This window comes from Palaemon carinicauda, chromosome 9, assembly GCF_036898095.1.
Source record: "Palaemon carinicauda isolate YSFRI2023 chromosome 9, ASM3689809v2, whole genome shotgun sequence".
NCBI classification, from domain to species: Eukaryota; Metazoa; Arthropoda; class Malacostraca; order Decapoda; family Palaemonidae; genus Palaemon; species Palaemon carinicauda.
The window spans coordinates 70,567,672-70,700,171 of NC_090733.1; the positions used below are offsets into that span (position 1 = coordinate 70,567,672).

The 132,500-nt window shown below is 40.7% G+C and overlaps 1 protein-coding gene across 1 annotated transcript; it reads right to left on the reverse strand.

Annotated features, from left to right (window-relative positions):
* Positions 1–3,587: 3,587 nt before the first annotated feature.
* LOC137646789 (alpha-(1,3)-fucosyltransferase C-like) lies at positions 3,588–87,714 on the reverse strand. The gene is made up of 4 exons (XM_068379876.1): positions 87,595–87,714; positions 87,216–87,351; positions 47,651–48,364; positions 3,588–6,266 (listed from the first exon to the last, which is right to left on the reverse strand). The coding sequence occupies exons 1-4, from the start codon at positions 87,645–87,647 to the stop codon at positions 6,084–6,086; spliced, it is 1,086 nt and encodes a 361-aa protein (XP_068235977.1). The 5' UTR covers positions 87,648–87,714; the 3' UTR covers positions 3,588–6,083.
* Positions 87,715–132,500: the final 44,786 nt, after the last annotated feature.

Here is a 132,500-nt window from a genome sequence, read left to right on the forward strand (position 1 = left end):
ATGTTTGGTCAGACCCTGTTAGGGCATAAAAAAGCAATATCGCATTGTACCTTTCAGGTCCCAGACTGCTACTTACTTCGTGGATAGGAATATCTTTATAATGCTTCCCAGCTCCAAGCCCCCCCCCCCCCCCCACAACTCATCAAGTTCCATTTTTGAAAAAAAGTGGGTAGCAATCACAACAACATCCGTATCTACAGTTCTCAAAAAGGCTATCTTGTGACCCTGATCGGCTGCATGATTAAGATGCAGAATTATTATAGTGTCAGCCTCATCCTGTGTACAGGGTTCAAGTGATGATAATATATATTCTTGATTAGACAGAACAAGGTCTCCTTTGGTTGATAAAAAATGATATGTTTCATTGATATGTTTCATCCTTAGCAGTCTCCATCAGCTCCTCACTTAGGTATTCAAAAAGCTGTTTTTTATTACTAGTATCCTTAAGGCAATCCTGCCAAGCCTTGTCCTTTGGAATTTAAATAGTGGAACCTACACGTGTCCTCTTTTTGAAAGTTCCTCCTCTCTTAACTCTTGTACCACTCTTCAGGCCTTGGTTTCCAAGACCATATGACTCCCATATAATATCCAGCCTCTTTCTCATAGTGGATAGTTGGCTCTTGAGGAATGGAATCAAGTTGAGATGAGCATAGTCTTTGAAATTGTTTGTCTTTATTCCTGGCTTGACCATTTGTATCACCCCTGTCATATCCAAAGCAACCATGGTGGCACTGTTTCTCAAATTGTTTTATCTGGATTGGGGATACTTGGGAGACAACCTATCATAGCAGCTTTAGTTCCAGTATATAGTTGCCCATTTTTCGAAAGAGTTGGAGGTTCTGGAACGCACTCATGTTGGTAGAAGTCATCTTGGTCTGATTCTGATCTGTCTTTAATTGGCATAAAATATCTTGTAACAATAGCTGTAGGATCGTTACAACTCTGCCTCCTGTTCTTGCCTAATATTGCAGGTAGACGATTCTGTAGAGTATAAAAGCTATTTCTGGGGATAATATTGGGAACTGGAATTTCTGTTTTCTCTATTACTTTTTCTATATAGTCTTTGGCCTGAGTGTCTCCACGGGGTTTAATTTCTTTTATGCTTTTGTATATTTCTGGGTCATAGATCTCACCTGTGGTAATAGAAATAAATTCACTTTCAGTTTTAAGATAAGGGTTAGCCACAAGACCCTCATCAACAACCTTGACCATGGCAGTCAAATCTTAATGAGGATTTGTTGTGCAAATACTGATGATTCTGGGTGTTCTTTTACCTCCTCATCAGTGTGTTCTCCGTTAGCATATTCAAACTCATTTATCACCCTGATGATTTTTGGTCTGAATATTTCTAACATCTTCTCTTCCTGATCATTATACACACCCCTATTTCCACCATCTGACTTTACAAGTTGCTCCTGGCTTTGGTTAAGTCCCATTAGAGAAAATTTGGTGGAGCTCTGCTGAACAACAAATAAACCTTCCATGAATGCTTCGTGAACTTCAGGTAACAATGCCATGTCTCTGTGAAACCATGGTGTCATCCGTGTGTATGTGTTTCTATCAAAACCAAAATATCACCTTAGAAAATCATAGATAGCACTGAGTGTAAGTAACTAATCTCCCGGTCGTTGTCCATGCACAAACTGGAAGTTGGTCATCAGAAACCCATGGACTATGTTCTAGTAGCTTACTGTAGGACATTCATTCAATTGTTGTTCCCATTGTTCTCTTGGTAAATGGGTACCAGGACTTTAAATATACCTCTGCCAAGCTCTGCCTTTCATAATAGAAAGCCAGAGCAAAGTAAGCTCATATGCATACCGGGTTCTTTTAATATGTTTTCCTCCAAGAAGGGAATTACAGACACCTGGAGGAAATATCTCAGCAATAGAGAAGATCTCACCAGCCATTAACTTACCACCGCACTCTTGGTTACACATCTCCATATGGAAGAACCCCATGAAACAAACTATTTTGTCAAATCCTACTTCATCAGGATACAGCCATTGAAGTTCCTTCATGATCTTGTAGAGTGGGCCATCACCAGCTATGACTGTTGTCTGCCCTGGATTTGCCTTCTCAGTGGCTTCACTCATCATCAAAATTCCATGTTTTTGCATGGACATTGTAGCAGCTTTATCATAAAACTTAGGAAATATTCCTATTGATGCTCGTGGTCAGATATCATCTGCCTTCTGGTTGTAGGAATGGTAGCCAGACCGTGTTATTGGGATCTTATTTAGCTTACCACTCCTCTCACCTTCATAGTTGTATGAGGTGAACACATTCTTAGCATGAATGATCCACACATTTTCTGGTATTTCACGTCTACAATCAAAATTAAGCTTTGCTCTGATTGTTCCTGAGGGTATTGGTGTAAGTTTGATTTCCTCTGAGGATTCATCAACTAAGGGCACAATAGAAAATCTCTCAGGAATCTTGAATTCAGCATCTATAAGTGCATCAGTCAGACTTATGGGATTGGGGTCAACACCAGGTTTATCTTTTGTCACATGATCCGTGATTGTATATATTATACCATGGTATTCAAATCTACCGGAGATATCACAGTTGTCAATTGAGCATGTCACAAATATCTGGCATTTCCCTGTGGGTGGAATTACCACCCCTTCAACTCTCTGCATGTTTGACACAACTTTGGCAAACTGTCTCCTTGATTCCAGGACCCTATTAACTGAAATTGAAAGACCAAGACAATGGTCCTTTCTGATTGCTTCTGCTTGACGTCGTGCATCTGATTTATAGCCTTTATATATTGTTAGTGAGTTTCTCTTTCTTTCATTTGTTTCAGCTTCTTTGCTTTACTGGCATGTTTGATTGCATTGCTGATTATCAGTTGACTGATTGAATAGGTTACTTGTTTCTGTGCTGGGAGTTCAGAGGAATTCTCTTCAACATGAGCATCATCTAGAAATGATAGAATATAACTTCAATTATGATAAATTTCTAGATAACAATATTGCATATTTTAGGTGAATTGGGGCTTATTATCAACGCATTTAACCCTGCTCTGTTAAGTTTCATTTACGATACTTTATATCTAAATGACAAATATTCATACCCGATGTGCAAATTGAATTGGATCCTTCTAACATCACATATATAGCTGTTAATAGAGCAGGATGGACAGGCTCACTAAGGCAATTTGGTTTGAAGCTGCCATCAAATGGGGGTTGTGGCAAGAGGATATAGTTCCACAAGATCATGGAGCACTCTACAATCTTATGAGCATCATCTGATACTTGAGCACGAGCTGTGTCAGCTAATACCTCACCAATTGCAGCCTTGTTTGCAATATATACATGCCTTCCTGATTTATAGGCATGTCAATCTCCTAACTTGTCTAAGATGTGCTCTTTGAACCTGGAAAATGATCAGTAATACTAAGTCTAGTGTGCTATACAATGTTTTCTTATACATATATGATTTTTTATATATCAAATCTATATACAAATTAGTTTGAGTACTAACCTTGTTGGGCTCACATTTGTATCTTTCCATTTAGAGTATCTATGGTTTAACTTTTCTGGTATCTATTCTGTAAATCAATTAATTTGAGTGGTGAAGGTCCATGCTAAATATAAATTAGGAGCTGGGAGAGAACTAGAGGGTCATAAGATGAGCCATTTTTAATATTAGAACTTTCTTCTTTAGCAGCAGCTGTCTTAGCCGAACGGGCAGCATTCTTTAATTCAGTGTAGCAAGACGCATGGTAATAGATATCAGCAGCACAAGTATCTGTGACACATGTTTGCATGCGACCATGTACAGCCTAGTTTTCAGATTCAATGGCATATTTTTCTAAGTTAGCTGCAACATTTTTACTTTCTCCCTGTATTAACGTTTCTGGAGACTCATCAGCTTTTTTGAGACATTTCACACATTGCGACTCATCTCTGTTGTAGCTTGTGTCCAAGCTAGCTCTAGTTTTTTAGGATTGGGCTGTGCTTCTGATTCAAGAAGTTCTGGTAAATTTCTTTTCCTTAGTTCTCTTTGAACTTTCTCTGGGAGTAAAAGGGCTCTACATCTATTATGATGCTTAGCTTTATTCTTGGCTAAAGTATTTGAAATACCTGAGCCATCGTTGATATATTGTTGCTTCAAACCTTTAGGAAGTGGAAGGTCATTATTAATGAAATTCATTACATTTATCTCAGCAGTCAAATAAGCCGACTTGGCATGTATAGGATTTCTACTGTTATTTGGGTCTATCAAATCTTTGGTATCTCCGTCTTAGCATACCCAACATAATGCATAGTTAGTGCCTGTCCGGATTTCAAATGGTTCAAACTCCATGATGTATTCAGCTCTTGTGGTAGTAAATGGTTATAGAAACACAGTAGTCTCCTGAAGTACACACTCAGAAGTTGTAGTTAATGAAATTTTTCTATTTGTACTGAAAAAAGAAGTGGAATAATATACGGACAATCAATCATGTATAGAAACTTGTGTGAATGAGTATTCGAAAGATAGCAATATTATTTTATTGATTTAGGACTCACCTCCTATAATTATTGATGTCCTATTTCTTCAGAGTTGACATGGACTAAATGCTATTTCATAGACACTGCACAGAACAAAAATCACTACTTTACTGACTAAGGTTTAATGTCCTTATGGTGAGCATCATGTGCTAATGTTTCACTACCAGGAACAGCGTTGCCATTTGAAATGAGATTTAGTAGGGATTGGTTTTATAAATGCAGCCTAAAGGTCACATGAACATCTTAGATGGCCCTTAAGGGCTGCTGAAAGTTATTGTGGAGCCTTCAGGTTGCACAAGAAAGGCTTTATTCCCTTTGGAAAGAACTTTAACCTACCAAATCTTATATCAAATGGCAACACTGGTTGCGCTGAATCGCTGTTTAAGCGATGAGGCAATTTGAAAACATATGCATGCATATAATGAAGGTGTGGTCTTAGATGATATAACATTGGCCATATGCAAGTACCAATACAGCTAGATCACTAAGCATAATGAGGGGGGTTTCTGAAAATGGCACTGCTGTGGTCGGTGCTAGGGTCAAAAATCACCTTAACCCTTTACCATGGCTAGCACTGCAAACACATTTACATATAGAAAGGTTCAATGCAGGACATTGTTTATTAGGATTGGCAATGTCCCATGTTGATGGTGTTCACTATCAGGGTATGGGATTTAGTCTGTTCAAATTGAATTAATGCTGAAGGGAATGACTGGCTGAGATGTTATGGGTATGCATAAATTTTTTTTGATAATTTTTATAAGGTCACTCACTTCATTCGCGACAAATATTATTTGAAGAACAACTTAATATTATAGTACTCAGTGAAAGCTTTCTAAAATGGCGCAACATGCCTGGTGAATTTTTTGGTCTATTTTGAAGTTTAATTTGGGCTAAAAGGGATTCCTAGGGGGTATTGGAAGCCACAGAGGTCTTGGTAATTGATTGAATGATTGTTTTTTGTTTTTAGTATCAAATTATTACTCAAGAGTATGCAATTTTATTGCTTGCCCCCCTGTAACAATTTTATTTTTTTCTGATGTCAACCACGGCAACCATCTTGAAATGATCCCAGACCAACCCGAAGATAGTCCCTAAAAATTTGGTCTTGCTTCAAAAGTGATAAAGTATGGTCTTGGGTATAATCATACCAAGTTTCAGAAACTTGTCACTAACTGAACATTTGTAGTGACTTTCAGCATATTCGTGTACCGCTATTAGGAGATCTTGCCAACCAAGATAGTTTATTTTTGCACTACCAAGAAGAAAAAACCTTTATCTTTAATCTCTCCATTTATTGGAAGGTGTTTTTTTTTATCTATAATTGTTATATTAAGATTATCACATGGGGTTTTATCTATTCTAGAAATTTGATCATATATTTATCAGTAATAATTTTGCTTCTTTTCTTAGTTTCTATTTATGTAGTATGACCCTCTTATATGCAATGCATGAAAGAACCAAACGTAACTCATTGTTAAATATTTAACAATTCTATAATTGTTCATCAATATTTGAGGCCATTCATATTCGATGTTAATCCTCCCGACATGTTTAATTAATGATAATCTCTGATACTCAAAAATCTAGTCCTGCCAAACAGTGTGACTTCTCGACGAACCAATCATCGAAATCCTCGTAAAGTTTGTATTCGTAGAAATCCGGGTCGTACAGTCGAGTGCAAAGATGGCACAGCACCATGGCCCCGCCAACTGTCGAGGGTTGGAAATACTTCTTCCATCCCAGGTATTTCCTGTACTCCTGCAGGATAAATGAAAAAAGCAGTAAGTTCAATGTGATGGTATTGAAGGGGAATGAGAATATTTATTCCCTCCTGTGCTCCTGTGAAGAGTCGCGAAATATTTGTTATATCTACTATATGCTCTTTATAGATAAATAAAATATCAGAAGACTTATTTAGTTATTTTCTATGGTTTATTTCTTATGAAATAATAATTCCTATCTGTTGATTCCCATTCATATCTCAAATAATGTTCGTTCATGACTCGCATAATATTCTAAGAGATAATTTGCATTTAGTGACTAGTCCAGGGCCATCCAAATTGTTTAGTTTGAGGGCAACTCTTGAAAAAACAAAAAAGTCCTGTAGGCTACCTGTGTGTATGTATATATGAGTGTACATGTTTATGTATATAAGTGTATATATATACAGTATATATATACATATATATATATATATATATATATATATATATATATATATATACATATATATATATATATATATATATATATATATATATATATATATATATATACATACATACATATATATATATATATATATATATATATATATATATATATATATATATATATATATATATATGTATATATGTATATAACGGATTTTGATCAAAGTGAAAAATCTATTTTTGGGTTAGAGTGCCATGTCGTCCTGATGGAAGGGTTCCTTTAGGTAGCCTACTAAGGGATATTTGCTACAGTGATACTCCCAGAGAAATAAACAGAAGGTCTCCAGGATTCTAACTCCTGGCGCGAGTATCCAATAAAGGATATTGCATAATATCAGGGGATGTATTCTAGATACGACACATGGCAATCTTCACCCCGAATAGATTTAACTCTTTGATATAAGGGGGAAGAGTGGCAAAAGAAGGGGGTGCCGTTCTAGGTACTCGGTGGACCTCTTTCCCTACTACTACCGCGAAGCCATTCCTTTTCTAGTCGTTAAGCAGAAATGCCCGCAGATAAAGTAATTTTGGGAAGGGTCAGCAAAAGGGTGGGTCCATCAGGACGACATGGCACTCTCACCCAAAAATAGATTTTTCACTTTGATCAAAATCCATTTTTTGGGCTCAGGCCATGCTGTCCTGATGGAAGCATACAAGAGAATTGTCTTGAAATTACTATTAGCTGTTGGTTTGTGTATGTGCCTTCCACCTTGAATAAATTTCCTTATCTGGTCTACTAGACCTGTATATGAAATTCCAGAGATCTGTCATATTCACTAAACCTGCAGCTGGTTTAGTGCTTCCTACCCCCAGCAGAGAAAATGTCGATATTGACAATAAGGATTCAAGGTTTGTATTTCTGTTGGAACAAAATGGAAAACTTTGGAGCTTATCTTTTTTACTTACCATGAGAATGTAAGTCTCGTTCCTTCAGATATCATTATTGTGATTTCAAGATATAAGCCGTATACAGGGATTAAGTAAAACTCTTATGTATTTTATCTGTCCATAACTGAGGGAGCAGTAATAAGACGCAAATACGTTTTAAGTATTTTATTATGCAACTAATTTATTAAAAGTAGTTACAACCAAGTATGAATCTGATCCAGCATTACGACACATTAAAGTCCATATTTTCTCGTGTAGAAAAAATATATATAAGTACATTTCGGAATAATGCCACTCAATGGAGATGTGAAACCAAATCTATCTGACATGTTCAGATGTTCGGAAATGCATAAACACTGTGACGCAAACGTTCACCGTCACTGGTGTATTGATCAGATATGCACCTACACAGAACAGTATGTCAACCATAGTTGTGATCTGCACTAGTGGGTAGGTATACCCATGCACCCCCCAATGCACTGTAAAGTCCCAAAACAGTCCACTGTTCATCGCAGCACTAGACGACAGGTTTAATCACACTACCCGCCGCCACCACAAAGTGTTTTATCTCATGTACTTGCTTCGCGTAATGTTTGTAGAAGACCCTGGATGATTTCCACCCAGTGTATGAGCGGAGTTTGTCAAGGTCTATATGTTGAAAGAAGTTCAAGGAAGAAGCAACTTTCCTTGGATCGTGACCCGCGGGTGTACTGTCAGGATCCGCTCTGCGAATAAAATAGGTGAGCTTTGCTCTCAGTTGTCTTAAGGATAGGTTTGATCGTGAGGTTTCACCTCTGAAGAGCTGTCCTTCCTTGAAGTTTAAAGTTCTTCGAAGATAGACCTTAAGACACTCTACTGGGCACAAAAAAAATCATAAGATGTAGGTTGCTGGTTCTCGAGGATGAAGCGTAGACAGTCGACTTCTGGACCAGTTGAGATAGTATTGGATTCGGCAGAGAAAACAGCTTCAGTTTCAGCTCTAGGACTAGAAGGAACCAATGGCTTTTGGGCCACTTGGGGGCTACTACTGCTGCTGTAAAGTCCCAAAAACAGTCCACTGTTCATCGGAGCACTAGACGACGGATTTTATGACACTACCCACCGCCACCACAAAGTGTTTTATTTCATGTACTTGCTTCGCATAATGTTTGTAAAAGACCCTGAATGATCTCCACCCAGTGTATGAGCGGAGTCTTTCAAAGTCCATATGTTGAAAGAAGTTCAACGAAGAAACGAAGAGGCAACTTTCCTCAGATCGTGACCTGCGGGTGTGCTGTCAGGATTCGCTCTGCGAATAAAGTAGGTGAGCTTTGCTCTCAGTTGTCTGAAGGATAGGTATGATCGTGAGGTTTCACCTCTGAAGAACTGTCCTTCATTGAGGTTTAAGGTTCTTCGAAGATGGACCTTAAGACACTCTACTGGGCACAGAGAGGCATCTTTCTTCAATGGGCAGATTCTCCAAGGACCCAACCTCTTGGTAGGTAGCTTGTTCTTGGCAAGAAAGGCAGGATCAGGAAAAAGGTTTAGTTCTCCTGGTCTAGGAACTAAATATGGCCTTTGTTTCTGGATAAGGCCACTATATCACTAACTCTAGCCCCTGAGGCTATTGCAAACAGAAAAATGACTTTCTGTGTTAAATCCTTTTGAGTACAATCCTCATTGTCTAGGTTCAAAGCATTGTGCAAGACTTTGTCCAAAGACCACGTGATGGGCTTTGGTGAGGTTGTTGGCTTGAGTCTAGCCCATGTTTTCAGGATCTTATTAAAAATTTCACCAGAGAGGTCCACCTCAAAAGCATACAGAAGTGGTCTAGCCAGGGCCGATTTACAAGAGGTAATTGTAGTAGCGGCCAGGCCTTGTTCATATTGGTGTATGAAGAATGTAAGACAGAAATTGATCGATATCTCTGTCGGTTTCCTTGTTTTCACAAAGGACACCCATTTCTTTCATGATGATTTGTACTGTCTCCTAGTCGAACTTGACTTGTACTCCTCGATGAAGTCAACTTTATCCTTCGAGATTCCAAACTTTTTGTTCGCTGCTTGGGCGAGAAAATCATGAGATGTAGGTTGCTGGTTCTCGAGGATGAAGCGTAGACAGTCGACTTCTGGACCAGTTGAGATAGTACTGGATTCAGCAGAGGAAACAGCTTCAGTTTCAGCTCTAGGACTAGAGGGAACCAATTGCTTTTGGGCCACTTGGGGGCCACTACTTCTGCTGTCCTTCTGAAGGATCTTAGCTTGTCGAGGACTCTTAGCAGGAGATTGGTTGATGGAAACTGTAAATGCGATTCCACCTGTTCCAGTTGAGGGACATGGCATCCATCGCTTCTGCTTGAGGGTCCATGTAAGGGGCTACGTAACGAGGTAGTTTCTTGTTGTCGCTTGTTGTGAAGAGGTCGATCTGCAGTTCCGAGGACTTTTTCCGAAATGAAGGAGAATGAGTCTGCGTCTAGAGACCATTCTCTCTCTGGGCTTTTGCCTGGATAGAGCGTCCGCCATCACATTGCGGAACCCTTATAGGTGAACTGCTGATAGGTGCCATCCCTTCCTCCTTGCCAGGTAAAAGATGGCTAACATCACATGGTTGATGTGGGGGGATCTGGAGCCTTGTCGATTTAGACACTTTACTATCACTTTGTTGTCCAGGACCAATCTGATGTGGATTGATCTGCGAGGGAATAGTTTCTTCAACGTCAGGAAAACTGCCATAGCTTCCAAAATGTTGATATGAAAGGTTTTGAACTGGTGCGACCATTTCCCTTGCACTTTTTTGTCATGAGAGTGGTTTTCCCATCCGTGTGTATCACCACTGAAGGTTGTGGTAGTTGCAGGGGAATTATCCAAGCTAGGCTTTTGGCTGTTGACCACGGCCTTAACTGCATGCGCAACAAGGTTGGGGTCAACCTTAGTTGATCTCTTCAAGCGTTTGATGCGTGTTTCCTCCAGACTCCTAATGCATCTTTCAGACGTGTTTTTAGCACAGGGCCTGTCACTGCTGCAAACTGGAGAGAGCCCAGTACTCTTTCCTGTTGGCGTTTTGAAATCCTCTTGTGACGGATTAGTCCCCTGACAGATCCCGCTATTTCTCTCCTCTTCTTGGATGGAATGGAGAGGTGGTGTGACTTTAAGTTCCTAGCCACTGGAACTGTTGAGCTGGAGAGAGACGAGACTTCTTGCGATTGATCTTGAAGCCCAGGTGCTCCAGGAACTGGATCACCTTGTTGGCTGCTTGCAGATAAGTAGTCTTTGATGCTGCCCATACCAACCAATCGTCTAGATATGCTACCACTTGAACTCCTTCGGTGCATAGCTGTTGGATGATTGTGTCTGCTAGCTTCGTGAATATCCTTGGGGCTGTGTTCAGTCCGAAAGGTATTGCTCTGAAGACAAACTTCTTCTATAGTTTGAATCCTAGGTAGGAGGAGAAGGGGCGACTCATCGGAAGATGCCATTAAGCACATGCTAGGTCTATTGAGACCGTGTACGCTCCTTTTGGCAGAAGGGTCCTTATGTGTTGCAGAGTAAGCATCCGGAACTTGTTGAGTGGAGACAAGTCTAGAATGACTCTGAGTTTTTCTGAGTCTTTTCTGGGAGCACAAAACAGCCTTCCCTGGAACTTGATGGATCTCGCTTTCCTTATTACCTTCTTGCTCAAGAGTTCTGAGGTATATTCTTCCAAAAAGGGGGTGGAGTGTTGGAAGAATTCTGGAAAATGGGGTGGAGTTCTGCTCCATTTCCACCAGAGTCCATTCATGATTAGGCTGTGGGACCAGGGATCGAAGGTCCAGCGATCCCGAAAGTGATGCAATCTGCCCCCTACCTGGAACCACTTATTGCTTGGGGGGTCCTGCGGATTTGTTTCCGTGACCACGTCCTCCTCGGCCCCAAGAGAAGTTACCTCCTGGGGAACTTCTCTTTGGGCCTTTTCCTTTCTGACTGGGGCAAAAGGAAGTTGTCTGCCTCTCAAAGGTAGGGTTAAAGGCTAGTGACTGGGCTACCAGTTGTTGAGGGACCATCGTGGTCATGGTCATGGCTGGGAGTTGTGCAGGTCTACGTGGTCTCCTTGCCTGAGGATGCTGACGGCATAGGTTGGTATGCCGTCACGGCGAACTGAGGGTCTTCTGTTGCATTTGATACGGATCCTTCTTCCTCTGCTCATGGATGGTCCACGTCTTCTTTAGGGCTACCTTGCAGTAGGTCCTGTTCAGTGTCAGTGGACATTTCTGACATCTCCTCTTGGTGGATGTCCATGCCTTCCAGTGCCTTATTAATGTCCAAGTCGATCTTCAGTTGTACGAAGGGGGGACTGGACCTGTTCCTGGGGCACCACCGCACTCGCCAGGGCCTTGGGGAACAATAGGCACCTTAGGGCGTCATTGGGTAAGTACGGTCCTGGAGAGTTCTTCTGGAACCCTCTTACCCATTTGCGAAGGGTGTCCCTCGCTGTATCCCTAGTCTCTATGGTAACTAGGGGGGTTTCGTCGAAGCCGTTGGCCAGCAGGATTGAGCAGGTGGGGCAACCCTTTGGGTTCCAATACCTTAGGACTCCTGACACGATGCAGCAGGGGGCATGAATCCTGCACTTTGTGTGACTACAAAAGTCTTTCCCTTTTTGATTGCAGAACAAAGCTGCGCACTTCTCCATCGGCTCCTCCTGTAAAGGAAAAGGCCAAATGAGTATTCATATTTTTTATCTCAATGATATAAAATTGCACAGTTTATTAATAACAGTAGTATTCACTATTGTTTATTGTAGCTTAGGATAGTAAGCTTGAAAGGAAGTAGAAAAGACACATATCTGCATTTCCTCTCCCAGGCCATTGCTGAGACCTCCATCAGTATTAATATTCAGTTTCCCTGATAGGGAGGATACAAGGTAGAAAAAACTCCAGGAACTAGAGTTAGAGTTAGTAACTTTCTTATACTAACATTATTCACTTGTCGTATATATTAATACCGATCGGGTATTTTAATTCCCTGATGATCGAGGAAAACCATCTGGGTGTTGAGGGAGTATTCAGCCTGTCTGTGATAGGAAACACAGAGTATGTTAGAAAACATGTGTACTACTGTATAGTTGTATACAGTAGTTTTGCCGGCGGCATTGCCGGTGTTAGGTTAGTACCTGGCGGTACTAACTGATAGAGAGAGAAAAAGGTTAAAGGAAGTAGAGTTTCCTATTATTATGAATAAACATGACAGTTGGAAGCGTAGGAGGACTATCAGATTGCCTTCTGTCTCCTTGTCAGAATGAAAGTTCCAATGGAAGGGGAAAGAATCTATCAGATTCTGGCTTCCACCCATCCACAAAAGGCCTGTCGCCGGCAATGAAGTCGGCGGAAATGAATGTGGATGGCAGCTGAGGACTTTCCAAAGTATGTTAGGTTTCCCACTGGCTGCCATGAGGAGCCGTCTCAATCTTCCCCCCCCCCCAATATTACTCACTTCCTGTAAAGGAAGGGAGTAATGGGGGAAGGTGGCAGAAACAGCTGAACTAACTGCTACCGGCAAGGTACCAGCCGGTAACGCAGTCACCCTAGGAAGCCGGGTTGACTGTCAGGATACCAGTGGAAGAATCTTGTGATGGCATGACGTCACTAAAGGACAGAGGGTGAAGGGTTGAGTTCATTGATATCAGAGGTGGCGGTAGGTATGCTGCCTTCCCCAAACAATGAACTGAGGAAGCATAGCTTCCTGTGCTGACGACATTGTCGACAGCAAAATAAGGGCACCCTGAGTTAGTCCCTATCTAAATCAAAGCTGGAGGCAGTAAGAACTTTGTTCTACTCGACGGTGATGAAGAGAGACAGTGGCTGCCGCCTATAATGGCGGCGACACTCGGGGAGGGAGGAAGGGTTTAGCTTCTCTCTGAGAGAGAATAAATACCGTAACTTATCTATAGATTCTAGAGAAAGTAAACTCTCATACGAATCAAGAAGGAACAATAGGGTGAGGCTAAACATGGGGAATTACTTTACTAACATATACATGAGCAATAGTAGCCAAGCTCTGGTAGTTGGTACCACCGGGGTTCCCGCCGTATACGATAAGTAAAGCCACATAATAGGAAGAGGAATAATTTTCATGTATGCAATAACACAGCTTGCATAATTTGCCTAACTAGCTAATATTATAGCTTAATACCGGGAAGCGTTGCCCTACTGATTAAATAAAATGCGTATGTAATGGACGACTGCAGTCGTAAAATGGTTGCCTCCGGTCTCGGCAACGCTAACTCAAATACACTTAAATTATTGAAATTTAACTGTGAAAAGGGAGACTAAAATTATACTCAGGAAAGAATTAATACCCAACTTTCCAGAAAATGAAAATGCTGGAGATTGCATGATAATATTCCAAAAACTAGTAACAAAACACCGGGCTAATGTGGAGCACAACACGCTTAGCAGGCTACTAGAAAAGGAGTGGAGTTGCGGTAGTAGTAGGGAAGGAGGTCCACCGGGTACCTAGAACGGCACCCCCTTCTTTTGCCACTCTTCCCCCTTACATCAAAGAGTTAAATCTATTCGTGGTGAAGATTGCTATGTGTCGTATCTAGAATACGTCTCCTGATATTATGCGATATCTTTTATTGGATACTCGCGCCAGGAGTTAGAATCCTGGAGACCTTCGGTTTAATTCTTTGGGAGTATCACTGTAGCAAATATCCCTTAGAAGGCTACCTAAAGGAACCTTCCATCAGGACAACATGGCACTCTCACCCAAAATAGATTTTTCACTTTGCTCAAAATCCGTTATTTAGACAGAGTTCATAAGACTTCCTAATAAAATACGTGAAAAAAAGATTAACTCTTGAAAATAATGTAAATTCACATAAACTAACTTGAATGAAAAGTACAATTACACCTACGACGAAAATCTTACGTAATTTACATACAAATACTTAAACCTACAAGAGAGGAGCTCACCTTATGAGTTGGCTATATACCTCTTAGATACACAGATGAAATACATGAATAAAATATTTACTCTACACTAGACCAGCTTCAGCTTCATATATATGTATATATATATATATATATATATATATATATATATATATATATATATATATATATATATATATATACATATATGTATATATATGCATATATATATATATATGTATATATATACATATATATATATGTATACATATATATATATATATATATATATATATATATATATATATATATATATATATATATATATATATATGTATATATATATATATATATATATATATATATATATATACATATATATATATATATATATATATATATATATATATATATATATATATATATATATATGTGTGTGTGTGTGTGTGTGTGTGTGTGTTTGTGTATATATATATATATATATATATATATATATATATATATATATATATATATATATATATATATATATATATATATATATATATATGTATATATATATATAAATATATATATATATATATATATATATATATATATATATATATATATATATATATATATATATATATATATATATATATATACTTGGGCTCAGCCATGTCGTCCTGATGGAAGATTCCTTTAGGTAGCTTTCTAAGGGATATTTGACTACAGTGATACTCCCAGAGAATTAACCACAGGTTTCCAGAATTCTAATTCCTGGCACGAGTATCCTTAATATAACTTTTAAGGATATCGCATAATACCAGGGGATGTATTTCTTGATACGACACATGGCAATCTTCACCCCGAATAGAGTTTTCGCTTTGAGGGGGAAGAGTGGTGAATTTAAAGGGGAGCCGTTATCAAGATTACCCGGTGGATCCCCTCCTCGTACTACTACGGCATAACTATTCCTTTAATAGTAGCCAATTAAGCATGGTGTTCTCCCACGTTGCTCTCGGTTTGGTTACTGTTTTCAAGGAATATTACTATGCAATCTCCAGCATCTTCATCCTCTGGAAAGTTGAGTATTTAATATTTCTTGTGTATAAAATTCTGGCTCCCTTCTCACAGTTAAATTAGCATAATTTAGGTGTGTTAAGCGTAGCAGAGCCAGCACCGGAGGAGGCCATTTTGGGACAGCTGTCGTACGCCATAAATGCTTTATTTAGTTAGTAGTACGACGTTCCCGGTATTTAGCGATAAAGAAATTCTAGCTATTTAACCAAAATTATACTAGTGAAGATAAGATTTACACATGTAATATTTCTTCTTCTGATAAAACGTTTTGATCGTATACGATAGGGCCTCGGTGGTACTAGCGTAGCCGAGATCCCGACTCGAGTTAGGCTAGCTTAACGCGTTTTAGTATACTTTAGTTACATTATCCCTGTTTAACCTCGTTTTATTAATTCGGTCGGAGATATAAATATCTCCTAGAATTACTATCATAATTCGATACTCTTCCCTTTTAGAGAAATGAGGATAAACCCTTCTTCTCCCCTGAGTGCCCCAGCCCCGGCGACAACCCTATCTTTCGTCATTGCCATTGAGTAGTGTACTCCGGCTTGGCTGAGATAGTGTTTTCTGTCGATCCTCTTTGCCGACGAGTATCCCGGCTTTGAAATATGACAGTAACTCAGGGTATTCTGTCTTGTTGCCGGCAATGCTACCGATAGGGGATTAGTCATTCCCCTGCCGGTTACACCGTTGCTGACATAGGAAGCCTGGCTTCCCTAGTCCTCAACCAAAAGTGGATAGCACAACTGCCACCACCTTTCTCCCTTGTGGACTAGAAGACATGTCTTATATCCGGCAATGTCTCAGGGTAGGGAATCGTTATTCCTCTGCCACCCAAGACGGTGACGGCATAGGAAACCATGTTTCCTAGATTTGCAGCCGAAAGTAGGAGGCATACTTGCCGCCTTCTTTCTTTGTAAAATATAAGACCCTTTCCTCTCCCCTTCTGTCCTTCAGTGACGATCTAGCCGTCACGATCCCTTTGGCCGGGGGCCAGTATCGTACAATTCCCCCGCTTGCCGGGCTGAATGCGTTACTGGCCGGGCTCCTACAAAGGCGGTTAGGTTGCCGCTTCGACCATCTCCCTAACAGAAGCAATGCTCCGGGAAAGGTTGAGCCGGCCCTGACGGCTGCCGGTGGGAGACCCATTACAACTTTGAGTATTCTTCAGTCCTTCCTTGGACTGCCATCCACAAATCCTGTAACCGGCAGTGCAGCCGGCAACAGAAATTGTGGCTGGATGGAAGCTAGAATCAATATATTCTCTCTCCTTCTATTTGAATCCTCATTCTGTAAAGAAGGCAATAGAGACAGTATTCCCTACAACCCTATTATTGTACTAAACTATAATAATACGATAGTCCTTCTCTCCATTCTTTCTCTCTCTCTCGGCTAGTGCCACCAGGTACTAGCCTAGCCCGGTAGCATACCGTCAGAACTACAGTATAAGATAATACAGTAGCCAGTATTCCTGCAGTATAACAATACAGCAGTTAGAAAACTACAGTATATAATAATACAGTAGTATGAATCTCCAACGTACTCTGTGTATCCTTTCACAGTCCATTGTTGAGACCGCTTAACAAATGTTGAGGTGAAGCATTCCTTCAACATTCTTATGTATCCTAGATCATCGGAACACCAATAATTACCCTGCAGTACTAATATTTTACTTGTGGTGGAGTTAGTGTTAGTATACACTGACTTCAGCTCTACGTACTAGAGCTATTCCACATGTATTTTCCCTGATAAGGAAATTAAAAATATTCATATTGGGGGAGGTCACAGCAATTGCCTGGACAGGAAACACAGATATGTGTCTTTCCTATTTCATTTCTAGCTTACTATCCTAAGCTATATTAATAATAGTAATGATTACTATTTAATGCATGTGAATATATTTATGAGTGTGATAAATTATCCCATACTCATTTTACTCTTTCTTTCCTTACAGGAGGAGCCTAAGGTGAAGTGGTGCAGTCATGTACTGCAACCACAAAAGCTGGGACTTTTGTGGCCACGAGATGTGCAGGTCTCATGCCCCCTGCTCCATCACATCTGAAACTCTGAGGTATTGGGATCCGAAGGGTTGCACTGTCTGCTCGGCCTTGATGACCGTTGGTTTATGGTGATCCCCAGACGATGGAGTCAAGGGATACTGCGAGGGAAACGCTTCAAAGGTGTGTAAGAGGGTTCCAGAAGAACCCTCTGGGACCTTACCTGCCAAACTATGCTATGAGAAGCCTTTGTGCCTCAGGCTCATGTCAAGCCTCCCTTCATACAATTGATGATAGAGGCTGACATCAACAAGGCTCTCGAAGGCATGGACATCCATCAAGAACAGATGTCAGAAGTGTCCTCAAACACCGAAAAGGATCTTCTACAAGAAAATCCTGATGAAGAGGTGGCTTAGCCACCCGAGGAGGAAGAAGGATCTGTATCGACAATGACGGAAGGCCCTCAGTTTTCGGTGACAGCATATCAACCTGTGCCATCAACCTCTTCGGCCCCAACTCCTCAATCGGACCCACTGGTAACCAAGGGCGAGACACTCATGGCACAGCTGCAGCTAATGATGGAAACGATGCGCAAGGAACAGCAAGAGATGAGGAGGGAAGTCAGAGAAGCGCAATGCTCGGCCGCTTTCAGTGGCGCTCACAAGCGTGTCAGAGTCTCTGACTTACCTCAATACTCCGAAACCAACCCCTGGAGGTATGCGGAGTTTATGCCCATGATGAATGGGAACTTTACATCTCTGAGAAGATGGGGGCCAAACCCCTCGAAGATCTCTAATTCTGGCTGAACATTTCGGCTTACCCAGAATGCTTCGTGAGATTGTGGGATGAACCAGCATATCGAGAGGAGACGGAACCCAAGGATGTCTTGATCTTTGATCATGACAAGGCACAGGCTCTCTTGACGAATAACCTGAAGAAAGCCGGCTATACAAATACGAAGGTTTCTGCTTTGAGCAAGAGGCACCCTACCTTTCTTGCTCCTTCCTCCAGAGCTTTTCCCTTTTCGGCCAAAGCTCTCAACTGCGTGCTAAAAGCAGTTGACGCGGGCAAACCATGCCCTATGCTAGAGGAATGCAAACTATGTCTCTAGCTCTGCCTACCTGCGAGAAGGATTGGAACAAGGTTTATCTAACCTTCTCAATCTCAAAACTGGATCCAGAGGTAGCAGAACCTTCCAAAGTTGTTGGAACATCTTATAAGAAGGGAGCAGGAGACAAAAGAGAGACTTGCCACCTCTTTGTCTCTCCAGAACTGTATGGAGATGTGTGCAGGCCTCTCGAGCACACCAGATATATACATGGACCTAGCCAAGATGCACATGGCTACCCTGGTGAAAGACGTGTACGCTTTTGTAAAGGCCAACAAGGAGGGCGTGTAGAGAGTACGCGTTTGCCAATGCAACGGTCAAACACGAGCCCAGGAAGTTGATTACTTCATGTATCTGGGGCAAGGACCTCTTTCCAAAAGAAGCAGTCCAAGAGGTAGTTGCTAAAGCTGCCACGGAGAATAGGAACCTTCTCCAAAAGTGGGGCATGTCTTTCAAGAGGAAATCATCCTCTGACGCTGGTCCCCAACCCAAGAACAGGAAGACGAAGAAGACACGCGTACCTCATAGGCCTGCACAGCATCCTACGGTTACCATGACCACAGTGCCCCAAATGGTTGTCCAGCCGCAAACCACCTTCCAAATGGTGCCCCAGCAGTTGGTAGCTCAGTCACCAGCCTTTAACCCAGGCTTTGAGAGGCACATCATTACCTTTCGCCCTAAAGGTAGAGGATTGAGAAGAGGCTCCTCAAGAAACCCCTCAAGGGGTAGAGGAGGACGTGGTCATGGTAACAAACCATCTGGATCATTTCAACAATGAGATGCTCCAGGTAGGAGGAAGACTTTTCTACTTCCGGGATCATTGGACCTTCGATCCCTGGGCTCACAGCCTAATCAAGAATGGACTCTGGTGGAAATGGAACAAAAATCCACCCCTTTTCCTCAATTCTTCCAACCCCCCACCCCCTTATTTGAAGAATATACCTTAGAACTATTAAACAAACAGGTAATAAGGAAAACAAAGTCCAATAAATTGAGGGAAGGCTATTTTGTTTTCCCAAGAAAGACTCGGACAAACTTAGAGCCCTTCTAGACTTGTCTCCACTCAACAAGTTCATCGAGAACAACTAGTTCCGGATGTTAACCCTACAAGACATAAGGACCCTGTTACCAAAAGGGGCATACACGGTCTCAATAAACCTAGCAGATGCTTATTGGCACCTACCAGTCAGCCGCCCCCTCTCCTCCTACCTAGGATTCAAACTACAGAAGACAAATTATGTCTTCACATCCATGCCATTTGGACTAAACATAGCCCCAAGGATATTCACAAAACTTGCGGACACGGTCGTCCAACAGCTACGCTTAGAAGGCATTCAGGTAGCAGCATACCTTGACGACTGGCTGGTATGGGCAGCATCCAAGACAGCTTGTTTGCAGGCAGCCACGAAGGTGATCCAGTTCCTGGATCATCTGGGCTTCAAGATCAACTACAAGAAGTCTCGCCTCTCTCCATCTCAAGAGTTTCAGTGGTTAGGAATCCATTGGAACTTGCAGTCACACCACCTCTCCATTCTACCGAAGAAGAGGAGAGAGATTGCGGGTTCTGTCAAGAGACTACTGAAATCCAACAAGATTTCAAGACGCCAACAGGAAAGAGTACTGGGCTCTCTCCAGTTCGCAGCAGTAACAGACCCTGTGCTGAAAGCACAACTGAAGGCTACGTCAGGAGTCTGGAGAAGATACGCATCAAACGCTCGAAGAGATTAACAGAGATCTACACTGATCTTACTGCGATCGCTTCTAAGGACGTGGTCAAAGGTCAAGAGCCTAACAAGAACAATTCCCTTACAACCACCTCAACCTTCAGTGGTCATCCACACAGATGCCTCACCGGAATGATGGGGAGGCCATTCCCATCAAAGGAAAGTACAAGGGAACTCGTCGCACCAGTTCAAGACATTTCACATCAACATTCTGGAAGCCAATGCAGTCTTCCTAACGTTGAAGAAACTATCCCCTCACAGATCAGCCCACATTAGGCTGGTCTTGGATAGCAAAGTAATAGTGAAATGTCTGAACCGACAAGGCTCGAGATCGCCCTACATCAATCACGTGATGCTGGCCATCTTTCGATTAGCAAGGAAGAAAAGATGGCACTTATCAGCAGTTCACCTGCAAGGTTTCCACAATGTGACGGTGGAGGCTCTATCCAGGCAAAAACCGATAGAGACAGAATGGTCCTTTGATGCAGACTCATTCTCCTTCATCTTGGAAATAGTCCTGGAACTGCAGATCGACCTCTTCGCAACGAGCGACAACAAGAAACTACCTCGATATGTGGCCCTATACGAGGACCCTCGGGCAGAAGCGACGGACGCCATGTCCCTCGATTGGAACAGATGGAACCATATCTATCTGCTCCCACCAACAAATCTCCTGCTGAAGATCCTCAACAAGCTGAGATCCTTCAGGGGAACGGCAGCAGTAGTGGCCCCCAAATGGCCCAAGAGCAATTGGTTACCTCTAGTGATAGAACTGAAATTAAAGCTGTTTCCTCTACTGAATCCAGTTCTATCCCAACTGGTTCAGAAGTCAAGTGTCTACGCTTCATCATTGAGAACCTAAAACCTACATCTCATGATTTTCTCGCCTTAGCAGCCAAGAATAGGTTCGGGATCTCAAAAGACAACATCGACTTTATAGAAGAGTATAAGTCAAAGTCAACCAGAAGACAATATGGATCGTCTTGGAAGAAGTGGGTCTCCTTTGTCAAGGCAAACAGACCAGCAGAAATCTCGATACTTTTACCTTTCCTTCTTCATCCACCTTCATGAACAAGGCCTGGCTTCCACCACAATAACTACGTGTAAGTCAGCTTTGACTAGACCTCTTCTTTACGCCTTCCAGGTGGAGCTGTCAAACGAAATGAAAGCATGCACTAGACTCAAACCACCAACCCCTCCAAAGCTCATATCATGGTCCCTGGACAAAGTCTTGCTTTGCTTCGAACTTGAACAACGAAGTTTGTACCCTAAAGGATCTAACATAGAAAGTGATATTCTTGTTCGTTATAGCCTCAGAGACTAGAGTTAGTGAAATAGTGGCCCTATCTAGAAATGAGGGCCATATTCAGTTCACAGAAGAGTTAGAACTGAATCTCTTTCCCGATCCTACCTTTCTCGCCAAAAATGACCTGCCCACCAAAAGGTGGGGTCCTTGGAGAATCTGCCCTCTGAAGGGAGATGTTTCTCTATGTTTAGTATAGTGTCTTAATGTCTATCTTCGAAGAACTTCAGACTTCAAGGAGGGACAGCTCATCCTAGGCGAGACCTCAGGATCAAACTTATCCCTTAAACAACTGAGGGCGAAACTCATCTACTTTATTCGCAGAGCGGATCCTGACAGCACACCCGCAGGTCACGATCCTAGAAAAGTTGCTTCCTCGTTGAATTTCTTTCAACATATGGACTTTGATAGACTCCGCTCATATACTGGATGGATATCTTTTAGAGTCTTCTATAAACATTACGCAAAGCAAGTGCATGAAATAAAACACTTTGTGGTGGCGGCAGGTAGTGTTATAAAACCTGTCATCTAGTGCTGCGATGAACAGTGAACTGTTTGGGACTTAACAGTAGACTAGGTGAACAGGTATTAGCATCTTTGGGTGTAATACCCGTTAATGAAAATCATTATAGTGATTCTTGAACTGTTCTATACAGGTGTAGAATCTAACCAATAACACCAGTGCCGTGTGAACCTTCATACACAGTGTTGAAACATCTCCAACATCTAAGTGAAATCAATCAAATAATTTCAGAATATTGAGTGGCACCTATAATTAATCCATATCATATGCATTTCTTCCCCTACAGGTTAAAAATATATATACCCGAAGATGTTGAATTATCCAAGGATTTTATTTATGATACATTCGTTGTTGTATTTTTTATATTTGTCTATACAAATAAAGTACATGTAAATGTATCTGCGTCTTATTCGCCTTGCATGAAATCGAATAAATGATTGAGAGCCTTTTATTTTTCATGAAAATAAAATACTTGACAGTATAACTTCTGTAAGAACAACCTGGTAATGTCAAAAGAGTCCACTTTGATCCTACGAAATACAAACCTTGACGCCTTTTAGTCGGTATAGACAATTTCCTTGCAGGGGGCAGGAAGCCCCAAGTTAGTTCCAAACTTAGTGGATATGACAAATAACGGTAATGTCATATATATTAGGTCTGGGAGACCATATAAGGAACTGAGTCAAAGTAATGACACTTATACAAACCCACAGATATAGTACTTTCAAGTAATTCTCTGATAAACTTCCATCAGGACGACATGGCTGAGCCCAAAATATGGATTTTTAGCAAAGTGAAAAATCTATTTTTGGGTGATATGGCCATGTCGTCCGGATGGACCCTCTCTCCTTTTTAAAAGGAGTATACAACTATGTAACAAGTCCCCACCCGAAACTACTCTATCCATGCTTAATTGCAACAAGTAATAGTTACGCCGTAGTAGCACGGGGAGGGGATCCAGCGGGTAACCTTGATAACGGCTCCCTTTCAAATTCACCACTCTTCCCCGTCAAAGTGAAAACTCTATTGGAGGTGATGATTGCCATGTGTCATATCAAGAAATACATCCCCTGATATTATGCGATTTCCTTAAAAGTTATATTAAGGATACTCGCGTCAGGAATTAGAATTCTGGAAACCTGTAGTTAATTCTCTGGGAGTATCACTGTAGCCAAATATCCCATAGAAAGCTACCTAAAGGAACCTTTCATCAGGACGACATGGCCATATCACCCAAAAATAGATTTTTCGCTTTGCTCAAAATCTGTTATATAAATATATATATATATATATATATATATATATATATATATATATATATATATATATATATATATATATATATATATATATATATATACATACATATATATATATATATATATATATACATTATGACTAGCGAATTATGTAAATTCCCGAGCTCTCTTACTCGCCTGTTATATATTACATAATCTGATATACAAGAGAAATACCTCCAAGCTCTGAGAATAATAAATATGAACACGAAGTATCTAAAAGGTCTCTTTACTTTATGTTATTTATTTTGTACTGTAATACTACTGTATATGAGCTTCGGGTAGTAAGAGTAATGTTGCACTGTATTGCATTGAAAGAACATGTTTGGACATACAGAATAAGTGTAGCAGCGTATGTTATGAAGGATTTAATCATTAATTAATTGTCCTAGAGTTAGGATGAGATTCTTCTCACTTCTGTAATGCAGTAGGATCTAATTATTTGTCAAGAAAGATGCAAACATCTTTTTTGGGCTCAGGCTATGTCGTCCTGATGGAAGCTCCTTCATTAGTAGCTTCCTAAGTATATTTGAGTACAGTGATATATCCCAGAGAATTTACCAAAAGAATCCAGAATTCTAACTCCTGGAGCGAATATCCTTTGAAATTTAAAAAGGGATATCGCGTAATATCAGAGGACGTATTCTTGACACGTCTCATAGCTATCTACACCCCCAATAGCGTTTCCGCTTCGAAGGGGAAAAAGTGGCAAGAATATAGGAGAGTCGTTAAAGAGGCGATGCTCTTGACACTCCTACTGGACTGTAAATAGTGCGCCGAATCGCCACCGCGAGGCGCCACCAAGCCATTCTTTCACTTGTAGCTTTGCTGACCGGTGTTTATCCTGTGTTATCTCTCGCTATTTTGGAAGTATTTCGTCGCTATGATGTCTTCACCAGCCTCACCAGCTTCTGGAAAGTTAAGTAATATCTTTGAATTGTGTAAATGTAAGCTCTTGCCAGTTTTGCTCTTCGATTGAGATCGTAATTAACGTAACAAGAGCTGTTGCCAGCCGGATGGCGTCATGGAAACACTCGTTCTTTTTGTTCATTTAGTTAGCAAGAACGATTTCCCGGCATTATTCGCTTTAATAACTTCAGCTATTTAGTTATTTAGCTAGGGATTTTTATATTATATCATTGTTTTCATGAATTTGGCTATTTATGATCGAGCCTCACGAGTGCTAGGCTTCCTAGCCTAGGCACCTACACACTTCTTGCATGATATAACCTTCCTGGTAAAGTTTTATTGAAGCTCAGGCAATATTTTATACAATTGAGATATTACTGCATAACATTTTCCTCTTCCAAAATAGTATACAAGAGAGTTTCGGTGAACGATTCTCTATGCTCCTAGACTTGATAGCCTAGGGGCTTTAGTATACTTTCTTACATGTCCCTTATTGCTTTTGTATTGTCTTTTAAGAGGAGAATGACACCTCCTGTACCTTTTAAGTCGATACTATCTCTAATGAGATCTAAGAGCAATTCCCCTTCCCTCTGATCAGCTTAGGCTATCCTCAGTTAGTTTTGCTGTGATCTGTGTTCTGGCAAAATTCACTGGGGTGTTTCGTTTCTTTCTCTTAACCACTGACACGATTTTTGAGTTGAGAACGGGACATCAGAGTAAAGTCTGTGTTAGGCATCTTACTGTCTTAGTGAAATGATTTCCCAAGTCAGGTTAAGTTGTTGTTCAAGAGGCTAGACCTCCCTAGGCCATACTGGAGGTTCCTGTATATCAATTCCTCCTTCCTCGGTCTAGCAGACAGTCCTGTACTAGTAGATCTTAGACTGAAGAAATTATTTCTTCCTTGTTTAAGATCTCTAGTACGAGATTCTGTTCTCTTACGAGTTTGTGTCCTATGGCCGCTTTCTCACTTGACTAACCCAACCTGGGGAAATGATTTCTCCTACTTGAGGTTACTTTATGAGATCAGAATCCTTCAAGTTAGGTAATGCCCTAGGGTATTACCTTACTTATAGGACTTTTACCCCTTCCCCACTGTCTCTTTTGTGTTGGATGAACCATCACCCTTCCTGGCCGTTGTTCTACATTTGACCCTATGGGTAATCTCTAGAATTGGCCTGAGGTTCCCCGTCTGCTGCCGGCTGTGCCGGCTGCCGGCAGGTACCCTCATATCCTTGAGTGTGCTCTCCAGTCCTCCCTTGGACTGCCTTCCATAGCCCATATGGATGGGATATGGTTGAGTGGAAGCCCGAATATAATTCCCCCTTCCACTTTCACCCTCTTTCGGGATGTAGGCTGGCAAGGCTGAGCCTTTGCTGTCCTCCATCCTCTCTTTCTATCTGCCTTTCCATATACTGGGCCGGCCGCCAGCAGCTAGTAGCTGTCGTCGGCCATGTTGGGTGTCTGTCGGCCGGCAGTAATCTGCCGCTACTTGCCGTGGGTGTCGCTGATCGATAACCCAACGACAATGAACATACTATGACCGGCTGCCGGCAACTGAGTTGTCGGCCGGCAGTCGGCCACCCAAAGTTTATATAATTGCCGCCGGTTGCCGCCGGCAGCTAGTAGCTGTCGTCGGCCATGTTGGGTGTCTGTCGGCCGGCAGTAATCTGCCGCTACTTGCCGTGGGTGTCGCTGATCGATAACCCAACGACAATGAACATACTATGACCGGCTGCCGGCAACTGAGTTGTCGGCTGGCAGTTGGCCACCCAAAGTTTATATAATTGCCGCCGGTTGCCGCCGGTTGCCGCCGGCAGCTAGTAGCTGTCGTCGGCCATGTTGGGTGTCTGTCGGTCGGCAGTAATCTGCCGCTACTTGCCGTGGGTGTCGCTGATCGATAACCCAACGACAATGAACATACTATGACCGGCTGCCGGCAACTGAGTTGTCGGCCGGCAGTCGGCCACCCAAAGTTTATATAATTGCCTCCGGTTGCCGCCGGTTGCCGCCAGGTCCTACTTAATAGAGGGATCCTTCGGCTGCCGGCGGGCAGAGCGGCAACTGCCGATCTGCCGCCCACTTACTTTGAATATAGTATCTGCTTTCAAATAGCCCAGAATAGGCCCGGCATATGTCGGCTAGCCTGGCATATGCCGGCAGGCCAGGCATATGCCGGCAAGTCCGGCGTGTGTTGGCAGGCCCGCCAATTGTGAGACCATCACATTTAGGGAGTGATTGTCCCTACCATTTAATGGTTATTACCCATTGATTTAATCCCCTATATTGAACATGGAAGATTGTGTTAAGAAGACACTTTATATCAAAGGATATTATCTTCCCATTCGAATTCTTTATGAATCTATGGTTCAATATTGGAGGAGGTCATAGCAATGGGCTGGACAGGAAACACATGTAGGTGTCTTTCCTACTTTCTAGCTTACTCTATCCAAGCTAATAATAATTAAAATATGTATGTTGAAATCTGATAATTTCACCAAATACTTATATGCTTTTCTTTTTTTACAGGAGGAGCATCCCGAGTGCGGGAACAACTTTTGCAGGGTCCGTAGTAAGAGCTTCTACGGACATGGCATGTGCATGGCCCATGCTCGCTGCGCAGTCACCAAAGGGGCTCTCAAGTACTGGGACCCACAGGTATGTACCGTTTGTGACAAACTGGTTAAAGAGGCTTTTGATGATCAAAAGTCTACTGAGTCTAGGGATGCAGCATGGGACACGCTGCGAAAATGGGTCAGGGGTTATCAGAAGAACACCTCTGGCCCATACCTTCCTAATGAAAGGATGAGGGATTGTCTCTTCCCTAGGGCATCTGCAGATGCAATTATTCCCCAGGCTCAACCTGAGATCCCCTTAGTTCAGATTCCGGTAGAACCTGACGTTTTGGACACCTTACAGAGCATCCAGTTAGAGGACAACATCTCTGTTGTCTTGGAGGAGACTGAGAACAATCTCCTAGTGGAAGAACTGGATCAGGAGGATGAAGTACCTCCTGAGACTGAAGTCGAGAAAACTGAAACAATTTCGGTATCATCTGCAGCGGTGACTGAGCCGACACATTGGACTTCCTCCACCGCACCCCAGTTGGATTCCATTACAAGTACGCTACACTCGCTACTGTCCATGGTGCAGGACATTCAGAAGAAATCGTCCGAGAAAGAAGCTTCTTTCCGGACGGAGATTCATCAGCTAGTTGCGTCACGTTTAGCCCCGAAAAAGCTAAACGTCAAGGACCTCCCCGCCTTCTTTGACGTTAACCCATGGAGGTACGCAGAGCATATGCCTATGTCGGGAGGTGGGGGGGGGGAGATCTTCCTCTCAGAGAAACTGGGCACTGTTCCAGTAGAGGAAATCGAGTTTTGGGGTAGTAAAGGGGCCTACCCAGATTGCTATGTCCGTCTGAGGACGGAGCCAGCATCCAAGGAGGAGACAGAGCCAAAGTAGACGATTGTCCTTGAACTATCTAAGGCACAGGCCTTATATACAACCACCTTGAAAGAGAGGGCCTTTACTAGTTCCAAGGTGCCGGCTCTCAGCAAAAAGCACCCATCCTTTATTGCTGACCCCAAACGTGCCTTCCCCTTTATGGACAAAGGGTTTAAGGCAGCCTTAAAGGCAGTTAAGGCAGGGAAACCTTGCCCTACACTTGAAGAGTGTAGACATTTTTCCCTCGCCTTCCCTTCAGATGATAAGGATTGGAAGGATGTCCATAACACCTTCACAGTTGGGAAGCTGGAGGCAGATATCGCTGGACGGCAGTTCAACGAAGACCTCCCGAAGCTGTCAGAGTTTCTCCTGCGCAGGGAACAGGAGACTAAGGAACGTCTCGCTGCTTCCATGTCTCTGCAGACTGACCTACCTGGACGATTGGCTGGTGTGGGCAGCATCCGAGGAAGAATGCATGCAAGCCTCCAAGGAAGTGATCCAGTTCCTGGAACACTTAGGATTCAAGATCAACTTCAAGAAGTCTCAGTTTTCTCCAGCTCAAAAGTTCCAGTGGCAGGGTGTCCACTGGGACCTTCAGTCACACTGCCTTTCCATTCCATCAAAGAAGAGGAAAGAGATAGCAGGATCTGTCAAAAGACTCCTTCAATCTGACAGGATATCAAGAAGGCAACAGGAGAGAGTGTTGGGGTCCCTCCAGTTTGCCTCAGAGACAGATCCAGTATTGAGAGCACAATTAAAAGATGCATCAGGAGTTTGGAGAAAATACGCATCAAATGCTCGAAGAGATTTACAAAGACCGATACCAAATCGTCTGCGATCACTACTCAAGTCATGGTCGGAGGCCAAGAACCTAAGAAACAAGATGCCCTTGAATCCACCTCCACCAGCAGTCACCGTTCATACGGATGCCTCGAAGGAGGGATGGGGAGGTCATTCTCATCATCGGAAAGTCCAGGGAACCTGGTCTCCCCTCTTCAAGTCCTTCCACATCAATTTTCTGGAAGCCATGGCAGTTTTTCTATCTCTGAAAAAGCTGAAACTTCCTTGCTCAATCCACATTCATTTGGTTCTAGACAGCGAAGTAGTAATGAGGTGCCTAAATCGACAAGGCTCGAGATTGCCTCACATAAATCAAGTGATATTGGCCATCCTTCGTCTAGCCAAGAAGAAGAGATGGCACTTGTCAGCAGTCCACCTTCAAGGGTTCCGCAATGTGACGGCGGACGCCCTATCCAGGATCAACCCGATAGAGTCCGAATGGTCTCTAGATGCAAGATCATTCTCTTTCATATTACGCAAAGTCCCAGGACTGCAGATAGACCTCTTCGCAACGAGCGACAACAAGAAGCTACCCCGGTACGTAGCCCTGTAAGAGGATCCTCTAGCGGAAGCGACAGATGCAATGTCCATAGATTGGAACAGATGGTCCAAGATCTACCTGTTCCCTCCAACCAACCTTTTGTTGAAAATCCTCGACATACTGAGATCCTTACAAGGGACGGCAGCAATAGTGGCCCACAAGTGGCCCAACATCATTTGGTTCCCTTTGATAACGGAACTATGCCTGAAGCTGATCCCGTTGCCGGAACCAGTTCTGACTCAGCAAGTGCAGAAATTGACTGTCTCCTCTTCATCAAAGAAAATCCAGAACCTTCATCTCATGATTTTCTCACCCTAGCGGTCAAGAAACGGTTCGGGATTTCTAGAGACAATATTAACTTCTTAGAAGAATACAAGTCAAAGTCAACAAGAAGACAATATGAGTCTTCCTGGAAGAAATGGGTGGCTTTTGTCAAGGAGAAGAAACCTGAGGAGATTTCTACGGATTTCTGTTTGTCCTTCATCCATCTTCATGAACAAGGTTTAGCATCTAATACGATTACCACATGTAAATCCGCCCTAGCCAGACCAATACTATACGCCTTCCAGGTAGACTTCTCTAATAAAATCTTCAACAAGATTCCTAAAGCCTGCGCTAAACTTCGGCCTGCAGCCCCTCCAAAGCCCATTTCATGGTCTTTGGATAAGGTTCTTCACTTAGCATGAGCCAGAGTTAGCGAAATAGTGGCCCTCTCGAGGGATAATGGCCACATTCAGTTCACAGACAGCGGAGAACTGAATCTCTTTCCGGACCCGACGTTTCTCGCCAAGAACGAGCTGCCCACTAAGAGATGGGGTCCCTGGAGAATCTGCCCTCTGAAGGAAGAAGCATCCCTCTGCCCAGTGGAATGCCTAAAGGTCTATCTTCGTAGAACTTCAGACTTTAAGGGAGGTCAGCTTTTCAGGGGAGAGACTTCTGGTTCAACGTTATCCTTGAAACAGATAAGGGCGAAAATCACCTATTTTATACGCAGAGCGGATCCAGACAGTACACCTGCAGGTCATGATCCGAGAAAAGTTGCCTCGTCTCTGAATTTCTTTCAGATAATGTCGTTTGAAAGCCTGCGTGCTTACACTGGTTGGATGTCTTCCAGAGTTTTCTTCAAACACTACGCGAAGTAATTACAGGAAATAAAATTTCATGTGGTAGCGGCAGGCAGTGTTATAAAACCTGCCGCTTGATTACTGCGAAGAACAGTGCACTAATTGGGACTTTTAGTGAAGGGTGTACATGATAGACTTTTAAGCTATATCATGTTGAGTATTGTGTTTAGGAGGACACTATAGACTGTTCTATCTATACAGGTGACATCAAGCATAATAATCTGACACAAGTGCCAGGCATTCTTTTATGCACAGTGTTCCTAGTAATAACAGTATACATAGTGAAATATTATATTTCCCTTTGAGTGGCTAATGTTTCCTTTTCAGGTGAAACTTATTTATTTTCTGTTATTGCTGTTTATGCTTTTATGCAGAATTGTTCAGTGTAAGATGTAATTGATTACAACCATGATTTCTATTTTTGTAATAAACAATAGAAGGAATCTTTGCGTCTCTTTTGCCTCAAATATTCAAAATTAAGTATAAATCAGAGCATCCTCGATTCTCTTAATATTTAAGGAAATATTGGGGGACTATGGGTTCTACTATTCCAAGCAAACAGATAAGAACTGATTGTACTAACTGTTTATCTTACTGATTTCAGGTTTCCTACATGTATATAAACCTGTCTGTCTCTTTATATCCAGACTTGGGAGGTATCAGTAACTTATACAGAACTATACCATCTTCGTATAAACTATGCTTTACGTATATAATGACACTATATACATACTGTTTGCTAGATTGTTCCTTGAACTCACAATGCTCGGGATTTTTTCCTAGAGTCTACCTGGACTTTTCCCTGTAGGGGGCAGGAAGAACCGACATATTTTATGATCAGTTAATTGATGTATAACGGTAACATCAAGTGTCTCTGGTCCAGAAGACCAAATAGGAAATATTTATCTTTAGATAACGGCACTATTGAAAATCCACAGATACATTAATGCTCTGGTAAACTTCCAATAGGACGACATGGCCTGAGCCCAAAAAACGGATTTTGAGCGAAGCGAAAAATCTATTTTTGGGTGAGGTAGCCATGTCCTCCTGATGGACCCACCCTCTTTTTGACAAAAGGATAATGAATCCCTCCCTATGGTACTGTATCTGCAACATCTACAAAGCTACAAAGAATGGCTTGGTGGCGCCTTGCGGTGGCGATTCGGCGCACTATTTACAGTACAGTAGGAGTGTCGAGAGCATCGCCTCTTTAACGACTCCTATATTCTTGCCACTTTTTCCCCTTCGAAGTGGAAACACTATTGGGGGTGTAGATAGCTATGAGACGTGTCAAGAATACGTCCTCTGATATTACGCGATATCCATTTTTAAGTTTTAAGGGATATTCGCTCCAGTAGTTAGAATTCTGGATACCTTTGGTAAATTCTCTGGGATATATCACTGTAGTCAAATATACCTAGGAAGTTACTAATGAAGGAACTTCCATCAGGACGACATGACTACCTCACCCAAAAATAGATTTTTCGCTTCGCTCAAAATCCGTAATATAATTTTACTTGTTAGGACCAAGTAAGGTAGTATTGAAATTTGTTACCAGTGGGCATTATGTGGTAAAATTTTACCATAAGCCAATGGTAGTTTACATAGAACAAAAGGTGTTATATTACTCATACTTGTTGCACAAACACACAAAAGGTGCAATTACCACAGAAATTAGGTTAGAATAAACTTTTTGTTAATTTTGTAGATTTAATTTGCCTAGCCTAATTCAGGTAATAAGTCAAAATCCCCCTGGACATCAAACATCCAGAGAAGTTCAGCATTATTGCTGAACCTAATTCTGTTGCAACACGATGGCAACAGTGGTGTGAGGAATTTAAGATTTACATTGAAGCTTTAGGTAGTATGAAAGAGGCACAGAAGGTGTTATTACTGCACACAGCCTGTAGAGAGGTTTGGGAAGTGTTTAAGACACTACTACCAACCGATGACACTAGTGAAGCTACAATTAAGGCTCTTACTACATATTTTGCCCCTCAGATAAATAAATTTTAAGAATGGTATAAATTTACAGCACAGGCATATCAGAAACATCATGAGAGTTTAGATGCACTTGTGACTAGACTTAAGAATTTAGCTGTTTCAGGTGAATTTCTAGAGTTAGAAAATGTTATAGTTCAAGTTATTGCCCATTGCACATTACAAGAGCTAAGACAAAAAAAAATATTGCAAGATAAAGATTTAACACTAGAGAAGGTGTTGATTATAGTTAGAGGTCTAGAAACATCAAATAGGCAAAGTAATATAATAGGTAATTCTACAAGCAATAGAATGGAAAATTCTAAAATTAGTAAGATAGGCTCAAAGTTGAAAGACAATTAGAATCAGAGGAAGAATACTTCAAAACCTAGTCATAGGAAATTGCCGAATTCTAATGCTCACAAATATCAGAATCAGACTTATGTGTAAAAACAACAGGAAAAACCCAAGTGTTATAGGTGTGGCAAAACTGATCATCTTGCATACGAAGCAAGGAAATGCCCTGCTACTGGACAAACATGCTAGAATTGTAGAAAGACGAGACATTTCTCAAATGGTTGTAGATCCCCTAAAGTCCCAAACAATGCACAAAGAAAATAAATACAGCAGTTCATGCTATAGGCCAAGAGAATGTGGAAAATGTTCATGATAATCAGGATAGGTCAGAAACTGATTTTCGTTTAATTCTGTCAACAAAGGTGCAAAGAAACATATATTGGAAAACTAATTGTAATGCAAGTTGACACAGCAGCGCAGGTATCAATTATGTCTGAGTAAACAGCTAAGATCATTCCTAATTTGCTATTAGAAGGTATAAATAGAGTTTTAAAAGGTTATAATGGTTTGGATATTCAGGTAATAGATGCTTCGATCGTAGAAGTGCAGTATAAAGATCAGAAGTTAGACAGAATGCCATTAACGGTAGTTAAAGGTATTGTACAAACTTTACTAGGTTTGGATTGGTTACATTATTTAAAATTAGATTGGCCTAGTATTTTGAAAGTTACTGGTACACAAAATGAACAAAAGAATGAAGTGTCTGTGGATAATATTCTATCAGAGTTTCAAGACGTATTTGAAGATAAAGTTGGTACAGTAAAGAACGCAAAGGCAATTTTAGTTTTAAAATCAGATAGTACTCCTAGGTTTGTATAGGCTAAAGAGATTGCCTTATGGAGTCGTAAGCAGTCCAGCAAGGAGTATTCATCTTCATAGATATTTTAGTCTCTGGTAAAGATTAAAGAGAACAAAGAGAAAGATTACAGGCATATCTGAAGAAATTGAAGGGACATATTATGAGAGTTAATAGGAATAAATGTATTCTAGAAGTTGATTCAGTGGAATACTTAGGTTTTGTAATATATGGCAAATGTATTCACAAGACTAAGGAGAACATTAAAGCAGTGATATCAATGAAGGTTCCAGAAAATTTTAGAAATTACAATAATTTTTAGGTTTAGTAACATTTTATGGAGATTTCATTCAGAATTTATTTACAATCGCACATCCATTGTATAATTTACTGAATAAGGGTGTAGAGTGGAATTGGACAAAAGATTGTCAGGAATTTTTTGAAAGTATCAAGCAAGAAATAACATCACCTACATTTCTAGTACATTATCAAATGGATTTACCAGTTAAATTAGTTTGTGATGCATCGAACATAGGTTTAGGCGCAGTATTATCTCATGTAATGCCGGATGGAACAGAAACTCCAATTTATTTTTCTTTTAGAGTATTGAATGAGGCAGAAAGGAATTACTCTCAAATAGAAAAAGAAGGCTTAGCATTAGTGTTTGGAGTTTAGAAATTTCATATGTATCTTTATGGAAGGAAAAGGTTCACACTGTTGCAGATCATAAACCTCTATTAGCTATATTGGGTCCAAAAGCAAGTTTACGTACGTTGGTAGCACAAGATTACAACGTTGGGTAATTACATTAACCGCATATAACTATGATATAGAATATTGTCCTACATCAAAGATGGATAATGCAGATGCTTTATCCAGATTTCCAGTAGGCAAACCACCAGAAGATATGATGACAGTATATTACTAGTTTCAGTATATGATGTACCCATTACAGCAAAGGATATTGCACACAATACCAAGAAAGACCCAATACTTAGTAAGGTTTTAGAGAATTTAATGACAGGTAGGGACTTATGTGGAAATAATGTAAATTGTAAACCCTATAAAGATATAGGGAGTGAATTGGGCATGGCACAAGGTTGTATAATGAAAGGGTGAAGAGTAATCATTCCTAGTTCACTGGAGAATAAGGTTTTGTCTGAAATACATGCTGATCACCAAGGTATTGTCTATTGCAAGGTCTTTTATCTGGTGGCCAGGTGTAGATAGAGATATTGAATTTTTTTGTAAGAAATTGTATGAATTTTTTTATGCAACAGAACAATCCTCTATTTGCTAAAATGCACCCATGGGAATTACCAAGGTATCCATGGCAAAGAGTTCACATAGATTTTGCAGGTTCTTTCTTAGGTTATTTGTTTTCGATAATTGTAGATGCTTACAGTAAGTTGTCAGAAGTAATTCCAATAAAGGCAATAACATCTTACGCAGCAGTTAAAGATCTAATGGAATTTTTTTCTACACATGGAATTCCAGAAAGAATTATAACTGATAATGGTCCACAGTTTACCTCACAGGATATTCCAGAGTTTTGTTAAGTGAATGGTATTAAATATACATTTTCAGCAACGAATCATCCTTCCACGAATGGAGAGGGTGAAAGATTTGTTCAAGCATTTAAGCATAGCAAAGTGTAGAAAAGCAAATATAAATAACATATTTTTGATGTGTCAAAGTTTTTATTGTCTTATAGAACAACACTGCACAGCACAACAGGTGTGACATCATTTAATTTGTTGATGGGGAGGAGGATTAGATGTAAGTTAGATTTGTTGTATCCAAGTATAAGCAATTTGAAAGTCTCCCAAAAGTAGGACATTTTTTCCCCTTATTCTAATGTCATGGCAAGAAAAGTGGATACCAGGAGAAATTGTAAAAGAGATAGGAAATTTACTTTATGATGTTCAAGTTGGTGGAAATATTGTAAAACGTTATGTTGATCAATTACAGCTGTTAAATAAAAATGCTGTAGATCATGTGAATGTTATAGATGGAACATTTTCAGAAGTAGTTAAATCAAATATTAACCAAGATGCTCAAACATCAGGTGTAGATTCAGAATCTATTCTTGTACCAGTACAGGATGAAGTTAGAGTAATTCCCTGTAGGATGAATAGAGGGAAGCCCCCTGAGAGATTAGATTTGTAAAGTTTTGTACAATGTAAAGTTAAGGGGGAGGAGACTGTTATGTATTTTGTATTGTAATACTATATGCACTATGGGTATTAAGAGTAATGTTGCACAGTATTGCATTGATAGAATATGTTTATACATACAGAATAGGTGTACTAGCGTATGTTATGAAGGATTTAATCATTAATCAGTTGTCCTAGAGTTAGGATGTGTTTCTTCTTACTTTTGTATTGCAGTAGGATCCAATCTTTACGGAGAGATGCTTATTTGTTATTTTTTTATGTATGTGTACGAGTTTAGTTTACATATTCTCACTCGAAACTCACAAGTTGTTAGAGAAGATCAGAGATGTAAGCTTGAGAGAAATTAAACGTATTTTAATAAGAAGTCTCTGATTATATCCCATCCAACCAGAAGAGAAGTTGGCGATGATGCTGGACTAGGAATATTCTTAACTAACAATATACATTATCATTCCATTTTAGCAAGCTGATATGTAAGTGTGATGTAGGCCAAACATCACACTTTACACTTAAAACAAAAACTGGGTAATTACTTTACTTTTATTAGGAATTATTCTTAAATCAAGCTCTTACTTTGATTCTTAGTCAGGGGATACGATCAAAGCTCTGAAATAATTATAATAGTGGCTGGAGAGAGGGCTGGTGGACGTTGACTCTTTCATATGGATAGGCTGGATCTCTTCTATCTGCTGCCTATGCATTGCTAGGCCCTTAAATATTGACTGAATTCAATCTAGAAATTTCTAGTAAATCATTCTCGAAGCGTGGGGGCATAGCTCTAGCAGCGTAAGGTTGCCAACTTAGTAATTTGAGGAAGAGCTACTAACAGTGCTTACGAGGCAGCTCTCTCTCAGCTAACTCCAGCCCCCTCCTCTCGTAACATTGAAAAAATGAATAATTTTTAGTCGAGAACCTTCCTGCAACTTCCAACATGATGCAAGCCCTAGCGTGTGTTTCATACAGCATACCTTTTAACAAGTTACATAAGATTTCATAACAAACTACGTGAAATGAAAATTTAATTCTTTAAAATAACGTAAATTTACATATACACAACTGAATGAAAATGCAATTAATGGAATGATGATAGGCTTATGTAATTTACATACATTACTTAATCCTACAGGAGTGGAACTCACCTTACGAGCTGGCTATACATCTCTTCAATACATAAATAAAATATGTGAATAAAATATTCTACTTTCATGAAGACCAGCTTATTAAGATAGCTCCCCCGAAAAAGATTATTTATTCCGGGGCAGAATTCACCAATTCAGCCCGAAATACATAATCTGCAACCATGTTATCTTTACCTGATATATGCTTTACATTAATACAATATGGTTGCAAACATAATGACCATCTAGTTAACCTTTGATTATTATTCTTCATTTTATTAACAAAAGTTAAAGGATTGTGATCTGAATAAGCCATAATTTCTTCATTCTGTAGTCTATTTACATACACCTCAAAGTTCCCTATCTCTATGATTAGCGCTAGCAGTTTCTGTCAAGTAGGCTCGTTGATGTTTCTTCAGCTTCGATGACAAAAAATAGACGGGGTGAAGAATTCTTTCCTTGTCTTCTTGCAATAGGACAGCTCAAATCCCATTATCCAACACATCAACTTGGATAAGGAATTTCTTGTTGAAATCCAGTGCTTGCAGCATTGGTTTTGAAGTTATTATGGTCTACATCCTGTCGAAGGATTCCTGGCACTCGCTGGTCCATACAAACTTTTTATTGGGGCTAGTCAAATCTGTCAAGGGAGCGACTACAGCTGAAAAATTCAGACAAAACCGTCTGTAGATTCCTGGCATTCCTAAAAATCGTTGTAATTACTTCCCCATTGTGGTGGGTGAAGTTTTCCTTATTCCTTCGATGTTAGCGGCTACCATATCGATTTTCCCTCTTCCGATTTCAAATCCAAAGTACTGAACTGTTGCCTTTCCAAATTCGCTCTTCTCCAGGTTAATCGTCAGATGTGCTCCTCGCAGCGTTTGAAACACCTTCTCTATAATTCGAAGATGTTCTTCTCAGGTCGATGAATATATTACAATATCGTCGAGATATATGCCTAGAAGGTTATCCATGACTCATTGAAATGTAGCGGGTGCATTCATGAGACCAAATGGCATGACTGTGTATTGATACGACCCAAACGGGGTTATAAAAGCTGATAATAATTTTGCGTTGTTGTCCAAAGGAATTTGATAATAGCCTTTTAACGAATCGATCTTAGAGTCGAACCTCACTTGTCCAATGTTGTCGAGTAGTTGGTCTATAAGTGGCTGTGGATAATTGTTGGCCACACTGATTGAATTCAACTTTTGATTGTCCTTACACATCCTGAAAGATCCGTCGAGTTTTTTCACGAGAAAGGACAGAGAACTGTTAGGGCTAGAGCTTTGTTTGGCTAATCCGTTTTGTAACAAATAGTCCACTTCTTTTCTAATGACTTCTCGGTGATACGGCAACAGTCGATAAGCGCGTTGTTCGAATGATCTTTCCGTGGTCTTAAGGTGTATCTCACACCTCGTCAAGTTGGTTTGTTTTGGGACGTCTGAGACAATTTCAGGGAAACTTTTAATCAATAGGCTTAAATCCTCTTGCTGCTCCTTGTTCAAATGAGTTAATTTCTCTTCTAAGTTCCTAATGAAGGATGAATTATTCACCTTGCTTACTGCCCCTACCTTATATCCATCGTCGTTTTCCGTGGATGGAATGGTTTGCGTGATACATACCTGTGAAGCTTTGGTATTGTATGGCTTTTCCTTCTTCCTGGGGGTTTGATGACGTAGGTCCGGTCACTGATGTTCTAAAAAATCCGGAATAGCTCTTAGAACTTGTTGGTGAGAGGGAATCTCCTTACCGGTAAGAAAACCAATACTTGTTGTCCTACCGTAAACTGTCAGTCCTTACTTTTCATATCAAACCTTTTAATTTTTCCTTGGCTCATTTTTAGGTTTTCTAGGGAAAGTTTTCTTATCTCGCAGATCCTTTCCCTTAAATTCTTGACATATTCTCCATCCATTTCCTCTCTTTCTGGGGGTTCGATGACGTAGGTCCGGTCACTGATGTTCTAAAAAATCGTGAATAGTTCTTGGAACTTGTTGGTGAGAGGGAATCTCCTTATCGGTAAAATAACCAACACCTGTTGTCCTACCGTAAACTGTCAGTCCTTACATTTCATATCAGACCTTTTCTTCATTTTTCCTTGGCTCGTTTTCAGGTTTTCTAGGGAAAGTTTTCTTATCTCGCAGATCCTTTTCCTCAAATTCTTGACATATTCTCCATCTATTTCCTCTCTTTCTTTCCATTTTTCTGCCAACATTTTAATCGGTCCTCTTACTTCTCGTCTGAATACCATTTTATTTGGGCTACATCCCATGCTTTCTTGATAAGTATTGCATACCTCAAATAACATTGAATGTAGTCCGATGTCCCATTCATTTCCTGTTTCGTTGCAGTACTTGGTTAACATACTCTTTAGGGTTTGATGAAATTCCTTATAATGAACCTTGGGTCTACAGGTGATAAGCAGTAGACAGTTGTTGTTTCATATCCAACTGTTTCACTTCCTGAAACATTTTTGACGGGAAAATTGTTCCTTGGTCACTCTGAACGATTTCCGGAATACCAAACTTGGTAAAAAAGTCTAATAACTTCTCAGTGATTACTTTGACACTTATATTCCTGACGGGTATGGCTTCTGGGCATCTGGTCACTGGACACATTAAAGTTAACATATATTTGTGGCTTTTCTTCGATCTCGGTAATGGTCGTACAATGTCGATTATTATCTTACTGAAGGGTTCTCCTCGTACTTCAATCGGTTGTAATGGAGCTTTCTTGATGTATTCGTTAGGCTTTCCAGTCATTTGACAAACGTGACATGCATGGCTAAACTGGCTCACATCCTTATGCATGCCAGTCCAGAAAAAGTGTCTCATAATCTTCTCCGTCATCTTTCTTATTCCCATGTATACCGTCTCATGGGCTATGGTGATCACTTGTCTTCTCAGCGGTACAGGAATCAATATCTGACGGCATATGCCCCATTCGTCATTCACAGGGATGTCAGGGAGTCTATGCTTCCTCATAAGCAGTCCATCCTTGAGGTAAAAACTGGTAGGAGACTGCTATACCTCCATCTCAACCACCCCACAGTACATTAATTCTGTTAACGTCGCATCCTTCCGTTGCAATCCTATCAGCCGTTTCCAACTCACTTGTCCTACTTCTAACACTGAGTTTTCTATTTCTTTCAAATCCAATGCTTCCTTGTCTTCCTGTTCATTCGTGTGTCGTTCCTCTTCTTTTAGTATCTCTCTGGAGCTCTCCTCTTGCGTACTATCATGGGAAACCTCTTTTTCTGTGAATAAATCCTCCAAGTTCATCCTTCCTTCAATTTCTTTCTCTTCTTCTACAGCTACTTTCTTTGTCATACTCCTAGCCGTCTCACAACTAGGAAACAGATACGGGTAGTCTTTCTCGAGTTCAGTCGTAGGACTATACTTCAGTGATTTCTCCGTTACAACGGGACAAGGCACAAATGGCGCTCCACCAACCTTATTTCCCAGTAGGACTTCCATTTCTTCAACAGCCAATGAATCCTTTACCACAAAATCAAACTGACATGTCACCAACTTGCATGACAGTTTCAAACGGGAAATGGGAGTAACGGGTAGTCCTTCTCGAGTTCAGTCGTAGTTCATATCTTGGCCGGGATCTGCTTGCTCCCATCCGGAGTGGCTAATATACCTTCATAAATATATGGTTTAAAGGCATCCACTCTGTTAGGGGTGTTCCTGTTTGTCATGTAAATGTTTTTTGGTTTATCTTCTCGTCGACCTTTCCTGTTTGATTCTTCTCCTTCGTATTCTGTAGATTTGAATTACCCTTAACCACTTGGGCGACTGCTGTCGGTTGGTTTGACCAACATTCCTTACTGATATGGACTTTTTTAGCACATTTATAACAGACAATACTAATGTTCTGCACATCTTTCACAACGCCCGAAGGAGGATGATTCGACAATCGTTTTTGTGGTACCATCATATTTTGCACATTCTGCTTTGGAATAATACCTGTGGTATTTCTGCTGTAGCTATTGAACTTGTTCCCACAGTTATTACTGAACTGGTTTCCATGGTTCGGCAAATACTTAACACTTGGTCGGAACGACGGTTGAAGCTTCATACCCGAGGAGGGTTTACGACTAATATTATAATCTTCACTCAGCAAACCGGCTCTATCAAGTTTCTTCACCTCTCTCTCTCTCATAAGGATGTTCGAATATATATAGGAATTCTTGTAAATATTGTTCCAGCACTATCAGTTCTTCTTAATCATCTATCTCTCTCACTTTGGCTGCCAGTAACCATCTCTTAAAACATCGCCGTACCTGATAAGCGTAATCCAGGAAAGCCATTTTCTCGTCCTTCCGCAAACTTCAGAAACTTTCATTATAGTATTCAGTGGTCATCTGATACATTTGCAACACACTCCTCATAATTTCTTGATACTCCTTCCTCTGCTCCTGCGACAAGGCAAGATATGCACTGTGTCCTTTTCCAATAAGGACACTGCAATACACAGACCATTTATCTTCTGGGCATTCTATCGTCTACGCGACCATTTCAAAATGATCGAAGAACTCGTCGGGAGCTTCTGTGAATTTTGGGATCAATCTATGTGCATTCGCCACATTAAACATGAGATCATGCATAGCAGGGGTCACATCTGTCTTAGTTGACGACCTTGCAAGAGCATTCAACAGTTCCAATTCCCTGGCATGTCTTGCTAGTTCTCTTGCTTCTTTTCTCTCTCTTTCTTCCCATCTTGCAATTTCTCTTGCTTCTTCTCTCACCCTTTCTTCCCGTCTTGCCTCTTCTCTCTTTCTTTCTTCCAGTCTTGCAATTTCTCTTGCTTCCATTTCCCTGGCATGTCTTGCTAGTTCTCTTACTTCTTTTCTCTCTCTCTTTCTTCCCATCTTGCAATTTCTCTTGCTTCTTCTCTCACCCTTTCTTCCCGTCTTGCCTCTTCTCTCTCTCTTTCTTCCAGTCTTGCAATTTCTCTTGCTTCCATTTACCTTGCTTCTCTCTCTTGTCTTGCAATTTCTCTTGCCTCTTCCATCTTTCTTTCTTCCCATTCTGCCATCATCTTCAATTTAATCAAATTCTCTTCCGCTGCAATTCATCTAATCTCAGCCTCTACATATGTTTCTGTTTTCGTTTCTTCAGTTTTTTGGTCCTCTGATCCTTGCTTTTCTACGAATTCTGCTTCAGCTTTCTCCAAAAGATCGCGAGCTGCTGCAATATCTTCTTCTGGCAACTTTCCTGAGTTTATCAACGCTTCTAAGGCTAGTCACTTGATTTGGGATTTAATCATTCCACCAGTTACATGGCCACCATATGTCATTAAAATAGCGAGTCACTGAGCTTTAGTTACATTAGCTTCCGACAATTCCTGAACAATTGAGTTTTCCAAAAACTCCTGTATATTTAATTGCTACATCTTGTAATTTACAAAAAGTTATACCACTCCAAAAAATATATCTTATCAATACTCAGAACCCTATCAACACTAAATTGATTAAACTTTTGATAAAAAACATGACCCTCTTATCACCAATATCTAAAACAGACCCGCTCAATCCCAGGGTCTGGGCACTAATAAATATATATTACGAATAGCGAATTATGTAAATTCCCGACCTCCCAAACTCACCTGCTATATATTGCATAATCTGACATGCAAGAGAAATACTTCTGAGCTCTGAGAATGATGCGCAACTCCCAGACAATAATATAATGAACACTGAATATCTAAAAGGTCTCTTTACGTTACATTTAAAACAAAAACTTTTACCAGGAACTATTCTTAAATCATGCTCTTACTTCAGTTCTTAATCAGGGGATTCTAATGGTGCTTGCAAGGCAACTCTCTCTCAGCTAACTCTAGCCCCCTCCTCTCGTAACATTAAAAAAAAAGAATAATTTTGAGTCAAGAACCTTCCTGGAACTTCCAACCACTTGGAAACATGAAGCAATCCCAAGTGTGTGTGTCATACAGCATACTTTTTAACAAGACTACATAAGACTTTGTTACAAAACTACATGAAATGAAAATTTAATTCTTTAAAATAATGTCAATTTACATATACGGAACTGAATGAAAATATAATTAAAGGAATGATGACAGTCTTATGTAATTTACATACATTACTTAACCTTACGTGAGTGGAACTCGTCTTACGAGCTGGCTATACATCTTTTCAATATACAAATAATATACATGAATATGATATTCTACTTTCATGAAGACCAGCTTTGTAAGAATATATATATATATATATATATAAATATATATATATATATATTAATATATAAATATATATATATATATATATATATATATATATATATATATATATATATATATATATATATTTATATACACACTATATATATTATATTATATATATATATATATATATATATATATATATATATATATATATATATATATATATATATATATATATATATATATATATATATATATATATATATATATATATATATATATATATATATATATATATATATATATATATATATATATATATATATATATATATATATATATAGATAGATCGATAGATAGATAGATAGATAGATAAATAGATACAAATTATTGATTTGAAAATGACTCATTTTAGAGGAATTCAAAGAAATATATCTTAAAGAGGGCAAACAAGAGTGTATCAAATTCAAACAAAGGTAAATTTATTGAGCATGCTGATAATAGCTTGACTTTATTATTTAAAAAAAATCAGGGTGAAAATCAGTGATAGCACATATTAATTCGGGCTCAAGATTTACGTCAGTAATTGCGGATAGTAATATTGACTTTAATACTTTTATGAATGAAAATGTGTTATCACAGAGCTAAGCTGAACTAAAAATTGACAATGGTTTTGACACATAATCAGAAATGTATGGGTAATCCTATGAGCAGGGTATTTGGGTCCAAAAATCGAATTTCACATCTTGATGGGCATAATTATTTTTTATTTTAATTAATTCTTCATAAAACAAAGGTACATTGATTTTGGATTCAGCTGACAACTTACACACATCTCGACTGTAGCCACGTGGTGAATGTAAAAACTGAAAGCAAAATTCATACTGATCAAAGTCAGCAAACCTATTGTTATACTGAATTCTAAATTCTCGCAATTCAGAAAAACCAATTACTTCATGAGGCTCAGGGTGTTTTAATGTTGGAAAGGGATTTAAATCCCTCTCTTCTATTTGCTCAATGCACATATCCAGTTTTGACTTATATATTTGTATATATGTCTGCACAAATCTGCTATAATTTTTGCCTTACTTGAAATTTGAGATTCAATGAGTTTATTTGGCTTGTACGGGTCAAGCAGTACACTTAAATCTACACTACAAATCTATAGTGCGGCCCTCCTCCTCCTCGCTTGTATAAATTGTGACATTGTGGTTTTCGTTTTTTATTTTATCTGAAATCCTCTTTACATTCGCATAAGCGTTCACATTTCCAGACACTTCAGTGACACACTGGTATGAAGACCTGCATATCCTTTGTACATAAGATCATTCTAATTCCGATGGGAATAAAAGAAGGGAAGGAAACTGTGTTGAAACGAGTTTAAAACGGAGCCCAGTTACTAGTACAGCATTCTATGTGATGAGCTTTGTTATTTTAAATAAATCATCGTTTGAAAATATAATGTAACACACAACAGACTCCAGTGAATCTTTTCTTTTTAGTTGTTTATTTTGCAAAGAATATTTCTTTTATTCAGGATAAGCAGTAAATAGGATTTTCATGATATAAAAAAGAGAAATATACTTTTACTTATTTTTCTCGCCCGGGCCACTTTTAACCCTGGAACGGTACGGTGGGTCGTCCGCGACCCTGAGCGTCAAAACAAAAGATGTTTTTCTCACGTGACTCACCCCCGTGACTGAATTTGTGGGTGATCAACCTGCAGTCGGTGTCTCGCCTACACGCTCTAGTAGTGTCCAGATGTGCATCGCTGTAGCTGTACTCCTTCCCAGATTTCTGAGACGCGTCGGGGTTGAGCGCGACCGAGTTTACCCTTCTAAGGTAAGTTGCATAATTATCAAAGTTATTACGTATTATGAAATTGTCGTAGAATGGTGCAACTTGTATAGGTTATCAGTTGTGGAAAATCTTGGTGGATGGTTTGGCTACCATGTGCATGATTTTTTCTTTAGTTGAAATGTCGTTCATCACCACGAGAACCATTTTACCGCGAGTGCCCCTTTCTCAGTTTTTTTCATTTTTTGGCCAAGTCATTTTTCCGTAAGAAATTGCCAAATAGTGTCGCAAAACTTTTGCTTTTTTAGTGTTGGAAAGTGTGTCTAGATGATCTGGCTACCCATGCGTGACTTTGTTTTTGTCAGATACGCCGTAGATATTGGTATGTGGGGTATTTTCCTGCGGTTGCCAATTTCTGTTTTTTTCAATATTTGTAAAAATTTACTAGGTAGTAAGGAATTGCCATATATTATTGATTTTTTTTTCATGTTTATTTGTTAGAAAGTGTGCCTTGAAGGTTGGGCTAACACGTGCATATCTTTTTTTTATCTGAGATGCCGTATATTAGAATGTTGGCCATTTTTCCGCGAGTGCCCCTTTTTATTTGTTTTGCATTTTTTTGCTTAGTCATGTTACCGTAAGGAATTGGCAAGTGGTGTCGCAAAACTTATATTTTTATAGTGTTGGAAAGTGTTTCTAGATGATCTGGCTACCCATGCGTGACTTTGTTTTTGTCAGATACGCCGTAGATATTGGTATGTGGGGTATTTTCCTGCGGTTGCCAATTTCTGTTTTTTTTCAATATTTGTAAAAATTTACTACGTAGTAAGGAATTGCCGTATGTTATTGATTTTTTTTCATGTTTATTTGTTAGAAAGTGTGCCTTGATGGTTGGGCTAACACGTGCATGTCTTTTTTTTTATCTGAGATGCCGTATATTAGAATGTTGGCCATTTTTCCTCGAGTGCCCCTTTTTATTTGTTTTGCATTTTTTGCTTAGTCATGTTACCGTAAGGAATTGGCAAGTAGTGTCGCAAAACTTATATTTTTATAGTGTTGGAAAGTGTTTCTAGATGATCTGGCTACCCATGCCTATCTTTTTTTTAGCCAGATATGGAATATATATAGGTATGTGTTCGATTTTCCTGTGATTGCCATTTTTTCGTTTTTTCCCATTTCTTTCAAAATTACTACGTACTAAGGAACTATCACAGAGTAATGATTCATTTAGATGTTTATTTGTCGGAAAATGTGCCTTGATGGTTTGCCTAGCACGTGGCTGAATTTTCTTTTTTCTGAAAGGCCGTATATAAGAATGTTGGCCATTTTTCGCGAGTGCCCCTTTTTATTTGTTTTGCATTGTTTTGCTTAGTCATGTTACCGTAAGGAATTGGCAAGTAGTGTCGCAAAACTTATATTTTTATAGTGTTGGAAAGTGTTTCTAGATGATCTGGCTACCCATGCCTATCTTTATTTTTAGCCAGATATGGCGTATATATAGGTATGTGTTCGATTTTCCTGCGATTGCCACTTTTTCGTTTTTTCCCATTTCTTTCAAAATTACTACGTACTAAGGAACTATCAGAGTAATGATTCATTTAGATGTTTATTTGTCGGAAAATTTTGTTTACTTCTTTTTTGATTGAATATCATCAAATTTTTTTAGCTAAAATATTATATTGTTTTACATTTTTTTTTTCGATTTTATTTTCCTTCAAAAATTTTTTTTTTTGGGTCAGAATTCTAATTTTATAGTCGTAAAATAATCGACAATCATCCAGCAATCCACCATACAATTTTCATGCATATCCAAGAATAATTAGATTAGTAAATAACACCTTGAAATTGACATACACTTCCTACATTTCAGGTGGCAGATTAGGGAGTCTGAGTCAGTGTGGTTGGCGGCCATTTTGTGGACATATCCGAAGCGTAAGTTGCCCTATCTATATTTATTCTTGTTCCCTATAGAATTTGTGATATTTTGGTATATTTTTACCTGCATAAATATCATATTATATATTAAATATATGTATTTTTTTTTACGAAATTTTGAAGTACTGAAAAAATTACCTTTAGATATGGCCCCTGATATAAATGTAATTTACAAAATAATGAAGATTTTTTTACATATTTCTATTTTAGGATAACATATGTTTATTCCCTAAAAAAATTAGCCACTTCCTATTTCATTTGGGTACCCAAAAAAATTCATGAAATTTGGATAAATTTTTTTGGCCAAAAAGAGTTACCCTTTTTTTCTCATTTCAGATCTTCACCTCCATGGGTCCGACTTCATCCAAAATACATCAAGATGTGTCCTAAACATTCAAGAATCAATTCCTAAAAGGATTTGTGTATATATGTATACATTTTTTTTTATGAATTTTTATGTAAGGTCTTTTTTTATACTTAATTTTTTAAAATATTTATAATAAATAGTTTTTCTGCAGATGAGTAGTATTTATCTTTACAGTAGTTCTAAGCATTCATTGAATATTTTATTGGCAAAAAAAAAAAGGAGGTTACTGCAAAAACAGATTTTTCAAGAATTTTTTTTTGCGTCGGGGTCGCGCGCGACCGAGAATACCCTTAAAGGGGTGTCCGAGGAGCGTACCTATCCAGGGTTAAAATCAAACAGGCTACTTTCAAAATCAAACGGGCCACTTTTAGCCCACGGGTTGGGGTTGGACGGCCCTGGATCACTGTCACTAAATATATAACCAGTGGGTTTATAATATTAAAAAATACAAGAGATTTTGCTGGTGTCATGACCACAGCTTGCAAAACTGCAATTTTCAATCGCTGATTACACATACAGATAGACAGGCAGACAAAGAATCAAGAGAGGACTTTTACCTGGGGATGAGCTTGCAGGTAGAGCAATCTGTCGGCCAGTTCCTTCGGCGAATAGTTGTTGGCATCGATGTAAGAATTTGGTGGAAGAACAGAAGAATAATTTGCTGATCCCCGAACCACGGGGACGATGGAGTAATGTAGGAGGTTGTAGGCCTTCTCCGAAATGTAATCTTTGCAAAAGTTGTTCTCGAAAGCAAAGTAGAAGAGATATCCTTCGCCAGCGATCTGCAGACATTGATCTTCCGTTGCGTTGTATCGATGAATTACGTACATTGACCCTCCACATTTCAGGTTCCCACATCTTCCATAAATATCTAGTGGAGCATATTTTTGGAACTTTTGCGAGTACAGCAATCGCTTCGACATGGCATTGCAGTTGGATATGAATGCAACTGCCAATTTTCTCGAGTCGTTTTTTATCTTCATTTTGGGAGGGATGACCCAGGTTCGTGGGAGCAGCTTAGCGTCTTCTTTGGAGGCGATAAATCCGTGCAGGAAAACAATGTCGGCATCTCTGCGGTACGTCATCGTGCGGTTAAAAAGTTGATTGTAGTGCCTGAATTTTGTTTTGAATATGGCGTTGGCCATATTTGGAGGATTGAAGGCTAAGCCTATCCAGGGCTGGTTGGGGTCACGAGGAGAAAGGCTCTTTGTAACGGTTTCTCTGTCTTTTGTTTCTCTCACGGCGATGAGGATTGCATCCGTCGTGTTTATCTGAAATGGAGCAAAAGCCTTTGCTTGATAAAAGCTTTAAAGTAGAAATGACCTATTTTTGGTTCTACTTTTGGGTTGCCTTATATGATGGTGATTAAGATTAACAAATCGACTGGAATGATATAGAAACTTTTTTTATGTATTATATGAAAAACGATAAAGGGTTAAGTTGATTTAGCATTAAAATAGAAAAAAAAGAGCCAAATAATCTCACTAGGAGTACACAAAATCAAAATATATACTGAATATTTTACTTATGTGCAAGTAATCTACAACAACAGCTTAGTACCATCTATTTTTCTGAACCCAAACTATTTGAACGCTTCCATTGATTGGTGATTATATCCAAGATATACTATGAGAATCTGAATAAATTAAATTTGCTTTTATAACATTAGGCATGTAGTAATAATCGAAGTGAAACCTGCTTTAATTGAGTCAAGTAACTTATATGAAACTATACTAATTCTTGCGAGGCCCATCTTTGAGACACACCAGGTTTCAGGTTGCTTTTGAGAATATCTACACGTAATCACAAAAAAATAGTTACTCGTATAATTATGCAGGCTGGATTAAGCCTTTTAGAGGCCCCATTTAGACTTTGGTGCCCCATACATATGTATGTAATTAAAAAGGTAAAAATAATGAATCAGACAAGATTTTATCCATCAAAATCAAACAAACTAACAGCAAGAAAGTGAATAATATCTATTATTGTATACTTTCACTTCCATTTGAAAAGTTTCCTCCATTTTTTCAATATAAACAACATAAAATCTTATCCATCGAAATCAAACAATTCTGAGGGTAAGAAAGGAAGTAATTCTTATTTATGCATAATTTTACTTTTCCTACAGTGTTTTCTAATTACAAAGTCTTTAATGAGATCCTCAAAGCTGACCTGAAGGCACCAGCCACCGTTGAGATACTACCGTTAGAGAGTTATTGGGTCCTTTGGCTGGCCAGCCAGTACTCCATTGGATCCCTATCTGGTTACGGCTCATTTCTTCTTTGCCTACACATACACCGAATAGTCTGACATATTCTTTCCACATTCTTCTCTGTCCTCATTGTGGAGAATTTATTTTTATATAAATGTTTGAGTGGGACTTAGTTAGTCCAGGAAAGTCTCCCTACGGCAGTTACTCAAAGATCGACAGGGGAGGATAATGAGCACTTACACTCGGGGCACAAACAACCTGCTAATAACTTTACTGCCAAAGTTTACTAACCGTCACTCTTAAATACTAAATGGGGAAATTTTACTATCCAGAGGCCGGAGAACTCCACACGTGAAAAAAAAAGTAATTTATTGACCTACTCTAGCTTTGTCAGGTCTATAGTCATCTCACTCTTAGGCTCTGTTCCGACTCCGTCCCAGTAACCCCACTGAGATGCTGGACAGGAATCTTACGTTAATGTAATTAAAGACAATAATAAAATGGGAGCAGTGGAGTATAAAAGTATAAAGTAAAGTTAAATGGGGATCTTCACCTTCAAAGCACTAAGTTAAAGAGCATACACTTGCTGATACCAACTTACCTATATCTACAGTGGGTTACTCACAACATCTCGGGTACTTCTGACCCGTCCCATAGTATAAATTGGTAAAATTCATATAATGGGGTTAAAGATACCAAAGTTTGTAATCTATTCCAAATAATTTATTACAGCAAGAAAGAGAATCGGAGTAACTCAATTATGATTTATTCACATGGCAAAATTGATAAATGAAAAGAGAATCAGAGTTTACAACACAAAATATTGAAAATATTAAACGGAATTAACTCGTGGGATTAACCCTCAAACCGAATAAATAAAATCAAAATGTTCTGATAAACAATTTGTGCGGTAGGCTGGTGTGAGGTCCCAACATGTGGTCAGCGACCTCAAGCAATTACCAAGACCAGAAATTAAAAGTACATTAATTTCCCTGCACGCAGCCCAAAAGATGTAATGCCTGAATGGTAACTAAACTTAACTTATGAGACAAATAGAAGCTTATCTGAAGGGGGAATGGCCATTAATTGAACTATCAAGATTTTATATGTTTTGGGCACCTGTGTCCTGAGCGTGGCGGTCTTCAGTTTTGCTTCACTAGGCCTACAGCACTTGTTTTGTGAAGTCAATGGCCCATTCCAACTCGCCTCCAGACTGGAACAGACGTTTCTTTGGAACTAGCTGCTTTCTCACTTATCTGCTTGACCTCGTCCTTGGTGGAATCTTGATTCATTATTGTGCAAAGGGACAGGCTAGTAGGGGAGAGTAGGAGCACGAGGTTGACCCTGGGACCTATTGAACCTGCCTTGGCAGTTCTGCTAAGGACCATGGCCTTTAACTTTGTCAGGTCGAGTTCATGTCAGCCGCATCCGCCTTCCTCCCCCTAAAAAAGCGCATCTCAATGCGTAGGCCAGTGGTCTTGAGGTGCCAACTCTCATTTAGGACAGGCTTGAAACACCTGTGACTCATGAGTTTTAAGCAATATACTTATTTAGAATACAAGGAGAAATCTTGCAATTCCAGGGGACACAGATAATCCTAATTCTAAACATCTGACATACAAAACAAAAAATTAAACTAAAATGTAATTTAGCAAGTCGGGCTTACGTGTGTGGACAACCATACCTCCTAGACTAGCAGACTTGAGTTGTATTTAAGAGATTTAAAGTACCTAAATACTTAAGGTAAAATAATGAATACAAAATGAATACAAAAGTATTAATCTTGAGACACTCGCTTATGGAAGAATCATCACTCACATTTTTCCCTACCGTGATGTCACGAACAATAACAAAGTCTACGTATAAACTATGAAGAAGAAGAGTAGTGAAGAAACTTCTTCACACTCATACACCTGGCAACACTTTGATTACCAAACAATTCTTCTTCGCTGAAGAGGTTGACTACTGTACTATTTTTGTTCAGTGGCTACTTTCCTCTTGGTATCGGTAAAAGAGACTCTTTAGCTATGGTAAGCATCTGTTCTAGGATAAGTACATTCCAAAATCAAACCATTGTTCTCCAGCCTTGGGTAGCAACATAACCTCTGCACCATGGTAATCCACTTTCTTGGGTTAGAGTTCTCTTGCTTGAGGGTACACTTGAGTGCACTATTCTATCTTGTTTCACTTCCTCTTGTTGTTTTAAAGTTTTTATAGTTTATATATGAAAGATACATGTTAATGTTATTACTGTTCTTAGACTATTTTATTATAATTGTCCATTACTTCCCCTGTAGTTTATTTCTTTCCTTATTTCTTTTCCTCACTCGGCTATTTCTCCCTGTTAGAGCCCTTAGGCGTAAATGTGTAATAGTTAGTTATTACATGTTTAAAACACATGACGTAATATGTCATTGTGGATGAAGATGCTAGCGTGAGATTTACTGTAGTCAGATAAAATCATAACAGGATGTATTTTGCATCCCTCAGCAATGTAACATTTTTCTGAAGCATCAACACAAAAGATTGTGTCGTCACCGGATGCAGGTGTCTTCCGAGATGAATGTAAAGTTTACATATTGTGTTTAAATGCTGAGACAACTAAACATACGATATCTGTGATATCGATAATTTAGGCAGTTCATATCTATACTTCACCTGAATTGGTCATCCGACCAAACCAGCTACACTCCTGTGATGGAGATGTTTAACACTGTTGTTTTTAGAGAATAAACCATTTTAAAGTTACGATGATGGACTTTATTTCAAGACTCAACATCTCAAACAACACATACTCAATTTGTTAATAACAGTAGCACACTAATAAATGGTGGCAGCGCTAAAACTCTAAGAATCAGAGAAAGATCTTCAAGAAATTAATAATAATACTCTAAGAATTAGAGGAAGATCTTCAAGAAATCAAAAATAAAGCTGTAAAAACGAGAGAAAGATCTTCAAGAAATCAACGTTAATGAATCTACATACAAACTGATGAACTGGATCTTCAATCAACATCCTAGGAAACCCAAGGACTGACGTTCAACGCTTACAAAACATATCCAGAAAGCACTACATTCAACGGAAACTCGGACGAAACATTCACCCAAACATCAAGAGAGAGAGAGGATGTGACGACATCACACAGAACCATATAAAAGCTAAGTACAATTTTCAAATTCATTTCAGTTTGGGCAGTGAAGTGTAGTTATCACGAGTCGTTAGTCGATTATTACTGGGGTGAGTGGTTTGCTAATCTTTTATTTTCCTTTCATTAAAGGAAACTGTGTTCAACTCCGAATTCTCATCCAGAATTTTTTCTCTCTTTGTGCTAATTCCTTTTTCTTTCAGAAATTCTCGGGAAATATCTTTGTGTTCCGTTTTCTTTCAGAAATTCTCGGGAAATGTCTTGGGATTAGTAGCATTGTTTTGGGGAATTTTGTTATAATCTTTGTCATTCAGAGCTTATGCGTTTACGCAGTGGACGTCTGTATTCATATAGATATTTTGATAGAATTGCAAGGGTCGAAGAGATAGGAAAAGAAATACAGCAGTCATGATGCCCCCTGTGAGCCCCACCCCTAGACCTAGTGGCGTAGGACAGAGTAATCCTCTCCCGATTGTGACGCTTGTAAATGCCAGGTCTGCAATCCTTCCTTTTCAGGGTCGGGTTAATGGGTTCTTGCCTCAAAATGTGGAGTCATGGATTTCATCCCTCGATGCCCATTTAAATGCCAAACAAATCGTAGACCCTTTTGTACAATTACAAGAAGCTAAAAGTTTTATAGATTTTTCTAAGGGTGATGCGAGTGTGTATTTAAGAGGTGTTTCATTTCAAGAAGCAGTTACCTGGGATGATTTCAAAGTTAGGTTACGCGCGGGCTAATGGGGGTGATGAAGCCTTGGATGTAGTATTAACGTTAAGAAATCCACTTAATCAAGCCACTATGAATCAGCTTAATGTTATTGAGAGAGCAGCTCTCATAGCTGATAGGCTTAATGAATATCAGGATATTTTAGGTAATTCCACTTGGGTTACTAGAGATAACATCTCCGTGAAAGATTTTTTACGATTAATGTATTTAACTTGCATGACACTTATGTTGCCTGAAGCTTTAGTGCAGTGTTTTGATGAAAAGTTAACGCCTGCAAGTACGGAATTGGATGTATATAAACAGATAAAAAAACACATGGCTAAGTGTCCAGACCTCGATCCCGTGTTAACTCAAGTTTTTGCAAAGAATGAAACAAAGCCACAACAAGTGAACGTAGTTAATAATAGTCAAGTAGCGGGAATGACGTGTTATAATTGCAAACGTCAAGGTCACTTAATCGCGGACTGCAGAACGAAATTCTGTTCGATACATAATAGTTCGACTCATTCGTACAGTCAATGTTACTTGCGTAAGACACAACAGAATCCCAGAAATACACAGTCAATTCCACAGTCAGTTCCATATGGAAATAAAAAGAAAAATCATCATTTTAACAATAAGAAGAAACAACGAAATGTCAATGTAGTTCAGAGTCCGAAACAAACAAACACTTCTTCGAATATCGCTGAGCCTGGGTCGTCAAACCAGACCTCGCAAGGTCAGACTAATTTTCAGAATGTGCAGAGCAAAGCAAATACCACATAATTAACTCCAGTGGGGAAGAGAGTGATGTTGGGTCAAGGTCATTCATGTCAACATCAATAGTATTGAATAATCAATTTAATGCTTTATCAGATCATTGTGAGGCAATAGATTTTCCTATGAAACACACGGCCGAATTAAGTAAAACAGTGCATGCTCCCGTAGATTTGCAACGAATTCATACAATAATAAGCCAAAATGAGTTACGACCAACCTTATATGCTGTAAATTTAGAACACAAATCCTTTATGTTATTTTTTGACTCTGGTAGTCCACGTAATATCATGGATTTGGGGACACATCATTTGTTGTTTTCGAACTTTCCGATAGAAAAATCCGGAGTAAGACTCTCGGGTATAGGAAATAATGAATTAAATGTCATAGGCATAACTCATGTTCAATTCAAAGTCGGTAAATGCATGTTTGCCGATACATTTGTTGTTGTACAAAACATTGATATGTATCCAGCTGTAATTATAGGATACCCATCTATGGGAAATCAAAACATTATCTTAGCCCCTGCCAAGCACAGCGTGTATATCTAAGGAAAATTCTATAAGTCTTCTAATACCTTAAAATCAGTTTTGGATAAAAAGGCGACGACAAATGTAACCGTAACGTACGTTGAAGAACCAATAACTTGTCTCACTAATAAAGAAATATTATACTCGACCCAGCAGAATTCTCGTTCACCCGTAATATCATCTTACACGCAATCTATCGAGTCAAACGTACCTTCCAATTTAATAGTGCAAATAAAGAAAACATTACCGGGATCTGAAATATTAATCCTTTCCGACACTTTGAAAACTAACGGATTGTCTGTCACATAAGCTATTTACACAGTAGGCTCACATCAACAATGTAATATTGAAGTCTGTAATCATTTAAATAACACTTTAGTAATTCACAAAATCAACATATCTTGGATGTAGAAGTTTATAAACATCGTATTCTTACCATTGCTGAAATCAATCACTCTCAATCAGTTGCGGATGAATCCCTTTTGCAATCTATTAAAAATAAAATCATTAAAGACATTCAAGACGAAGAAATTCAGCAGAAAATTTTTGGACTTTTAACTAAATATCATGATGTTTTTTCCACTACGGATGGATCCTTAGGAAAAACAGATGTGATCGAGCATCAAATAAGGTTAAAGGACAAGCAGAAAATTATCTATGTACCCTTGTACAGACTCCCTATGAAATTCCAGAATGAAATAAATGATGAAGTAGGTAAAATGCTAGAAGAAGGAGTCATTAGGAAATCAAACAGCCCTTATAATTTTCCGTTAATAGTTGTACCGAAAAAAGATCGAACATGGCGTATCTGCGTCGACTTCCGTCGTCTAAACGAGGAGACGATCCCTGATCGATTCCCAGTGCCATGTACTGACGATATTTTGTCTTTGTTAGGTCAGAATAAATATTTTACCAGTTTGGACTTACTTAAAGGCTTTCACCGGATATCATTAGAAGAAGGTAATATCCCATACACAGCCTTCAGCACAGCCAGGGGACATTATGAATTTTTACGGATGCCTTTTGGTTTACGTTGTGCTCCCATAACATTTACAAGAATGATTAACATAGTGTTTGGAGACTTGTTAGGGAATATATTGCATGCCTATATGGATGGTCTTGTAATCTTTTCCAACACCTTAGAAGAACATCTACGTAAGTTAGAACTAGTACTACAGAGATTAAGACAACATAACTTAAGGGTAAAGATTAGTAAGTGTGAATTTTTCAAAACAGAATGAATATATTTGGGTTTCATGGTGTCAAGCCAAGGTCTTAAAGTAGTCCATGATAAGGTGTCGGCTATACGTAATTTTCCCATACCTACTAATGTCAAGGGAATACAGCAATTTCTGGGTTGTAGCGGATATTACAGGCGTTTTATACGCAACTATTCAATAATAGCCGCTCATTTAACTGATCTTACGAAGAAGGGCGTAGATTTCATATGGTCTGAGCATTATCAACAGGTGTTTAATACCTTGAAAGATGAACTGTGTAGTTCTCCTATCTTAAAATTTCCTGACTTCGGTAAGGAATTCTTCATTGCAACAGACGCCTCAGACTTAGGAGTAGGAGGGGTATTGCTTCAGCAATATGATAAACAATTTTTCCCGATAGCTTTTTATTCTCGAAAACTGAGAACTTCTGAAAGTAAGTATGCAGTAATAGACAAGGAAGGGCTAGCTATTGTTAATTCACTAGTGCATTTTAAGTTCATAATTTACGGTTATCCCGTTAAGGTTCTTACTGACCATAAACCACTAACCGAGTTTTTTAAAGGCTTCAACCACAGCCCTAAACGAACTTGATGGCATTTGATCATTCAAGATTTTGGCGCAAGAATCGGGTATTTACTTGGGAAAGCAAATATCATTCCGGATGCATTATCACGCAGCCCCGTGTCATCTTGTACGGAGCCTTTAGCTGAATTAATAGATATATCAACATCCATGCCTATTGTTAAAACGATATCTGAACAAGAAGATTTAGGCTGGAGCGCTGAATTATTACAGACTGAGCAAAGAAAAGATCAGAAAATAGAAACAATTATAAATGCTTTGAAAGGCAATCATAAGGAAAAGGGATATATAAAGTATAAGCAGCAGAATTATATAATCAAAGATAATATTCTGTGTAAGACTGTGACAAGGAAAACCTGCAATACACCACATGTAACTAACGACCAGGTAGTAGTACCAATCTCACTTATTTCCACTGTCCTGAATTGGTTGCATGCAAATCCATTACATGGACACCTGGGGTTCTCATTAATGTCACTGAAAGCCAAATCATTGTTTTATTAGCATACGATGCTTACAGATATAAAAAGACACATAGCTAATTGTCGCACATGTCAGGAAAACAAAGGGCATACGAAAACACCTGTCAGCCTAGGGGCTTATCCCGTGCCCAATCAACCCTTTGAAAGAATACATTTAGATTTGTTAACAGGATTTTACGAGTCAGACAGAGGAAATAAGCACCTCTTAGTAATTATAGATGCTTTAGCTCGATATTCAGAACTAATAGCGCTTAAAACTAAAACTGCGATTGAATGCGCTAGGAAGTTTTACGAGTGTTACATTTGTAAACATGGAATTCCACACATGATAATTTCAGACTCGGGTGGTGAATTTAATAATCCCTTTCTTACCTCATAGTGTGAATTCCTTAGCATAAAGAAAATAAATACCATGATATATCACCCAGAGTCAAATGGGCTAGTGGAAAGAGCAAATAGGAAGATTTTAAATATATTAAGAGTAACACTAGGGGGATCAGACCCCAACTGGGATATTGCAATATCTGCGGCACTGAGTACTCTGAATCATTCATATCATATATCAATTAAAATGTCACCGCATGAAGCATTGTATGGTACCCCAGTTAGAACGCCTTTCCATATATTAACGCCTACAACTAATCTATCAAATCCTTTAAAAGAATGTATAAATGCAAGCAAAAGTCGATATGATATCCTTCGAAAGAATTTAGAAGAATCACAAATCATAATGAAAAGGAATCATGATAAAATAGTGAAGCCAACTAAAACATATACCGTGGGTGATAATGTATATATACAGATAAATGTGCATAAAGGACTCAATTATAAACTAACACCTAAGTTTGAAGGCCCATTTAACATTTTGGAAACATTAACGGCCAATAGGTTTAGAGTTCAAAACGTATCCCAACCCACGGATGAGAGAATAGTACCATTGGCTCACATAAGAAATTAAAAAAAAAAAAAAAAAAAAAAAAAAAAGAGAGGGAAAGAAGTGAGGGAAAACTTTTTATTTGTGTGATTAAAAGTTTTCTTCTTAATACAGGAGTAATTACATATATTTTTCTCGTTATAGGTTTCCAAGATTAATTTTTTGTTGTTGGGAGTGATATTGTTCGCTCAGACATTTTTCTCGTGTGGGATGAGCTCTAAAACTAAAAGTATAGATTTTAAATATGGCACTATAGTTGAAAGACAAGAAGACGTTTTTGTTACATCGAGCAACGTAGTTGTAGAAGTGAATATGCAAGCAATTTTTCTTCCAGAGAATGATGTCACTAGCTTAAAAACCGCCATTTCAAGGTTTTCTGTCGCATTAGATGAGTTGCATAGAAGACATTTTCATTTGACTACAGAGAGTTCGCTTGGATCGACACTAAAAGTTGCAGAGATGCTATCTGATGACTTGCAAAATAAGACTTACGATACAGAATCTTTGGCTCGTGACCTTTTGATGTGGACTGTAGGACACGAACATAAAGAAAGACGAAATCCGTTTATTTTTGCTGCATTAAACATCTTTGGGTCTATTGCAAGTTTAGGTTTAGGAATTTCCAATCGTCTTAAGATTAGTAATCAAAATAAGAAAATTGAGTTCTTGACTCATGAAGATGAATTGATTATGTCAGAACTAAGGAATCAGTTAGCTTCAATCAATCAAATTATGGATTTAGTAAATGAACATTCCAGTAATATCAGTCAGATTATGGAAGTACAGGATTTGTTGGCAACGTTAACATATTATGATTCAAAGATAGATCACATACATAACAGAATTGCACATTTCATTGATAAATCCAAAGATTATGTAGAAGCTATCACGTTAGCAACTAAAGGTGTACTGTCGTCCCATTTGTTGCCTATAAATTACTTAAAGTTAGTTCTGGAGAACGGAAGGGATAAACTAGGCTATGTTCCTTTGTTAGGCGAACGTAGGTTAGAATTTTATTACAGCCTAATTACAGTAAGCGTTGAAAATAACAAGATTAGGATTACAATTCCCTTTGATTCTTCTGATGCCTGGCAATCTTACAGGATATCACCATTTCCGACTTTCATGACGAATCACTCAAATCCAGTAATATCCAGTTTGACAGGACACGTATTGATTTCCCCAGACAAGGAAACATATACAGTCATTAAAGACTTAAATCAATTAACTCACTGTTCAGACGCAATGGATAGAAAAATATGTACAGCTGACTCATTTGAATTCCATAAAAACTTAATGGATTCATGCGAGTTAGGTATAGTGCTAGACGGTGCTCTCTCCCATACAAGTGAAAATTGTCTGGATAAGCTTTATCCCTTTGACAATAATGAGTTCAATTGCAGACTGAACAATGGCTCGTGGATACGATACGACAAGGACGGCTTCAATGTATCATGCCCGGACGGATCCACGTCCTTTGCAAACATCTTTGTTGCAGCAGATGGTTGTATCGGGACTTCCCCTAATTCCATGGTGACCGGGGTAAGGACTATCATCAGAGAACGAGCCTACTTCGCGAACTTCACGTGGACGTCTACAATGCCAGCACTACCTCTCCCATACAACAAACAGGTAGCCAAGCGGTTGATGAAATTGACCGAGATGGACCACCTGTCACCGACTTATAAGGAATTTCTTCACCCCATACTACTAGCAGGATTAAGTGTGACGGTGATGATATTTATCGCCGTGAACATCCTTGTTTGGCATAGGTTACGGAACAGTTGGCAGCTAAAACAGAACGTTTTGCCAATGTCCAGACAAAACTCCTTATTTAATTCAGTTTAAAGCCGTTTGAAGTGGCCACCTCATTCGCTAAAGGAGTAAAATGCTCTGGAAATAGTGTGTGTACGAAAAGCAGTTAGTACGCTAGTAATATGTAATTGAAGAAATTATTGAACATTTGCATTGTTAAAAATACATTTAAAAAACATTTAAAAAAATATATAATTAATTTTTTTCTCTCGGCATCTAATAAAATATATAAGCCGGAATGTTAAAAGAAAAGAGAAAAAAAAAAAAAAAAAAAAACAGAATCTATGGGCATCTAATAAAATATATCAGCCCTATATATAAATATATATATATATATATATATATATATATATATATATATATATATATATATATATATATATATATATATATATATATATATATATATATATATATATATATATATATATATATATATATATATATATATATATATATATATGTACGAAACAGTGGTACGTGTACGTACCAGGAATTCGTGTTTGTGCACTAAAATTGAATCTTTACTAAGGTAACAAATATTTCTATTAATTACCGTATTGTGTTAATCTATGTTTCTGACAAAGGTAACAATTATTCTTTAACAAGTTACCGAATCATATGTATATCAGTATTTTTTTTTGGTACCATATAATCATTTGCTAGCAATGTACCATATATGTGATCTGTATTTATCATGCATTTTTTTCTTTGCTTTGGTAATATCTTTTCATATGCGTTATTATTATTATTTTTTTTGATGTGCCTATTTGGACATTCGTCCTCATTTGCTTATGGCTGAAGTTAAACAAAGAATAATACATATATCCAGTCACACCTAGTAAACATATTTTGGCGTGTTGTTAAATTAAAAAAAAAAAAAAAAAAAAAAAATTGAGATAGCTGGCCGAGCTAATGTAATAGTTAGTTATTACATGTTTAAAACACATGACGTAATATGTCATTGTGGATGAAGATGCTAGCGTGAGATTTGCTGTAGTCAGATAAAATCATAACAGGATGTATTTTGCATCCCTCAGCAATGTAACATTTTTCTGAAGCATCAACACAAATGCATACCGTGTGAAAGATTTTGTCGTCACCGGATATCGATAATTTAGGCAGTTCATATCTATACTTCACCTGAATTGGTCATCCGACCAAACCAGCTACACTCCTGTGATGGAGATGTTTAACACTGTTGTTTTTAGAGAATAAACCATTCTAAAGTTACGATGATGGACTTTATTTCAAGACTCAACATCTCAAACAACACATACTCAATGTGTGTTAATAACAGTAGCACACTAATAAATGAATAGAATCCTACTTTTCCAGCTAGTGTTGTAGTTTAGCTAGTAATAATAATAATAATAATAATAATAATAATAACAACAATAATAATAATAATAATAATAATAATAATAATAATAATAATAATAATAATAGTAATGATGATAATAATAATAACAACTTATCTACTTCTATGCTAAATAAAGGTAAGGTATTCAGTTATTTTGATGGGATTTTTAATATGCTTTTAATATACGAAAGCCAATGTCTACATTTGGAAAGGCACACTCAATGTTATTATCTATAAGTATTTTAGGAAGTTCAACATGACTGAATGGCGTTTCTATTTTTTTTTTGTTTCACTAATTTATTGTGCACATATGAATGAAATTGGTGAAGTTCAACTGGGAAATTACTGTTGAAATTCCCTTGATAAGCATCAATAAGCTTTTCACAGCACTGAGAATATCTTTCAGTGTTAACAGGTGAAGTGACATTATGTGCTAGAGGTACATAACTTACAAAAGAAATCTGTGATTTCTTTACATATCCTCATCTTTTTTTATTTGCGTTTCAAGTATGTCAACAATTGTATAAAATCTGATGATAAGAAATACCTTCTTCTTTATATGTTTGTGAGTTGTAGCTATCTTGCAATCAACACATGATAGCATTTCCTTTGCAGCTGTTTCATAATGTTCAAATTCATCTCGTGAAATGCACAACTGGCTAATTAAGGATACATGCATATTTTACACATGTTTTCAAGTCCACATCCTTATTTTGTAGACTTACTCTGTGAGAATTGTGCAAAATCACTTTCCAAAAACTTAACATGAAAACGAATTCTAGATTTTGCATTTTATTTGTTATATTATTTGCTTCTCTTCTAGTGCCTCCCATTTTTGACTGGTCTTCCACAATATACTCCGGTACTTCTAAATTTTACAGAAAGCATTCAAAATTGCTACTGTTTCCACAGCATGTGCCTCCCATCTAGTATCAAAAAGGGATTTTAGGACACTTTTTTCCAATAAAACTTTCAAGAATTTTCCTCCGATTAGTTGAGGCTGAAAAAAGGGCATAGAGTAATTGTAGTGTAGAAAATAAATTAACTGTCACTTAACAGCAGAACTTCTGCCTTCCAGATTTAGCGAATAAGCTGCACAGGGCACATATATAGCAAACTTCTTTATTTCATAAATTTTTTGCTGCATTATATAATGCTCACAGCGGCGTCATCAGACTGGCATCTACATTTGGAAAAGTCCAGATTACAAATTCCACTCAGTTACTGCAACACCTGATTTGCCATTTCCTCACCGGTATGGCTTTCCAGTTCGAGCAAAGTTAAGAAGCGTTCAAAAAGCTCTACATCTTTTAAGCCCCTATTTATAACCGGTAACCGATTGATATATGATAGGTCTGGTGTTGAATCTATTGAATTGAATTGAATATAAAATTTAGGCATTAAACCAAGCATTGGTGCATCAAAGGCCATTCAGTGCTATATAATGCAAATTATAATCAATTATGCCCACACTCTCATAAGATTTGGTATCATTTTAACTTATAAAACCAATCACACAACTTTCATACAAATAACATCCAATGTAAAATAACAAGGCATTAAAAGGATTAAAAATAAATTACTAAAATTAATTAAAGCTCGTGATATAAACCAATATTCTGTATAAATAATTTCAAGTTCAAGGTATTACAATTTTCTCCCAGTATACCTCTTGAAGGTTTATCCTGGAGTAAATGTAGCCTCTTTTGAAAAGTAAAAACAGAAAACTCGACTAAAATATATCTAATATCTATTATAAATTGATAGGTATGACACAGAGGGGCCTGTCTCCCTTTCCCACTCTTCATTAAATAATTGTGGGTTACCTGTGTATAGTCAATACGCAGTCTAGTTAAAATTATGTTGTCCCTCCTACTTGTATAATTACAGGATGACCATTTATCCACCAATGGGTGGATTTGTTTCAATTTTGTATTGGTGGTCACTTCAGGCCATCGAGCCTGCCACTTTTTCTTTTAGTGAAAATACATCTTACTTTTAAGGTCTTTGTGAGGAATACTTTTGTGGGATTGGTTAAGTAGCTCTGAAGCTTCCTTAGCTACCTTATCTAATAGTTCATTTCCATCGACACCAACATGGGCAGGGACTCAACAGAAGTGAACACTGATATTCTTCCTAGACTGCAGAAGTACTAACCAGTCCTCTTGTAGTAGTTTATGGCCTGGCATAATTTGTTTAATGGAGATTAAAACGCTATTGGAATCCGTAGAAATTGTTATATGTGCTGTTAGCAAACTTACTTCCCTGGCATCATATTTCAGTTGTACTTCCAAAGGCTTGGACACTCTTGATCTGTTAGAAGATAGACTTAAGGGAGCCCTATCATTTCTACTGTTAGAGTTGTTTCTTATGGCAAGGGACCTAGCTAAAATCCTCAAACTCAACTCCTTTCAGCGGATGGAAAGGGTAGGCATGCCAGAATCCACATATAGACTATCAATGGGAGATATTCTGTATGCACTAATGCAGTTGCAGAGCTCCATACTGTGACCAACATCAAGTTTTTCAAATAAAGTCATAATAGCTGACCTATAAATTTGACATGCATAGCCTAACTTGCTCAGACACAAAGATGTATAAATTCTAAGCAAAGTTGTTTTACCAGCACCCCATTTCAAAAGCTATACAACTTTCAAGATGTTTAGTGACTTTTTAACCCTGATAGATAGGTCATTTATATGGGGACCAAAGGACATTTTCTTGTCAAAAACTTGACATTATCCTCATACGGCAAAATACTATCATTAAAGAAAAGGGTGTGGATCTCTTCTCTTTTACAAGTACAAGTAAAAGGAATGGCTTCAGTCCTTGGAGGAAAGAGCATGAATCCCCAAGAATTTTCCCATTAAGGAGCAGCATTTATAACTTTTGATATACTTGTAGTGCAGAGGACCCAGTAAAATAAATTGCAAAATCAACAAATAGTGACCCTTGTATGCCAGGAGGTTGGTGACTTAGGAGACTATAGATAGCAACAGCATATAAGGTCGCGCTCAATACGCTGCCTTGATGGAAAGCTACCTTCATGTAGGAGGACAATAGTTCTGAGCCTACTCTTACTTTAATTGTTCGGTTTGTTACAAATTCTTCAATAAATAAAATCATGTCCTCCTATACCCCACTAGGCCAACTGCTTTAAGATACCGCCCTTCCAGGTGGTGTCATACGCCTTCTTGTTAGAAGAGCCATTTGAAATTTCCCTTGATACATCAACAAAGGTTCTTCCTAAAGCTAAACTGCCTGTTTGATAAAAGTCTTTTTCTTATTCTAGATACCACACAAGTCTGTTGTTGATCACTCTCTCAAATAGTTTGCATATGTAACTAGACAAAGCTATAGACCTATAATTAGATGGTAGTTCTGAGTCTTTACCAGACTTGTGGCCAGGAATTATGATTGAAGAATGCCAGGAATCAGGAGATGTATGAGAAGTCCATAGACCATTAAGGGTTTCTAATAAATAATCCTTAGTATTCATTGGGAGATGTGAAATCATTTCATAGAAGATACCATCCTCACCTGGGGCAGTCAAAGACAAGCTAGAGATAGTATTTTGCATCTCCTCCATACCAAAATGTAAGTTAAAAGGTTTTGTATTGGAAGAAACAGGAGGAACAACAGATGTTGTTGCTCTAATTTATTGAAATGCTGGGAATATTTGTCAGCATGTAATACATGAGCGAAGTGCATAGTAAGTACCTCCGCTACATCTTTGGGGTCAGATGTATATCTATTATTTTCCCTTAATATTAGTAAAGGTCTGGTGATAAATTTGCCTTGAAGTTTTCTAATCATGTTCCATATTTCCTTTGAAGGAGTTTGGTATTAACATTGGATATATATTTCCTTCAAAATGCTCTCTACGCTTTTTTAAATGTTCTCTTTTGTCTGGCACAGGCTATGAGGTATGCTATTCTATCTGCATCATAGCTCATTCTTAAGTATCTTCTTACTGATTGATTGATTTGAGGTTTTCTGGCATCCTGACATCTAAGGCCATTGATGCCGATATTGTTTATTGTAAATAGAAAATAAAAGAATATTCAATTCATACCCTAAAAGTAAAGATGTAATTTCAAAAGTTAGATATCTTTCAGAAGACCTGCTTCTGAAATAAAGCTAAAAAAACCACTAGCATGGTAGGATACATTATGTCCAAGAATCTTGACAAGGATGAACCTGCCATCCTCACCTCAAGCCTTAAAAAGATATCTATTTCTCTCACTACTATATGTGGGGCATTCGGCTAGCAAATGCCTCACTGTCAGTGGTACAAAACAGTCGTTGCAATATGGTTGATGTTGGCCAGCCAGCAAAAACTCATGTGTCATCCGAGTGTGGCCAATGCGAAGACGACAAAAAGTAGTCTCCCACTTTCGGGGCATTCCGTTATACCTCCAAGGGGATATAACATTACTAATTTCTCTCATTTTATTTTCAAGTAAACTATCCCAATGCTGTTGCCAATTATTATAAATAGAATTCTTCATTGTAGGTAAGAAATCATTACTACTATATACTCCAATTCCAATGCCAGCATCAGATTTAGAGCCATCAGTATATATAAAAGTTGATTCCCTGTGTTCTTCAACATGTTCAATAAAGAGAAACCTGGCTTCTAAGTCATTCATGTTCTTTTTTTATATCAATAAAGTATTTACGAAAAGATATATCTTGTAATTTCCATGGAGGACTTGATGATATCCTATATGGGAGCACTTTATTTCTACCTATATCTAGACTCTCTGATAAAGTTTTTACCCGGAAACCATAAGGTTGATGAGATTTTGTGTGCAACTGAAAATATCTATAATCCCTTATAAGGTTTGCAGTCTGACAAGCTAAAGATTTAGGGAGTCTTTGCAACCTAAACCAATACCGAACAATAGAAGACATCCGGTAAAGGTCTAAACGTAACTCTCCAGCGTCAACAAGGAGGCTTAGGATAGGCGAAGTTTTAAAGGCTCCAGTGGACAATCTGATACCAGCATGGTATATAGAATCTAAAACTTTCAGTCGGCTTGAGGTAGCTGAAGAATATATTTCACACCCCTAATTATCTTTTGAAAAAATCAAGGCCTTGTATAATTTTAAGTTTTGTGGTCTGCCCCCTACAATGTATGGGACAAAATTTTTTAAAGATTCAGAGCCTCAAGGCATTCTACTTTCAAGGCTTTCAAGTGAGGAACTCGTGTAAGCCTACAGTCAAATATCAACCCTAGAAATCTAGCTTCACTTATACATGGGATCCGTTGAACTTTGATATATATATATATATATATATATATATATATATATATATATATATATATATATATATATATATATATATATATATATATATATATATATATATATATATATATATATATATATATATATATATCCGGGCCTGGATGTATTCCCCGAATACGACAGAAATGGACAAAAACAGTTTTACTTGTCAAAAACTTGAATCCATTCATATCGTCCCACTGGATAATTTTGTCAATTGAGAGTTGTAGTTCTCTCTCAACCATTGCTATTCTAACTCCAGAAAATGATATGGAGAGATCATCCACGAATAGTGTTGAGAGAATATCTTGGGGAATGAATGAGGATATCCCATTAATTGCTAGTGCAAATAGGTTTACATTTAGCACACTACCCAGGGGGAACTCCTTCTTCCTGACATTTCATCTGATAGAGTTTCCCCCACTCTCACTTGAAAAACTCTATGTGAAAGAAATGATTGAATAAACAGTGGTAGCTCTCCTCTTAATCCCAATTCCTGAATAGTTTTAAGTATACCATATCTACAGGTAGTATCATATGCTTTTTCAAGGTTAAAAAAAGACTGTTACATGGTGGTGTTTGGAAGCAAAGGCTTCACAAATAGAGGACTCAAGTCGAATCAACACATCAGTTGTTGAGTGCATTTTTCTAAATCCACACTGGATAGGTGATAAAATACCTTTTTTTGTTCCAGGTGCCCCAGCAGTCTTGCATTGACCATCGTCTTCATGATCTTACATAAGCAAGACGTTAGTGCAATTGGTTGATAGTTCGCTGCTAAAAACTTAGCCGATATTAAAAAGGCTAAAATAATGGCTATTTCCCAAACACTTATATAACTATGATCATGCCATAATCTATTGATAATGCTTAAAATAAATAACTTGGAATTAACAGGTACATGTTTAATCATTACATATGGTGTGAGGACAACAAGACAAGCAGAGAGAGACTGAAAATTTACTAAATAAGCAACGGTCACTATATTACAGAGTGCGGACGGATAAGTAGCCCGGGAGGGAAACATTTCCAACCGCCAAAATCATTTGTGTTTTCATTCAAATATAAAATATAAATACCAAGGCGGTAGCCTAATGAAATATACATTATTATACATGAAATTAAAGCTCTCAAAGAGCGCAACATCGTTATACAAAAAATCCACTGTGTGGAATAAATGATAAAGTTACAATATACAGAAAAGAGTCCAGGGGGAGGAAACACGACGGGTAAGACGATGTCCTTACAAGTACTCCCCCCTCACATAGCGGGCATCGGAGATGATTGATGCGATTAATCCCAGTATCGTGGAGGGCGACGTAATTCCCCTTTGGTGTTTGAGTGGAGGGGAAGGTTACTCTGCTTCGGAAGAATCATTTTCCCCTGTCATTGCGAGGTTTTCTCCCGTCTAGAGGATGATTTGTTTTGAGGTGGAATCCTGGGTCTACAAGGGCCCGCGGTGATCTTGTTGCTTTCAAGGTATGCTGGTTTTAATTGGTCGATCGTCACCCAATTTCTTGTCCGTGGACGTTCAAGAGGAAAGATTTGGCTGTTTTTCTGACAACCTCGTAAGGGCCGCGATATGGTCTAGTCAGGGGTTGGCAGTGAGCATCGACCCGGATGAAGACATAGTCGGAGTCGTCTAGGTTCTTGGGCGTGAAGTGTCTGGTCCTGTCCTTGTATGTTTTCAGGCATGGTCTGAATTTCCCTGAGATTTCTCTCAGGTGATCCAGCTTGGTGTTGTCGGTAGTTGCAGGGAAGAACTCGCCAGGGACTGTAAGTGCCTTGCCGTATACCTCGGAGAAGGTTCGCCGTCTGCCCTGGGAGTGGTGCAAAGGCCAAGGAGGATCCACGGGAGTTGCGCTTTCCGATGTTTGTTCATACATCTCGCCATCAGGGCTGCCTTGAGTGTGCGATGAGCTCTCTCGACCATACTGTTTGCTGCAGAGCTGTATGCCGTGGTGCTGTAGAGTGTCGTTCCCACCAGGTTTGCCAAAGAGAGCCAGATCTCTGACAAGAAAGTGGAACCTCCGTCCATCGTGATATCGTTGGGGACACCGAAGCGGCTGATCCAACTCGACAAGAGAGCTTCGGCGCAGGCATGGGTGGTTGCTTCGGACATCGGAGTTGCTTCTAACCATCTAGTGGAGCGGTCGTCGATCATCAGGAGGTATCTTGCAGAGCCTGAAGGCGGCAGAGGTTCCACGACGTCCACGTGGATGTGTCCGGATCGTCTTTTGGGTTGGCAAAAATTGCCGACTCCCGACTCAGTATGGCGGTTGACCTTACTCGTCTGGCAGTTAATGCAGGTTCTCGCCCACTCGCGGGCGTCTTTCTTGATTCATGGCCAGATGAATTTCTCGGATAAAAGACGGGATGTAGTGCGACCCGAGGGGTATGATAATCCGTGGATGACGTCGAAGATCTTCCTTCTAATGGAGGCGGGAATCCATGGGCGTGGTGCTGGTGTCGCAGAGGAGGATTTCTCCATCCGGTCCGTGGGGAATGTCCTTCATCTGAAGTGTTGATGCTGTCGTACAATAGTCTTGGGCCTCTAGGTCGTTCTACTGTTCTACGACGAGGTTTGCGTAGTCGATCCCCAGGTGGACAGCGTTGATCTTGATCCTGCAGAGGGCGTCGGCGACCGGGTTCTTCTTACCCGGTACGTAGCTGATAGTGCAGCCGAATTCTGCAATGGCTGCCAGGTGTCGTTGTTGGCGAGAGGACCATGAGTCTGAAGACTTCGTGAAGGTGTGGATCAGGGGCTGGTGGTCTGTTGCGATGGTGAAGTGGGTCCCTTCAAGTATGTATCTGAAGTAGCGGATGGCGAGGTAGACGGCAAGGAGCTCCCTGTCGAACGTGCTATACCTGGTTTCCGCGGGTTTGAATTTCTTGCTGAAGAAGGCCAAGGGCTGCGGGTAACCGTTGACGATCTGTTTGAGGACAGCACCGCAGGCGACGTTGCTGGCGTCGGTGGTCAACTTATAGGGGACACTGTCGTTATGGTACACCAGGGTGGTGGCTTTGACGAGGGCTGCCTTCGTCCTGTCGAAGGCACGTTGCTGCAGGGGACCCCAGACGAGCTTTTTGGCTTTTCCCTTCAGGATGCCGTTCAGGGGAGTCAGGATGGAGGCGATGTTAGGGAGGAAGCAACGGTAGTAGTTTACCATCCCCAAAAACTCCTGAAGGTGCCGGATTTTTGTTGGGGTTGAGAAGGTTTTCACGGTGTTCACCTTGGTCGATGCTGGCTTCACCCCCGCTGCGGATATTTGATGTCCGAGGAAGTCCACCCTCTCGGCGCCGAATGTGCACTTGTCGAAGCGCACGATCAAACCGTTCTGCTGAAGGCGTTCCAGCACAGCGCGGACGTGTCTCCAGTGTTCCTCTTTCGTCCTGGAGAAGATTAAGGCAAACATCACACGAAGCGACGCATCAGCGGCAAGGCAGAGACGCGTCAGACGATGATGCGACGCTGACGTACTACACGAAACTGCACCACAAGATGAGGAAAAGGTGCCACTAGTATCAGGCAAGATGTCAAGCGAGGAGGAAGATGTATTTCTGTGCTACGTTAACAAGTACCGGAAAAGAAAACGAGCCAAATGAAGATTCTGGGTACATCCATATTTGAAAAATGATAATGATAAGAGATTGTTCATTGCTGCAAAACAAATGACGGAAAGTGATGACAATGCCTTTCCACAAAAACGCAACATCATGAGACCATATCCAGAGAGGAACATCAATAATACGAAAAGAATTTATAACTACAGACTGAGTCGCGGCCGCAAAAGTATTGAATGCGTTTTTGGAATGACAACACAGAAATTCCAAGTTCTGATGACACCAATTCGCTGTAAAAATACGACACTGTTACTTCAATAGTTAAATGCATTTGTATTCTTCATAATTTCATCAGAAAAAGAGATGGGATTCCCTACGCGTGTAATTCTACAACAGACAATGATAAATTAATGAACATAGGAAATGCGCCCGCTGCAGAACATCTTGACATCCGTCCTACAGCTTCGCCTCATCAACTGCGTGATTACCTAGCCAATTATTTTCTAAAGCCACAAGCTGCTCTACCATGGCAATACAATTATTGTATTGATGGTGTATAAGAGAGAGAGAGAGAGAGAGAGAGAGAGAGAGAGAGAGAGAGAGAGAGAGAGAGAGAGAGAGAGAGAGAGAGAGACATAAATAAAGAGAACAGAAGAATAGAGAATAATAAGAATAGAGAGAAATGTAATCAGAGGTAAAGAAAACTAGAGAATTATTACCATCACTAAAGAAAATTAATGAAAAAATAAAGAAATAGATAAATAAAAATGTTTACTAGTATTATTATTATTATCATTCTTCTTCTTCTTCTTCTTCTTCTTCTTATTATTATTATTATTATTATTATCATTATTATTATTATGAAGTACGTGTGTGTGATTTTCAACTTCATATAAATGATATAAAGGATAAAACTTTATCGACTTTTTACTAACCTTTCCAATTCATCTCCTTTGCCACTTCCCTCCATGCTTTCTCAGTTATGTCCTTTCTGGAATATTCCGCACAAGAAAAGTCGTAAAGACATGAATACTTTTCAATTTTTTCTACAAAAGCAGCTGCTTCACCTCTCCTCCTGTCAAGTTGCTGCAGGCTTGACGGCTGCTTGACGACTGGAGGCCGCCAGGGGTTACGCTATGCGTCATGCGCAGTCGATGCTGCGCCGCAGACGCGCTGCAGACGCTTCGTGGGTACAGCTCTATTAAAAAGCATTGCTGTCGTCAACAATGCGTCACGTATGCAACAATTGTCTCTGCCTTGCCGCTGACGCGTCGCTTCGTGTGATGTTTGCCTAAGATGTCGTCCACGTAGCAGACGCAGAACGGCAGGTCCTCCAGGATGCTATCCATTAGTCGTGGAAACGTGACCCCTGCGTTGCGTAGGCTGAAGGTTGAATAGGAGCAAGTGTAGGAGCCGAACGGCGTTATGATGGCAGTCTTGGGCACGTCCTATGGTTACACAGGATCCTGAAAGTATGATTTAAGAAGGCCCATTTTAGTAAAAATTTTTGCCCCATGAAGGGCACTGGTGAGGTCTTGCATATTTGTCAGGGGTTAGTGGTCTGGCATTGTGATGAGGTTAAGGGGCCGGTAGTCACCGCAGGGCCTCCATGTCCCGTCCGGTTTCTTTACCATATGGAGCGGAGGCGCCCAAGGGCTGGACGCCTTCTTGCATATGCCCATCCATTCCATGTCTTCGAAGGCACGCTTGGCATCTCTCAGCTTCTGCGGCGGGAGGCGGCGGAACTTGGCGTGCATGTGAGGTCCCGTTGTGTTTATGTGGTGGTAGACCCCGTACTTGGAGGGGAATCCCGGTGATTGTCAAAGTTCCGGCTTGAAAACGTCGGGGAACTTCTGAAGAAGGGCAGCGTAGGGCTGCGCTACGACGGCGGAGATGGGTGTGATACCTGGACCAGCTCGTAGTGGGCGGTTTCGGCATGTCCCGGTGTCAATGAGACGTTTCCTGGCGATGTCGACGGGTATGCCATGGTGAGCCAGGAAGTCAGCGCCGAGGAGCGGGTGTGTGACGTCAGCAATGGCAAAGGGCCAAGAGTAAAATCGGCCCATGATTGAGATTTTAAGCACGCTAGTCCCATAACACTGTATGGGAGATCCTTCGGTGGCGATGAGCGAGGAGGTATCACTGCTAGGCACCCGGTTTAGGTCGGCCTGTGAGGAAGGGAATGTTGATTGCATACAGCCGGCATCAACCATAAACCTACGGTTGGATACGGCGTCGAGAATGTAGAATCCGATCTTGCCGTGACCTGCTACTGCGGCTACGGTTGATGTCGGCGGTGTCTGGCGTCAGAATTTCTTCGGGAACTTGCAGAGGGGCCTGCACTTCATTACGTTGCTCCCAAACTGCTGGTGGTAGAAACAACAAGTCGGGTTCAGTCTATGGTTCTACTGCGTCGGCTGCGGAGGTTTCTTCTTCATCAGGGCGAGGATTTCGCTGTCATCAGCAGAGGGCGCTGCCGAGGAGTCGAGGGATGAGCAACTGAAGGATGATGATTGGCCAAGGTGGGAGGCCTTGGAGGCTTCCTATAATTTCTGTGCCCTTGACAGGAGGTCGTTCATTGGCTGGGTGTCGTTGAGCTGGGTTCTCACGTCCTGCGGAAGGCGTCGGAAGAATATTTCGCGAGGAGGGCTTATATCTCGTCGTTGTCCATTGGCGTCGGTTTCTGGCTGCATGAGAAGTCCAACCAGTTCATCCCATGCTTCTATGGGAGAGGTGTCGCCCATAGGTCTATTGCTGAGATCAAGGACCTTCTGTACCCTTGCTGAGACGAAAGCGAGTATATATTGATTAGTTTGGTTCGCAGGTCGTCGTAGGATACCTGACCGGAGTGGGCGTCTAGCCAAGGGTAGATCTTGTCAAATACCTCCTCAGGGATGGAGGTCAGGATGATGTCAGCTTTGGCGTAGGGGTCGTTTAGCTTGGCCACCCTGAAGAGTACGTCCGCCCGCAGGAACCAGGAGACGGTGTTGTGTTGTGAGAACGGTGTCAGCTTGACTTTGGGCGCAGCTGAGTAGTTGCTTTGCACGATGGGCTGGGTGGTTTCGTCTTGGTCAGTTGATGCATCGGGCCAAGGGCGTGAGCTGGTTATGTCAGATGTACTCATCGTTGCTGCCTCACAAAACTAAGAGGGACATAGCCAAAAGACGACGTTAAACGTTAATGGCAAAAAGGAGGTATACGAAGGAAACGCAGCCGTAATTAGTCCGTTAATGGCAAGCCAAAACTGCTATGTGTTTCCAACATCTCCTGAGTCACCAGTTGTGAGGACAACAAGATGAGCAGAGAGAGACTGACAATTCACTGAACATGCAATGGTCACTATATTACAGAGTGCGGACGGATAAGTAGCCTGGGAGGGAAACATTTCCAACCGCCAAAATCATTTGTGTATTCTTTCAAATATAAATTATAAATACCAAGGCGGTAGCTTAGTAATGAAATGTACATTATTATACATGAAATTAAGGCTCTCAAAGAGCGCAACATCGTTATACAAAAATCCACTGTGTGGAATTAATAATAAAGTTACAATATACAGAAAAGAGTCCAGGGGGAGGAAACATGGCGGGTAAGACGATGTCCTTGCAATGGAATTTCATTAGGTCCAGGGGCTGTGTCATTACAAGTAGAAAGTGCAGAATCAGATTCTCTTTCAGTAAAAGGAGAATTGTATAACTACTCCCTTCCTATTGTGAAATTTAAAACTTTCCTTTTTTTAATGTTCCTATACTGGCGACCAGGAGCTGCTACACACTTGCATGATACATTTGAGAAATGATCAGCTATATAATTGCTAACCTTAGTTGTTCGAGTCACATAATGACCATTGACCTTCAACACTGGTGTTGGTTAGGGGGTTTATTGGCCAGCTATTTTTTTACTATTATCCACACAGAAGATGGTGATGTTCTACTGTTAATGAAGGAAACAAAAGATACCCATGACTGGCGCCTAGCTTCTTTCATAGCACGATGGAACTGTGCTCTACAATGCTTGCATATAATTAAAATTCTCCTCAGTACGGCGTCAGCACAATCGTGTTAGAGATCTTCTTGTTGTTCTGTGCAGGGCAGTTAGTTCTAAAGACCACCAGAGGACTGGTCATCGTTTGAATAGCCCTGTTGTTTTGGGAATTGGATTGACTTTTGCTGTATGGAGAGTTCCATTCAGTAAGATCATGGCATCAACAATATTTTCAAACTGTTCTGCATCCCCTTCAATCTTGCTTAGCTCACGAAATTTATCCCAGTCCTCCTTGTCAAGATTCCATCTGTAATGGTGGATCATTGTTGGTGTCTATAATGATTGGTGCATGATCACTAGTATGCCAATCATCTAATGTTCTTCAATCAAAATCGAGAAGGCCACCTGAGCTCCCGATTGATAGATCAATACATGAGAAGATGCCTGTCTGGACATGAAAGTGTGTGGGCTCTCCCGAATTGAGGAATCCCACATCTTTATTTTCCACAATTGATATGATATTTCCCTTCGTGTTTGCTAAAACATCACCCAACAAAGGGTGTCTACCATTCAAATATTCAAGTAAAAGAAAAGGTTGAGGTAGTTGTTGAATCACCTCTTCTAAGTTATCATACAAAATATTATCATTTGGAGGCAAGTACAGAGAACAAATTGCATATTTCTCCCTTTATCAATTTGTACAACCACTGCCTGCAGAGGTGTACGAGTAGACAAAGATATTTTGGAACATCCCAACGAACGTATATGAGACTTTCGCCCTGGCCACCTACTTGGTGATCATATGGTGTCCTATAACTAATATATTCACGAGGACAAGGAGTATTATGATCAATTTTGCTCTCCTGTAGTTATATAATTATTGGGGAATGCTCATGAATAAGGAGCCCAAGTTCTTCATATTTGGCCCTTAAACCCTGACAATTCCATTGCAAAATGAAGGAAAAAACTATGGTTTATATTTTGGTAGACCCTTGGATGAAGTCTTCCCATTAGCAGATTTTGATCTAACACTATTTCCAGGTTGTTTTATTAAAGAGGGTCTTGATAGATTGGGTTTTGCATTTATGATTTTCTTTTTGTTTTTTGATCTAAATGTTGAGGAGGATGGTGAACCTCAACTTGAATTTCCGATTTATTCATTTCCAGTTTATCAGAAATATCAACAGAAAAAACATAATTTTTATTTGACGTCATAAATTTGATATTTCTTATGGAAGGGGGCGAGAGAGATGGAGGTCTCTCTTTTCCGATTTATAGGTGGTGAGCTACCAGGTTTTTCCGCCTTCCACACTACAGATGCATCTGGTAACTTTGTTTCAGGTGGAATCTCCATCAAATTAGGCAAGGACATGGCCTGAGAGAGGTTCGTGCTATTGTTGGTAATGGGGGACGAAGGCTGTACAGGAATGGTCAATGTCCCAGTTTTAATATACCGTGGCAAAGCCTCAGAGGGCAATATGTTTACCTCGTCATGCAGTACTCTATTATTAGTTGTTATATTTCTTTTCTTGGAATTACTGGCAGTGCTAGATGGGTTTAATGTCAGCTGTGGTAAAAAATTTTTTGATTTTAAAGCCTTTGGATAGCTAGTTGATTTATTAACTAGTCTTTTTGCATGTCCCACACTTATATGTTTTAAACTTGATTTGTTTAGGGCAGCTTCCTCCAGCTTATACAGTTTGTAACTCATAATTTATGATTCAAGTTGCATTCTAAACACCTGGCCTCAAGTGTACAGTCTCCATGATTAGATTTGGAGCAAATGCCGCACATTTTTTCCTTTTTGTAAACTTTAGATGGGTATCCAAATTTAAAACAATTAAAGATTTGCATGGGCTTTTAAATGAAAGGATGAACTTTAATCCTTTAATTTTCAATAACAATATGGAAAGGTACATCAGCATCCTGGAAAGTAAGTATAATCATCAGTGTTCCAGGAATCTTATGCATTTTCCATACATTTAGCGGACACATGGAAAGTATCTCCTCCTCTGTAAATTCGCACAGGTTTTTATTAAATACCACTCCCCTTCCATAACTAAGATTCAGATGAGGTTTTATTTCTAATGTACTTTCATCACTACTTGTCTATAAGTTATATTGTATTGCAGACTGCTTCGAGGATTTGGCATGGATGAGATAACTATTTTTCCCAAAATGATATATATCACCAGGTGAAATGGTTCCTACTCTTTTCTGAATCAACTTACATATTCTAAAATAATTCCCTATTATCCCTTTAGGTTCAGCTACAAGACACGTTGGTGGTTTTGGCTTTCTCTGTGAAGGCCTGAGTACTTTCATGTCTTTTTCAAACCAATCAGCAGGTTTTTATACATCCAATTCCGTTGTGACCTTATCACAAAGAGCTCCATGATGTTCAAATTGTTAATTCTAACATTACTAATATTACAAACAGCATTAAACGCTTCGTCATGACTATCAAAAGATATCCTTGAGTCCCATTTTTCCTCTCCGAGTCTCATCCTTATTTCCTTTATCAGTTCATAAGTGGAACCTCTATATACGATTGTCCCAACATACGAATTTTCCAACATACGAAGTAAAATTCGACCAAATTTCTGTCTCAACATACGAAGTGTTGCTCCAACATACGACGTAAACAATACGCTTACCCGTGGAATTTTCTTGAAAGCGTGCAGCGTAGTTTGTTGTTGACGCCGCTAGACGGCAGCACATCGGAGGGACGCCAATCGAGCGTCACCTTGATCAGTCCTCTCATTGCGTGCGCATTGTGTGGTTGTCCTCTATTCGGTCAGTTTTAACAGTTTTTTATCTTGCCTTTTCACGGGTTGTTTTCTGTGTTCCGTAATCTTGGGTCCTAAAAAGCTTAGTTTCGGTTCAGGAAGTAGTAGCAGTGGTGAGAAAAAGAGGAAGTCTATGCTTTCATTAGAATTAAAGCAGGAAATCAAAGAAAAGCATGAGCGAGGTGTACGTGTTAGCGATCTCGCTAAACAATATGGCTGGAATATGTCGACGATCTCGACGATCATAAAACAGAAGTCAGCCATTAAATCAGTGAAACCTTCGAAGGGGATCACGATTATTTCTAAATGTCGTAGCCCTACCCTTGAAGAGATGGAACGACTTTTGTTAATATGGATCAAAGACAAGGAGATTGTTGGCGATACGATCACGGAAACGATCATTTGTGAGAAGGCCAGCGCTATCTACAGTGACTTGAAGGCGGCGCGCTCTCGGGGTGACGTGGGGGAGAGTTCAGCCAATCCTACGACGGAGGAATTCAAGGCGTCTCGAGGTTGGTTCGAGAAATTTAGTAAACGGACCGGGATTCATTCAGTTGTTCGTCATGGAGAAACTTCGGGTTCGGACACTAAGGCTGCTAAAGACTTTGTTAAAAAGTTCGAAAGCATCGTGGCGAAGGAAGGTTACGTAGAGCAGCAGGTTTTCAACTGTGATGAAACCGGTCTGTTTTGGAAAAAGATGCCTGGTCGAATGTACATTACCGCTGAAGAGAAGAAAATGCCTGGACATAAGCCAATGAAGGATCGGTTGACTCTTGCGCTTTGTGCCAACGCCAGCGGGGACTGCAAAATTAAGCCTCTGTTAGTTTACCATTCCGAAAACCCTAGGGCATTTAAAGCACATAGAATTAATAGACCTGCTACATGTTCTATGGCGTTCTAATTCTAAGGCTTGGGTTACTAGGCATCTCTTTGTGGAATGGGTAAACGTAGTTTTTGGCCCTGCTGTCAAGAAGTATCTTCAAGAAAGGAATTTGCCTTTGAAGTGCTTGCTTTGTTTGGACAATGCACCCGCTCACCCCCCCCGGACTCGAAGATGACATCATCGACGAATACAAATTCATCAAGGTGTTGTATCTTCCCCCGAATACCACCCCTATCCTCCAGCCCATGGACCAGCAAGTCATCTCTAATTTTAAGAAGCTGTACACCAAGCACTTATTTAAGCAGTGCTTTAATGTCACGCAAAGCACCAACTTAACTTTGCGTGAATTTTGGAGGAACCATTTTAATATCATGCACTGCTTAAAGATCATAGATCAGGCTTGGGAGGGAGTAACTCGTCGGACCCTGAATTCCGCTTGGAAGAAGCTTTGGCCTGATGCTGTTGCTCCCAGAGATTTCGAAGGTTTTGGCCCAGAGAATGAACCTGTGCTTGCCGCCGAGGAAGACGTCGAAGAGATTGTATCCCTTGGCAAGTCCATGGGTCTGGAGGTGGATGAAGATGACATCACCGAACTCGTCGATGAGCATCACGAAGAGCTCACCACTGAGGAACTCAAGGAGCTGCAAGCCATGCAGCATGATGAGTTCCAAGCGCAGTTAAGTGAGTCGGAGAAATTCGAGGAGGTAGGCGAAATCTTAGGTACGGCGGAAATAAAACAGATGTTGGCATATCATCAACACGTTGTTGATTTCATCGACAAGCATCACCCACAGAAACTTCAGGTTTACCGTGTTGTTGCGCAGTTCGATGATGTTTGCTTAACGCATTTTAGAAAAATCCTCAAAAGCCATACAAAGCAACTTTCACTCGATAGTTTCTTTAAAAAAATCTTTAAAACAGTCTAGTGATCACGATGAAAAGAAAGAAAGTGAAGCAAAGAAAAGGAAGACCGAATCGAGTGAAAGTGATGAAAATTAAAAATAAGAAAAGAAAAAATGTAAAAAAAAAATATAAAATTATAAAATTGAAAAAAAAATAAGCTAAGTTAAGTTAAAGTTCACGTAGTAGTGTAAGTTAGTTTAAGTTATCGTACACGTTATCGTACAAAGTCACCGTCCCTACCTCCTCGCTGATCTTCTGTCTCCTCCAGCGTAGAAGTCCCTACACCTGCGCTGGCCTGTCGCTAAGGTAAAGTGTTACATTACAACCCGTTTTTTATTTATTATTTCATTATTATGTATTCTTTTTTTTGGTTTTTAATATGTATTTATCATACAGGCATTGTATTAATGTCACGTGTAATTATGTGTAGCCATTTATTAAGGATTTATCATGGGTTTTTAGGCTGAGGAACGAATTAAATCAATTACCATGTATTCTAATGGGAATATTTGCTCTAACATACGATCGTTTTAACATACAAAGTAGTTTCTGGAACGAATTAAGATCGTATGTAGAGGTATCACTGTACTCAAATTCCCTATATATATCATCATAGTTTGTCTCTTATGGAATTTGGACAGCATGATGGATTCGCAGTTTGCTTGTGCTACCCAAATTACTAGATTTTTCAACCTCAGTAGAGTGGTGTTTTTTAGTTCCAAGGTCGTCAACAGAATTTTCCTTAATCAAATTAGCAGTGCCAGGGAAAAGTCAGCGTATCCAGGGGATGGGGGTTCGTTATTTGAAAAATCCATAAAGTAGGGGTCGAGATAGTGGCTGATTGGTTACGTTTACCTGCTCAAAAATATTGAGGCATCATACGTCAGATAGGAAATTTATATTCTCCACTATCAGCGCAATGACAGTATGGTTCCCAGATGGTCCACTCCATACCCTATCCAAATGATAGCACCAAACAGATATAGAGGCACAGGTGTGAGCTGAACCCGCCTGTTAGGACTGTAATGATGGGCTATCGGCCAAAAGGCGAGAGTCCTACCGCAAGCATTGGATCCCCGGGGATTCCAAAAACCCAACACTTGAGAATAGTTCCGCCAAAAAGCTCCGAACCATCTTCGGGATAGCTGAGATCATCTAATACTCTCACATATAGCTTTGAATGCAAATACCTCCCAACTGTAACACCTTCTTCCATTCATCGAAGCAGGCAGCAATAACTGTACGTGTTGGAACCTTCCTTAACCTTCATAGGGGGTGGGAAATATACAACTTTATAAGTAGGTTCTTAATGTCTGTTACGAGAAAAATACAATGTCACTGGGAACAACTGAAAGATAACTTAACAGTAAGAGATGAGGACAAACAAGACAGTGCATCATGGGAACAATAAGTAAGTGTTGCCAATTCTAATACAATGTTGCCATATATTATTAAGATAAGAATTTGTTATGTGCTAAGAGTAGGTTGTGAGTCAAGGGCGAGATGAATGTAACTGAGTGACTTTATTACGATGCATTGGGTATATATAAACACTAGGTCCCGGTAAGAAGGTCACAAAATACAAACATGCTATTTCTTGTCAAACCAGCAACCGGTTCTGTTAACTGTTAACAATGAAGTAGGCAGACAGGTTAATACAAGTTGCCGTCAGTGTGAGGGGAGAGCGAAGATACAAAGGACAATATATACAAAAAAGAGAAATGTCGTTACTATGTACGCTCGTGCGACAAAGGGTGGTACATGGTTCCCCCCCTAAAAATTAAATACTGTACATGTTAGATAGGGCGCCCTGATCTAGAGAGGCAAACTGTAGGCAGGTTATCTGACAGGAGATAAGCAGGTTTTAGACGATCAATGGAGATCCAGTCTTCTTTACCACGAATGTTTGGTAGGAATGCTTTCGGATTGCGTTGGATCACAAGGAAAGGGCCCGTGTAAGGGGGCGTTAGTGGTGGCTTGCTAGTGTCGTTGCCTAGGAAGACGTGGGTTGCAGAGGGCAAGTCTGTCGGTATGTGATGCTTCGCTGGGGGCTTTTAAGTCTGGCGGCATGGAATAAATTTTCCCACGACGGGACGTATGTGCTGGAAATCGTCGGAGGAGGATGCAGAAAGAAAAAATTCGACAGGGATGACCTACGGGACACCATACACCATTTCAGCTGCCGAGACGTCCAGGGCATCTTTAGGAGTGATCCTTAGTCCCAGGAGGACCCAGGGAAGCTGAGTAAACCAGTTGGAGTCCATGCAGCGGGACATCAAAGCTGCTTTGAGGGTGCGATGAAAACATTTAACCATTCCATTGGCAGCGGGGTTGTAGGCAGTTGTCTGATGTAGGTGGATGCCCATGAGATTCGCTAATGATGTCTACAATTGAGAGGTGAAAGTGGTACCCCTGTCAGAAGTAATATGCTCAGGGATACCAAATCTTGCTACCCACCCTGAGAGTGAGGCAGGTGTACACGAGGCGGACGTTGCAGTTTCCATGGGGATGGCTTCAGGCCAACGAGTGTAGCGGTCGATGACGGTAAACAAGTAACGATGTCCTTGTGATGTGGGTAGGGGGCCTACAACGTCAACTTGAATGTGGGCGAAACGACGCTGAGGTTGAGGAAAGGTGCCCACTCCTGAATCCGTGTGTCGATGTACTTTGGAAGTTTGGCAAGATGTACAGGCGTGGACCTAATCCTTAGCATCCTTTGTAATGCAGTGCCAAATGAACTTCGTCTTCAGCAGCTGTGCAGTAGAATGGCGCAAGGGATGTGAAAGGCCATGAATGAAATCAAACACCTGAAAGTGCATGGGAGCAGGAATGAACGGTCACGGTCTACCAGTACTGACGTCACAGAGGAGGGTGGTGTTGGAGTCGTCGAGGGGGACGTCTTCCAAACGGAGGGATGTGCAGGATGTCTTACATGCTTGATACTCGTGATTTTGCCATTGGGCTTCAGCCAAGGCATTGTAATCCAATCCCAGTTGATCGGCAGCCAATGCGTTTCTTGATATGGCATCGCCAACGGGATTCATTTTCCCAGGGACGTGTTGAAGGGTGCAATTGTATTCAGCCACGGCGGAGAGAGGTCGGCGTTGATGGGTGGATCAGGGATTAAACTGTTGAGGGAAGGCGTGCACCACAGGCATGTGGTCTGTGCGAGTGATGAAGGGCGTACCTTCTAAGAAATGGCGAAAGTGATGGACAGCCAAGTGCACCGCCAGCAATTCGCGATTGGAGGTAGAATTACCCGATTCTGCCTTGGACAGTTTTCTGCTGAAGAAGGCCAATGGGCAGGGCGAGCCATTGACCACCTGTTCGAGTACTGCACCAATAGCAACGTTGCTGGCATCGGTGGAGAGAAGGAGAGGGGCATGTGGGACGGGAAAAGGGAGAGAAGCAACGGTTGATAGGGCATTCATTGCGTTGCTGAAGGCCGCTTCTTGAAGGGGACCCCACTTCAGAACTTTTGGCTTGCCCTTGAGGGAGGCGTAGAGGGGAGCAAGAGTGGCGGTAATTGCTGGCAGAAAACGGTGATAATAGTTGATCATGCCCAAGAATTCCTGCAGTGCTTTGACGGTCGAGGGCGTGGGGAAGTCCTGAACGGCTGCTACCTTCTCATGGAAGGGATGGACTCCTTCAGGAGTGATGCAGTGCCCTAAGAATGACACTTTGTTGGCGGCAAAGGTACACTTGTCGTACTGGACTACAAGGCCGTTTTGTTGCAGGAGGTCGAGCACGATGCGCAGGTGACGGAGGTGTTCCTCTTTTGAGCAAGAGAACACAAGTATGTCGTCCATGTAACATACACAGAAGGGGAGGTCCCCTAAGATGCCATCCATGAGATGTTGAAAAGTGGCCCCAGCATTACGAAGGCCAAAACAGGAGTAATTGAAGGTGTATTTAGCGAAGGGAGTGGTGATGGCGGTCTTGGAGATGTCTTCTGGGCTCATAGGCACCTGATGATACCCCTTCAGGAGGTCGAGCGTGGAGAAAACCTTCGGTTTGTGCAGGTAGGAGGTCACGTCGGCGATGTTCGGGAGGGAGGGAGCCGTCTTTCTTCAGGAAGATGCGTAAGGGTGATGACCATGGGCTGGAGGTCTTTTGGCAAAGGCCCATATCTTCCATTTCGCCGAACGTCTGTTTGGCGGCTGCCAATCGATCCGGTGCCAGACGTCTGAATTTGGCGAAGCCTGGGGGTCCCATCGTCTTGATATGGTGATAAATACCGTGTTTTGCAGGAGCCAATGTGACGGGCTGCAAGTCAAAGGCAAGATGAATGCAACTGAGTAACTTTATTACGACACATCGAGTATATATACACACTAGGTCCCGGTAAGAAGGTCACAAAATACAAACATGCTATTTCTTATCAAACCAGCAACCGGTTCTGTTAGCAGTTAACAATGAAGTAGGCAGACAGGTTAATACAAGTTGCTGTCAGTGCGAGGGGAGAGCGAAGATACAAAGGATAATATACTGTATACAAAAAAGAGAAATGTCGTTACTATGTACGCTCATGTGACATACGGGTGGTACAAATTAATCTGCTGATATGCAACATGGAAATAATGCTTGAAAGCATAAAATAAAAAAAATGGTACATATAGAATAATGTCAATAATAATGAATGCTTGTACATGTTAAATGTGTCTTTTTATGTACCTACACCTCCCTCCCCCTCACGCTCGTAGTGCAATCTTGAGTGGTCTCCTTTTCTATGAGTCTTTGGGAACGACGGAGGTTCACTGGAGGAATAGTGACTAAGGACTCTCTTTCTAGGTCCTGGCAAGGGGCCACAGTATCAGAGAGAAAGGGGGTCACTGATAGCGGGTGGCACTCGGCGAAGAAAACGGAGATTAGGCCACCACAAACGACCACTAGGAAGACGAGTTTGATAGTCTCTTGACTTTCCATGGCCAATGACAATGCCAACTTTGTCCCAACGATGAGAGGTTGGGTTTTATTCCGAACTTGTTGTCTGACACTCAACTTGGGCAGAGGCAGGAATGCTGGTCATGCTGGGTCTTTACATGCTCATAGCGGGCAGTCACACTTTTCTCTCTTGACTTAACACTCTTTGGAGAACGCTTTTGGATGGACAGGGATATATAACCTGAAAGGTCAACCATACAGGGGAGCATCCTGTAAAATTAGGAGTATTCCTGAACTCCAACAAGACACGGTCAAAATCTTCACAATCGATGTTGCCAGGAGGGGCTGTTTTCAGGATAAGGTGCTTAACTGACTTCGCAGCGGCTTCGGCGTGACAATTAAATTGCGGATAATGTGGTAATGTTACCATGTGTCGAACTCCCCATCTCTTCCTAAAATCCCGGAACTCTGTCCTGGTGAACTGTGGCCCTCCATCTGTCCTAGGGCGAAGAGGAACATCAACTTCACGTAAATATCTGCAGAAGATCCTGATTGTGTTAGAAGTGGTAGTATCGCCTTTGCAAGGTGCAACAACAGGCCATCCTGATAGGCAATCGACGACAACAAGGAAAGCTTTCCCTGCGATAACAATAAAGTCAGCTGAGACAGATTCATAGGGTGTTGTTGGGTTGTTGTAGTTCATTAAAGGTTCCTGCTGCTAAGGTGGCTGCAATGTCTGACATGACTCACAAAATCTGACCGTATTGACAATGTCAGTCAATGCCAGGCCAAAAATGTGACTGCCTTGCTTTTTATTTGGTTGCTTCTACACCTCTGTGGCTGTCATACAAGTGGGACAAGGTGCAGTGACGAAGGGCAGCAGGAACTAAAACTCTTGCTCCATACAAGACAAGCTCACCATCAGCATAAAGATCTACGAAAAGGGCTAGGAAGAGTATAATCAAGGATAGGAGTATGAGTGTGGAATTTGATTCCTTATATTCTAGCGAGGAAGTAGGAAACAAGAAGGAAGGTAGCAGTGATGATAGCCGTGAGAATGAACGTGATGTGTGTAAGACTGTGTTTATGAGAGAGGTACCTCAGTGTGAAAGGTTCAGTGAGCATAGTAGTAGGGATGTATACGAGTTTTTCAAGGAGTATGAGAGGTATTGTCAGGATAAGTATGGTGATAGTAAGAGAGTTTGTGCTAGGGAGTTAGGAGAATATTTGACTGTGATAATGAGTGTAGGTGACGTTGATTATAAAAGTGTGAAAAAATGAATAATTGAGCAGGTAAAACGTATGAAAGGGAGTGTTAGGTATAAGCGTAAGAATGATTTTGATGAGGCACGGATGAATGCAGGAGAAGCTATATCGATGTATGTATGTAGGTGTGAAATGTTAGCTAGGAAGAAGTATGGGGATGAAGGCATAAATGTGAATAAGGAGTTAATGAGGAAGTTTTTGGCGACCATACCTGAGAATGTGAGTGAATTTATTGATTTGAAACGGAAGGAGAAAATGAGGTGGACGCAAGAGAGATTGACATGGGATGACATACCAGAGATAGTTGAGGATTACGAGTTAGATAGATGTATGAAAGAAAGTAAATCTGTGAGTGTAAGAACTGGAATGGAGGAAAGTGTGCCAGAATTTGTTAGTTTTAGAGATGCTGTTATGAGAGGACCGATGAGGGTAGCTGATAGTGTAGTAGATAGGAGTGTTAGGGTGAGTAATGTGGGAATACCTATAAGGACAAATGATGGGTTTAGGCAAGGGAATCAGGTTTGGAGGGATAGGAGTGCTAGTGCTTAGCGAGGTAGGTCAGGTAGTTGTATCCGTGAAGAAAAGTGTGATAGGTGTGGAAAGGAAGGTCATAAGAAGAATGAATGTAGATGGGCTCTAGGTGCTTGTTTTGGATGTGGTGAGGTAGGGCATAGAATTAGCGAGTGCAAGTAAGAGATAGGGGTAAAATGTTATCGGTGTAGTATGACTGGGCACATAGCGAGTGGATGTCGTAGTAATCATATGAATGTGATTTGTGGCAATTGTGGTAAGGATGGTCATTATGCTAGAATGTGCAAGGAGCCGCGGAGTAAGTGTACTGAATGTGGTGCAGATGGGCATGTAGCTAGAGTATGTAGGAAGAAGGGATTAAGTCAGCCAGGATGTTCGGGAAACTAGAGTGTAAGAGGGGTCAACTGGGTGAGTCCTCCTGTGTGTGTGGAAGGAATAGGATCAATGTTTGTGAGAATGGGATGAATAATTGGTTGGAAATGAGCAAGTATGAACCTAGTATGCATGAGAAATTAGGGCTGGAAAATAAACAATTAGTGTTAGTTGAATATAGGAAAAAGAGGCGTTTGAAAGTTTTAAGTGAGGAGAAAGTGCAAGGAAAATTTATAGGTATAGGTAAGAATACGAATAAGTATGACAAGGGTGTAAATGTGCGAGTGAGTGTGGAAGATAAATGTATTGATACAGATGAAACGTGGCTGAGTATGAATGATACCTATAGTGTGTGTGGCTTTTCATTAGATGATGTAAAAGAAATGAATGAATCTTTTATTTAAGTAGAAAATGCTTTTGATGAAATGGATGAATTGCTGACAGAAATAAGTGAGACTTTAGGGCTAGATGAGAACGAGGTAGATGGGATTGTACATGATATATTAGATGATAAGCATTCAGATAGGAATAGTATTAATGTAGCGAATGATTGTGATAAGGAAGAAGTGAATGAGAGAGTGTATGAAGGCCCAGTTACTCGGAGTAGAGGTCCTGTTCCCGACTGTGACTGGGTTATGAAAAAAATTAGGTAAGTGTTGTGTGAGAAGGATTTGGCAAAGTAAGGGGGGAGGAATGTGGAGGATTAATATTTGTTTTATTTTTATCTTTTGTTGGCCAAATCCAGAGAGAGAGAGAGAGAGAGAGAGAGAGAGAGAGAGAGAGAGAGAGAGAGAGAGAGATTGTGTCATCGAGCGAAAGGTAGTTAGTGTATTGATTGTTTGTTGTGAGAAAGACTGTTGGTATAAATGAGATTGTTTGTTTATGTTTTTAGCTAGGTTACGACAGTGGTGAATGTCTTGGGTGAATGGCTTATTTTGATTTGACTGCAGCTAGAGGCAGTTGTGTTTGTGAGTGCTGGATTACTATTTTATATCATTTTTCGACCAGCGTGGAAGTGTTTTGTTTATTTTTGAGCCGTAATTCCTCCTTTGGAGAGAAAATTTTTTTGAAAGTGGATTTATTGTTGGTGACCTGGCCTGTAATTGATTTTGTTTGGACTGCTCATTTGGACTGCACAACTGTTGATGACCTGGCCTGTTTACTTCCGATTGCTGTTGATGATGATGATAGAGATGATAATGAGGATGATAATATCCAGGACCCCAATCAGCGAGGCTGTTGTGGCAAATTGCCCCCCAGTGGACTGTTGACCACAAAGCTGTGGTTGTGCCGTGAAAGAAAGTTTGGCAGTTTGTGAACGACTGTGTTGGTGTCAACATATATAGACATACAAATTTTGGTGTTGGTGTGCGGTGTAAATTTAAGGTTGTTACGTTTTTTTTTTTGGTTTATATGAATGGTGTTACGTTTTTTTTTTTTTTATCAGTTTTGTGTTAAGTTTTAGTTTGTAAGAAATATAGTATTAAGGTTATGTTTTGTTCTTGTTTCCCTTCAGTCTAAGAGTCCAGTTTATGATAACGTAAGGGGAAAGTTTGTGTTGAGGAGACAATTGTCAGTAAGTAAGATTCAAGGGTGTGGGGGTTGTTCTTGTGACCTCCCACCACATTTTAACCACCATGAATCCTTGGCTATTCTAGTAAGCCTTCTCCTCACAACCTTTATAAAAACGAGAAAGAAAAAAATGATGTACGTGTAAGCAATAGGAATATGAGGTGTAACCAAAGACGGATCCATTGCTAAACTAACTGGCCACCTTAACCCAATAACTCTCTAGCGATAATATCTCAATGGGTGGATGGTGCCGTGGACTTGTAGAGTTTTGCTTTAATTGCGGTAGATTTTTGCTGAACACTGAGACATTTACCTTTCTGCGATCGTATTCTACCTTGCAGGGCAAAGGACAGAGACCTCCGGTGATGTGGACAAAGTTAGCGTCCCAGTACGCCTTTCGGAAAGGCTCTGCCCACACCATCAAACGAGGCACTGAACCAGACCTGAAACTAAAATGAAAGCAAACACCATTATACAATGTTTTCATAATCTCACTTCTTTATAACCAGGTTTTTAGTAAGAAATGTATAAGGCCTTCGTAACTATCCTCTTGAAACCGTCATACCAGATAAGCCTATTCATATACACATAGCCTACATGTAGTATACAGTAAAATTATATATTGAATTCCTGCAAAGACATAATAATTGAAAATAAGGGAATTGGCTATCTTACTTTCTGTTAGCCCTTACCTTTTTATTTTGGGAATCAGTTCACCTCTGGCTTTCTTCCGGAAAAGTTCCATCAGAGGTTCGAAGGTTTCGTCACGGAAATTGTAAGGCGATGGTTGAGGGAGGGAGGCTGCAGGTATGAAATTAGTTATACTCCTACTGAAAGTTTAAGGCCCTACAAATGTGTGTGTTGATTCCTTTTGACGACGGTAAATCCGATAGAATTATTAAAGGAAAAAATAATCAAAATTGTTTTAAGAGATCATAAGTTATGATGATAACTTCTTATGGTAATTGGGAAAAATATATGATTACTGGTATTTCATGGCTGCATTATTATTATTATTATTATTATTATTATTATTATTATTATTATAATTATTATTATTAGTAGTAGTAGTAGTAGTAGTAGTACTAGTAGTAGAAGTAGATAAGCCACAACCCTAGTTGGAAAAACAGGATGCTATAGGCCTTAGGTCTAACCTATTAGTTAATCAACACAAGTTAAAAATTATCATGATGTATTTGGGTGAAAGTCCAAGGAACAGTGTCTGTATGTAATAACAGTTATAGGAGAATAATGAGACAATTAAAAAACTTGCCATTAGCAAAAGGGCTGCAGACATATCTATCCGGATTGGAGTGGCGCAGCAAACGGTCGTCCCAAACACAAAGAAGGAAGACCAATCCGCAAAGAACTGCTAAAATTATGAAAGTGTTTAATTGTTTCGGCCACCTCATCTCGGGGAAGTTTTCACTGGAAAATAAACGAGTATTAAGCAAAAACCTATAACTAGGTTTCCTGTACCAGCGTCTCTAATTGAAAATAAGGAACGAGAAGAAGTAAAGACCCACCAGGTAGGAGAAGAAAAACTAGAAATTGCTATACCACTTACCTGCCTAGATAAAATTAGCTATAAATCTGGGATCAGTAGACATATCCTGAAGGACACGTATAAAATAGGCCCAGTTTTACTAATATCATTATTCATAAATGTTGAACTATCAGTCACATAGATGACTGTGAATAAGGCGAGTTATATGGTTACCAACATTTAACCTTAACTGGGGCAAGTATTCTAATACTTTAAAAATCTGATGCAAGCTATGGATTCACTACAGACGTATTGCAATGGCTGACTGAGTGTTGATGAATAACTTTGATATTTTTTCAAATGTCATAATGCATCAAGTTTCCTTGTATCTAGAAACCCCAACAGAGCTATAACTATAATGAAACAACGTTGTTTCCTTTTAGGAAACGTTTCTTTAATTACTCCGTAATTTTCCAGTATGCCCAAAATCAAAAGCACAAATTGAAAAAAGCAGTAATGCATTCATATTACACAGAAAAACATCTTACATAAACTAGAGTAGCTCATAGAAAAACTCGAGGATTGTAAGTTCATATGAACAATCTAGCCAACAAACAGGTATATTGGTCTCATCATATACTTTGTAAAACAGAGTTTGTATTCCGAAAGGAACAAATGTATGTATTGACTACTGACACCTCCCCCGGTCTACTTGGTGTGTTGTAAGCAAGGTAGACAGGTTTTCATTTAGGTAGGAAAATTGTATAAGTCAGTAATACAATCAGGTATATGAAATCAGTCGTAACCAGGGTCTGATACCTGATAAAAACACATAATTATGAGGTTTGCTAGCTCTAAAACAGATATTGTATCTTGTTCAGGATATATTTTCAATGTAAGAGTATAAAATGAATTGCTCTGGCACCTTTATTTATTTAGAATTTTTGGGGCGAAAATAGAGGCAAAATTCAAATATGTATTTATTGATAAACAATAGATAACAAGGTTAAAGTGCATTTTATAATATAATATAAAACGAAAATTGGAAATATAGTGGAAAGCATAATTAAAATGGTAATAACAGAATTTTTGGGCTCAAGCCATGACGTCCTGATGGAAGGTTCCTTTTTGGTAGCTTCTTTGGGTATATTGACTACTAGGATATTCCCAGAGAATTAAACCACAGGTTATCACAGAATTCTTACTTCTGGAGCGAGTATCCTAAAGGTTTCCCTTTAAGACATCGTATATCAACAGGGGACGCATGTATTAACATGCCACATAGCTATCTGCACCCCATATAGAGTTAACACTTCGATATGGAGGGGCGGAAAATAACTGGGGAGCCGTTCCACAGCTACACTCGTCCGTGGCTACTTTTGGTACTCGAAACGTAAACAAACGGGCGCCATTGCTAAATGACGTCACGTCCGTCCTCATTCTTCTGCTAGTAGCTGCCTTGCTTAGACGGATTTCCCCTTGTGCTTTTTTATCGGCCTGCATCTTCGTAATGTCGCTACCTTCAGCCTCACCTTCTTCTGGAAAGTTGAGTACCAGGTCCCAGTATTGTTTAAATAAGCTCTGACCGTAAAGTAACTTATACTTTTCGAGATATTTCATGTTTTCTGGCGGAGCTGTGCTGCTACCGGACACGCCATTTTATGGCGTCGCTGTTCTCTTGCATGCCTTATTTAGCTAGTCTGAACAGCTTATTCCGGCCTCTTAACTAATTGATACTGTTAGTTATTTAGTCTTCATAGCTAGGAACTTCATATATCGTGTTTTAACGCTCTTTTATCCGGTCATCGCCTGACCCATTACTAGATTGCTAGCTTAGCCCCTAGGCCAGATTGCCTAGCACCAGTGTTCATGCATGATATTTTCCAGTGATCCTAGGTTAAGTTATGAAGATAGTGGCATTATTTGTCATACTGTTTACTGTGATGCAAGTGTTTTTCGCCTTCAGGGACCATATAGGGGATCGGTTTGATTGTGTGCCTTTCTAACCTAACCTAAATGTAGGACCCCTATAGGCTCCCTTCATCCCCTGCCTACGGGCGTTCCCTCTGTGTGGCCATGCTCCCCCTGCTATATAGGGGGATCATGTCCGTATCAGAATATTATCGCTTCTCTGTCCTCCCTAAGGGAATGATCCCCCCTTAGGGTTGTGTCCGAGAAAGAGGAACGGCCTGTCCTTCCTCAGTTGCTTCGGTTAGGTTACTTAACCTTCCATGCAACTTGCGATGTGTCTTTCAGCCTACCCAGCTTGGGATTTAACACTCCTTATCTAGGTTAGGCCTTTGGGGAGGGGGCGCTAGTTCTGTACTGTTTTAGTTTGAGATGGTACCCGTGCACCGTTCTCATTAAGGTTACCTACCCTAGGCTAGGGAGCGTCCTCCCTTCTTGGTGGCCGTTTTTGTACAGAGCCTCCCCTATGGAAGACCCCTCTTCTTCTCCCTCCCCACCTATCCCCTGGCATAGTCTAGCCTATACATAGGCTAGCCTATACACATCTGTCCCTAGTCCTACAACTCCTCCTTCGGGTGGAGCGATAGGGCTATCTTGAACTCCTGTTGAGCAGGCCACTCTGGTACATATACCCTTCATAGCGTCCTATGGGGTTAGCCACTGGAAGCGATTTGTCTAACAGGGGTTCCCCCCTCTTGGGTGTACCCTAACCCTCCCTTGGGTTACCCTGGCACCCGGCCAACTGCCGGCCCCCTGCCATTGGGTGATAGGACCCACTTCTATCATGGGTACACTCACTCAGGTGGGATGCCAGAGGGGTATGTGATCTTGCCCCTCCAATCCCTCCTTCTGTCTCTCTACCTATCCTGGTGCCGGTCCCTTGCCGCCTCTACTGCCGGCGATACCGCCCTTCCCTTGGTGACACATTCCTGAGATACTCTCCCTCCCCTAAGTCGACAGCCTTCCGTGTGCCGGAGGGCTGCCGCCTTCCGTCGGCGTACAGCCGATGGGCCACCCATCCATTACCTAGTTTCGGTTGTCCGCCCTTCGGGCCGGCCTCCGGCGTGCCGGCAGTGATTGCCGGTGGTCTGGGTATACTATCCAATTCTGCCTTACCTTATGAACTGGTCACCAAGCCGGCAGCTGGAGCCTCCACCTCCCTCCGGCTTTCCGCCGCTGTGCCGGCGGCCGCCAAGCTGGCATTATACCTGAATCCTCAATGTGTCTACCTTAATGCCATAAACCCTGCTGGAGCGGCCTCCGGCGTGCACCCGGTCTGCCGGCGCCCCCCCGGAAGCGCCAAGGGACTTGCACCCCTTCTACTAGCTATCGGCTACATGCTGATAGCCCTACACCGCAACCAGATAGCTTGGCTACTCCGATGGATAGGTATTGTCTTACCGTTCTATTAGTGGCTGTGCTGTCTTCTTGCATATTACAAGTTTCCAGCATACTGTGTGTGTCTTAGCGCAGCTGGTTGCCGGAGCCTAAACCTATATGGGGTCTTCTGCTACCCCCCTTTACTCTAAGGGTCTGAGTGGCCTCAGTCCTTGATACACCTCGCAGGCAATCTCTGCTAGAATTATATTCTACCTTCTACGGTGGTCCATGAAGATTTCCGCTTTTGTGTCCTCGGTCACAAACGAAATTGCCTATTGATAAGGTTACGGTAACCAGCTGGGCGGGATGCACAAGTATGTGTCTATCTACTTCCTTTCCCGCTCCTCTCTTTAACATTACAATATTCCTAAATTATTTAATGTTAAGTGAAAGTTTAACTACTTAAAATTTAACTTTAGAGTAATGTAAGTCACTCTTATGACTTCCGTATACTCATGATCTCTTTCTTTTACAGGAGGAGTACATCAAGAGTGACCACAACTTCTGTGGAGTGAAGCGCCCGAACTTCTACGGGCACACGGCGTGTCGGACCCACGCCCCCTGCGCCGCCAAGAAAGGCGACCTTAAGTATTGGGACCCGCAGCACTGTACAGTCTGCAAGAGTCGTCTGGTCGAAGCGTTCGACGATCCTCCTTCAGCAGAGGTAAGGGACAACGCTCGAGAGAAGCTACGCAAGTGGGTGCGTGGCTTCCAGAAGAACGCCACTGGACCATATCTCGCTACCGAAGATTTGAGGGCCTTGCTATTCCTAAAGGCATCAAAAGACTCAGTGGTCCCTAGTGATCAGATTCCCACCGTCCAGATAGTGGTGGAACCTGATGTGGTCATGGCTCAGTCCATGCATGAGTGCCGTTTAGACTCCGACAACGTGGACCGTATGTCGGAAGTGTCGGAGACCACGGAGAGGAACCTCATGGGCGACGAGCTCGACTATGAGGAAGATCAGGTGGAATACCCTGATTCGGAGCATGAGGTTGCTCTAGCTTCCACCCCTGCACCAACTCCTACACCGATGGATGTATCACTCCCTTCTACATCCGCTACCCCGGATCCTACCCCATCCAGCACTCAGGAGACCTTCAAGATGCTTGAAGCTCTCATGGATAAGAAACTTCGCGAGACGCATGAGTTATTCAGGTCCAACCTCGGAAGTTCGAAGGAACCGGAAAGGATTTCGGTTAAGGACCTCCCTGCATGCTCGGATACTAACCCATGGAGGTATGCCGAGCAGATGCCGATCACCACGGGCAAGATCTTTATCAGTGAGAAGGTCGGCTCGATCGCGTTGGAAGAAGTGGAATTCTTCCCGAACTTTGAGGCTTACCCGGACTGTTACGTCTGACTCAGGTCCGAACCCGCCTCCAAAGAAGAGACCAAACCAAAGGAGGTTATCATGTTCGATCTCCCGAAGGCCCAGGCTATGTTAGCCAACGCGGTGAAAAGTAGGGGCTTCACCAACTCGAAAATGCCGGCGCTTAGCAAAAAGCACCCGACCTTCGTCGCACCAGACGATGCGACCTTCCCCTTTCTAGAAAAGGCCTTCACTGCGGTACATAAGGCAGTGGAAGAAGGGAAACCTTGCCCTGTACTGGAGGAGTGCAGGCCCTTCTCCCTGACCACTCCCCCTGATGTTAGACACTGGAAAGACGTCCAGTCAACCTTCGTGGTGGGGAAACTAGAGCCTGACGTCGCTGGTCATCAGTTTAACGAGGACCTCCCGAAACTTAATGATCATCTCCTTTGTCGGGAACATGATACGAAGGAAAGGCTCGCCGCATCTATGTCCCTCCAAGTACAGCTCGAAGTCATGGCCGGTGACATTAGGGTCCCTGACTACTACATGGTCCTTGCCAAGACACATTTGGCAACGGTAGTGAAGGATCTGTACAGCTTCACGAAGGCTCGTAGAGCCTGTCGTGAATTCGTGTTTGCTAATGCGACAGTACGACACGAACCCCGGAGGCTGATCTCCTCCAACATCTGGGGAAAACATCTCTTTCCCTCCTCCCTAGTGAAAGAGATCACTGACAAAGCCGCCACGGGGAACAGGAACCTTCTCCACAAATGGGGCATGTCAAAGAAAAGGAAATCCTCTCAGGACGACGGCCCTCAACCTAAGAGGAGACCCACCAAACCAAAACCCCAGCAACGTCAACAGAGACGGCAGTTTCCGGGATCCGCTACTCCCCAAGTGGCAGCTCAGCCACAACAGACCTTTCAATTGGTCACCCAACCGGTCTTGTCACAGTCGCCGGTCTTCACCCCTGCATTTGAGCAGCAGTCAACTACCTTTCGTCCCAAAGGTAGAGGCTCAAACAGAGGTGCAGGCAGAGATGCATCTCGCCGTCCCTCCAGAGGCAGAGGAGGAAGGGGAGCTAGCGGCCGAGGTAGCAAACCCTCGGGAAGCCAGAAGCAATGAAGTGCTTCCGGTGGGAGGAATACTCCGCCAATTCCAGGATCGTTGGACCTTCGATCCCTGGGCATACAGCATCGTCAAGAAAGGTCTAGGCTGGAACTGGACTCAACCACCCCCATCCTTCCAGCAATTCTTCCAACAGTCAACCCCCCTCCTGGAAGAATATGTCCTAGAACTCTTGAACAAGAAGGTGATAAGGAGGGTAAAGTCAACCAGGTTCCAAGGGAGACTGTTCTGCATCCCCAAGAAGGACTCCGACAAACTCAGAGTCATTCTAGACTTATCCCCCCTCAACAAGTTCATAGCGAACAACAAGTTCAAGATGCTGACTCTTCAACAGATACGGACCCTTCTGCCTCAAGGTTCCTACACGGTCTCAATAGACCTGGCGGATGCCTACTGGCACGTTCCAATGAACCACCACGCTTCCTCCTACCTAGGATTTCGACTCCAAAGGAAAAGCTATGCTTTCAGGGCCATGCCCTTCGGGCTCAACGTGGCCCCACGGATCTTCACCAAGCTGGCAGAAGCCATCGTTCAACAGCTCCGCCTCCGCGACATCCAGGTGATGGCCTACCTCGACGATTGGCTGGTCTGGGCGACATCGCCCGAAGATTGTCTAAGATCCTGCAACAAGGTCACCCAGTTTCTAGAACACCTGGGATTCAAGATAAACACCAAGAAATCTCGCCTCTCTCCAGCTCAGAAGTTCCAATGGTTAGGAATCCAGTGGAATCTTCAGTCACACCGCTTTTCCATTCCCCAGAAGAAAAGGAAAGAAATAGCGGGGTCTGTCAAAAAACTGCTGAAATCCAAGCGGATCTCAAGACGTCAGCAGGAACAAGTTCTAGGCTCTCTACAGTTCGCCTCAGTGACAAACCCAGTGCTGCGTGCACAGCTAAAGGATGCCGCGGAAGTCTGGAGACGTTCTGCATCCATCGCTCGAAGAGACCTCAAGAGACGGCTCCCAAACAGACTTCGGTTACTCCTAAAGCCGTGGTCGGAAGCAAAGGCCCTGAAAAGGTCCATTCCTCTTCAACATCCACCTCCATCACTCAACATCCACACAGACGCTTCCTCTGGAGGGTTGGGGAGGTCACTCCCACCAACAACAGGCTCAAGGTACATGGTCTCCCCTATTCAAGACGTTTCACATCAACATCTTGGAGGCCATGGCGGTCCTTCTCACCCTGAAGAAACTCTCTCCGCCTCCCTCGATCCACATTCGTCTGACTCTGGACAACTCGGTGGTAGTCCGATGTCTCAATCGTCAGGGCTCGAGATCGCCCCAGATAAATCAGGTGCTTCTCCCAATCTTCTGCCTGGCAGAGAAGAAGAAATGGCACCTGTCTGCAGTTCACCTACAAGGATTCCGCAACGTGACGGCGGACGCTCTATATCGGACAAGCCCGATAGAGTCGGAATGGTCTCTAGACGCAAAATCGTTCTCCTTCATCTCTCACCAAGTCCCGGAACTTCAGATCGATCTCTTCGCAACGAACGACAACAATCAACTTCCTCGTTATGTGGCCCCGTACGAGGACCCCAAGGCAGAAGCAGTGGACGCCATGTCACTGGATTGGAACAGATGGTCCAGGATCTACCTGTTCCCTCCCACCAACCTTCTGCTGAAAGTCCTCTCCAAGCTGAGAACCTTCAAAGGGACAGCGGCCCTAGTGGCTCCCAAGTGGCCCCGGAGTAATTGGTACCCCCTGGTCCTGGAGCTGCAGCCCACGCTGATCCCTCTCCCGGGCCCAGTTCTCTCCCAGCAAGTACAGAAGTCGACTGTCTTCGCTTCATCACTGAAAGTCAGGGACCTTCATCTCATGATTTTCTCTCCCTAGCCACGAAGAAAAGGTTTGGGACTCGAAGAAAAGTCTAGACTTCCTCGAGGAATACAAGACCGAATCCACACGACGGCAATACGAATCATCCTGGAGAATGTGCGTCTCTTTCGTCAAGGCAAAAAATCCTACGGAAATCACCATTGATTTTTGCATGTCCTTCTTCATTCACCTTCATGGACAGGGCTTAGCAGCCAACACGATTTCTACCTGCAAATCGGCTTTGACTAGACCACTACTGTACGCCTTCCAGATTGATCTGTCCAGCGATATCTTCAATAAACTGTCAAAGGCATGCGCTCGTCTACGCCCAGCACCTCCGCCAAAACCTATCTACTGGTCCCTGGACAAGGTGCTCCATTTTGCCTCCAACTTGGACAACGATTCGTGCCCTCTCAAGGATCTGACTCAAAAAGTTATATTTCTTTTTGCTCTTGCCTCAGGAGCCCGAGTCAGCAAAATAGTGGCATTATCAAGAGACGAGGGTCACATCCTGTTTACAGACTCAGGAGACCTTACCCTCTTCCCCGATCCGACGTTTCTCGCGAAAAATGAATTACCCACCAAGAGATGGGGCCCCTGGAGAATCTGCCCCCTGAAAGAAGATGCCTCTCTATGTCCAGTAGAGAGCCTCAAGGTCTATCTTCAGAGAACTTCAGACTTTGGTGGAGGCCAACTCTTCAAAGGAGAAACATCGGGTAGCGACCTGTCACTGAAACAACTAAGAGCGAAAATCACCTACTTCATTCGCAGAGCGGATCCTGACAATACACCCGCAGGTCACGATCCTAGAAAAGTCGCATCGTCTCTGAATTTTTTCCAGAGCATGGATTTCGAAAGCCTCAAGAGCTTCACAGGATGGAAATCTTCGCGCGTTTTCTTCAAGCACTACTCGAAGCAAGTGCATGAAGTCAAACATTTCGTGGTAGCCGCAGGTAGTGTTATGAAACCTGCAGTTAACTCTGCATAGAACAGTGAGTTACTTGGGACTTTAACTCTTCGGGTGCCTGTGTTGACCCTCGTGTGAGACATAGTGATTTCATGGACACTTAGTGTTTCTCATAGACTGTTCTTTACAAGGTGAAATGTCATAGTCGTCACATGAGTGCCAGATGCCTAGAGCATGATGTGTTTTTTCCTTATTAAAGACTGACGTTCCTATGGAACTTGTGCTTTCTAATAATTTGAAATTTTCTTTCAGATTCAAGAGCGAAGTCTTCTCATTGCTATGTACATTATAATTTATTTGTAAATTAACTTTACATCTTTTATTGCATATATTATTACTATATCCTGCAATTGTGAAATAAAATGTCTATTTTATTACTTGTGCGTCTCTCTCCGCTCCTATTCATACTATGAAATACATGGTTGTCATAGTTTCATTATCCCCCTTTTTCTTGAAATAAGAAGAATAAAAGGTTCTATCCGTATTATGTACTCACCTATGCTGTGTAATATTCCTAATTGAATACTTACTTGTGCCATATCTCCGAGACCAGACTGTTCTCTAGCCATGGAATATAGTGCCTAACCACCACTTATCTATTGTTGAGAATGTTCCTACACGAATATCGACCATTCCGTCTTGTCTCCGAGTTCTTCACGTACTCTCCGCAAGGTGAGTAGCTCTTCGATGACCACTTTGAATTTTGGTTTGGACCGTCGGGAGTTCTCTGCCAGGGGGGCAGGAAGCTGCATCCCCACGGAACCTCTATCGAGGTCACAATGCTTACCTTTATTCAAAGCCCTTGGCACTTACTCTATAAGGGGAAATCTACCACGATACATTGATTCTCTGGTACTCTTCCATCAGGACGTCATGGCTTAAGCCCAAAAAACGGATTTTGAGCGAAGCGAAAAATATATTTTTGGGTGAGATAGCCATGACGTCCTGATGGACCCTCCCTGCTATTCTAGTCCAGCCTTTCAGGCCCCGCCCTGTCCTGCTGTATCATGGAGATTAGCAAGCAGCTGGCATCAGGATGAGGACGGACGTGACGTCATTTAGCACTGGCGCCCGTTTGTTTACGTTTCGAGTACCAAAAGTAGCCACGGACGAGTGTAGCTGTGGAACGGCTCCCCAGTTATTCTCCGCCCCTCCATATCGAAGTGTTAACTCTATATGGGGTGCAGATAGCTATGTGGCGTGTTAATACATGCGTCCCCTGTTGATATACGATGTCTTAAAGGGAAACCTTTAGGATACTCGCTCCAGAAGTAAGAATTCTGTGATAACCTGTGGTTTAATTCTCTGGGAATATCCTAGTAGTCAATATACCCAAGGAAGCTACCAAAAAGGAACCTTCCATCAGGACGTCATGGCTATCTCACCCAAAAATAGATTTTTGAGCGAATTATTTGTTTCACCTGAAAAGAAACGTGAAGCCACTTTAAAAAGGAAATATTGTAATATTTCATGTTTCCTTATTTCTGTTGTTACAGTTTATAAACACTTGCGTAGTTATACGCATGGCACATGTTTAAGTCTTTTATGCTTCTTTCACCTTTATACTTAAAACAGTCCATAGTGTCACTACGGTGATACTTCACTAAACATGTCACTCCGTAGGGAGGGATCATGTACACCCTGCACTCAAAGTCCCGATTAGTGCACTGTTCCTCGCAGCATTCAAGTCGCAGGTTTTAGTACACTACTTGCTGCCACCACGAAATGCTTGATCTCTTGCACTTGCTTCGCGTAGTGTTTAAAGAAAACCCTGGATGACTTGCGTCCAGTATACGAGCGAAGACTTTCAAAATTCATATTTTGAAAGAAGTTCAGAGACAAAGCAGTTTTTCTTGGATCATGACCTGCGGGTGTGCTGTCTGGATCCGCTCTGCGAATGAAATAGGTGATCTTCGCCCTTAATTGTTTCAAAGACAATGTCGAACCTGAGGTTTCTCCTCTAAAATGCTGTCCTCCCCTAAAGTCTGAAGTTCTACGAAGATAGACCTTTAGGCACTCTACTGGACATAGAGACGCATCTTCCTTCAGAGGGCAGATTCTCCTGGGACCCCACCTTTTGGTGGGCAGCTCATTCTTAGCGAGAAACGTTGGGTTAGGAAAGAGATTCAGTTCCCCACACTCTGCGAACTGAATGTGGCCCTCATCCCTCGAAAGGGCCACTATTTCGTTAACTCTGGCTCCTGAGGCTAGTGCAAATAAGAATGTAACTTTTTTGGTCAAATCCTTTAAAGAGCAGTCTTCATTGTTCAGGGTAGAGGCTAAATGAAGAACCTTATCCAAGGACCAAGAAATGGGCCTCGGAGGTGCTGCGGGCCTAAGCCGAGCGCAGGCCTTAGGGATCTTATTGAAGATTTCGTTAGAGAAGTCCACCTGGAAGGCGTATAGCAAGGGTCTAGTCAAGGCAGATTTACACGTAGAGATCCTGTTGGCTGCTAAACCTTGTTCATAGATATGAATAAAGAATGATAAACAGAAATCTGTCAAGATTTCTTTTGTTTTTTTTGGCCTTGACAAAAGCAACCCATTTCTTCCAGGAAGACTCGTATAGTCTTCTAGTAGATTTCGACTTATATTCTTCTAAAAATTTTATACTGTCCTTCGAAACTCCGAACCTTTTCTTGACTGCCAAGGCAAGAAAATCATGAGATGAAGGTTCTGGGTTTTCTGTGATGAAGCGGAGACAGTCGACTTCTGCACTTCTTGAGTCAGAATTGGATCCGGCAACGGGACCAGCATCAGTCGCAGTTCCGTTATCAGAGGGAACCAGATGCTGTTGGGCCACTTGTGAGCCACTATCGCTGCTGTTCCCTGAAAGGATCTTAGTTTATTGAGGACCTTTAGCAGGAGGTTGGTTGCAGGAAACAGGTAAATCCTAGACCATCTGTTCCAAGCTAAGGACATTGCGTCTACTGCTTCCGCTAGAGGATCCTCGTACAGGGCTACGTACTGGGGTAGCTTCTTGTTGTTGCTCGTTGCGAAGAGGTCTATCTGCAGTCCTGGGACTTTGCGTAAGATGAAGGAGAATGATCTTGTGTCTAGGGATCATTCTGACTCTATCGGGGTGAGCCTGGATAGAGCGTCCGCCGTCACGTTGCGGAACCTTGAAGGTGAACTGCTGATAAGTGCCATCTCTTCTTTTCCGCCAGGCGGAAGGTGGCCAACATCACTTGGTTGATTTGGGGCGATCTAGAACCTTGTCGGTTTAGACATCCCATTATCACTTCGCTGTCCAGGACCAGTCGGATGTGGATCAAGCAGCGAAGCTTCAGCTTCTTCAGCGATAGAAAAACTGCCATGGCTTCCAGAATGTTGATGTGGAAGGTCTTGAAGAGGGAGGACCAGGTTCCTTGGACTTTCCGTTGGTGAGAGTGGCCTCCTCATCCTTCCTTTGAGGCATCAGTGTGAACGGTAACCGAGGGTGGAGGTGGTTGTAAGGGTACCTTCTTTAGGTGCTTGGCCTACGACCAAGGCTTGAGAAGTGATCGCAGGCGAGTTGGTATCGGTCTTGTTAGATCTCTTCGAGCGTTTGATACGTATCTTCTCCAGACTCCTGATGCATCTTTTAATTGTGCTTTCAGCACTGGGTCTGTCACTGAGGCAAACTGGAGGGAGCCCAGTACTCTCTCTTGTTGCTGTCTTGATATCCGGTCGGATCGTAGAAGTCTCTTGACAGATCCCGCTATCTCTCTCCTCTTCTTTGATGGAAGGGAGAGACTGTAAGTTCCAATGAACGCCAAGCCATTGGAACTTTTGAGCTGGAGATAGTCGAGACTTTTCCAAGTTGATCTTGAATCCTAGATGTTCCAAGAACTGGATCAATTCCTTGGAGGCTTGCGTGCATTCTGCTTCGGATGCTGCCCACACCAGCCAGTCTTCCAGGTAGGCTATCACCTGAACTCCCTTTAGGCGTAGTTGACGAATGACTGCGTTTGCAAGCTTTGTGAATACCCTTGGGGCTATGTTTAGTCCGAAGGGCATGGCTCTGAAGACGTATTGACTCTTTTGCAGCTTGAATCCTAGGTAGGAGGAAACTTGTCGATTGATTGGGACATGCCAATATGCGTCTGCCATGTCTATGGAGACTGTGTATGCCTGCTTGGGCAGTAGGGTCCTTATGTGTTGAAGGGTAAGCATTTTGAACTTGTGGTTCACTATGAACTTGTTGAGTGGTGACAAGTCCAGAATGACTCTGAGTTTTTCCGAGTCTTTCTTCGGAACACAAAACAGCCTTCCCTGGAACTTGACGGACTTTACTCTCCTTATGACTCTGTTGTCTAAGAGTTCTTGGACATATTCTTCCAGAATGGGGGTTGAGTGTTGGAAGAATTGAGGGAAAGTCGGTGGAGTTGTGTTCCAGCTCCATCTCAGTCCGTTTTTGATCAAGCTGTGGGCCCAGGGATCGAAGGTCCAACGATCCCGGAAAGAGAAGAGTCTCCCTCCTACCGGAAGCATCTCACTTGGAGTGCTGGTTGGAGGACTTGCCTTCTTGGCCACGTCCACCTCTGTTGCCCCTTCCTCTTGAGGGGTGTCTAGAGGAGCCTCAAAAGGAACCTCTAGATTTTGGCCGAAAGGTCGTGGATTGTCTTTCAAAGGCCGGGGTAAAGACGGGTGACTGTGTCGCTAGTTGCTGGGATACCAATTGGTACGTGGTGGGTGGTTGTGCGACCGTCTGGGACACCGTGGCCACGGGAAGTTGTTGTTGTCTAGGTGGGTGAGAGGGCACTCTTGGCCTCTTAGTCTTTCTTTTAGGTTGGGGACCCTCATCTGGCAAAGACTTTCTCTTCATCGACAAGCCCCACTTTTGGAGGTTTCTATTCTCCGTGGCAGCTTTGTCGACGACCTCTTTGACCACTTCACTTGGAAAGAGGTCTTTACCCCTAGATATTGGAGGATATTAACTTCCTTGGTTCGTGTCTCACCACAGCCGAGGCGAAAACGAACTCTCTATAAGCCCGTCTGGCTTTGATGAAGTTGTGCAGGTCCTTCGTCACTGTTGCCAAGTGAGCCTTGGCAAAGACCATGTACATATCTGGGCATGTGGAGACGCTTACCATCGACTCCAGTCCGGTTTGAAGAGACATTGAGGCGGGAAGTCTTTCTTTCATTTCCTGCTCCCGACGCAGGTGAAAGTCTAACAACTTAGGGAGGTCTTCACCGAACTGACGTCCGTCAATGTCGGCCTCCAACTTCCCGACTGAGAAGGTACTGAAAACATCCTTCCAGTCGGCATCCTCTGATGGTAGGGCAAGGGAGAACGGCCTACACTCTTCGAGTGTGGGGCAAGGTTTCCCCGCCTCGACTGCCTTTAAGGCTGCCTTAAACCCTTTATCCATAAAGGGGAAGGCACGGGAAGAAGAAGCAACGAAGGATGGGTGCTTCTTACTCAGAGCCGGTACTTTGGAGCTAGTGAAGGCCATCTCCTTCAACGTGCTGGTAAACAAGGCCTGAGCTTTGGGGAGGTCAAGGATTATGACTTCTTTCGGCTCTGTCTCCTCTTTAGAAGGAGGTTCCATCCTCAGACGAACGTAGCAGTCTGGGTAGGCCCCTTTATTATGCCCAGCTTGTCGGAGAGGAAGATCTTACCTCCTGACATGGGCATGTGCTCAGCATGCCTCCATGGGTTGACGTCCGAGAAAGGGGGAAGGTCCTTAACATTTAGCTTCTTTGGAGCTATACGAGAAGCTACGAGTTGGTGCATCTCCGACCGTAGCGCAGCTTCTTTCTCGGTTGACTGCTTCTTCATATCCTGAAACATAGAAAGGATAGAAGTTAATGTTTGGCTTATGTCAGCCAATTGAGGGGCAGAGGAGGTCGAGGGGATGGGCTCTGCCACCGGAGCTGATGAAACCGAAACTATTTCGGTTCCTTTGTCGTCGACCTCAGGAGCCAATACAGACTCTTGCTCCTGATGTTCGGCAAGAAGACTAAGTTCAGTGTTTTCTGAAACGACTGACATGTTGTCTTCTAGCTGGATGTCCTTCATGGCATCCGATACATCGGATTCTATCGGAATCTGGACGAGGGGGATCTCTGTGTGAGGTTGTGGGATTACTGCATCCGAAGATGCCCTAGGGAAAAGACAGGCTCTCATCTTTTCATTAGGAGGGTATGGCCCGGTGGTATTCTTCTGAAAACCCCTGACCCATTTACGCAGCCTCTCCCTTGCTGCATCCCTTGACTCAGTAGACTTTTGATCATCAAAAGCCGCAGTAACCAGATTGAAACAAACGTCACATACCTGGGGGTCCCAATACTTCAGAGAACTCGACGTCGCTGCGCAGCAAGCGTGCGTCCTGCACAGACCATGGCCGCAGAAGTTCTTGCTGCGGATGTTACAGAAGTGATTTCCGCACTTGGGATGGTCCTCCTGTAAAGAAAGGAAAGGCAGATGAGTATTTGGTGAATTATCTCACAAAATTCATTATACAATGTAATGTATATATCTAGCTTAGGATAGGTAACCTAGAAAGGAAGAAGGAAAGACACCTACATGTGTTTTCTGTACAGCCAATTGCTATGACCTCCCTCAAAATTGAATTCCCGGGTATTTCTAAAGATAGAAATATTATTAGAAGATCTTTATCCTTCAGGATACATAGAGGTGTAACTTAACACTGTCTTCTGGAATTCAATAATGGGGATTGAATGTAGTGATCACTGTAAATTAAAGAAAGAACTCACTTTCTTTATATCAAGTGGCCTCACAATAGGCTGCCCATGAAACACAGTGTAAGTTAGAAAATGTATGGGCTACCGTACTAACTATACCGTAGTTTTCTGATTGCAGTATGATCTATATCGCAATTATACTGACCACTGCACAGTTATATACTGTAGTACCTGCCGGCATACATTGGCATGTTAGTTCCTGGGTTTAAGTTAGAAGGTGTACTGCCTTCTAGTGGTAATGGGCGGTAGACTGCCGGCTGTTGTAGGTCACCGGCCGTTGGGAGGCCGCTGACATCTGGCAGTCTCCGTCAGCCGGCGGCTAGAGATATGTCGTCAGACAGTTGTTCGACCGGCTGCCGGCAGTCAGCATGGCTGCCGGCAGTCAGCATGGCTGCCGGCAGGTAGCCGATAGGTTGCCGGCTGCCAATGGGTCGCCGACCGTCGGCAACCCATACCAGCCAGCGACAGTACAATCTGTCAGCGGTCTGCAGCCCACTGCCGGCAGTTGGGACCCAGGATACTAGTGGTAAGAGAGAGAGAAAGCATGGACGAGGGGGCGTGTAAAGGCTCAGCCATGCTGCCCTCCATCCGGAATGAGGATTCATATGGAAGGGGGAAATGCAACATTCAGGCTTCCATCCAACCACAACACCCCCGATCTCTGCCGGCAGGGTTATGGAAGGCAGACCAAGAGAGGACTGAAGAACACTCAACAGGGGGTAGGATCTCCGCTGGCAGCCGGCACAGCCGAGCAGCCAACAGAAAACCCGAGCCAATCCCACAACCTACCGGCACTAGGGTCGATTGTAGGATGATGGCCAAGGTATGTGAAGGCTAGGCCATCACTAAAGGACAGAGAGGGGAGGGGTGAGGGTCCTGTAGGGTGAGGGAGGAGCCGGCAGCAAAGCCAGTCCTACCTTACCTAACAAGACTCCGTTCCAGCATTAGAACTATCCCAAGGGGCCAGGGAATTCAATTCCCTAACCTAGGGTTAGCCCAATACAGAAGAGATTGGCAGCATCCTCGCTGCTGTCTCAGACAGTAAGAACAGAGTCTGGTGTCGGAGTCCCCCAAGCAATAGAAGAATTCTATTCTTCAGCTTAGGTTCTACCGGCACAGGACTGTCTGCTAGGCCACAGGGAAGAGGCATCATATCATATAATGCCTTCAGGTGAGGCCTAGGGAGGTCTAGCCTCCTGCGTCAGTAGCCTAACCTGACCCGGGAATTCAATTCACCTTGCCAGTCGGCAACCGACCACAGACGGAATACTCTGATGTTCTGACCCAAACCCAAAACCAGAATCTGCGGTTAAGGGAAGGGGCAGAAACACCCTAGCCTAGATTTACCCGAATGCAATTCAAGGCAAAGCTGACTAGGGTTCAGCCTAGGCTAACTCAGAGGGAGAAGAGATTGCTCTTAGATCTCCTAGGGAGATTAGTATCACCTTATAAAAGATTAGGAGGTATCAGTCTCCACTTAGATAAGGCGATACAAGAGCAATCGGGGACATGTATGAAAGTATACTAAAGCCCCTAGGCTAGTAGCCTAGGAGCGGTGAGAATCGATTACCTAAATCACCGAAACTCTCTCGTATACTATCTTTGGAAGAGGAAAATTTTTGCAGTAATATCTTATATGTATAAAATATTGCCTAAAGCTTAAATAGAATTACCACACTAGGAAAACTATATCATGCATGAAAGCGAGGGCTAGATACCTAGGCTAGGAAGCCTAGCGTAAGTGAGGATCAGCCACCCAAATAGCCGAAACAACGATACTATCGGCACAATATAAAATTTCCTAGCTATGAAGGCTAAATAGCTAAATTCATCAAAGCGAAATATACCGGGAAGGGCGTTCTGGCTGACTAAATGACACATGCATAGCGAACGCCAGCGTCCATGATTCCTCCGGTTAGGCAACAGCTCCTGTTACGTCAATTAAACCCCGAATCGAGGAAAAAACTGGCAAGACCCCACATTTATACAAAACAAAGACAACACTCAACTCTCCAGAGGCAGATGAGGCTGGAGAAAGCATCATAGCAGTAAACAATCTCCCCCAAAAAGCGAGAGAGCACCGGGAAACACCGAGCAAGGCTTACTACGAAAGAAGGAATAATAAGATGGCGCCTGGACGTGACATCATACAGGTACTCAACAGTAGGAGATAGAGCGTGCCTTAATAACGGCTCTCCTCCAATTCTAGCCACTTTCCCCTCCCGAAGCGTAAACGCTATTAGGGGTGTAGATAGCTATGTGGCGTGTCAGGAATACGTCCTCTGATATTATGCGATATCCCTAAAGGCGAAAGCCAGGGATATTCACCCCAGGAGTTAGAATTCTGGATACCTTAAGTAAAATTCTCTAGGATATATCACTGTAGTTAAATATAATCTAAGAAGCTACTATAAAGGAACTTTCATCAGGACGACATGGCTACCTCACCCAAAAATAGATTTTTCGCTTCGTTCAAAATCCGTTTTGTATGCAATTGTATGTCCAAAGCTAAAATCTTCAGGAATCCACTAATTGAAGGTCTAGGAACAATAATAAGTTGGTAACATATTTCCCACTGACTGCGAAATAGCCGAAATGGCCACGCTCCTTTTGTTTGATGTAATGCTATCAGCCGCGGATTTATCCCCGTAACTGTTGGGCATAGGAGGTTGTCTGACTACTCAAAATGTGCAAAATAGACATGGGGGGGGGGGGGCAGTAATATACTTTCATATGCAAAAGTCAGTGGTTTTTAAGACAATTACCAAGAAACAAATTCAGCATCTTACACATTGTAAATATTTTTATTGTAGTCTACAGTGAACTGCAATAGATGTTTATTTTTTGTTGTTTATGATGACACGTTCTTTTACTTTTGTTCCTGCTTTCTTTCATTAAGATATTGAACATGAAACTGTGTTGCTGTAAAGGTCAGCAGAGAAGGTGTTTATGTTGGGACTGTCAGTGTTATATGCAACACTGCATCAGGGAAAACGTTACTAGGTATATTCTACCTTAACTTTAATTATTATTATTTAGTTACTAGTTTTATATGAATTGTATGTATAATATGAACTTCTATAAGGGCAGTTGGCCATATAGATTTTACTCTTACTGAAACTGTTATTTTTCCAGAACTAATGATGGTTATGCCAAAATCCTTCTGGCAGCATAACAATTTGATGATTTTTCAATGATCTCAAGATTAAACATGTGCAATAAGGTATTCAAGTACCATCAAAAACCAAATGTCTGATAATCTGAGGTCGAAGAGATCAATAAAAACTAATAGTGAGCCAATTATTTAAATAGATATTGAAAAAGGAGAAGAAAGTGACATGCGTGGCCCAAAAAGATGAAAGAAGAGTACTAGTTGCAGAACCAATAACATAGAAAGGAAATGTGTGATCTGTGGCAGAGCAAGAGAGAGTAGTAGTTATAGAAATCGGGTGTTGCATCAAATCTTAAAGTATAACTGAGCAGCATTATTCTTAGATGCTTTAAATATTATAAAGGATGAAGTTATGGCAAGATGTTCTTTTTCTGAATATAGCTGGTATGTGTTTGCTGCTAATATGTAGGCTATTATCATTGGAATTGCTTGTAGCAATACTTGTTAAAGTATACAAGACAGTGTGCTGACAATCAGTTTGGCAGTCACAATTGATTTCAACACCAAAACTGCGTGTGTCGATTTCAAAAGTAGCTATTACAGTAATATCCACATCCATTTTGTCATTAATGCTAATTTGGAGACATCAGCTTATAGATAGCAGGTGTACCAATGACCTTCTACTCAAGTATTTTTGAGACATAAGCTGTTCCACTTATCTTGATAACAAGAGTATTTCTGGGACACAATATGTTCCACTTATCTTGATGACAGAAGTATTTCTGAGACACAATCTGTTCCACTTGATGACAAAAGTATTTCTGGAACACAATATGTTCCACTTATCTTGATGAAAAAAGTATTTCTGGGACAATCTGTTCCACTTGATAACAAAAGTACTTCTGAGACACAATCTGTTCCACTTATCTTGATGACAAAAACATTTCTGGGCCACAATCCGTTCCACTTATCTTGATGACAAAAGTATGTCTGGGACATAATCTGTTCCACTTATCTTGATGACAAAAGTATTTCTGGGACACAATCTGTTCCACTTATCATGATAACAAAAGTATTTCTGGGACACAATCTGTTCCACTTATCTTGATGACAAAAATATTTCTGGGACACAATCTGTTCCACTTATCTTGATGACAAAAGTATTTCTGGGACACAATATGTTCCACTTATCTTGATGACAAAAGTATTTCTGGGACACAATCTGTTCCACTTATCTTGATGACAAAAGTATTTCTGGGACAGAATCTGTTCCACTTGATGACAAAAGTATTTCTGGGACACAATCTGTTCCACTTATCTTGATGATGAAAGTATTTCTGGCACACAATCTGTTCCACTTGATGACAAAAGTATTTCTGGGACACAATCTGTTCCACTTATCTTGATGACAAAAGTATTTCTGGGACACAATCTGTTCCACTTATCTTGATGACAAAAGTATTTCTGGGACACAATCTGTTCCACTTGATGACAAAAGTATGTCTGGGACACAATCTGTTCCACTTATCTTGATGAAAAAAGTATTTCTGGGACACAATCTGTTCCAATTATCTTGATAGACTTTCACGGGATTGCTACAAATCACACAGCTCCTAACAGTGGATGCAGTTTATGAAGTAACTAATTCCAAACACCAGCAATACCAATACAGATGAATGGTTCTTGAAGTTTGATACATTGTTTCAGTTTATGCATTACTGCTTAAGGCCTGGAAGAAGTAATACTCAAATTCCCAAATTGTCCACAACTTGTCAAGATCAAGATAGCTAGACGATGACATAATAAACCTACCAACTTAGCAGAAGGAATCATTGGGATGACTAGACAAAAAGAGGTAGTAGCCTTCTGGAATCTCCTAAAGCACGAAAATTGCTGGAATGGTGTAACTTGGGAAACACGGACGATGGTGCACTGAGCCTACACCAAGAGTTCAGTCCCAAGTTTTCTGAAGAATTGCCATGGTTGTGCAAAGATGTTTTCGCAGTACAAAAAATCAATCAACAATCCTTTAGTGCTGGAGTCAGACTTCAGATAATCTTTACTAGAACTGAAGCAACCCAAGAGGCTGTTGATAGGTTACTCTAAAATCGGATAATTGTTGAAGAGTTAACAAGATTTTGTTAAAACCAGATTACAGGATAAGGAGAAATTCCTACATGATACAATTCCTCCCAAATGCAAGACTTTTTTTTCAATATGTACTTCTACTCAGTTAACAACAAAGAAATCGATGGTGAAAAGTGATGGTGCAGAAACAGTTAGGTAAATTGTCCATGCTAGAAGAAGCTCTAGCATAATAGAACTCCTGAGGTATGAATTGACCAGCACATCTTTCCTTCCTCGAAAAAGCATGGCATCAAATTGATGAAGCTCAATAAAGCTTCCTTAACGAGGAAACTCGTCAGTCAACTTCCACAGGAGATGAGGAATATAAATATTGATGCTCAGATGACTTCATGGCACTTTGGTGAAAACTACCGATGAAGAGACATTATTTCTTATGTTTATAAAATTATCAATCAAGCAATTGAAAGATAAGTTCATCCAGAACAAGTCACTATAACCTTTAGGTCTGACAATCAGAAACTGTGTTGATCTTGCAATTTTAGAACTCTACATGTATGTTAAATAAGTTCAGTTGCAACAGTATGTATTCACGTACAAGCTGTAGAATATCAAGTCGGACAATGAAATCTTGGGAGGAGTATATGGGGATGAATTCGTAAAACTGTTAACTGATATTGAAATTCAGATCACAAGCTCTCAAACAACCAAGTAGAAGCTGACGTTAGAATCAGGTTCCATATCAGTGATGTACAATCAGTCTTGATTGATTAACCTGACACAGATGTATATGTCATCTAATTTTCTGCTTCAAAAGAACCTAGCAATAACTAATGCTGTCTGTGAAGATTGGCAACTGAAGACCAAGAAAATGATACCAGTTTGCTTGTTAGTTAATCAATTAGATAATGGTTTGGTGTCGTGCCTCCCAGCATTCGTGATCTCAGTGGCTGCGACAGCACTAGCAAGGCGAGTTCAAATGTGTCTGGTCTAAAAGCCTCCATGGATTTCTCTCTATGAAAGAATTAGTTGTTGAAGTACTCTTACCACAGATGACAAGCAGGACTAAACAATTACTTGTATCTGGATTAAAACAGACTGATTGTTCTATTTTCAATGAATATCGATGGAGGCAGTACCACAAATCCAAGAAAAAACTGGACTTGAACCAGCTTGTGTACTGTTTATCTACAAGAACATATCAAACGAGCTTATCTGCAGGCTACGATGAGGCTACAAGACCCAACTCCTGCTGTCACCAAACCAGATTTACTCCAATACGAGGAAGAAACAACATATGATACAGGTCGAAATAGATGTCCCCTCCATGCAGATGTCCAACATTATGTATGGTTGCAGAGAAAGAAGCATAAAATCAAGACGCATTGTGGATGTAGTAAAATCAAAAAGGTGTAGAAATCCATATAATTATCCCAACCCCCTAACACCAAAGTCATATATACATGGCATAACCACATCCCATACAAAATGACAACACCATATAAAAGTCCATCATATACAAATGTGAAAATGTATTCAATGCATTTTAAGGCCTGACATGTAATGATGTAATTGTTTAACATCTGGAAACTCTACCTTGGATCCATAACCTTGTGAAAATGAAAATAAAATAATTTTTCCTTTACCAATTTTTTTTTGGCCGATAGTAAATTTTATATGTTTTGATAAGTATTTTATGATAAAATGAAAAATATGTATTACTGTCCCCACAGTGTGTGGCCAACAAATTATTGTTCCTAGACCTTCAATTAGTGGATTCCTGAAGAGTTTAGCTCTGGATATACAATTGCATACAAAGCCACTAGTAGCGCTACTAGGGTAATAATAGATTACATTAAAACTATAATAATTCTCTCTCCACATACATATATATACCTATCGATACATAATATCTATAAGCACACACACAAACACGCATACAAACACACACACACATATATAAATATATATATATTTATATACATATATATATATATATATATATATATATATATATATATATATGTATATATATATATATATATATATATATATATATATATATTTATATATATATACATATATATATATATATATATATATATATATATATATATATATATTCTGTATATATATAAATATATATATATAAATATATATATATATATATATATATATATATATATATATATATATATTCTAGCGTCTGTGTATGACCATGTGTGTTTGTGTGTGTATATTTTCATATCTTGAATATACACTATATACATATGTGCACATAGGAACGTGTCATATGATGAAAATTTACCATCTATTTCAGTATTATCTATTTTTTCATTCAATACACCATTCTTATGATATTTGCTAGACAGAGTTTCCAAATACAATTTTGAATGATAAATATTCTGCATAAGGAGAGCATAGCATAATAGCATTTTGTTAAGACTAAATTTCTAGAGAATTGCCATTAACTAGAAATATGGCAAAATCAAATGAATATGGCTAGCTATAGGGTTTGTGCCCATACTGTAGTGAGTAGCATCATGGGGAGAGATAGAACAGGTGAGGAGGCGAAAGAAACAAACAGATCTACAACTTGCCATGCAAAAGAAAGGCAGTGCCACGGTCTAAAAGAAAAACTGACCTACACACGGTTCATACTGTACCAACCGTGTTTCACACAATTGTACATAATTCCTTTTGTATATATTATGCTTGTATCTTCGCTCTTCCCTCGCACTAAAACGAACATGAAAATTCATGTCTGGTTTTTCCTCTGTAATATTGTCTGTCTTGTGAACTTGTTATGTCCTGTTGCCTTGAGGTTTTGTATATAAGGAGAATGTTCTACAATAATATAACTCAGTCGTTTCCAACCTGCCTTTGAGTTCACACCTTACTCGGCGCCGTCACATTGGTGACCCCGGAAGTCGACTCGCTCCCACTGCCTTCCACCCCCACCTCCCTCGCCCCTCCATCGTTGGTACTATGACGGAGACGGACTCTACAGCAGTTGGCACCGCGGCCGCCCCATTGAAACTTTCACCGTTCGCCAGCAGAGAAGCGTTTGCTTGGTTTCAACGTGCTGAAGTCCACTTTCGTATCAGGGGCGTGACTCGCTCAACCACCAAAGCGGATTATGTTCTCGCGGCGATACCCGAGGACACCTTCCCAGAAATATCCGACTGGCTTTGTCAACAAGGAGACACCCCAATAGCGTATGACGCCCTCAAAACATACCTTCTGCAGCAGTACTCGCCGTCGCCAGCCGCCCGTATAGCAAAGCTTTTTCAGCTCTCGCAACAACCGCTGGGGGACCAAAGGGCTTCGCTTGCCCTCAGGGAAATGACCAGTATCGCTCGCCCTCAACCTGCCGCAGACGGCTCTCCTCGTGAGGTGAACCTACTCCGTGCCCTTTGGATACGCCGTTTACCTGAACCTGTACGCGCTGCCATACCCGATGTCGATAGTTTACCGATAAAGGACTTGATGACCAAAGCCGATGCCCTTATGGACAGCCACTTCACGACCTCCATCAACGCCTCCACCCCTGACGACGAGGATGCCTATTCAACGTCAACCGAAACTGACATGAATGCCGTAGGACATACACGCCTACCCCGTGACGTGCCGAAGCGGCGACAAAGCCGCCCACCACCCACCAATCGCTCGCGCCCCAACGGACGACTTCTACAGCCACTTACTACTTCCCATCCGCCGCAGTTTTGCTACTACCACTTCAGATTCGGGGCAACCGCGAAGAAATGTGCCAAAGATTGTCAGTGGCCAAAATACGTATAAGTAGGCCATCGCTTGTGGCGGTGGCCTCCCATGTTTCTAATCTTTTCTTTTTACAGGATGCAGGAACGGGCGTGCGATTTTTGGTAGACACGGGTGCTTGTCGTTCCCTTTTGCCAAGGAAACTCTTCAAGGCACAACGTAGTCTGTCTACATCTGCCGACGTCTGCTTGGTAGCTGCCAACGGATCTGCGATACCCACCTACGGTTACGAGAACCTCACATTATCGTACGGAAACGGTAAATTCAATTGGAAGTTTCTCGTTGCTGACGTCACAATGCCAATCCTCGGTGCGGATTTCCTCTCTCATTTTCACCTTCTGGTCGATGTCGCCCACTGACGATTGGTCAACGCAGACTTGTACTTGTCGACACCTCTTCAACCCGCCCCCTCTAACCTCGCTCTCCACATCAGCGCACCCACGGATGCCTACGCCCACCTCCTCACGTCGTACCCGGAAGTTTTCCGTCCAGAACTTCGCCAAACGCCCACGGTTCCTGCCAAGCACGGTATTTATCACCATATCAAGACGACGGGACCCCCAGTCTTCGCAAAATTCAGACGTCTGGCACCGGAACGATTGGCAGCCGCCAAACAGACGTTCGCCGAAATGGAGAAAATGGGCCTTTGCCAAAAGGCCTCCAGCCCATGGTCGTCACCCTTACACATCGTTCTGAAGAAAGAAGGCTCCCTCCGTCCGTGCGGGGATTACAGTCGCCTGAACATGCAAACAGAACCGGATCACTACCCCCTCCCAAACATTGCCGATGTAACCTCCTACCTGCACAAAGCGAAGGTTTTCTCTACGCTCGACCTCCTGAAGGGGTATTATCAGGTGCCTATGAACCCAGAAAACATCCCCAAGACTGCCATCACCACTCCGTTTGGCACATACACCTTCAATTACTCCTATTTTGGCCTTCGTAATGCTGGGGCAACGTTTCAACGTCTCATGGATGGCATCTTAGGGGACCTCCCTTTCTGTGTATGTTATGTGGACGACATACTTGTATTCTCCTCCTCAAAAGAGGAACACCTCCGTCACCTGCGCATCGTGCTCGACCGCCTGCAACAAAACGGCCTTGTAGTCCGGTACGACAAGTGTACCTTTGGCGCCAACGAAGTGTCGTTCTTAGGGCACCGTACCACTCCTGAAGGAGTCCATCCCCTCCCTGAGAAGGTAGCAGCCGTTCAGAATTTCCCCGCGCCCTCGACCGTCAAAGCTCTGCAGGAATTCTTGGGCATGATCAACTATTATCACCGTTTTCTGCCAGCCATTGCCGCCACTCTTGCTCCCCTCTACGCCTCCCTCAAGGGCAAGCCAAAGGACCTGAAGTGGGGTCCCCTTCAAGAAGCGGCCTTCTGCAATGCAAAGAAGGCCCTATCAACTGCTGCGGCTCTCACTTTTCCTATCCCATACGCCCCTCTCCTTCTCTCCACCGATGCCAGCAACGTCGCTATTGGTGCAGTACTCGAGCAGGTGGTCAAAGGCTCGCCCCGCCCATTGGCCTTCTTCAGCAGAAAACTGACCAAGGCAGAATCGGGTTATTCTACCTTCGATCGAGAATTGCTGGCGGTGCACTTGGCTGTCCGTCACTTTCGCCATTTCTTAGACCACATGCCTCTGGTGCACGCCTTCACTTGACAGTCTGACGCCTGGTCCGCCCGTCAACGCCGACATCTCTCCGCCGTGGCTGAATACAATTGCACCCTCCAATACGTCCCTGGGAAAATGAATCCCGTTGCTGATGCCCTGTCAAGAAACACGTTGGCTGCCGTTCAACTGGGATTGGATTACAACGCCCTGGCTGAAGCCCAACGACAGGATCCAGAGTATCAAGCTTGTAGGACATCCTGCACGTCCCTCCGTTGGGAAGATTTTCCCCTCGAAAACTCCAACACCACCTTCCTCTGTGACGTCAGTACTGGTAGACCGCGACCTTGGATTCCTGCTCCCATGCGCCGCCAGGTGTTTGATTTCATCCACGGCCTTTCACATCCCTCGTGCCGTTCTACTGCACAGCGGCTGAAGGCAGCATTTCTAAGGATGCTAAGGATTGGGTCCGCGCCTGTACTTCTTGCCAAACTTCCAAAGTACATCGACACACGGATTCAGGAGTGGGCACCTTTCCTCAACCTCACCGTCGTTTCGCACACATTCACGTCGACGTTGTAGGCCCCCTACCCACATCACAAGGACATCGTTGCTTGTTTACCGTCATCGACCGCTCCACTCGTTGGCCTGAAGCCATTCCCATGGAAACTGCAACGTCCGCCTCATGTACATCTGCCTTACTCTCTGGATGGATTTCAAGATTCGGTATCCCTGAGCATATTACTTCTGACAGGGGAACCACCTTCACCTCTCAATTGTGGACGTCATTAGCGAATCTCCTGGGCATCACCCTACATCAGACAACGGCCTACAACCCCGCTGCCAATGGAATGGTTGAACGTTTTCATCGCACCCTCAAAGCAGCTTTGATGTCCCGCTCCAAGGATTCCAATTGGTTTACTCAGCTTCCCTGGGTCCTCCTTGGACTAAGGACCACTCCTAAAGACGCCCTCGACGTCTCGGCAGCTGAAATGATGTATGGCGATCCGTTGGTCGTCCCTGCCAAATTTTTTCCTTCTACAACCTCCTCCGACGATCTCCAGCGCATACGTCACGTCGTGGGAAAATTTACTCCGTGCCGCCAGACTTACAAGCCCCAGCGAAGCATCACATACCAACGGACTTGCACTCTGCAACGCACGTCTTCCTGCGCAACGACACCAGCAAGCCACTACTAACGCCCCCTTACACGGGCCCTTTCCTTGTGATCCGACGCAGTCCGAAAGCATTCCTCCTAAACATTCGGGGCAAAGAAGACTGGGTCTCCATTGATCGTCTAAAACCTGCTTATCTTCTGCCAGATGACCCGCCTACAGTTCGCCTCTCTAGATCAGGGCGCCCTATTTAACATGTACAGTATGTCATTTTTAGGGGGGGAGCCATGTACCAACCGTGTTTCACACAATTGTACATAATTCCTTTTGTATATATTATGCTTGTATCTTCGCTCTTCCCTCGCACTAAAATGAACATGAACATTCCTGTCTGGTTTTTCCTCTGTAATATTGTCTGTCTTGTGAACTTGTTATGTCCTGTTGCCTTGAGGTTTTGTATATAAGGAGAATGTTCTACAATAATATAACTCAGTCGTTTCCAACCTGCCTTTGAGTTCACACCTTACTCGGCGCCGTCACAGTACCAAAAAAATGAAGAGCCATGACCAAAAAGGTCAACTGACCTCCTGGCCAGCTATGCCAAAGAAAAGTAGGGCCACAATCTAAAAGGCAATCTGACCTGCCAGCCTGCCATGATAAAGTGAGACACTGCCACGATCTAAAATGTAAACTGACCTGATGACCTACCATGCTACAGAAAAGCCATGCCCCAATGTGTAAGGCACACTGACCTGCCCGCCAGCCATGCGAAAGAAAGGCACGGCCATAATCTAAAAGTAAAATTGACTGCCAAACAGCCATGCCAAAGGAAGGCCGAGCCACGATATAATAAGGCAAACTAACCCTCACCTACTGGCCATGCCTAAGAAAGGCAGTGTCATGATTTAAATGGTAAACTGACCTGCCAACTGGCCAAGCCAAAGAAAGGGGTTGCCATAATCTAAAAGGTAAACTGCCCTGTCGGCCGGTAATGTCGAAGGAAAGCATGTCCTGAATCTGAAAGGCAAACTGACCTGCCTTGACAAAGAGAGGTAGTCCCTGAAACTAAATAGTAAAATGACATGTCGACCCACTATACCAAGGAAACGTGGTATCATGATCTGAAAGGTAAAGTGACCTGCCGACCGGCCATGCCAAAGGAAGGCGGTGTCACGTTCTAAAATATCAACTTACATGCCAAACGGCCATGGCGAAGAAAAGCACGACCAAGATCTAGTATGCAAACTAATCAGCTGAGTTGCCTTGACAAAGAGCGGGACTTGCCAAACTGCCTTGACGAAGATGGAATGCCATGCTTTTATTGGTAAGCTGACCTGCCAACTGTCCATACAAATGAAAATCAGTGCTTTGATCTAAAAAATAAACTGACTTATTGACCGGCCATCCCCAAAAAAGATGGTGTCACAATCTAAAGGGTCACAGTGCCACAATCTAATAGGTTAATTGCCCTACCGACCTGTGTTGACAAAGCGTGATCTGCCAGCCTGCCTTGACGAAGAGAGTGACCTGCTGACCTGCATTGTAGAAAAGGCAGTCCCATGATCTAAATAGTAAACAGACTTACCGACCAGCCATACCAAAGAAACGCAGTGACGTGATCTAAAAGGTCAACTGACTTGCCGACCGGCCATGTGAAAGGAAAGCAGTGCCATGACCTAATATGTCAACTGTTCAACCATGCTGAAGGAAAGCAGGGCCAACATCTAATAGGTAAACTGACCAGGCGATCTGCCATAAACTAAATGGTAAACTTGACTAGCTGACCCATCATGCCAAGGAAAAGCAGTGTCACAATATGAAAGATAAACTGACCTTCCTACCAGCCATGCCAAAGAAAAGCAGAACCAAGATCTCATAGGTGAACTGACTTGCCGATTTACCTTGATAAAGAACGGGACTTGCCAACCTGCCTTAACGAAGAAAGGCAGTGACACGATCTCAAAGGTAAACTGACCTGTCAAAGAACGGCCGTGCCATTATTTAAAAGGTCAAATGACTCACCGACCTGCCCTGCCAAAGGAAACCAGTGCCAAGATCTATAAGGAAAAATGCCCTGCCAAGTTGCCATGGCAAAGAGAGGCAGTGCCACTATCTAAAAGATAAACTGACTTATTGACATACCATAGTAAAGAAATACAATGCCATGATCAAAAGGGTAAACTGACCTGCCAACCTCCCATGACTTTGGAAAGCAGGGGTAGGATGTAAAAGGCAAACTGATCTGCCATCCTACGCCAAAAAAAAAAAAAAAGGCCATGTCAAGATCTAAAAGGCAAACTGACATCCCGATCTGACATGCCAATGATAGGTAGTGACCCAATCTAAAATGCAAACTGACCTGCCTACCTGTCTTGTCAATGGTAAACAGGGTCTAGATAATTTAGCCTACTCTATCCTTAGGCTATAGCAAATTATTCAACAGTAAAATTTCCTTTGCCATCATGGTATAGACATCGCTTTTAATTGAAATCAACCGTATTTTGAAATAAGAATAGAAAAGTCTTGAGTTCACACATATAAAAATCTTGATATGAATATAACAAGCAAAACAGTAATGAAGTTAACTGGATATAACAACTTGTAGGTTTACAAGTACTGAAAAATACCGAGACGTTTAACCACAAACTAAGAATTCTTAGACGGTGAGAGTGCAATAATTATATGATACCTTATACAGGTAAGGCTATATGCATTCAGTCGTTTGTCCATGTAGATAAATGTAGCCATACAAATTAATGATACCCCTATACATCTCTATTGGATTCATCTACAAGTACGATCTCTGATATACACATAGTCTCAGACTACGACATCCTTCCTAATTTGTAATAGTCTGTCTCTATTTTGTAAAGAAATTTATGTTGATGTTTATTCTATAATATGAATTTTGAAAGCATTTTGTATAAGCATTGCATACGATTTCGGGTTATGGAATAGTGATATAAGTTTCCTAGATTAATAGTGAAATTTAGTAAATTTTTACGTCTGGAAGATTTGCGATAGCTTTCTTATTAAGGAATTATATTTGTGTTTTTTATTGTTTCGTTGGATGTGTGATAGTTTTACAGTAATTCCTCAAAACCCCCATTCTTTTCTTAATACAGAAACTGCCTGAAACAATAAAACAGCGTAATGTAATTCTTTGTATTTTTTAAGACAACCAACAAAGAATTTTATATAAATAGCAAGACTTCGCGTATAGTTGCAACAAATATTAAGTCGATCTTTTTACTAGTAATGATAACCGCTATAATAATAATAATAATAATAATAATAATAATAATAATAATAATAATAATAATAATAATCATTATTACAAACAAAGGAGCATCCCTGGCTGGGAAAGCATAAAATTGGAAGTCAAATGCCTCCAAAAGGGAGAGCAGCCCTGTGTAAAAAAATAAGCCGGATAGAAAAAGAGAAAATTATACCTAAAAGCAATATGGACATGGCTATATTGATAATAACAGTAGTGATTGGTTAGTAAATGATGACCAAAGATGAAAAAATAGACAAGGAAGACTAATTGATACCCATGGGTGTTAAGCGTTTATAGTTTGTGCCTCTATTCAAGACCAGAAAACATTTGTCTGATTCCAGAAGACCCCTCATTTAGAAGAGCTGCTCAGGTAGATAAAGAATTTCTTTCGTCTTTACCCCGTGGGCAAATAGCCAGTTAACATTTAGAATAGTGAGGTAAAATGCGATTAATGTTGTGAGGAAATAGAGGAATACATTAAGAGTTAGCTAGATTAATCGGTCATGTTCTGGCAAAAAAAAAAAAAAAAAAAAAAAAAAAGGTTGGGTGCGCTTTGTCCAGATAAGAACGTTCAAAACAAAACGGTTTTTTTAAAGATTACTTGCATGATGGTTTTTCTATGCATTGCTATGACACTAACAAAGAACCATGTAAGTTTACTTAACATGAGAAAAGAGTAGACGAGAAATTCAGCGCATGAATCCAAACGAAATGCTCTTTATATCTTGAACATGTGTGCAACTGATTTTAGTTGACACTTGTGTCTGGTGGTGATATATTTTTTTTCCCCGAAAAGGTGCTAGATGACGGTAAACTTATTAGGCTAAACATAGGTTAGCAGCTATATGAAACTACGAATTAAATAACCAATGATTAAGAGATTTAAGGAGTATTATTGGTAGACAGCTTAGAGATAAGTGCGCTAATTATATTTATCTACTTATAAGTTAATTTGTTTTTTGGACACTCATGATAGTAGAAACATGTTTGGGTAAGGCATGTTGATCTTGAGTAATAGAATTAGGAATTACGAATTATTTTGATTGTGTCAAACAACTATTAGGCACGAATTTCTTTGGAATTATATATTGTCATTGTTTTCGAATGCTTTTTGGTGAAATACATTTATTGGCCACTTACTTCACCAGGCGAGAGGTAAATATACTCTATCATCAGCTATGAAAATAGTGCAAAAACTACTTTTCCTTTGAAAAAAAGAAAAGGGCTTAGTAGAAGTATTTTTGCTACCATTTTTGAGGCAATAGTCAGGCAATGACGCCTCTACATCCTTTTGGTTCTACTGTGAGTTGTAGCCTACTAATAAGAAATACTTATGAGGACAAATTGTGGCCTATTGGTAACGTCTCTGCATGATGATCCTCAGACAGTGGTTCGAGCCCCACTCAGACTCGTTAGTTCCTTTAGTGTCTGCAACCTCACCATCCTTGTGATCTAAGGATGGGGGCTGGGTTAGGGGAGCCTATAGGTCTACCTGTTTGAGTGGGTGGAGGGGGGCCTTGGGTGCTGATCATATGTATACATGGTCAGGCTCCAGGCCAGGGGATTGTCCTGCTTGCTCGGGCAAAGTGACTGTCCCTTGCCTCTGCCATTCAGGATTAGCCTTTAAACATTAAACCTTCAAATAGTATCATATAAACGACTTACTTTCCGGGAATATATGATGTAAAGTAGACTTAAAGGTCTGAGTAAAAAATCGTCCTCAAGATTTTACACCAATAATTTCAATGACATGGATAAATGAATGCTATAATTGAGCTGTTAAGTAAAATACTTGTTCACGAAAAGATATAGGGAAATCTAACGTAATGTTTTCTTCATACTTACAGACCTGAGGTCATCAGTGATTTGATCAACAAACTAAAATTTTTGTAAAGTACATCTCTGACATTTTCATAGCCATAACATTTCCCAAACATAAAGGAGAACACATGTGCCCATTAATATGAGCATTTGCAGTAGCTCGCGGTATCAGTAATTTTCACAACCTTCTCCCCCAAATCCCTACATCCTCCTAAACTACGGCCCTCCGTAATCAATCAACTATCGGGTTCCTATTGTTCTGCTTTGATCAACAGAAATAACCTAATGTATAGGAAACATTTCTAAACTGACATTGTCTCGTGTCAGACAAAAATTGAACGATAAGGGGTAGTAGGCTACTCTAAAGAAGTGAGGAAACCAATGAAGAGATGCGAATGCGAATAGGTTATCTATTACACAAGTGTTTGTTTAGAGCATATTCAGGATGAACCCTGGGGATCAACACTTCAAATGGCTTCTGACCTTCCAAAGTAATTGGAGGAAATTAGTGCGCTGAAAAGTGATGACCGAGTCTATATTACTTAGACAGTAATATCTTCATCTTCTAAATGATAATGATAATAGAAATAGAAATGATGAGATGAAACCGAAAGAAATAATACTCTAATTCAAATGAAAAATCCCGGATCCATTCCAACACACTATTGTTACTTTTCTCTTAATTCATGAATATTCTTTCAAACTAGCGCGTTCTCTAGTTACATTAAAGGTCGTTCTCCCCTAAGGTTATATTTCTCTGGGATGAAAATTAAACAAGTTACCACATTATTATTATTAGCTAATGAATAGACAGTTATTAGTGTTTTACCTTCCAAGGTTACAACAAAATGCTCAAAATTTTGCATATGAAAGGATGGAATATTTTCATAAATCAGCAATTTTAAGAAATAATGATTTGAAGAAATAAAAGCTTATAACTTCCATGTTGACTTTTAGGCGAAATTTGCTTCAATTATCAAATTAAAAATACCATTTTGCCCATTAAAATATAATATATATTAGCAAAACTAAGTTTTGTTCAATTGATTGATTGATTTTAAGTTTTCTGGCACCCTTATATCAAAGGTCATTGACGCCGATATCATTTATTATATATAAAGATTAAAAGAATATACAATTAAAACCATAAAAGCAAATATGTTATTATAAAATTTGAATAGCTTTCAGAAGACCTGCTTCTGAAATTAATCTAAAAATGCCGCTAGCATTGCACGAAACATCGTCTAAAAATCTTGGCAAGGATGAACCTACCATCCTCACCTCGGGCCTCAAACAGATATCTATTTCTTCAGTTGCTATTATAGGGGCATTCGGTCAACAAATCCCTCACTGTTAAGGGTACGAAACAGTCGTCGCAATATAGTTGGTGTTAGCCAGCCAGCAGAAACTTGTGTGTCAACCGAGTGTGATCAATACGGAGACGACAAAGAGACATCTCTCACTTTCGGGTTATCATGTTACACCTCCAAGATATGACATTTGTTATTTCGCTCATTTTATTACCATCTTGACTATCCCAGTGCTGTTGTCGATTATTATAAAACAGTATCTTAATGTGACCAATGCGGAGATGACAAAGAGTAGTGTCCCACTTTCGGGGCATCATGTTATATCGCCAAGGGGATATAACATTCGTTATTTCTCTCATCTTACGTTCAACTAAATTATCCCAATATTATTGCCAGTTGTAATAAACCAAATTCTTAAAGCTAAGTAGAAAATCATGAAAGAGAATGGGATACCTTCTCAGTATCAACTCAGCTGCAGCATTCATTGCCAGTAAATCTGCCTTCTCATTTCCAGACACACCCACGTGTGCCTAAACCCAACAAAATCGAACTGTTATACCCCTCAGTCCAATACTAAAAAGCCACTGTAGAATCTTTAAAACTAAAGGGTTATTGGAGTTAAAAACTTCTAAAGCTTATAGGACACTTCTTGCATCACTAAAAATGGTGAAAGTGCCTTCGTCTTTTAACGCTATTTTCTCAATAGTGTTTAGTATGCATATAATTCGGCAGTAGATATAGAGGATACAAGAGGAAGTGCACCTCTCTAATTAAAATCACTACTATATACCCCAAATCCAACGCCAGCATCAGATTTGGAGCCGCCAGTATATATAAAAGTCGATTCCCTATGTTCTTCAACATGTTCCATGAAGAGCAACCTGGCTTCTAAGTCAGTCATGTTCTTTTTTATACCAATAGGATATTTACATAAAGATATCTCCGGTAATTTCCATGGAGGGTTTGATGATATCCTATATGGGAACAGTTTATTTCTACCTATATCTAAACTGTCTACTAATGTTTTACCTGGAAACCATAAGGTTGAGGAGATTTTGGGTGCAACTCAAAATGTCTAAAATGCCTTACCAGGTTTGCAGTCTGACAGGCTAACGAATTAGGAAGTCTTTGCAACCTAGGCCAACACCAAGCCACAGACGACTTCTTGTAAAGGTCTAATATATTCGGCAGTAGATATAGAGGATACAAGAGGAAGTGCACCTCTCTAATATATATATATATATATATATATATATATATATATATATATATATATATATATATACAGAGAGAGAGAGAGAGAGAGAGAGAGACATATACATACACACACAAACACACACACACACACACACATATATATATATATATATATATATATATATATGTATATATATACATACATACATATATATATATATATATATATATATATATATATATGAATTTAAGAGAAATATTACTTATAGAGTTAGGGCAGTAAAAAAAAAAAAAGTCTTTAAAATTAGGAGAAGGTCGAAGTCATATTAAGCAGAAGAAAGGGACCGAAATTTAGATTCGAACTTGGGAAGTAATTTCCCCAAGTTCGAGAGCCCTCTTGCCCATCACAATTCTTCAACAATATGAAGAAACCATAAGGCTACGTCAAGGCATTCTCTCGTTAAGAGGGTAATTTTTTGTTTAATTGATTAAATAAAAACTGAGTAAACTTCATTCAAATTGTAATTTTTCCTAAATATTAGGGTAGATTAATAAAAAAGAAATTGGTACACTTGTATATTCATATCGGTATCCTGCTTTAAGTACATGTGAATGTAATATATAAAACGAAATGTGATGGATACAAAATATTTTTTCTATATTACAAACTACAAAATACCACTTGATGTTGTGACAATTATTACAGAATATCTTCTCGTACCCTCTTCTTCCCCATATGATGGGGATATATGTACTGTATATGTATATGTATGTATGTGATATACATATACATACATACATACATATATATATATATATATATATATATATATATATATATATATATATATGCATATATATACATACAAATATATACATATATATATATATATATATATATATATATATATATATATATATATATATATATATATATAAATCTGGTGAGTGTTTGTGTGTGTGTGTCTGTGTGTTCGCTATAGAAAAATTGTAAAAGGAACTTACAGAATAATCTAAGGATCGACTCTTATGCAATTTTTATCGAGAAAGCTAACGTCGCTATTTCCATTTGCATGAAGATCCACCTGGGGGTGTCTACGGGCACATAATTACAGATCCCGTAAAACTGCATTCAATAATAAAGAAACCAATTGCAATGAATTTCGACATATAGATTGTATGAACATGGGAGATTATTTAGAGCTATATTAATTGGGAAATTTGTCCTAAAAAAGGGGTCCTTGGGTGTTGCCCCCAACACACATAGCATACACTGATTTTCTTTTCCATGTGATATACAGAATATTTAATGATTGAGTCTTATGGAATTTTTCATATATTTTTCAGCTTTCTACAAAATGATGCCACCCAAAAAGAGGTTCTCATTCGGTATATCTGATAAAGCAAATTCGGTGAACAGAAAAAGACAGCAGGAAACAAAAGAGCAGAGGAATTTATGGAGGGGAACAAATGCAAGAAGAATGGCAGCAAGGCGTGAGACACTGGATGAAGAACAAAGAAAAAGTCATGAAAGTAGAATGGTAGCTAACCATAAAGAAGAAAATGAAGAGCAGATAGATTTAAGAAGGGATACTAATGCAAGCAGAATGGCAGCTAGATGTGAGGCAGAAGACGAAGAACAGATGAATTTGAGAAGGAACACTAATACAAGCAGAATAGCAGCTAGGCGTGAAGCCGAAGATGAAGAATAGAGAAATTTAGGAAGGAACACCAATGCAAGCTCAATGTCAGCTAGACATGAAGTAGAGGACGAAAGGCAGATGAATTTATGAACGAACACTAATGTAAGCAGAATAGTAGGAAGACGTAAAACAGAAGACGAGAGGCAGATGAATTTAAAAAGGAACACTATTGCAAACAGAATGGCAAGCAAGAGATGAAGAGCAGATGAAGCAGAAGAATGAACCCTCTGGATCTGCGTTGCAGTGGAGAGGAAATTAGACTGCCTTTGTTAGTTGAACCTCCTGAATATCTAAAACAAACTTCTCAGTGGAACATCACACCATTCCAAACATTTTCTTGCAAACATATTACTATGCAATAATGCTTTCCAGATGGGTTAATTTGGAGCAAAATTTGTGAATGAGGGGGGATTTATCCCCACATTTAAAATCCAAGGGAAAATATACCCAGGCAACGCCAGGTAACCCAGCTAGTATATAATTAAATGTATATATATACATATATATATTTACACACACACACACACACACACACACACACACACATATATATATATATATATATATATATATATATATATATATATATATATACACACACACACACACACACACACATATATATATATATATATATATATATATATATATATATATATATATATATATATATATGTGTGTGTGTGTGTGTGTTTGTGTGTGTGTATGTGTGTGTCTGTGGGAGTGGATGGGTATGCATATGTAGCCTATGTATTGTATGTGTATATGAATAAGAGTATCAGATCTGTTATATGCATATTTATTGTTTTGGCTCTCGGAAAACATTTTTCATCATCAGAGCACAGGGTTTTAAAAATATATAATGTGTATAAATGTCATTACGTCTAAATTGTTACATGATGAAAACACATTATAACCTTACATGAAAGAAAACTCAGTAAAAACGAGATAAGAAAATTAAGAAGCCTACTTGAGTACTATCCAGAGAGGGGTCCACTGTTGTAGTGACTGGCCCTTGGGGGAATGCGAAGAGACACCTTGCTGCGGGCTAAGTGAAACCACTTTGGTACCTGTCGGCCATATTGGCACTGGCAACAGAATCATTGGCTGATCACCCTGGGTTAACCTCGCGTGATCTAAGGTGTCACAGTTTTTTTTCGTAAGTATAACAAATACCATTATCTCGTCTTAAATATCTTTCTTTATAACACATAAATTAATAAAAGAGTAGTTAAAGTTTTTAAAAATTTTTGCTGAACGTAAGCGTTCATATATTGTGATTATAATATTACTTATAAATAGAATGAGTAATCGCACTTATGAACGTGACAATTGTTTCGGAAGACGCCGCCACTTTTTCTTGTTACCTTTGACAGGCGATATACCAATCCATGTCTCATGATAAAACTTGTGAGAAATTGTTTTGAAGAAAAGAAAATTATCCTTAATAAGAATGGAAATTATGTGGAATGGGAGTACACAGAACATGTAGGTAATGAGCTTGGGGCTGCAAATGATACTAGGATAAAACAAAAGAAAAGATCAGCATTAGGTTAGTGGTGCAGCTCCTAAGTGAATCGGATGCAACTTCTATAAGATTCTGGCTAGATGCAAAATTAAGTGAATTTGAGGGAAGTAAAGCTACTGTTGATTTCATAATGGTATTCAAAACTTTACTTGACGTACTGAATTCTCGAAGTCTAAATGCCAAGTGATGTAAATGTCTATTTCAGAAAACTAATGCAAATGATATTGAATATTTTCTAATAAAACAGAAACCTATTTCAGATCATTGAGACATCTAGACGCTATAGACATCTTGACATCAAATATAAAAACTGGATTCACTGGCTTTCTATATTGCATATGTAGTCGTCAGATTCTGTACGAAAATTGTATTGCATCTGATGGTGGGCCTTTGCAGTTTTTGATGACCTAAACCTAAACATTCAGTCAAGATCACATTGAACTGTTCTTGGGTTAAGTAAGAAGCAAGGGAAGTAATAATGATAAAACAACAGCCAGATAGTTCGCTACGGCTTACAAAAGGTTGTTTGTTCATAATAACTTGATGGATCCCATTCGTGGCAACTACTTGCCATTGGAGTCGGTGCCAATATTAACTGCTTCAAGCAGCATAAGCAATCCTATTGCAGTAAATCTTATAAATACTTTCGTCTCTAGACAGAATTTTAGAAGGTATTCACAAAGTACATTCAGAGGACAAGGAAGATAATTATGACTTTATTTCTCTAACCGTTACCAATTGTCAAAATATTCAAATGAAATAGTGCCTTATATTGCAGGCTTTGCTGTTTTAAGTTGAAATAGACTTTAAATTTGAGGTCTGCATTAATGCATTAACATCAAAATGTTATTATCTTCACACCATCATCAAACTAAAACAAAAAGAAAGTTGCATAATCCTTCAAATGATGTAATTGAAATGCAATCCTTGTGAAAAATAAATGAAGGAGAGGATGTCTTGTGACAAAGCAATGGGGAGAGCAAACTTCTACAAATTAGTTAAATTCCGTATAGGCAGCTTTCAGAAGCACAACAATGTTTTTTAAGTTCAATTATGATACACAGCCACTGGAAAATCACTTGCATTTATTAATCAAAGTAATTGCTTAAAATATTTGCAAGTGATATACAAGTATGCTGGTTAACAAATTACTGCTAGGTAGTAGGTTAGCCAAGGCACCAGCCACCCGTTGAGATATTACCGCTAGAGAGTTATGGGGTCCTTTAACTGGCCAGACACTACTACATTGGCTTCTTCTCTCTGGTTACGGTTAATTTTTCCTTTGCCTACACATGCACCGAATAGTCTGGCTTATTCTTTACAGATTCTCCTCTATCCTCATACATCTGACAACACTGAGATTACCAAACAATTCTTCCTCACCCGAGTGGTTAACTACTGAACGGTAATTGCTCAGTGGCTACTTTCCGCCTGGTAAGGGTAGATGAGACTCTTTATTTATGGTAAGCAGCTCTTCTATGAGAAGAACACTCCCAAATCAAACCATTGTTCTCTAGTCTTGGATTGTGCCATAGCCTCTGTATCATGGTCTTCCACTGTCTTGGGTTAGAGTTCTCTTGCTTGAGGGTACACTCGGGCACACTATTCTCTCTAATTTCTCTTCTTATTTTGTTAAAGTTTTTATAGTTTATATAGGAAATATTTATTTTAATGTTACTCTTCTTAAAATGTTTTATTTTTCTTTATTTCCTTTCCTCACTGAGCTATTTTCCCTGTTGGTAATTCTGAGCTTATAGCATCATGCTTTTCCAACTAGAGATGTAGCTTAGCAAGTAATAATAATAATAATAATAATAATAATAATAATTTGACACACATGTTGCAGTAAAGAACCGCCAGTTATACTAAACTAATTCATTTAAGAGGTCAATAATTCTTATTGATAAATGATAGTATACGAAAACATATCAAGGGCCAAAGAATTAGCAGATATAAAAGGAATAGCTTTAAATTTAGGTCATTATAGTATTATATGAAATATAAGATAATGAAAGAGTTTGTATTGTGCATCGAAGTAATAAAGTAAGGTATTATGTATAATTATATTATTAATTACGTTCTTTATAACAATGATAAAATGTCAATCACCTTTAGTCTCTAAATTAAGAAAATAAACATTGTAAAAATAACAGAAATTTTCCTATTGATCCTTATGCTTTGATGTCTCTTGTGCCCTTCCTGGCCGTGGTCGACCCGCGGTCAACTGTCTTCACTTTACTGAGCGGTCTGACCCATGCAGGGCGCCTCCTCCTATAATTCCTCCAAGATCTGGCCAATATAAGGACCCAATAACTCTCTAGCAGTAGTATCTCAACAGGTGGCCGGTGTCTTGACTAATTCATTATCTACTGTATATAACATTCCAGGTTTATTGGTGTAAGCAATAAAAAATATTATGATACTTTGCGCAGAAATATAGATAGAATATCTATGTTTGATGCAACTAAGCTTCTAGAAATTGAGCACAGAGAAACATTAGCAATTGAGGGTAGGAATCCATTTGCAATCTTAGAGACTTTAAGAGACGAAGAGTAGACAATTAATGAAGGCGGGTGTGATATTAAGATCATATATCACTCAGCCGGTAGTGAAGTTTTGGGACATGCAGTTACAAGGAGAAAATCATGGATATCAAATGATACATGGCATGCTATAAAAAGGAGACAAAGACAGAAATTGATTGTTGAATGTTTTCGATGAAGTAATGAAAATTACAAAATAGAACATGCTAGTTATTCCAGTATTGATAGCGAAGTAAAAAAAACAGCCAGGAATGACTGGAGAGAATATTTAGACAGGAAAGCAGAGGAGTCTGACAAAGCTATGAAATCAGGGAGTGGCTATGGAATAAGAATTGCTCATAGAATTATTAATGAAAGAAGAAGAAGCATAAACCCATCAAAAAGAGAGATGGGCCTATTATAACAACAGAGGATGAAGAAAGGCAACGTTGGATGGAACCCTTTAGTAAGGTCATGAATTAGAGATACGAAGAGAATAATTTGGTTGATATACCTGAAGCTGATGAAGACGTTGTGCCTATGAATGGATTCGGTGTGTTTGAAGTCGAAGCTATCATTAAAAAAAGCACCTGGTTACAATGGAATAATTGCTGAGATGATACTGGCCGAAAATGAAGTTACTCCCAGAATACTTATAAGATTCATTTGTAGAATTGGGCATGAAAAGGCAAAACCTTATGCATTGGAGGCAGGAGTGTTGGTGAGAATAGCAAAAAATGGAGACCTGACTAATTGCAATAATTACAGAGGTATGACACTTACGCTAGTTATAATGAAAATATATAGTATGTTTAGTCTAAAGAGACTAGAGAGAAAGATTGATGAAAAGCTGAGAGACGAACAAGCAGGATTTAAAAAAAGATAGAAATTGTACTGATCAAACTTTCATTTTGAGACATGTACAGAAATGCGTAGAATATGAAAATCTGCTTTTGATGTCATTTGTGAACTATATAAAAGCCTTTGATAGTGTGCACCGGCCAATTTTGTGGAGAGTCCTGCGTTATTATGGAATTCCTGTTAAATATGTAAATCCGATTGGGTCTGTTCATGAACATAGCAAGTGCAAAGCTAATTTTAGTGGAGTCCCGTCAAATGAATTTCTAGTGAACAGCGGAGTACTCCAGGGGAATGAGTTGTTACCCTTGTTGTTTATCCTCCTCATGGCATTTGGAATGCGTAGAACAGTTGGAGATGGTGGAGAGGGATTGGAGTGTATTAGTAATGGGAAATTAGCTGACCTAGTGTATGTTGATGACGCTGTCCTTATCAGCAGAATATCACAAAACTTGAAAAGTTTTCTTACCAGAATGCATGATATATCATATGAGTTTGGGCTCAAGATAAAAAGATGAAAGACAGAGATGATAACGGAATATGCAATGGAAGATGGAAAATCATTGGAAGGAGAAAGCATTAATGAGGTAAAATCATTTAAGTATTCAGGAAATATGATCTACAATACAGGGTCTTTAGAATTAGAGTTTAGTGAAAGATTGAAAACAGCAAATCAGACAATAGCTAGGTCAGGAAAAATTTGGAAATCAAATCGCCTGAAATGACATAAAAATCAGGCTTAGTGAGATCTGTAATACTGCATGGATATGAGTCGTGGTATGACAATGAAACAATCTCCAACAGATTTAGTAGATTTGAAAACAAAGCTCTCAGCAGAATATTAGTAGCTAAATGGCAGGACAGGATTAGAAATGAACCTGTAAGAGAGATTACCCAAGTACCATATGTGGATGAGATCATGGCGAGGGGCAGATGGAGATGGCTTGGGCATGCACTTCGCACTCCCCAAGAGAGACAAGCTCACCAAACTTTCAATTAGGCTACATAAGGCACTGGAAGAGTTGGAAGACCTAAGCCTATATGGCTGAGGACTATGAAGCGTGAAGTAGGAGATGATGAATGAAGAAGTATTAATTTAAAAGCTCAAGATAGAGACGACTGGTCTAAACTAACCGAGGCTCTTTGCGTCAACAGGCGTTGGAGGAGATGATGATGATGAAGACTTAGCGCACAACTAGACACACACACACATGCGCGTGTGAAAAGCACATGCATAAATAACTGTAGGATTGAGAGGGGATTTTATTGTCATCCCAACAACATCTGCAATTACTTAAACGACCAAGTAATGATAAGTAATTGCAGGTGTTATAGTGATTCCAATAAAATCCTCATCACAACACTTGGCTATCCATGGGATAGATAAGTCTCAGCCAAAAAGGATTATCTTATTTTATTTCTTGTCACGTACACCCTGTTTGTGGTCATGTGAATGACCCCTGGTCACCGGCTCGCTTGGGGGAAGTGTGATTTATCAGCATCCACTGGAGAAGAGGTTGTCTCCATGCCAAATTGCCAACGAATGGTTTTCTGCCTCCCACCTTATCTTGCAGATTTTGTTGGGGGGTCTTGAGGCGGAGCTTGAGGGGACAACGGCCAGGAGGGTGTAGGCCTACCGATTATATCTGGATTACTGTGATGAAGGTGACAATGATTGGTTTTTTCCCTCTGATGTCATGAGGTCACACCCTACGATGTCGGTGACACCTTACGATAACCGCCGGACATGCATCAGTCTGGCCTAAACTAGCAGTAGAAGAAGTTGCAATAATATTTGTCCCTTTGCTTGTCATACCAAAACCCTCATTTTTAGACTTAAACATTTTCTGAACTTTTCGGACTTAGAAATTCTCCAGTGGAAACTGAATTAACGTAGATGTTAAGTCTTCGTGTCCTGACTGTTGTTCGTCAAGTTAAGAGTAATTGTACCATGCTACCATGAAATGAAGAGCACATTTTTTATTTAAAAACATTAAAAATTATAAACTTAATTTAAAGTGCTCAGACCTGTGTATGATTATTTTGAAAATATATTGCTCAATACAAATTCAACTTTGTGTATCCCACCTCTTGAATATTAATGTTTAAATTAATTGTCAGTGTCGTGACATTCTCTAATCATGTCCGTGTGTGTGTGTGTGTGCTGGTATGGAATTCAAACTTTGAGATTTGTTTATTTTTGCGTCAAAGTCTTGTAGTAAAATTATGGGTTGGCTAAACCAAAAACCTTATGTATTCATACATACATATATATATATATATATATATATATATATATATATATATATATATATATATATATATATATATATATATATACTGTATGTATATATATATATATATATGTATATATATATATATATATATATATATATATATATATATATATATATATATACAACAACAACAAATGCGGCCGTTGCTAGTCCACTGCAGGACAAAGGCACGAGCTATGTCCTTTTCCATGTCTTGGGGTTTGGCCATTTCATCATCCCGCTGGTCATTCAAGGATATATCTAACCTCCTTGTGGCAATTCCAGATTAGTTGTGGTGGGTTTTCTGTTAGCGATCAGACTATAGTTTCCCACACTCACTATTCAGTATGTGGCCTCCATGACGATGAAAATCCTGTACCAACCGTGTGTCACACGCTCTCCCCTCGCACTAAAAAGAACCTGAAAAAACATGTCTGTTTTTCTCATCGGTAACGGTGTTGATTTTGAACAGGAAATTTCCTGTTGCCTTGAGCTTTTGTATATAAAGGAGAGTGTTCTATAATAAACTCACTCAGTTGCTTTCATTCTGTCTTTGAGTCACAACCTTCTCTCGGCCCGTCACATTGGTGACGTCGGAGTGACTCGCTCCTCCCGCCTCCCCCCCCTCACCGTTACTATCACGC

What these genes read in the sequence shown, in the direction of transcription:
- LOC137646789 (XM_068379876.1), bottom strand. Translation starts at nt 87,647, where the DNA reads ATGGAACTTTTCCGGAAGAAAGCCAGAGGTGAACTGATTCCCAAAATA. An exon ending in CTGATTCCCAAAATAAAAAG is followed by an intron (nt 87,352 to 87,594) that starts GTAAGGGCTAAC and finishes CTTTCATTTTAG; the next exon opens with TTTCAGGTCTGGTTCAGTGC. An exon ending in TAGAATACGATCGCAGAAAG is followed by an intron (nt 48,365 to 87,215) that starts GTAAATGTCTCA and finishes GCTCCATTTCAG; the next exon opens with ATAAACACGACGGATGCAAT.